The sequence below is a fragment of the Blennius ocellaris genome, assembly GCF_963422515.1.
Source record: "Blennius ocellaris genome assembly, chromosome: 12".
Taxonomy (NCBI): Eukaryota; Metazoa; Chordata; class Actinopteri; order Blenniiformes; family Blenniidae; genus Blennius; species Blennius ocellaris.
The window spans coordinates 4,499,003-4,616,745 of record NC_137661.1 but is presented as its reverse complement, the minus strand read 5'-3'; the positions used below and the strand labels follow the sequence as shown (position 1 = coordinate 4,616,745).

The following is a 117,743-nucleotide window of genomic DNA, read 5'->3' as shown; positions in this document are numbered from 1 at the left end:
CAATACTCCAGAAAAATCAAAGTAGGGACCAAAATATATCACAACAGCAATAATTTTTCCACATGTCTTAGGAACAATTCCAAAATATGTATTGCTTTGCTTGAAACACAAGTAATTGTTAATTGCGTGGTTAAAAGTTATGTTATATTATGATTCATCTTATGATTCCCAGCGTATAAAGGGAAGACTGAAGATGGACCACAATAAAAACTCTCCTGTGAAATCTTTTGGTGTTTATTATATGTATACATATAAACTCTCTCTAATAAACCTTTTACACACAATATAGCATTGAATGCGTCCACCTCGCCACATAACAAGGACAAACTGACCTCAACATGTCATTAAATCTGATATTTATAACGAAACCTGAAACCCTTACATCATTAATTACTCTTAGGCCACGGCGTTGGGAAGCAGTCACTGAACCCCCTATTACTTCATTTGAGAATCATGTGTGTGTTTATGAGTTGGCGGCTACGTCAGTGACATCTTGGATACTGTCAGCAGTAGGCAGGCACATATGTTGAGCATTGTTATTATTCTTGCAAGGCTCTGGTTAGGGAGCGCTAAGCCCAATTTATTTTGCAATAAATGATGTGGAATCAAAACCATAGATAGAAAGCAGCCCATGAGGCCACAGAAACTGATGAATGCTTAATTCATTTTGCTGCGTTCATTGTCCTGAAGGCATTATGTGCCCAACCCCCCCACCCCCCCCATTCACATGGCCTTATTAATGTCGAAAGTTTACGTATGGGATGCCGAAGAGCAGTTGTTGGAGCAGCTGATGAAGTAGCCCGGATGTTTCCTTCACTACAGATGGCCATGTTTTCAGTGTCCGTCACACACACCACAGTGTGGCCAATCACTCTCACACAGTGAGGGGGTTATGTGGGCATACTTGTGTGGGTCTGTGTGTATATTCCAGTTGGTGACTAATGCAGGGGAAATCCAGATGAGTCAAAACTACCAGTGTCCGATGCAGTGTCTGAGAGGTGATAATTTACAGCCTATGTACTAAACTGCCCAGCAACGTGGCATTGTTCATGTCATCTCGATAGGGAGGGCGCTTTTTTAACTGACAACACGTCTATGGACATTCACGACGTCGTAAGTGATGAAGAACGCAAATCCACTATGAGTGAAAAATCAACCAAATTGATTGAAACTTCTTTATTGAATTTACTTCCCAAAGCGTGGCATATTTTTTAGCCTACCACAACCAGTCCTATTCTTCAGAAATATCAGCAAAGACTAACAACTGGGAACTGCCGTGAGCTTTCCCATGTAACCAGTAAAACTTGTATTTCCGTTGATTCACTCCCTCATTATGCGTAGTAATATTCTGACAGTCCCAGACAATTACTGGTCCGTTCCCACGATCTGATTCAACTATTTTTTCATCTGTCCTTTTTGACTGTGACTTTTACACCTGGGATCACGTGTTGTCGCTTTGGGAAAACCAATCTTGCCTGTGGCAACATAAAGACTGAGCGCCAGAGTTGGACAACCTTTCCAGTACAACTACCTTCAGTTGGAACCAAATTTGTCTGTTGGAGCTTTATGAGAAATTAGTTGCTATTGTGAAGCTGGAGTGAAATACAAACTGTCCTCCAGGAGTGTGATTTACTAAAGAGTTGTGGTTATAAACTGGTGCAAGCTTCATGTCACACGTAAACACAAGGACACTAAACTACCAACGGTTAACACTGAGGAATGTATCTGAGAGACGAGCAAAATAACACGTTATCCAATTAAATCACCTTTAAAAAATATGAAATTAAGTGAATTAAAGCAGATATTTGCATTAGAACTTGCAATGTGATCTGAGGCATAAAAACAAAATTGCATTGCGTCTCTATTTCACATAGTTGACAGAATTGACCCAGCCTTTGGCTACCATTATTGTGCTGACAGGTATTCCTCTGCTGGCCCTGTAATAGTTTCAAAGGACATTTTTAACTTTAAAAAAAAAAAAAAAAAAAAATTTAATTAATTAATTAATTAAAACAAAACAAAACATATATATATATATATATATATATATATATATATATATATATATATATATATATATATATATATATAAATTAAAAAAAAATATATATATAAATGTGTGTGTGTGTGTATGGATACACATTATTATTTTCCTTTTTATAATTTTTTCCTTCTGAACGATAAGCTTCAGAATGTCATATGTTGATGATGTATTGAACACTAAGAAAATGATCAGAACTTGTCAACTAAAGTCATTTTGTCTATATAGATGAAATCAGATCAGATCAAAATACTGCATGAGGTGAATGCTTTAATATTATCGTATGTATTGCTTTAAGATCCATAATCCTCTCAAACTTTAAAAACCTCTATATCAAGCAGACTGTTGAAAGAAGTTATTGCTGTTTCTACATAGCTGCAGTTTTGACATATAGTGACATGCAGACTTGTATAATACCACAATGATTTATTCTCTGATGTCAGAAACAAGCTGGTGATACAAGACTCTGTTAAACAGATTTATATGTACAGTTTATAGACGTGAATACCCAGCAGGCCACAGGGGATTGGTGACTAAACAAAAAACATGAAACTTGTGGATTAAAACCTGCTTCAGTTAAGAAGAGCATGACTGGATCACTTCGTTTTTTTTCCCCAGGGGGCCGAATCCCTCCGCCAACTGAGAGCCGAGAACTTTTGGTAAACACAATCAAAGCTTTTCCCCAACCAGTCCCAGATTTGAGGCACAGCCAGCCAGCGAACCACAAACCATAAATCACAGCTAATCCAACACTAAACCTGTCTTTGCTGCCTTTTGATGGAAGTCAGCATCACTCATAGCTCCGTGTTAGCGTAGTGCCACGCTAATAATTTCTCATTTACAATGGAGGAATGAGCAGAAACACTGGCCGCCGCAGTCATTACCACATATGTACATAAATAACCATCAAACTAGATCAATAAATGTGCTTCGGTATTAATTGAGACATTATCACCACTGATTGAAATGTTCTCTGCTGATAAACAAACTGTTTTGCCGTACTAATCGTTTTGTGGCCTATGCTTTATTAAGTGATCATCCCCCCGATTGAGAGCAAGCATGAAGAGAGGGAATCGCCGGCCGTCAGGAGCAGGCGGGAGGGGCTGATGATACTTTTCACTGAAAGAGCAGGTGTTGCTGTGACCTGCTTCAGCACTTCTCTGAGGTAACACAATATACTTTCATATTCTAGCTTTCAGAAATATAGTCCATGATGTAAAAGTTGTGGACTGGTGTTTAGCAACCACACGGCTGGTATCTTGGCAACAGGTTGACAAGTGTGATTGGTCTGCCCCTCAACCTATTAAAAAGCATGTATGTGTAGAACATAATGATGCTTGCACCCGTCCGCATGTAATCTAAGTGAGGGGCTAAAGTGTCCTTTGTCACCGGATACGCTTTAAAAATAAAATGCGCTGTCGATATGCTGGAACGCTTGGATGAAAGTGGATATTTCAGAGACATTTCTTCGAGTCTCTGATAAGTAGATGTATATAGGTCATCTGTGGCATGCTGAGGCCATCAAACAATTACATGTCCAACATGCTGTGCGACGCTTTCATCATGTCAGGAGAAAAATCCCCGCGCACCACAAAACAGGGACATTGAGGATGAATTATCTTCTCTCTCTTTTTTATTAATCTTTTTTTTCTGTGTAGGAATTTTTTTTTACATTCACACAGGCTTTGGTTCATGATCACATTTGAGCTTCTCGGTTGTACTAATTTCACAGATAAATTCCCATCACGAAGGTGAATTAACAAAATGGTGACAATGTCAATTCACTTTTAAAAATTACTCTTGTTCTTGTTTTGCCACCATGAGGTCAGCTCAAGAGAAGTAATCCTCTTTGCTAATTGAGAGGCTTACAGAATTTACACTGTTATGACCACATCTGTAAGCCGATCCGGCAGAGCAGGAGGCCATGGGACTCTGGGTATGTTAGCAGTGTCAGGTAGACCAGGTTCCAACAAGATAACGTCACATCTCAGTTTACATTGGTTGGAAGGCCCATGATTGTACACTTCATGTCATGGCTCGGCCGCGGGAGCCTCTGCAAGATGGACATGGTAAAGCCCCGAGAGTCGGTCCTGTTCTTCTCATCTTACTCTTTCTATAGCCGTAAATGACGTCTCAATCTGCTGCCAGATCATGCTAGTGCTGCAAAAAGCCCTCTGCAAAAAGCAGGTGGTTCACACTGCAACGTGTTCGGGAGACAGATGTTGATCCAGGAGGACGAATCTGCACGTCCCATAAGTTGGTGAGGGTGGTTTGGGCCGCTGACAGAGTCTGTGTCGACCTCCAGCTTCACATCATATCCTGAAAGCAGAGTATGAGTCACTTGGCTGGCTGTCTGAAAGACACCTGGCTCAACCTCGACTTCACACACCTTCACATCTATGTTAACCCTTTATGTCCACAAGCGTTTGCACAGTTCTGGGAAATAAAGACAAAACTGAAAAACAAACCCAGGTATGTGGTGTAGCTCTGGTGATTTTACATGAAGGGTAGAATATGAGAATAATTTTATGTGCATTAAGACAATTTTAGAGAAAGATATATGTCAATATCATGGGGGGGGGGGGGGTTGTCTTTAAACACAGATTATTTCTCCACAGCTCAGTTTACAGTTTAAACACAGACAATACATGGGGAAAAAAAAAAAAAAACAAGTCGGTCACCTCAGTAAACATTGTAGGTGATCAGCATGTTGACATCACCCATGTGGACAAGTTTTGAAGTTTCCACTACTGAGCTGTGGCTCCGTTGGTAGTACAGGACTTCTGTTGATCACAAGGCTATAGATTCATTCTCCTTTCATTTTCATTCAAATCATCCTTGAGCAAACATTGAACTGGAAATTTCTCCCAATAGATGACTGGTGTGTGAATGTGGGATTGTGACCAAACATACAAACATTGCAAAGAGCTTTGTGAATACTGAAACAGTAAGAAGTCACTATGTTAGTGAGGTCTAAAGATTCAGTTTGGGTTTGTGTCTGCCAACACCTCCAGGAGCTAAAAGTTAAAATATATGGACTTATATAGGATACTTTTGTATAAATACTCACACTTCAAAGCCATAAGACTCAACTTGCTGTGCTCCATGTGACTCAGAGAGGGTTTTTTCCCCCCCGTAGTAATCCTCCCTCCTCCCACAATCAAAATACATGCTCAATTATGATTTTCTGAATGTGAAATGGTTTGTAGATGTGAGTCTGTCTTGTGTTGTTATGTTTTTCCCCATGTTGACCCTGTGACACATTAGCAACCTGTCTGACCCTGTGTTACCCACTTCAGCCCTTTGTGATCCTGACTAGTACAAAGCAGGAATGGGGTTTAGATGAATGTAATATAAGCATGAGGATTGCCTTTCAGCAAAATTGTTCATGCAAATATATAGTGTGATTAATATGAATTCCAATCATTTTGACACATGTGAAAGGATCATTTAGTGAGGATGAAGCGTCATAGCTAACATATGACACTGTGTTAATGTATTGATTGGGTTTCTGTGCAGCTGTTGTCACCTTAATAAGTCTTAATAACGTGACACAACATTTAGAAGAACAGATAGATGAAGTGAAGAAAGGTAAGTTTCACAGGATGAGCCACAGAATTAGTATTGTGATCAATTTGAAGAGAACATGCTCCAAACATCTGAACCTAAAATGCCGACACTTTGCTGGTTCCACCATGATAATGCTACAACCCACTGTCTATTGAAAATACGCCTCTTTTGCTTTTCTCCAATTACCAACTCAGTCGCGGCCCCCCCACCTTCCCTGCTCTGTAGGTGTCAGTGTTAACATGCTGCAGAGGAGAACCAGCTCACGTCGCAGATACTTCTTTGCATGCTTAAAGAGGGGGACTTCCAGGAATCCAAGATCCAAGCATAGCTGAGGCTCTGGAGGCGGCATGTCAGTGGGAGCTTCGGAAAGCAACGTGGCCCAGTTTTAATCCGGCATGTACACAGTATCATAACATCTTAATTGCTTCAAATGTGTCATGTTTCATATTTATTTGATTGCCGGGACACATTGTTCAGGAATATTATTGCAAAATGCTGTGATGAAATGGATTCTTTTTAACTTTCTGCTCTTTCACAACATTCAACCTTACTTAGTCATATGACCTGCCAGGTGTCATGCATCTGTGGCTGCACTGAAATATGAATCATTCGTTTGAAATCAAGCAGTTGTACAATGTTGACAGACTCAGGTCATTTCTGGAACATCGGTTTATTAGATTGTGCATGATGGATGAAACTCTTTTTTAAACATTTTTAAATGCTTTATTAACTTGTGTTTCTTTGACAATACAGTGGAGTGAGCATATGAGTGAGAGCAAGAAAGAATAAAAGCATCTACCAGAAATACAAATTTTAACCCAAATCAAACCCTGAATGAGCATAAAACAAATGCTGCACTTATCAGTCATTTTAAGATGCAAAATAAAGCAAAACACACCCAAGAAACAGACCTCCGATAGTTACAGCAACAAACTTTAAAGTTCAACTTGCTGTTGTCCCATCAAATAAACCAAAAAGCGAAAGAGGAAAAACTTAATCTCATTTTGCCAGAGACATGTGAGAAGTGTTGCTATGCCCACACAAACTACACTGTTGTTACCATCTGTGTTTGTGTTTGCTTTGAAACACCAGCAGTCTGTGTTAACCAAGCAGGAAAATAACAGGTCTGAAAAACAAATCTGTTCTTAAGACTCGAACGGGTTGGCTGAGAAGGCTGCGGGACAGGTTTGTTGAGCCTCAGGGCCCCGTGGATCCCGTTCAGCTCCTCCACTCCACCTCCTCCCACCCTCTCTTCAGGCCAGACTTCTTCATTCCACACATGAACTACCTGCAGTGTACTTTCAATCCTGACCCTCAAGAACCCACTGCCACCCCCCCACCCCCCCCAGTCCCCTCTGCCACTCTCACTTAGCAGGAGTTTAAGGAAACCAACCCCTGATGACAAACCTCCCAACACTAATTCTTTGAGCAAACACCTCTTATTGGAAGGTTAAACAAATGTACATTCGGGTGCTCTTTTCTGTTTTTGGTGATGCATGATGGGCTGGGTGTGCAGCTTCCATTATTCCCCTCATTCTTGTATGACTCTGGGGGGGGGGGGGGGGGGGGGGGGGGGGTGGTATTGCAAGGGTGGAAAATGTGATGAATATGTCATCAGTCAGCTTTTCCGTGCAATCTACAGACGCCAGATTGCTTCTTTTCAGCCCCACCCCAGCCCGACATGGCCAAGTGACTATGCACACACACACACGCACGCACGCACGCACACACGCACGCACACACACACACACAGACACACCCTCAGGTGGCCTGTGTTTATACACTGTAAAAACACTAAGCTTAGATCCTCTGGGACGAATAATTACAAGTTGTAAAGCTTTGGGAAGCTTCTTCATGAGAAAGTTGTGTTCTGAAATGCAGGGAAGACAGTTCACCCGAGTTTACACCAGCCCACTTCTCTTTTACTGTAACATGAACTGTAATTTGTTTCAAGTTTTGAAGTCAGTATTACATGATTGATTGCAAACTGAATATCTGCAGGATCTTTGGAGTTTCATCACACTTTCTGATTTTCTGAAAAGTCAAGTTTATCAGCATGAATCCTCAGCTTTTCAAAGGAGTTATTCAGAAGCAGTAGTCCTGTCCTCATACAGAGGACACAGAGGGTTTGAACCCATTGACACCAGCAGCTGAGTTCCACTGTGAATGTACTGCAGCCGTGGCAAACCATGAAGTCGTCATTTAACACTTTCAGACCATCCAAGCTGTGACCTGTACACGAACACATAACCCCGCAACTGGACCCTCAACTTTCCAACCAACACATCTAATTCAGTTTAGATTAGACAGCAATGCCTTCATCCCGACACTGATCACAGTCGTCTCCTCTTCTCACTGTTCACCTCTGACTGCGCCGATCCAACATTGTCATAATGCTCCCAGACGGCGGCGCCATGTTAAAGGTGATCAGCGAGGAAGAGGGGCTTCACAGTGAGGACATTGGGTCAAAGTGTGGAGTGTGTTTCCATCCTGAAGCTCCCCCAAGAGTCTGTTTTCCCTGTATGAGATATCATCCCAGCATGGACTCACCGGCACTGTCTAACCGTCAGGCCCCATTTACATAGCAATGTTTTTAAATGAAAATGGAAAACTTTCACTGTGTTTTGGGTTTCCATTTACACAACAAAGGTGCTTGGAGCCACTGAATTGCAGTTTTTATTGAAGAAAAAAAAAACTGCTCCCAGGGTGGAACACATACAGTAACTCCTGTTCTGGTTTCCCTGCACTGGCGGTCCGTGGACCTTTGAGTTCATTTTAAGATTCTTTTGTTTGTTTTAAAATGTTTGATGGTCTTGCCCAGCCAATTACCTCTTTGATCTGCTTCACCCTGGAACTCCTGCTCGGGTCCTCGGGTCCTCAGGTCAGCTGGTCAGCTCATCCTGGAGGTACCTCCACGTCTAAATGGAAGCTCAGAGGGGACTGAGCATTTTCTGTTCCTGCTACTAAATTATGGAACAAGTGCATCAGACATTACTGTCCATTTTTAAAACTAATCTTAAAACCTATTTTTATTCCCTGATTTTTGACCCAGTAGTATGGAAGCGTATTGCGTTCACATAAAAAAATATAAATTGATTTTTTTTTCTGAATTAATGACATAATCATCTTACAAATATGAGAAGAAATGCATTATTAAAAATGGGCTAATTATTGGATAATAATCTCAGCTATATCAGAGATAACTATCTCATAAATTCACAAAAACAGAACCAATTTTTTTCAGAAAACCATCATCTCATAAATTCAGAAAAATAGCCAAAAAATTGTAATACATTTTTCTTGTAATTATGAGATAATTATATCATTGATTCATTAAAAAAAAAAAGTAAATTTTTTTTGGTGTATAAAATATGCAATGTAGCTTGGGTGTTTGCTCTCATGTTATTCTTATTAATGTTGTTGTTTTTATTGTTGCTTCCTGTTCTCATTTCATGTTATTATGTTTTTGTATATTCAAATATTTTTACAGAATTTTCAGTTTTATGGATTGTGAAGTTCAAGCATCACAAATGCAGCTTCACGTCTGGCTCCCAGGATCCACAAAAAGAAAAAGGAAAAAGAGAAAAAGGATTGTCCAAACAGTGTGCTCTGCTCGCCAGCGGGTTGAAACGTGATCTGGATTCTTGTGGTCCATTGTGTGCTCTCTTGACCCGATGCTGCCAGCTTGGAGACCGAGATTAGAAGCGGCATTTGGTTGTGAGCTGGGTTTGACCAAGTTGCATTTCGGACATCCGCTGTGTCTAGGTTGGGTTTGACCAATGATATGACTTTTCCAACCTGGGGATTGTGGCTCTCTCAGGTTGCTGTCCTCCCCCCTGCTGTTTTATTTTTTCCCCATTGTTCTTGCAGCCTGTTGTCTTGGAAGAGAACATGGATCCGGGCCCAACATCCCCCCTTTGTTCCGAAGAGTAGGATGCTGGTCTCGCAGTCTTTGGAGCAAACCTGGGCCATATAGTCCATATGATCCATGAAGTCCATTTGAACGACCAAATGTCCTGGGAAAACATCATGTCCACAATAGTCCAATAGTTCATACAGTTCATGTGCGAGGCTAATGTCTGGGCAGACAAAGAGACCAGTCTGGGCAGACTTCTAACTTCCTCTCTTACTACCTACAACCAAAATACTCATTTTGTACAGTTCGCCAAACCTGAATGAAAATGAAGTACCAGAGTTGAGAAAAGCACAGGGAAATGGGGACAGGTGGTTAGAAAATAATTAGTAGGCTCCTCCCACAGCTCCCGGAGGATAGGGATTAGCTCGCGACATGTTCATGGACCAGTTTACAAAACCGTAGGTACCAGATGCGGGGAAATGCATCTGATCTGTAAAATATGGACGTGGTTGCACCTGGCGTGTGCAGCGACATCGGCGACGGTTCACCAGTGAGTAAGTGTCCAAGAGCCACCAGCCGTCTGGGGGGGTCTTGGTGCACCTTGTCAGGGTTCGTGGAACTCAATTGCATGGCAGACAAGAAGCTCAGTTCAAAAGTTTTTATTATAAAAACCACAGCAGAAGCGAAGTCAAGCCGTCCAAGGTCAAAGAGGCGATACAGGCGATAGAGGAGGAAATCCAGGAGGCAAAGTCGGGCAGGCCGAAGGTCAAATCCAGTACAGGCGATTGAGGAGGAAATCCAGGAGGCAAAGTCGGTCAGGCAGAAGGTCGAAAAACACAAAGGCAACACGAGGAAAAAATGGCGGGTACGAATGGTGTGAGAACGCAGACGAAGTGGCAACCAGACCAACAAGAGAGGGGAACTAAATACACACACTAATGACAATAACAAACAGCTGTGACCAGGAGGAGGAAGCAGGAGAGCACAGGGGTGGAGCTAAGGGGAACACAGGAGGGGAGAATTGAAAAACTCTCAGGAAGGGAGGGGTGAGTGAGAGCAGGATCATGACAGTATCCCCCCCCCCCCCCCGCCCTAAGGGTCGGCTCCTGACGGCCCAGGCAGGTCTGGGGGGATGTCGAAAAACTCTTGGATGAGGGAGGGGTCATGAATGTTACTTGTCGGGACCCATGAGCACTTCTCTGGCCTATATCCCTCCCAGTCAATCATGAATTGGCGACCCCTCCCCCGACGCTGGACCGCCAGGAGCTTGCGGACAGTATAAACTGTCTCTCAGCTGTCCAGTATCCGGGGGGGTGGAGGGTTTTTTAAAGCGGGGACCAGGGCGCTTTCGGCGGTGGGTTTGATGTGGGAAATATTGAAAGAGGGATGGATCCGGATGTTCCTGGGGAGTTGGAGATGAATGGCCATGGGGTTGATTACCTTGGAAATGGGAAAGGGGCCAATGAATCGTGGGGTTAACTTGCGTGATGGTCCCTGGAGTTGGAGGTTCCTTATGGAAAGCCACATGCACTGCCCTGGCCGGTAGATGGGTGCATGTGAGTGACGTCGGTCAGCGTAGATCTTATGAGACAAGCGCCACTCGGAGAAGACGCTGGCGGGCTTGGATCCAGACCTTGCGGCACCTCCGAACCAGGGCAGCCGCCAAGGGAATATGAACCTCCTTCTCCAGGGCTGGGAAGAGTGGGGGCTGAATACCATAAACAAAATGAAAAGGTGAGAGTCCAGTAGATGCAGAGGGAAGAGAATTGAGCGCATACTCCACCCAGATGATGTTTTTGGATGAGGAGGAGAGTTGTTGGTGGGACAGGAGATGAAGGCCAGTCTCCAGTACCTGGTTGAGATGCTCTGTCTGTCCAATAGACTGAGGGTGGTAGCCAGAGGAGAGACTCGGGGAGGCTCCAATGAGGGCAAAGAACTCCTTACGGTAAACTACAGTTAGGATGGTGGTTTTGCCATTGGATTCAGGAAGTCCAGTGACGCAATCCAAAGCAATGTGGGACCAGGGACGAGAAGGGACAGACAGAGGGAAGAGATATCCTGCAGGGGGTGAAGTACCGGACTTGCAACGGGAGCACTCAGGACAGGCTGCCACATACTCCCTGACGTCTGCTCGTAGTTTGGGCCACCAAAAATGTTGTCGGACCGAGGCCAATGTCCGAATGACCCCCGGGTGGACCACCAAACGAGAAGCATGAGCCCATTGGAGGACCTGGGAACGGAGCTCTTGTGGAACAAACAAGCGGTTATCAGGGATATTATCGGTGACCTGCTGTCCCACGAGAGCGTCTGACTCTCGCTGCTCCACTTCCTAAAGGACAGCCCCGATGATCTTGGCTGAGGGGATGACAGACTCAGGCTGGGCGGCAGACACCCCCTCCTCGTAGATGTGAGAGAGCGCATCAGGTTTCACGTTCTTCTCTCCCAGTCTGAAGGTCAAAGAGAAGTTAAAGCGTGCAAAGAATAAACTCCAGCGGGCTTGCCGTGCATTTAACCTCTTTGCTGTCCTCAGATACTCGAGGTTTTTGTGGTCTGTCCATACAATGAAGGGTTGGGTAGAGCCCTCAAGCCAATGCCACCATTCCTCGAGGGCCAACTTGATGGCCAGCCGCTCCCTGTCTCCCACACAGTAATTCCTCTCGGCATCTGAAAGGTGACGAGAAAAGAACGCACACGGGTGAAAACGCCCATCGGAAACAGACCTCTGGGACAGGACTGCCCCCACGCCCCAATCTGAGGCGTCGACCTCCACCACAAATTGCCTCTCGGGATCCGGTTGAGCGAGAATGGGGGCTGAGCAGAAAGCTGTCCGGAGGTTCTTGAACGTCTTGTCAGCCTCAGGGGTCCATGTGAAAGAACAACCAGTGGAGGTGAGTCTGTGCAATGGGGCAGCAACCATACTGAACTCTTTAACAAACTTCCTGTAAAAATTGGCAAAGCCGGACTTCCGGTTAGCATGTGAGTGAAGAGGACGTGCTGAGTGGGGCTCCCGAGCATTCTTTGATATTTCAGTCATATTAGCACCACAGACTACTCAGAAAACACCCTTGTGCTGGTATAATACGACCCCTGACTGTTTGGTGATTATGGGCCGAACAAAGCAAAAGGAGAAAGGGCAGAATTCACCCGAGAGAGAGGCAACCACGATGTCGGGCTGTCATGGCGGCGATGATACACTACCACCGGACCTGGATAAGCTCCGCGCTGTGCTGTTATCGGACTTGATGTCGACCCTTACTACAACTATGAAAATGGTGGTGTCTGAAGCCCTGGAGCCAATTTCTGCTGCCTTAGAGGACGTTAAGTCGACCACCGACTCGCTCAACCTGAAGATGACCGGCATGGAGACTGCCATTTCAGATCACAGCGACCGGATCGCCGCCCTCGAAGACATATGTGCTCGTTTGCAATCTGAGAATACACAGCTGTTGGCTAAGACCGAGGATTTGGAGTCACGGTCACGTCGCAACAACCTACGCGTGATTGGAATCCCAGAAAAGGCAGGAGGGACAGACCCGGTTAAGTTTATGGCCACCTTCCTTACTGAGGTCCTGGGCGTCGACGTCTTTTCCTCCCCCCCGGTCCTTGACAGAGCGCACCGCATCGGCCCGGTGCGCTCGGCGGAGGATAGAGAGAGTACCAGACCGAGAGTATTCATCGTCCGCTTCCACTACTTCAGCGATAAGGAGCGCGTTCTGAGACGAGAGAGGGATGTACAGCAGCTCAGGTACTGTGGACATAATGTTTACTTTTTCCCCGACATGACCGCCAATATCGCTAAAAAGAGAGCGGCTTTTGCCAACGTGAAGCGCTGCCTCTACGAGAAGCAAGTCAAATTCTCCCTCCTGTTCCCTGCCCGTCTACGTGTGGAGCACCGCGGGGAGAAGAGGTTTTTTGAATGCCCAAAAAAAGCCCAGGAATTTTACGAATCCCACTTCTCTGACGGCTGAGGATTTTCAACTACTGAACTTGTTTCATTCTGTTCTCTTTGCGGTCCGTGTCGCACCTGGATCGGTCCCCCTGGGAACACACATGGACCCTTGACACAGAACTCTCTCATATTGTCAGGTAAAAACAGCCTTTAGCCCATATTGGCCGCTACTATAGTCGCGCGTGTGTGTGTCTCAGTGTGTGAGAGAGAAAAAGAGAGAATATGCTAACTTCAGGCCTTTTTTTTTTTTTTTCCCCTCTCTTTTTCTCTTGTTCATTTTGTGTGGACTATGGCTATTCACCCCTTCCCACTGGCTGGATATACCAGGCTATCAGTGCTTAAATATGTGACTTTTTTCAATTAAGGTGTTCATTTGAGTTTTGTATACACCCATGGTGCTATGTTTGAAAGCTTGGGGTCTCTCTGCATGTAGAGAGGAATACGTTTTGTTTTTGTTTTTCTCTTTTCTCGTTGTTGTGATGCAACGGAAGCTTCAAGCTGTATTAAACTGCCGTCTTCATCGTTTGGGGATGAGGACATTGGGTTTGGGGGGTGGGAGGTGGGGTGGGGTGGGTTATCCTTGGTGTTCTATTTTGTTTACATCTATATGTAATACATGTGTGTTCTTATAATTTCTCTATGCTGGGTCCATTCATATCACTGTATTCTCTTGTAGGACACTGTCTACCAATGTATCTGTCAGGAGTCACACACCTCGCTCCAGCACCGGATCCTCTCTGGCACTCCTGCAGGCAATCAGCTAATTGATTGTCAAGCAGTCTTAAGCCCTGCAGGGAGGAGGGTCCGGTGCCAGAGGATTGCCTAGTCTTCAGACCGTGTGGAGAGTTCCCCCGGGTCTCCTGTTGGCTTGCTGCCGCAGGTGAGTCGGTGTTGTCCTCCCCGGGGAGTGAGTGTCCTCCCCGGGGTGGTTCCCGTTCCTGTTCCGACGCCCGGTTCCGTTCCAAGAAGTTCCCCGTCCGGGTCCCGTCCCGGTTCCGTCCCAAGAAGTTCCCCGTCCGGGTCCCGTCCCGGTTCCGTCCCAAGAAGTTCCCCGTCCGGGTCCCGTCCCGGTTCCAAGAAGTTCCCCGTCCGGGTCCCGTCCCGGTTCCAGGAGGACCCCCAGAGATTCCCCCGGGTCCCGTCCCGGTTCCAAGAGGCCCCCCCAGAGATTCCCCCGGGTCCCGTCCCGGTTCCAAGAGGCCCCCCCAGAGATTCCCCCGGGTCCCGTCCCGGTTCCAAGAGGCCCCCCCAGAGATTCCCCCAGGTCCCGTCCCGGTTCCAAGAGGCCCCCCCAGAGATTCCCCCGGGTCCCGTCCCGGTTCCAGGAGGCCCCCCAGAGATTCCCCCGGGTCCCGTCCCGGTTCCAAGAGGCCCCCCAGAGATTTCCCCGGGTCCCGTCCCGGTTCCAGCTCCCCGTTCCCTCCCTGCACAACTCCGTTCCAGCTCCCCTTTCCCTGTTTTCTCAATAAAACATAGATGTTTGCAAACAACTTTCTGCTTGAGGTCTGCTTTTGGGTTCAGGACACTCCACGCGCCGGCTCCCAGCCGTGACAGTATCCTCATAATGTCTAATAACTTAACAAATCCTATTAGGTTTACTTCATGGAATGTCAAAGGCATGGGACATCCGATTAAAAGATCCAACGTTTTGTCACACCTTAAACATTTCAATACGGACATAGCTTTTATACAAGAGACGCATATGCGCATCAATGACCATCACAGACTGCGCAAATCTTGGGTGAGCCAGGTCTTCCACTCTACCTTTAATTCAAAGGCTAGGGGTGTGGCTATATTGATCTATAAGAGAACGCAATTTACTCCCACTAGTACAATCTCAGACCCAAATGGGAGGTATTTGATTGTAACAGGTACCATACAGCAGAACCCTGTCTTACTGGTTAATGTATATGCTCCTAATTTTGATGATGCCAACTTTGCAAACAATTTACTTAGCAGCCTCCCAGCGCTAAATACACATCGATTAATTTTTGGTGGTGATTTGAACTGCGTTATTAACCCCGTACTAGACTGCTCCAGCCCCAGAATAGCTCATCCCTCTTCCATGTCAAAGGCATTTGCAGATTTTATGCTACAAAATGGATGTGTTGACCCCTGGAGGTTTCGTAATCCACATGCAAAAGAATTTTCCTTTTTTTCGCCAGTACATCGCTCCTACTCTCGAATTGATTATTTTTTTGTAGATGCTAGTCTTCTTCCTAATGTGGTATCTGCTGAATATTTGGCGATAGTTATAAGCGATCACTCTCCTTTGGTTCTTGAAATGTTATTGACATCCCATCCAAGACCCCGTCCTCTGTGGAGACTAGATTCTCTGCTTCTCTCTAACCAGGGCTTTTGCGATTATATTTTCTCCTCTATCGACGACTTTGTTTCTATTAACAAAAATGATTCTACCTCTAACTCTCTATTGTGGGAATCACTAAAGGCATACCTGAGAGGTCAAATTATAGCTTTCTCTGCCAATTTATCTAAACTGTATAAAGCTAATCAGACACGACTCACAGACCTAATCCTCAGCCTAGATCGTCAATATGCCAGTAACCCTAGTCCTGAACTATATAAGGAGCGCATAAGTCTGCAAGCAGAATTCGATTTACTTTCCACGAGGCAGGCTGAGCGCATGCTTTTACAATCACGTAGCAATTACAATGAGCATGGCAATAAGGGTGGTCGTTTGCTCGCCCATCAGCTAAAGCGCCAAGCTGCCTCGCGTGTCATTACTCAAATTAAGGACCCACTTGGGGCTCTTCCGACTGCCCCCTCTGATATCAATGCAACATTCAAAACATTTTATTCTGATCTTTACCAGTCAGACTCCCAAACAAACGACACCATCATGGAACGATTTTTTAAGGGTCTTAATGTACCCACTATTGATCCCACAATTGGACACAACCTAGATTCACCAATACGGCTACAGGAAATAATTGATGCGATAAGTTCAATGCAAAGTAACAAAGCCCCTGGCCCTGATGGCTACCCCACAGAGTTCTTCAAGAAATGTAGTTGCAAACTAGCCCCACTTCTCCTAGATGTATATAGTGAGTCAATCGAACGGGGAAAATTACCACCTACCCTGACCCAGGCGTCAATCTCTCTTTTACTTAAGAAGGATAAGGATCCTACTTGTTGCGGGTCCTACAGGCCTTTATCTCTTCTTAATGTTGATGTTAAGGTTCTAGCGAAGGTGCTTGCAACCCGTCTCGAGGCAGTTTTGCCGGACATCGTTTCGGGGGAGCAGACAGGATTCATTAAAGGGCGTCATTCTTTTTTCAATATACGAACATTAATGAACATAATTTATTCGATCCCAAATTCCAAACATCCTGAAGTCGTAATATCGTTAGATGCCGAAAAGGCCTTTGATCGAGTAGAATGGCTGTATTTATTTACTGTTCTTAGAAAATTTGGTTTTGGTGATCGTTTCAGCTCATGGATCCGTCTCTTATACACTGATCCCCAGGCAAGTGTTTGCACTGGGGATACTAGATCTGATTATTTTCCACTATCACGCGGGACCCGACAGGGCTGCCCATTAAGTCCTTTTGTTTGCGCTAGCGATTGAGCCCCTATCTATAGCCTTGCGCTCTTCCCCCTTACTGGAGGGAATTCATCGCGGGGGTATTGAACATCGTGTGTCATTATATGCAGATGACCTCTTGCACTATGTTTCGAATCCTGCCACAGCTATTCCGTTTGTTATCTCTATTCTTAATGAATTTGGTTCCTTTTCCGGGTATAAACGCAACCTCCAGAAAAGTGAGTGTTTCCCTCTTAACATCCCCCCCTCGAACCTCCAGCAGTTGAACTTGCCATTTAATATAAGCCACTTGGGGTTTAAATATTTAGGGGTCCGTATCACTCCGTCCATCTCGGGACTTTTGGCTGCGAATTTTACTCCCCTACTCAATCAGACTAAATCTGATTTTCAGAGATGGGGTAACCTCCCTCTGACGCTGACAGGCAGAATAAATGCAGTGAAGATGACCATTTTACCCCGATTTCTTTACTTATTACAATCCATTCCGATATTCTTACCGAAATCCTTCTTTCAATCATTGAATAAGCTTATTACATCATTCATTTGGACAGGAAAACACCCCAGAATTAGTAGGAAAACACTAGAAATTAGTAAATTTGGAGGGGGCCTTGCCTTACCAAACTTTATGTTTTACTACTGGTCAGCTAATATTCAAAAACTGCTGTATTGGTTCCATGCAGTTAATACCTCCTGGGGGTCTATTGAGTCAAACTCTTGTTTGTCATCATCTCTTCCTGCGCTGCTGTGTTCTTCTCTTCCAACTGTCCCGTCCAAGCACACCAAAAACCCGATTGTATTGGCTTCCCTAAAGATTTGGTATCAGTTCCGCCGCCATTTTAAATTCTTACCCTCATCTGTACTTTCTCCCATCGTTGGTAACCACCTATTTCCCCCGGCTTTAGACTCGTCATTCTTTCTGTGGAAAGCAAAAGGCATTAATTGTTTCCTGGATTTATATGAAAAAGGAGTTTTTTCCAGCTTTACAGCCCTAACTAAAAAATGTGGCCTGCTGCACTCGCATTTCTTTCGCTACCTACAAGTGAGACACTTTATTCACACTCAGCATCCCCAGTTTCCTTCTCCACCACCCACTTTGCCCTGGGAGGAATTATTGAAATTAAGTCCTAATCACAAAGCTCTTATATCCCGGGTATATAGCGATCTTATGTCGCTCAGTAACAAACCTGTACTCAAAGCTAGGGTTGCATGGGAAAAATAATTAAATGTCGTTTTCACTGATGACTGGTGGGCTAAGGCAACCGATAGAATGAGCTCTACGTCATCTTGTGCTCGCCTAGGGCTCATACAGTTCAAGGTCTTCCATAGGACCCACTTTTCTAAAGCCAAATTGTCAGAAATATACCCGGACGTAAACGATAGGTGCAATCGCTGTGGCTGTGCCCCTGCTGATCACGGTCATATGTTTTTTTTCTGTCCAAAACTGAATCATTTTTGGAGTTTTGTATTCAAAACACTGTCCGATGTCCTGCAGCTCAACCTCCTGCCATGTCATTCGATAGCCATTTTTGGGATCCCCTTGGTGCATTCTGCCTACTCAAGACCGCAAGCAGATGTTATTGCATTCTCATCTCTCTTAGCTCGGAGAAGAATACTTTTTGAATGGAAATCTCCCAAGCCTCCCCTCTCATCTTCTTGGTTGAGGGATGTTATGTTCTTCATCAAACTTGAAAAGATTAAATACACTCTGAGAGGTTCCTTAATCGATTTTGTCACTAGTGTTACCTTTCTGGCTTCCCGCTCCGAACCGTAGTTGGGAGCGCGCCAATATTCCTCGGCTCGTAGTGGTAACCTTCGTCCAGTGGTCTGGGTCAACACGCTGAAGAACCAGTCAGCGAGGCGGTGACTCAATAGACGAACTCAGCTTTTATTCCCGTCTCAACACGGTATAATATTATAAGCAAACTAACAAGTATTGTGTTTCTCTCTCCCGGCACAACCACGCTGCTCTCTGTTTACCTCCTGCAGACCACCCACAACACACCGCGCTCACACGTCACATCACCATAGGCTCTTCCCACCTTGGCCACCAGGGGGGGGGATTGCAACACTACCCCCACTCTGGAGGATGATTAAAACATTGACATTCCTCCAGCATCATGATACAGTACACAAGAAGGATATGCACATCACCCACAGTTTCCAAAGTCTTTGACGGCCTTTAGCGAAAAGTGAAAATAAGGGGGCAGCATCCATAAAACATCAATTTAGGCATATTGCACATTCCTCCCACCAGTACACATAAACACACATCTCAACGTAACACTTACACCATCAAACTATGCAGTCCCGAACAGGTCCATTCTGTTATCACACGAATTAATTCTTTCACCCCCTGCTCTCTAGCATAGTTAGCAGTAACATGTCCGGATGCTATAACAAAACTACAAGGCCATTATCATGAAACTACGCATTCAACCATACAATGCCAAGATACATTAGTAATAATACAACTCTGGAACTCTACTGTTTACAAAAGGCAGGACCTTCTTTTTTTTTTTTTTTTTTTTTTACAATGCTGGAACTCCTTTGGGTTTTACAATGCTGGAACTCTTTTGGGTTTTACAATGCAGGAACTCTTTTGGTTTTCACAATGCAGGAACTCTTTTGGTTTTCACAATGCAGGAACTCTTTCTTTTCTCTCTCTCTTTTTTTTTTCTCTGAGGAGGGCAGCGATCCGCCTACACCCAACCTCAGGCACGTGTACTCAGTGATCAATCCAGTCACCAAACCTGACAGGGGCTCTGCGGACCCTCCGGGGTCGACGCAAAGGAGTGGAGTTCAAAACTGGATGAGCAGCTTGGATTCCTGTCTGGTCCAGTGAAAACTCAGCAGGCTGGCCAGAAAACGGCCCACTACTTGGTGAAGTTGTCGACGATGGTGATGAGGAAAAGAGACCTTGGATGGCTTCCACTGTGGGGTCCTCCGTCTCTGGGGCTGTGTCCCAAATGTCGAGGGAACTGATGTCCATGTCTGAAGAGCCGAGGCCTGGCACCGGGGTTGGGGCCTCTACCGGTGCCTGCATTTCAACCTCCTTAAAGACCCAGCCATTGTCCAACGCTGTCCTGGAGTGATAAGCTTTAAGCTTGTCATGATGAACGACTTTCATCTTCGTTCTCGGACCTCTTTTAATACGGTAAACCAAATCGTCCAGTACACCCACGACGAAGTACGGACCCTCATAGGAAGGCAGGAACTTGCGCACTTTATTTTTCACTCTTTTTGTGCCCTTGACCAGGAACCACACGGCATCCCCAACCTGGTACTGGGCTCTGCAAACATTTTTATCATACTGGCGTTTAGCGCGTTCAATAGATTTTCCAAGCGCCATACGAGCCAACTGATGAGATATTTCCAGTTGTTCCCTAAGCAGCACAACATAAGATGGAGGAGCAGGAGCATTGTCTCCGCCAGGCGGCAACCCGGTAACCAGATCCACCGGCTCTGTGACTTCCCGTCCGAACAGCATCATATTAGGCGTCAGTCCCGTGGAGCTGTGTTTGGTGGCACGGTAAGCCATGAGCGCATATGGAGTCATAATGTCCCAGTCCCAGTGACATCGTTCTGCAGTGGTGGCTATGATTTTCTGTAAGGTGGCGTTGAAGCGTTCCACTTGGCTGTCTGACTGTGGACGAAATGGCGTGGTACGTGTCTTATCGATTCCCAGCAGCTCACACATTCCTTGGAACACAGCTGACTCAAAGTTAGTTCCCTGGTCACTGTGAAGGCACCGTGGCGCCCCGTAACGACACACCCACTCGGCAACAATCTTTTCAGCTACTGTTATTGCTTTTTCATCGGGGACAGGGCAAGCCTCCACCCATTTGCTAAAATAGTCCTGTACCACTATAATATAGCGGTTGCGACGTTCGGTTTCGTTTAACGGTCCCATTAAATCGACTGCGATCCGTTCAAAGGGGGCACCAACTCGCACGGTGCCCATGGCAGCTTGAGGTGTTTTCTTCGGGCGGGCTTTTTCGGCACAGCTGGTGCAAGTACGGCACCACAGCGTTACATCGTCCCTCATGTTGTACCAGTAGTACCTCGCTTTCAGACGTGCAAGGGTTCTTTCTCCTCCAAAGTGGCCACCGACTGGACCATCATGCAGTTGCTCCGTAACTGAAGCACGATACATTTGAGGCAGCAGGATCTGGGGATAGAACACCTTCCCATCTGTGCAATAAAACTTCCTGAGCAAAACTCCATCTCTCAGGTACAACCTCTTCCACTGTGACCAATAGGCTTTTGTGGCAGGGCTGTACGGTGCTACATCAGCCCAGGGTGGCCTGCAACCGCCCTCATCCATCCACTTCTTTACTGGTGCTATATCCTGATCCGCTTCTTGGGCACTGATTAATTGCTCCTGGGTCCAGCCGCCAAACAAGTTAGTTTGGGCCGGTTCACTCACCCTGTAGTTACTTGGACAAGACAGATAATCAGCTTTGTCATTACTACATGTGTCCACTAACCCCACTGGAGAAAACTTAGGCTCAACAATGCTTTCATCGGGCACTACTACCCCCACTAGAGGTTGCCCTACAGGACCTTTTCCAACATCTTCTCCAACCTGATTTCCAGCCATGTTACACTGGATCCCTTTATCCTGAAACTGGTTACTGAGGTTAGGCTCTGGCATTTTGCAGGGGCAGAGCGTTGGACAGGGCCTCCTGGAAAGCGCGTCAGCGTTCTGATGGTGTCCCCCTGGACGATGAATCACTTGAAAATCGTACTCTGCCAGTTTCTCGAGCCAACGAGCGAGCTGGCCCTGGGGCTCCCGCAACCGAGTCAACCAGCGCAGGCTGCTATGGTCAGTCCTTATGACAAATGATCTCCCTAGCAGATACTGTCGGAAGTGAGAAGTGAACTCAACGGCTGCCAGCAATTCTCGTCGGGTGGTGCAGTAGTTTTGCTCCGTGGTTGACATCCTTCTGCTCCCATAAGCCAACACCCTCTCCTCACCTTCCTGTACTTGGGAGAGGACTGCTCCGATACCATAATCACTGGCATCCGTGTCAAGAAGCAACTCACCACTGTCGAGCGGATAACCCAGCACGGGAGCTGACGTCAGCCGATCTTTCAGTTGTTCGAACGCCCGCTGGCATTCATTTGTCCAGTTAAAACGTGCGTACTTCTTGGTGAGTTCGTGCAGTGGCTTAGCAACTGCGGCGAAATCTCTAACAAAACGTCGATAGTACGAAGCCAGGCCGACGAATTGACGTACTTCGGAGACGTTCCGCGGTGTGGGCCACTCTGTCACTTGTTGGATCTTCTGGGGGTCAGTGGCGACGCCTTCGGCGGACACGACATGCCCCAGGTAGGAAACTCGCTCTCGGAACAGGCAACATTTGGAAGGTTTAAGTTTCAAATTGGCCAAGCGTAGCCTGTTAAATACCTGACTGAGCCGCTCCACCGTTTCAGTGCCATCTCGCCCCAGGACAATGATGTCATCAAGGTAGACCAGACAGGTTTCCCACTGTAGCCCAGCCAGGACGCGGTCCATGAGCCTCTGGAATGTGGCTGGCGCATTGCACAGTCCAAAAGGCATCACATTCCATTCGAACAGGCCCTTGCGGGTACAGAAAGCAGCTGCTTTTCGGGCTCTCGGCGTCATCTCCACCTGCCAGTACCCGGATGTTAAGTCCAGCGTGCTGAAATACCTGGCAGCAGACAGTGTATCCAAGGTGTCCTGGATGCGGGGCAGTGGATAAGCATCCTTTATTGTTCTTTCATTTAAGGGCCTGTAGTCGACACATAGCCGTGATGTCTGGTCTTTCTTCCTCACCATAACGATTGGCGCAGCCCAGCTGCTGTTACTGGGTTGGGCCACACCAGCGTCCAGGCTCTGCTGCAGCTGTTGGTCTGCTGCAGCCTGCTTGTCTCTAGCCATCCTGCGTGGTTGTTGTTTCACAGGCGGACCAGGTGTTGTGAGGATGTCGTGCTGCACGAGGCCAGTGCGGCCCAGGTCCGTAGGCCCAGTGGAGAAGACGTCGCCGTATGTACGTAGCAGGCGGGCCAACATTTCGTGGTCATCCTGGTGCAGATTAGCACAGCTCTCGTTATACAGCACCTGCAGATGGTTGGGTACAGAAACAGAAACAGAGTCAATAGGTTCAGGGCCCAATTGGGCCATTGGTGGTTGGGACTCCACTTTTTCCAATACCGTAGCTGGCTGCAGGATCCCTGCGACGGCGCCCCTCTTCAAAGTAACAGGTAAAGTACCAGGGTTAAAGACTCTGATGGGGATGTTTGTGGACCGCTGCGCCTGTACGATGATGTGAGCCACCAGGACATGGTGCCTTTCGATGAAACCTCTGGTCGGTGTCAGCATGAGGTCTCCGTCAGCAGCACGGCGAAGGCGGGCGGTGCCTGGAACTACATATTCACACCCCGACTCCAACACAGTAGTGCGGGCCACTCTAACGATGTGCACCTGAGGCTGACCACTTGGGTTAAACCGAGGTATCTTTTCTACGAGGAGTGTGATTTCATGCCGACCATAGTCCAGATGGGTTTGTCTGCCGTAAGAAAGGATGCCCCAGGATAACCTCTGTGCTTGCTGCTATGTCTGCCATGATGAAGTTCACAGTTGGAGTTCGGCTCCCTACTTGGACTGGTAGATGAACTTCCCCCAGTACCGCCAAACCACCAGGCCCAAGGCCCTGCAGGACCTGTGCAACAGATGGTTCAACCGGGGGTCTGAACTCTGTGGGAATGGCGTTAAAAAGATGGAGGGGTAATACATTCCTTCGAGCACCGGAGTCAAGCAGGGCACACATTTCCTGTCCAAATACTGATATTTTAACATTCATATCATCCTCTTGGTTCACCGTACAGGTGACTACAGTACCCGCATCAGTGGCCGGATGTTTATTTACGGTCCGAGCTTGCTGCCTGGGACGGCGGGGAAAAGGGCAGTTTCTCTGCATATGCCCTAGACCTGAACAGTTGTGGCATTGGATATCTTCCATACGCATTTTTACATTGCCATCTTTCTTCTGGCGCCACGGCTGGTTATATCTTGGCGTCCTCTCTGGCGAGTCGATGGCCCAAACAGCTACCTCCACCGGCTCTCCACAAGATGGTATGCTGCTGTTCTCACGTACTGTGGCAGCCCTAGCCCTCTGATGGGTAAAACCCTGTTGGCGAGGCTGCATAAAATGTGTAACCATCCTAGCGGCCCTCCTGGTGGCCTCATAGCTGTGCGCGATGTCATATGCTTTCGCCAGGGTACGTGGCTGTTGCTCCAGTAGTTTTTGCACCACCTCCGCATCAGCGAGGGCGTTTGTGAAGATTTCAACACTGATGGCATCCTGCTCCAGCTCTGTACGGTCTGCGTAAACAATAGAAACCTTCTCGTAGATATCATCCCTTAAAAGGTGCAGGGCCTCATTCTGCCCCCTTACCCTCTGTCTCAGTTCAAGGCTGATGGCAGCCGCATGCTCAGAGCGCGGCCCATAGGCACTCCCTATTTCAGCCACAATCCTTTGGTAACTCCAACGGTCAGATCTTGGGTTTTTATGGATGATAGCTCCAGCTGCACCAGTCAGGCTGAACCTTAGCTGCACCGCCATTGTTGCCTCTGACCAATAGTTTGCCTTTGCACAGCTTTCAAACCGATGAATAAAGTCCCTCCAGGAGCCAGTCCCATCAAAATGACCGGGCTTTAAAATTGGGATTCTCTCTCTGGAGTCATAATATTCGTCATCACTAGCATCGATTAATTCAACACGTGGAGTTGAGAGGGACGACCGGACACGTGGTGCCGACTTGGGCCTCCTCGCTGCCGACTGGCTGCATTGATAAGGGTCACAACGTGGTGCATAATCATTATCATTATAATTTATCTCTCCACAACATTCCACGGTTGGGGGCATGCAGGGTGTAAACGGTGAGGCCATGAACGAGGGATGTAATGATTGGGACGGGGCAAAAGGGTTCTGGGCTGAACAGCGTGCAGGGGTAGACGTATTAGCAAGCTGGTTAGCGGCATGCAGGGCAAACGGTTGACCATGGCAATTTGGTAGCCCATAAAGTGAAGCTGCGTCTGGACGAGCTGCTGCACTGTTTAAACAGTCACAGATTTGCCGAGGGGAATGCCGCTGCTCACCCTCAGCATTACATCGTGGTTCCACGGGCGTTAGGAATGGGTTAGTAGGCCCTGATGGCGGTGGCGTGGGGGGAAAAACTGGGTCAAACGCCGGCATCCGGCCATGCATTATCGCTACGTCTCCGCCCAGCGTTAGCTCCATGCTAGTGGCGAAAGGGTTAGTGCCGCGGCTATAATGGCCACTCATGCAATTAACTGAGTCCATATTAGTGTCTCTTACTTCCATCAGGAATGGGTTCTTACTCACGTTTGGGGTTTCCATCACAACAGTCTTCTTCATCCGAGTGCTAGCAATAGCGATAGCTCAAACTCTGGCTCCGAGCACCGGCCGCCTGCTAATGGCCATCTGAAGTAACTCTTCCCCGCTTTTATTCTGGCTTAAGTCTTTGTTTAGATCCCAGACGAGCCCCCAGTGTTACCTTTCTGGCTTCCCGCTCCGAACCGTAGTTGGGAGCGCGCCAATATTCCTCGGCTCGTAGTGGTAACCTTCGTCCAGTGGTCCGGGTCAACACGCTGAAGAACCAGTCAGCGAGGCGGCGACTCAATAGACGAACTCGGCTTTTATTCCCGTCTCAACACGGTATAATATTATAAGCAAACTAACAAGTATTGTGTTTCTCTCTCCCGGCACAACCACGCTGCTCTCTGTTTACCTCCTGCAGACCACCCACAACACACCGCGCTCACACGTCACATCACCATAGGCTCTTCCCACCTTGGCCACCAGGGGGGGGGATTGCAACACTAGGTGGAGCCCCTTTGTCTCTCACTTTGATAAGCTAAAGTTACTTCCCGATGCCTAAGTAACAATTCTGTCCATTTGACATCCATGCTTCTCCTTTTAAGATTTGTATGAATGTCTACATGTAATGTATTGGGCCGGCATTCTCTATTCTGAGGTTGAACACTCATGTACTTTTTTTTTTTTTTTTACACTGTTTCTTATTTTTTAAATGTATTTGTCAATTTCATTTGTCCAAGGATGTTGTTTGCGGGGTGGGGAGGGTGGGGTTGTTTATAAATGTTTGTATATGTGTATAATTGAAATTCAATAAAAACCATTTGTGAAAAAAAAAGATATCTGAAGCTGTAGTTGATCCCTAATATCTATAATTTATGTGGACAATGTAAGATTAGGTGGACATTCACATATTGTTAAACAACTTTATAACCCCTTTGTGAGTCTGTTTTGTTCTGATCTGTTTTGTTTTTGTTTCTGTTTCTGTTTTTTGTTGTTGTTGTTGTTTTGTTTGGATTTGTGTATTGTTTTTTCCTAATATGTTTCAAAAATACTTTAAGGAATATTATTTGTTCTTAAGGCACCTTGATATTTAATTGTATGGATGCTAATTAAGCAATATTTGTTTCTGTATTTCTACTGTGATGTTGTAATTTGCCTTGTTAAAGTAAAAAACTCAATAAATATATATATATATAACCCCCCCCCCAAAAAAAAACAAAACAAAAAAAACATCAATAAATAATAAATTAAATACATTTGAAATGATATGGCTGATAGGTGTCATCAGCCACATAAATGCAAATCAAAAAGTTTGAATGTGAATTTAAATGGTCTGTGAACTCATAGTAAGTAAATAACATGGTGGAAATTGTGCTGAAATATTGACTAAAATTACAAAGCACTGGAACAAAACAGACAATGTTTTATTTAATGCCAGTCCAAAGACACTTTGTAAGACAATGTAAAATTCTGTCAAACGACCATATTGTAATGACTGTGTTTAATGTGTTGCTGTTCGTGGGTCTGGGAGGGGGCGGTGTTAGCGGAAACGGAAGGAGAGAGGGTTGTTGCCGGAAGTTTGGGAAAGTTGAGCATGTGTTGTTGGATGAGCGTGTGCTGTTCTCGTTAATAAAGTGCGGGATAAAAGAAAGAAGACTGCGTCTAGTTGCCTGAGCATTACATTGGTGTCAGAAGCTCGAGATCCGCCCACCGCACAAGCCGCTGTTCGGATCGGAGGTTGAAAATGTCCTCCGGCTCAGGTACCCGACGGCAGGTAAAGACGGAACGCGCCGAGTGCGCAATAAACATGCCGGACGATGACATGCCGGCCCCGGAGCGCGTGAAACCCCAGCAGCTTATCGTTGCCCGCTCCGCAGCGCCGCTGTTCTCCGGGAAGGGGAGCTGGGAAGCTTATCGAGCCCAGTTTGAACTGTTAGCAACCGCGGCAGGTTGGTCTGAAAAAATAAAAGCCGTGCAGCTTGCACTTTCACTGACTGAGAAAGCAGCTGACTGCCTCCTGCTCCTGAGCCCGGAGGAGATAGAGGACTACTCCATGCTGGTGGGAGCGCTGCAGAGGCGTTTCGGACTGTTCAATCTAAAAGACTCTCTGCGATGTGAATTTAAGCACCGTGTCAGACGCCAGGGTGAGCACCTGCGATCCCTGGCACACGAGATTGAGAGCCTGGGCAGACGTGCCTACTGTGGAATGCCAAGCACAGTCCTCAATGAACTTGTATGTGACCAATTCATACATGCACTGACACCATGTGCAGCTCGCTCACCCTGCAATGTTGAGCGAGGCACTTGACCTGGCCCTGGAGAGGGAGATAGCCACCTGTGCCTTAACGCCAGCAGCTTCCACTCCTAAAATGGCCGCTGCTGCACGAGAGCTGCCGGAGCAGAGACCAGCGTGGGCAGATGAGTTGGCGCATGCAGTGAAAAACTTGTCAGTAGGACCCCGAGAGAGTGGCACACAGCGCAACCTTCCTGCTGTGTGCTGGGGGTGTGGTCAGCCAGGACACACCCTCCGTCGTTGCCCGGGGGCTAAAGATCAGCAGGGAAACGGGAGGGGGTCCGTGTAACCCGGATCACACGGACCTCATCATCCATTCACCGGGAGCCACATGCTGACGCAGTAGAGGCTGTGGGCTGGACAGAGGCAGGTTACCGCTGCCATGTTCCTGTTGTGGTTGGAGAAGTCTCCTGCCCAGCCCTCGTGGATACGGGATCCACTGCCACCCTGCTGAGGCCCGACGTTGTTCCAGAGGGGACCGTCTTGGAATCGACTTCAGTTAAGCTGCGGACGGTGACTGGCCAGACGGCTGAAATGAAAGGCAGAGGAACGTTTGTCTTCACTGTTGGGAGGGTGGCAGTGACTTTTTCAGCATGGGTAGCTGAAGTGAAAGACCCATGTGTTCTGGGTTTGGACTTTCTCAGAAGCCTGGGGTGCGTACTGGACCTCGGGGTGGGTGTTCTCATCCTGCCTGGTGGGCAAGCCATCCAAATGATCCCGCCCCTTAATCAGGCCCCCCCAGTGATGCCCATTTTATGTGCAGCTACACACCCTGAGTCAGTTGGCACCCAGTCCTGTCCACCTCCGGGCCCCATTCCAGCTGTGCCTCCTCCAGATGTCAAAACCTCTCCCCTGCAGCAGGTGAACATCCCAGCTGAGCAAATGGAGGCTGTCCGCAGCATCTGGCAAAGGAGCTGTGCCGGCCTGGATGGTCAGCAGCAGACAGAACTGTGGGAAGTGCTGTGGGAATTTAAGGACATTTTCGCCCTAAATGAAAATGAGGTTGGACTCACACACCTGGTGGAACACCACATTGACACTGGGGATGCACGGCCCATCAAGGTCCGGCCTCGCCGGTTGCCCTTCGTGCGTCAGGAGGCTGCCGGCAGTGAGGTCCAAGCCATGCTGGAGGCGGGGATAATTGAGCCATCGGACAGCCCTTGGTCATCAGCTGTTGTCATGGTCCCCAAAAAGAAAAGCACTAAGTGGAGGTTTTGTGTGGATTATCGACCCCTCAATAAGGTGACAAAGAAGGACTGTTACCCCCTTCCTCGTGTTGATGAGACCCTTGATTTGGTGTCCGGTTCTTCCTGGTTCTCATCGCTTGACCTGCGCAGTGGGTACTGGCAGGTACCCGTCTCCCAAGAGTCAAGACCAAAGACCGCATTCAGCACCAACAGGGGGCACTGGCAGTTCGAAGTCCTCAGTTTTGGACTGTGTAACGCGCCCGGCACTTTTGAGAGGCTCATGGACAGTGTTCTCACCAAAGTGCCTCGACAGGAGTGTTTGGTGTACCTGGATGATGTCCTCGTTCACGGGAGGTCATTTAGAGCGGCGCTGGACTCTCTGAGACTGGTGCTCGGGAGGATTGCAGCTGCTGGATTAAAGCTGCACCCAGAGAAGTGCCACTTCATGCAGCGTGAGGTGGAGTTTCTGGGACACAAAGTGGACGGAGATGGCATCAGCACTCTGCAGGAGAAGATCCAGGCCATCAGGGACTGGCCAATCCCATACAACCAGAAGCAGCTCAAAAGTTTTCTTGGACTGGCTTCCTACTATCGTAGGTTTGTCAAGGGTTTTTCCTGCATTGGAGCTCCCCTTTTCCGCCTCCTTCAAAACAACCAGCCTTTCACATGGTCAGCAGACTGCCAGGAGGCATTTGCTGCTCTGAAGCAGGCCCTTACCAAGGCTCCCGTCCTCGCCACGCCGGACCCCACCTTGCCATTCATGCTGGATACAGATGCAAGCGACGTTGGAATGGGAGCAGTGCTGGCACAGGTGTGTCCCGACGGGGAGCGGGTAGTGGCTTACTTCAGTCGTGTCTTCAACAAGAGTGAGAGACGCTACTGTGTGACCAGACGCGAGCTACTGGCTGTGGTCCTGGCTGCCCGGCACTTCAAGTACTATCTCTGCGGCGTGCCCTTCACCATCAGGACGGACCACGCTGCCCTTCAGTGGTTGATGTCCTTCAGGGAGCCGGAGGGCCAGGTGGCGAGATGGCTGGAGGAGCTGCAGTCTTTTCACTTCGCTGTGGTGCATCGCCCCGGGGCCCAACACGCCAACGCTGACGCCCTGTCCCGGCGCCCTTGTACACTGACTGGCTGTGGGTACTGCGACCGCAGGGACGCCAGAGAAACGGAGCTCCGGGGAGAAAACCCTGCTCCTGAACAGGCATGCTGCTCTTTGGAGGTTGTGGGGGCTGCAGATTGGTCCTCTCAGCAGGAGGATGACAAGGAGCTGAAACCTGTCCGGCAGTGGGTCCGGAATGGCCAGAGACCACCCTGGGAAGCAGCGATGGGCCTGTCTAGAACCGTGAAGAGCCTGTGGAGTAAGTTCAGCACACTGCGCATGCTGGATGACGTGCTTCAGCGGGCATGGAAGGAACCGGCCACCGGAGAGGAGAGGTGGCAGGTGGTTGTCCCTAAAACCCTCAGAGAGGCAGTACTCCAGGCCTGCCATGGGAACACAGGTTCAGGTCATTTTGGGAACACGAAGACCCTTCGACGGCTGCAGCAGGGGTTTTACTGGGGGCAGCACCGCCGTGATGTGGAGGACTTCTGTCGGCGCTGCGATGAATGCGCAGCCTACAAAGGCCCACAGGACCAGTCACGTGCCCCTCTACAGCAGCAAGCAGTAGGGGAACCCATGGAGAGGGTAGCGGTGGACATTATGGGCCCATTTCCTGTTTCGGACAGAGGAAATAAATATGTGCTGTGTGCAATGGACTATTTTACCAAGTGGCCAGAGGCCTATGCTCTCCCAGATCAGGAAGCTGAAACAGTGGCTGATGCACTGTTGGAAGGCATGTTCAGCCGGTTTGGAACACCCGACATCATCCACAGCGACCAGGGACGGAACTTTGAGTCCAGGGTCTTTGCTGCCCTGTGCGACCGGCTGAATGTTCAAAAAACACGCACAACATCGTTGCACCCACAGAGTGACGGTTTGGTGGAGCGCTTTAATCGCACGATGCAGCAACAGCTAGCTATCCTCACCGCGGCCCACCAGCGTGACTGGGACAGACATATTCCTCTGGTCTTGATGGCCTATCGCTCTGCTGTCCAGAGCTCCACGAACTGTACCCCTGCCATGCTGATGTTGGCGCGGGAGATTCGGACGCCAGCTGAGCTGGCTTTTGGACGACCACCTGACACTGTTGGGGATCCACCAGGACTGGAGTACGCGAGGAAGCTGCAGGACCGCCTGGAGTCAGCTCACACGTTTGCCAGGGACCAGCTGGAGAAAGCTGGTTCGAGGCAAAAGCGGAACTACGACCTGAGGAGCAAAGGCAGAAGCTTCAAGGCCGGTGAACTGGTTTGGGTCTACACACCCAAACGGAAGAAAGGGCGTTGCCCAAAGCTGGACAGTCATTGGGATGGCCCGTGCAGAGTTCTTGAGCGGAAAGTAGCCCTCCATCGAGATAGACTGGCACCCTATAAAGGAGGGGCCCTCCCTTCATTTGAACAAAGTTCTACCCCGCCGCAAAGCCCAGAATACTCAGCAGATGCAGTTCCCTCTGTCTCCCCTCCTGTGACACTCAGTCAGCCTCTGGTGACGGCTGAAAATGAACCGAGGCCAGTTCTTCACAGGCCACAGAGACAGAGGCAGAGGCCCCGTCGGTTTGAGGACTATTTCATGTCCCCTCGAGGGCGAGGGGTTTCATAAAGGGGGGGGCAGTGTAATGACTGTGTTTAATGTGTTACTGTTCGTGGGTCTGGGAGGGGGCGGTGTTAGCGGAAACGGAAGGAGAGAGGGTTGTTGCCGGAAGTTTGGGAAAGTTGAGCATGTGTTGTTGGATGAGCGTGTGCTGTTCTCGTTAATAAAGTGCTGGATAAAAGAAAGAAGACTGCGTATAGTTGCCTGAGCATTACAATATCAAACACATTCACTATCCACACCTAGCAAACTAAACAAAAAAATTAAAAAGGCCTCTGAAAATCTTTGACTTAATAGAGTGTCTTTTGTCTATTTTGATTATTCTGGTGGATGAAGTGTTGGCGTTACCTTCAACTCCCAGTTGGCCTGCTGTGGACATCATGGTTCATACCTGCTCACAGTAAGACATGGAAGCGCCTGGTAAAGGTGAAAAAAGAAAAAAAAGCCAGATTATGACAATATCAAGAGGAGTGAAACAGTTCATACGACACCAGCAACTTACTCACCAGAGAGGTTTTGACCAGCAGAGTTAGAACGATGTTGCTCATTAGTTGTACGACTCAACATATAATGCCAAGCCATGCTACATGCTACATGCTAGATGCTAAAGAGCGTCTGAGCTCATACACCAGTGATGCGCCATGCTGCACATGATTAAAGAATGAGTGATACACTTAGGAACAGTGCCCTGGAGCTTGTGGTGAGACACCATACGTACTGTCTACCTGAGACTGTAAAAATACTTTTCCCATTCATTGTCTATTGGGCTGTTGGAGCAGCGTGGAGCTTAGACATAGAGGTTGAGGAAAGGGGTTTGCAGTGACGTATAACCTTTGCTGATCTTTTGCGTATGGAGTGTGAATTCGGCTTTATGGCATTTAACAAGCACTCATATCGGAAAGTAACTAAATGTTAGCACTTCTACTTGTACTCATCCTTTAAAAAAGTGGTATTGGTACTACCCTACTGCTTGCCAAATCTGAACCCATGAAAATTTTAAGTTTTTATTAGGGATGTCCGATAATATCGGAGGGCCGATATTATCGGCCGATATTGACTTAAAAATTTTATATTTGGAAATATCGGTATCGGATTTTTACAACTGATATTGGAATTTCCGAGTCTGCATGAACGCAGCATGGGACGTTTACGGGCGCGCGCTTGATGACGTTTAACAACAACAAGTACAACACGCTGGACTCGTGGCTAAGAAGGAGAAGCCCGGTGAATGAAATGTCCGTGGAGGACTGGAGGCTCAACCAGGTCCTCTTCCCTGCTGGGCCAGTACCTGACTGCACCCTGCACCAGTGTTGACAGTGAACCAGTGTTCAGCACTGGTACCAGTACCTGACTGAACCCTGCACCAGTGTTGACAGTGAACCAGTGTTCAGCACTGGTACCAGTACCTGACTGCACCCTGATCCAGTGTTGACAGTGAACCACTGTTCAGCACTGGTACCAGTACCTGACTGCACCCTGCACCAGTGTTGACGGTGAACCACTGTTCAGCACTGGTACCAGTACCTGACTGCACCCTGCACCAGTGTTGACGGTGAACCAGTGTTCAGCACTGGTGCCAGTACCTGACTGCACCCTGCACCAGTGTTGACGGTGAACCAGTGTTCAGCACTGGTACCAGTACCTGACTGCACCCTGCACCAGTGGTGACAGTGAACCAGTGTTCAGCACTGGTGCCAGTACCTGACTGCACCCTGCACCAGTGTTGACGGTGAACCAGTGTTCAGCACTGGTACCAGTACCTGACTGCACCCTGCACCAGTGGTGACGGTGAACCAGTGTTCAGCACTGGTACCAGTACCTGACTGCACCCTGCACCAGTGTTGACGGTGAACCAGTGTTCAGCACTGGTACCAGTACCTGACTGCACCCTGCACCAGTGGTGACAGTGAACCAGTGTTCAGCACTGGTGCCAGTACCTGACTGCACCCTGCACCAGTGTTGACGGTGAACCAGTGTTCAGCACTGGTACCAGTACCTGACTGCACCCTGCACCAGTGTTGACGGTGAACCACTGTTCAGCACTGGTGCCAGTACCTGACTGCACCCTGCACCAGTGTTGACGGTGAACCAGTGTTCAGCACTGGTACCAGTACCTGACTGCACCCTGCACCAGTGTTGACGGTGAACCAGTGTTCAGCACTGGTACCAGTACCTGACTGCACCCTGCACCAGTGTTGACGGTGAACCACTGTTCAGCACTGGTACCAGTACCTGACTGCAGCCTGCACCAGTGTTGACGGTGAACCAGTGTTCAGCACTGGTACCAGTACCTGACTGCACCCTGATCCAGTGTTGACAGTGAACCAGTATTCAGCACTGGTGCCAGTACCTGACTGCACCCTGCACCAGTGTTGACAGTGAACCAGTGTTCAGCACTGGTACCAGTACCTGACTGCACCCTGCACCAGTGTTGACAGTGAACCAGTGTTCAGCACTGGTACCAGTACCTGACTGCACCCTGATCCAGTGTTGACAGTGAACCAGTGTTCAGCACTGGTAGCAGTACCTGACTGCACCCTGCACCAGTGTTGACAGTGAACCAGTGTTCAGCACTGGTACCAGTACCTGACTGCACCCTGCACCAGTGTTGACAGTGAACCACTGTTCAGCACTGGTACCAGTACCTGACTGCACCCTGCACCAGTGTTGACGGTGAACCAGTGTTCAGCACTGGTACCAGTACCTGACTGCACCCTGCACCAGTGGTGACAGTGAACCAGTGTTCAGCACTGGTGCCAGTACCTGACTGCACCCTGCACCAGTGTTGACGGTGAACCAGTGTTCAGCACTGGTACCAGTACCTGACTGCACCCTGCACCAGTGGTGACAGTGAACCAGTGTTCAGCACTGGTACCAGTACCTGACTGCACCCTGCACCAGTGTTGACGGTGAACCAGTGTTCAGCACTGGTACCAGTACCTGACTGCACCCTGCACCAGTGGTGACAGTGAACCAGTGTTCAGCACTGGTGCCAGTACCTGACTGCACCCTGCACCAGTGTTGACGGTGAACCAGTGTTCAGCACTGGTACCAGTACCTGACTGCACCCTGCACCAGTGTTGACAGTGAACCAACACTGGTGCAGGGTGCAGGGGGGGGGGGGGTGATGCCACAGTCGAGGCGGCAGTGGCACTTTGTGTGTCACGGCAGACTGATCGCTGCTGGAATGTACATTTTGTCCAAACACTGGCATTCCTGCCATCAGCCCTGTCTGCAGCGCTGCACTGGAACATTTCTACATCCACATTTACTCACATCCCCATCCGGCCTGCTTCTATCGAGCTTCTTACAAACATGCTCACTATTTATTTATTATTTCTTTTAACAATAATTTTTATGATTATTCACTTGCTATTTATTTTTATGACAAAAGTCATTCTTAATAGAGTGATACTGATTTTCACCACAAAGCTTCCCACATGTGTTTTTAATGTATTTTGGCTGCTTTGACCCAAACTGCCCATCATTGTGCAGGTTTGATAACGATTCATCCTATTCAAGCAGCGTAAAAGCATCAATTTTAGCAACTGTAATTGCGTTGATTTGTGGGGAGCAATTACTGGTAAAAGCAGTGCAATTAGAGGAAATGGTGATAATGATGCAATACAGAAGATATTAATGAAAATTGTATATATCAAATTGTATAATGAATACATTTATTTGGGGATTCCTTTATGTTTTTAAAGATGGACTTTCCCAAAACGACATGAGACCATTTTAAATTACAGTATCTTTGAGACCCATGATGCATGAAATTCGTTGTGAGTCACTAAAATATATGTGGGAAAAGGTGAAATTATGTCCAGACGTTTGTCGCACAAGCACACAAAGAGAAACTTCCATATTGTGTGAGATTAACCATCTAATTATTTCTTCCTTTGAGCACCGAACTGAGACGTGACGACTCCGAGGACACAGAGTGCAATTTTAAGTTAAATCTTCTTCATCCCCAAGTTTTTTGTTTTTTTAATCTTTAACTGAAACTTGTAACAAAGTATCAAACTTGTGTTTGATAAGCAAAAAAGGAAATCTTGTTTTGTGAATGATTTAATAGGTTGAATTTTCTTTCTTTTTTTTAAGTGAAGATAAAATGCATGTTTATTTGAATTGAAATGTTTAAAATAAATGTATTTATATCAGGTCTGCTGGCTGCTTGAATGAGAAGCAGTTGGACTTTGTGTCGTTCTCCACTAATGCCCCACTTTTATTTTGGAAAACCACACAATAAAGGGTGGCGGTGTATAGGTGGGAGTCAATGTAACTCTCTACTGACTCTATATCGTGTTCAGAAAGTCTTATTTATTTCTGTTGAACACAACTTCTAAGAACTTTTGTCATCATCCAGTTGTTGAATTGCTGAAATGAACTTGAAGAGAGGTTACCGTCGTAGAAAAAGATCATTTGGAGTTTTTTTCTTATCTAGATTATTGCTGTTTTAATTAGTTTTGTTGCATTGATTTTCCATCTTCATACCACATTTGTATTATTTGTCAGACCACTGCAGTTCTCACCATGAGGAGGCCTCACAGCGCCACCAGCAGGTGGGAATTCCGTGTCTCGGCCGGTCCAATGAGCTGTGAGGGCACGTAGACACACTGGGAGTCAATCACAGCTCCAGCTGTGATTGACTCCTTCAGTAAAACACCGGCTACATCTCATCAGTACGTGCCTGCAGATCTTATAAATCGTGGCCCCGGATGCTCTGGCCATTTGAGCCGTGACAAACGAATTCTGGTTTGCGCCTCCGAAGAGCTCGGTGTTGAGAAAATATTTACTGTGCGTGTAAAATTCGTCCAGGGGGTGGCCGGCTCATTTCTCATGAAGGTTAGCAACGGTGGACATCTGGTGAAACTGTAGCCCACAGCTGTCGCCAGCCTGACATCTCCTTGCTCTCAAATTTATCTCCCGCCACCGGGACATCTGCGTACAACATGCCAGCCATATCAGGGGCATATCTGTGCTCTGCCGGGAGGTGGCTGGGGACGCAGGCTGAAGCAGCCTCCGCCGCTGCAGGGCTGGAGGTGGGTCAGAAATGAAGGGTGAGCCGGGGCACTCATTTAGTGTCAAGCCATCGCATTCTTCCCTCCTGTGCCGGGGGTCAGGCTGAGGGACGGCCAGAGGAGGGCTGTCTTTAGACTGACATCTTAACCTCCCTCATAAACTGCAGCGCTCGCTGGAGAAACAGACCCTTGAGGCGGCGATGGCCACCGGCTCAGACCAGTGTGGTTAACATTCTTAGAGGATAATAACACTATTTTGACATGTGGCTCATGAGAGGTGTGCTTTCTCACTGGAGCAGTTTTGTATTACTGATTTTCTATTTGAGGGCTGAGCGAACAATGTTGGAGCATAAAAAACAGATCTAGATTGTTGTGTTTTGAGGGTCCAGGCCTTCTTGGCTCTTACAGTTAAAATTATTGACATATTTATCATTGTTTTGCTTGTTTCTTATGACAGTCACAAAACCCTGGTCAAAGCCTGGAAATAGAACTGATCACTTTACACAGTGGTTTGATGAGAGACAGCTGCTGGTGCTGCCCCATGAACCCATCATCTACTGATGCTGCAATTTCAGCCAATATATTTCCCGTGACAGTAGTGGATGTTTGTCACAATACATTTTGATTCAACAGAACATGCTCACCTGAAGGAAAAAAACCCAAAGCAGATCATTTTACTGTCTATTCCATATTGTGACAGTGCATTTATTACGGCTTCGACTCACAATCAGACTGGTGATTCAGCAGTTTCAAGATGTTCTGCATCACAATAAAAGAATAAAAGTAATGTTGATGGTAATACTGTTTCTCTATTAACAATAACATTGCTGAATAAAGAGCATTAAAGTCAAATTTCAAATACTTTACACAGATTTAAGTATTTAAATTATATATATATATTTTTTTTCTTTTTTTTTTTCTGAAACAACAAATGTTGCCTTGATGCAATAAAATCTCAAACTCCATCAATCCCAGCCGCCACTGCTGCGTCAGTGTTTAGGGTGGGGTCTGTGTGGCTTCATGTCTACTAATCCACCAATACCTTAATTGCCAGAGGTCAAATTAGGGACAGCGATTTATTGGAGAGATTTTTTCTTAAATATCTTCTTTGCCATATTAGTAATTTAAAGTCAAGAAGTCACAAAGGCTTGATTTTACCCTCTAATGCAGGAGTATCCAACACTTTTTAGTTCAGTGGTGAAATAGTGCCAAAATAATCTTTAATTTTAAACTTTAAACTAGCGTGGTAATAAAAGGGTATTCAGAATGAAAATGTCTGTATTTTTTAGCAAATCTAATTAATCACTGCTGAAAATTACAACAATTTCAACAGTAAGCCAATTTGAACAAAACCTTCTGGCGCGAACATTAAAATGTCCAGAACGCATCTCCTAAAGCTGCTGCTTTATGGCTGTTTTTACAAACTTACCCTGACAGCATGGCTTTGTGTAACGAGGTCATTATCTTTCAGTTCCATATCTCAGCTCGGATTTTAATGTTTGTTTGTTTTTTTTTTTTTTAAGTTTCTTTGAAACTCTTGTCATTGTTTGGTGTTATGGCGGATTTGAGCCTGTTAAGGGGCCGGGTTTGGCCCACAGGCCTTATGTTGAACACCCCTGCTCTAATGTGCCACTTTTATTCTGAGAGGTGGAGTTTTAGTTTGTAGGATCAGCCTCTTGAGTTCAGATGGAATCGCTGCAGTGTTCAAAAATTGTTTTGAAGTGGTAAAATACAGATTTCACCTATAAAGTTTTCTTTAATTTGCCACTCACTCCTTTTATTACTTCAAATAGCAGCTCACTCTACAGTATTTTCACACAAAGTATGTACTTTTCTTAATGGGTGTTTGCTGCCTGAGATCCTTTAGTAATGTCTGGTAATGTTTACTAAAGCCATTTTGCAACCTTAGTGTTGAAGTTTGATTTAAATTATTATTATTATTATCATTACGTGATGGGCAATGCAAGGTTATGAAACTTGCTTAATTTTAAAATACAATTTGGCCGCACAGCAACCTCGCACACCTTTTATGCTCACAACAGGATTTGGCAGAGTTCAAAAGTCTAAAACTGTCCAACACAAACTCACCTGATAGCTCTCCTGCATAGTCCCTGGTGAATATACTGAGGGCCACAGCACAAGGTCACATTTACAAACAACAGTGTCTCTGCTGACGCCGCAATACAGGACTTTTAACATGTCTTAAATAGCTTTGTTTGTTTGACTTGAGAGATATAGTGTTTATGTCCACGGGAAGTTTGTTGATGAAGGCATGCAGAAGCTTCCTCTTGTTGGCTCGCAAAGTTAAAATAATTAACAGTAGGAAATAATATTGTGGTCAACATAAATAAATCAGTGTTTTCCATTGCAGCAGTAAAAAACTTTCATGAGCATCGGATTGCAGACAGTTATTGAGACAATCTCAATCAATTGATCCCTGTCTCCTCACATACATACACAGATGTGTATGTATGTGAGGAGTTTAATACGAATATTTGTGTGTGTGTGTGTGTGCGCGTGTGTGTGTTCGGCAGCCTTTCCAGCAGCTTGTCATCAGAGCTTTAGTGCCCTGCTGCTGGCTGCCTGCTCACCATCTAATGGGGCGGCCGCCCTAAACCCAGGAGCCGGCCGACTGACATGGTCACACAGCTTCTCCTCTCGTACACGGTCAGACGTGCGACAGGCGGCAGGGACTGTGGTCGGCACGGACCCGGTGAGCGGCCCACTCTCTCCAGCTGAGCTGTGTGGCTACCAGTGTGGTGGTTTTGCGTGTACGGACTTGAAGTGGAGCTCACTTGACGCTTTCACTTGACATTTCAAAACATAATCATACAGCCACGCAGCAGGGAGGTTCGTAATGACAAACTAAACTCACTGCATGAATTTCTAAAATCATTAGTCGCTCCGTATGCACATGCTTTATAGAGTCTCATCAGTTTTCAATAGCAAGCTTAGTGTGAACAAGCTTCAGAAGATGCACTCTCTTATTGATTAATACTCTCCACCCAAAGCTGGAGCATTTGTTCACTCCCCTTCAACCTCGATCACATGACAGTTTCCATTCATGCCCCAGCAAATACCAGAATCACAATTCTCTTGAAAGATGACTATGCCATTTCCAGTAAAAGTACATTTAAACATGTTTATTTTCTTTCTTGCACCATTGCAATGTTAGAGATATTATTCTGGAAAGTGCTTTTTTGGGGCAAATTAATAAACTTTATTGTCATGAATATTATTCTATGCTGAACATGTGAGTGGATGTACTCTCTCATTTGAGTGCAGAGAAGCTTTAAAAGCCCTCTTGGTGAAACTTCAGTGTGAGGACACATTCGGTTACTTGATCTGTCTGTTAGCCACGTCTAAACCTGGGATGTGATTGATGACATTTCACAAGAACACAAGTACAAAGACAGAAAAAAAACCTAATGAAGATGCCATTGTCAGATGCCATAGATATGGCATATTAGGACCCCCCCCCCCCCACCTCCTATTGGCTCCACAGGCCGTATCAACAAGCTCTATTAAAGCTGGAGACAACTGGAGGTCAGTGTTTGGTTGGGTCAAGGCATTACAATGACTTGATTTTGGAAAATATACTGATTTCAATTGAAACATGCATGATTTGTATGAGGTACTCTAGAAGTTACACAGCTGACTGGTTCCGATTTGGGAACCAAAACGTTCAATTTCCAGTTGGTTTCATACAATGTTGAAGGTTTGCTCTAATCTGCAGCTCTGAGCTGCCTAACATTGCCTTTCAACACTGTGTCAATTCTGCTTCTATAACCAGATTTCAAAATAAAAATCAACTTTTTTGACTCCATCACCCCGCATTTATAAGACAAATAAAAAGTGACAAATACAAATGACTTCCATTGACAGTATTTTAATGCAGCGATGAAACGCAAGAAAAGGTTCATTAAGCATGAAGACTTGAAACATTTATTCAAGTCTTTATTGATTCAAAACAATCATCAAATGGCAAATCAATGTGCGCAATCAACACACACCTCGATGTTAAACTGCACAAGCTGTTAATTTCCACTCCTTAAGACAAGCCTGCTAATGATCAAAATGAGGGATTAAAATAAATAGAAAATAAATGTAATTCCTCGTAAAAACAAAAAGGATGTGTGTCGGATCTGCAAGTTCCATAAACAACTAGAAAGTGCTTTTCTTCCAGTTGTTCTCACATTCAATATTAAACATTATCAATGGAAAATTTGTTGCTCATGATTTATTTTGAGCATCATGATAAATTACCTTCAAAATGCATCTTAATGATGTCAAAGGATTTATTCAAATCAACATTAAAGGAAAAACTGTTGATATTTAGCTTTAAAGCACTTTTAAAATATGTAAATTTATATAAAAAAAAAGATTTTGTGTTATCACTTGAATATTTGCTGTACGGCACCGTGGGGTCACTTTTAAAATATTGTCATTTCTGCTGTTTACATCAGAGAAAATGAGGAAAGACGTGCATTTGAACTCGTAAAACGAAAACGTCAATGAGGCGATGTAGGTAGGAGAGTTAACGTCCCTCTCTGCTTCTGTTGATCATAACTGGGTGTGTTCGACATTCTGCATGGCTGGGAAGGTTGCTGGATTTGACAGTTCTCCAAGTGTCCCATTGCCCCGAGTTCAGCGAACTCGCTTCAGACACAACAGTGACAGCTGGGAAAGGGGAGAATAAAAACAGCGTCTCCAGCTCCATTACGAGACAGCCATCCAGACCACCACCCAGTGTCTATGTAGATACAGTCCTGCACACACACACACACACACGCTCGGCCTCGCACCTTCGCTCCTTCACACTTACTGTATTCACTGCTGCCAGGGCAGCAGATGGAAAAACCAGAGGTGAGAGGAAAAAGGGGGAAGCGCCATGGAGCAGAATAAATGCTGCTGGACTTGGCCCGTTAGCAACCAGCATTCCTCTGGCAGGTGTAACATGTTTACCAAACAAACAAACGGCGCACATGTCGGAGAAGTGAAAATGGTGACTTGAAGTTGCATGACCCATGAAAAGAAGAGTGCGATCCAAGCTGGCATATTAATGAGGGCTTTGAAGGTATTTCAGAGAAATGCGAGGACTGCATGCCACACCAGGATTGCAAGAGTGTCTCGCAAAATGTGTCTGATGTTACTCGCTCCGAGCATCCAAGGCAGCTCTGGTTGTTAGCCGGGGCCATCCAGGGTCACAGGCGCTGATGGGCGGTTTTTAAACCTCTCACTTTGCCGATCACATTCCACTTCGGGGCAGTGCGACCATCGCGTTGCATCAAAACCAAGCAAAATAACCACTCGGACCTGTCGAACCAGACATGGAGATTTCCACCGAGGCACAGTGGCCTTGACCTACAGCGCGACCACTTACAACCAACTGGACCTGTTTTATTAAGGCGATTCCACTAAATGTTGCTTTCATTCACTTAATCCTGCTTCACAATCTGGAATAAGACCAACAACTCTCCACAGAGCAGGAAACGTCTCGATTATTAGTTTTATTTTAAGCTGAGGACCTGCAGAAACTCAACACACCATCATATCGTATCCAATCCCCTTTCAGATGCACACTTGTGTCATTTCATTAGTTTGATGTTCTGCTGGTGGAAAATAATTGAAGTGAAGCGCAAGCCATATTATCTAGCCCGAGGCGCCAGCTTACCTTTCCAGAAAGGAATGCAATCATTAGCTTTGAAAGTCATTTATCTTGTGGGTTTGTGTGCTCCTCTTCCACAAAGCCACGATGTTCACTCACTTTGCAGCAGTTAAATGAGGCGACACCAAAGGGTCAAAAAGTTGCTGCTTTGGGGTCAATCATTAAATATCACGCGTGGGTACCATCAACAAAATCCACAGCTAACCTTTACTGTCCTGTTGTGAAACCAAATGATGTTTTGAAGCTGTTCAATTTATAAGTGAAAAATAACAAATTGTGCCATTCCCACTTGTGTGTTTGGAGTTTCCATGTTTAAATAGCGACCAAAACACCTGCAGATAAATGACAACATGGTGAAACGATGCTTGTAAAAAAAAAAAACCATCTATATTTTCTTCAGAAAATGTGTCAAATCAGACGACTGAGGTCCAAACATTCCCACTTCAGTTATCTGTACAGGTCACCTGGTCACAGCTCTCTCCTCACTAGGAGGGGTTCTGACTTCTGGCTCGCTGTGGAGTCTGCATGTTGTCCCAGTGCATCCTCCCACAGTCCCAACTCCAAGCTCATTGGATTTATCAGTGGCTCTTTATGTCCCATTTTGCTCATGTTCAGTTATTTTTTATTGATCCTTGAGGGTGAATTATTTCTCTGTATTGAAGCCATCCCATTCAAAGTTCACCCAACACCTTAACTGCTGGCGCTCAGAGCAGAGGGACACTGCAGGGAAGAACCCAGGGTGCGCTGGAGGGTCAAAGGCCATTCTGGGGGACCCTGTCAGCCGGGGGATTTGAACCTGTCACAGGAGCTCCAGGCTCCCTCTTCCCCTTGGTATCGTCCACTTTTCAAGCCTTTCACTTTTGCCAATAGACAAACTATGTGCATGTTTAGCAGAACTATTTAGAAATAACTCATCACATTGTGGGACAGTGATGTTTCTAACTTCTAAATTCCATTGAGACACAATCTTTATGCTATTAATCGTAGAAGTTTGGTAATTCGGTAACACAGAATGTATGACAAATACATAAGTTGTTGTGACTATAAAAAGTGTTTGTTTAGAATTTGACATTTTCTGATAAACTCATTCACACGAGTTCTCAGTTTTGGGCCTTTTTTCATCTTATCTTCTGTATCTTAAAACAAATTCAAACATTTGTGGTCAAATTATGGTTGTAATATTTTTTTTTTTTAATTTTCTGATGGATTTTTGGTGGAGGATCGTTTAAATTGTTCACTCCGTTATCATTTTGAGTCAACTTGTTGACTTTGCTGTCCGATGGTTTTATTATAATTGAATTCATTTCCTTCATTACATTTTGCATCTCTGATTTTTTCCCCTCACTTTGTTTCATCACAATGTTGTTTGTCCGTTATTGTTCTCATTGTGGTTTGTGTTCACCCTGCCATATTTTAGCAGTTTGGATCATTTAAGATTGCTCATGTTCCCCTTTCTTCCTTTGAGGTAGCTTTGTAGTTGTTTCATACCTTTTTGATGTAATTTTTGTTGCTTGGTGGTGAATTTGTGGGTTTTTTTTCCATTTATTGATGCCCATTTTCTATCTTTTTGTTCATTTTTCATCACTTGGTGACAGTTGGACATTTCTTTGATGACATTGGTGTTTCTGTAGTTGTTAGATGTCACCCTGTGGCGACTTTGTTGTTGCTTTGCTCTTTTATCATCTTTTGAGCACAGGATTTCTCTTTGCTGTCCAGGATGCAAACTGCTTGACTCAAATGTTCCTTATGGGGTTTTGTTTTTGTTTTTTTTGGTCACACTTTGGCGTGACTTTAGTTGACTTTTGATACCTTTTGTGATAACTATGAAATGACATGCTTCTTAGTTGGTGTTCTTGTTTGGCTAGATGTTTTTGTTTCAAATGTATTTTTGCTTTTTATGAACTTTGTGTCTTGTTGGTTATTTCCTGTTGTGATCATTTAGCAGGTTTTAGGTTTTTTTTTGCAGTCGTCTCAAGTGCTCCTTGAGCTGTGAGAACACAGTGTTCGTAACATCTTGAGAAAACAAAGCACTCATTCAGTTGTTGCACCTTGAGGGCAGAACATAATGATCTGTAATGCGTAAAATAGAGAAAATCATCTGAGGACAAAGATGGCTCTTGCACAGAAACACACCCACAGTCCCCAACATCTCCGGCGTGTACATCTGCGCAATATTTTTCCTATATTCTGGCATGAAGTACAGGTTGCATCACATTTCCATGTTCCCCCATAAAGCCATGCTCGAAGAATGCTTCTTAAATAAAGATTGAAAAAAGAACAAAAGAAAAAGGAGAGGCCATTTTCAACATGACACAACATGTGAGCTACACTAAATACTATTTTCACAAACATCACATTGGGAAGTCCTTCATTTTTCCAAATAACTTGTGACGTGACTGGCACTTCACCCACAGATAACAAAGTCATGTCAATTAAAATATGTCGTAATTACAGCCTTAAATTGGATCCATGGAAACCAAACAAAATAACTCGCCCGCGCCCAGCGAGCAGATTCCTTGGCTGGCCGAGTGTGTAAACTTGGAAGGGTCTAAGGTGGGAAGCTTTACAAGCGTTGGTTTATCTGGCAGTTAATCCTGTTTTCAGAACGTCTTTTACAACTTAAAGAGCAGAAATATGGATGAGGCGCTTCGCTGCAGGCCAGAGCTGCGCTTGATCCTGGGTAAATGACACGTCCCTCACTCTGGAGAAGAAACATGTTAACCCCTTCAAACCCTGAGGTGATGATACACGATACCGAAGGTGCTGAACTTCGCGATACTTTCCCTCGCAGAATTACAGCTGCGTGTATTCCTGTGACATTCACTACTTAACCTTGTTTCCTGATGAGAATGCCTTAAGTGAGACTAAATAGTGCAGGATTACTTTTGTATTCACTGGTATTTTCCATTGAATGAAAAACAACAAAATGACAGCAATTGAAGTTATCATCGTTACAGTGATTACAAACAGTTTGGGGTAATGTGTAAAACCTGGATAAGAGGAAGACTCCCCTGGAATTCTCTCATAATCATGTTCTCATCAGGCAAATGTATCAAGAAAAAATAAATGAGCCTATATTGGTGGTTGTAACAAATGGAATCAGCAATGTTGACTCATTTTAAATTTGATGGCATCTGCTTGCTGAAAGAAAACTACAATTAGGTTGATTGGCAGCAGGCAACGGTTTACAGGCAACAGTTGGAGCGTTTTTCCAAAAAGTTGCACTTTCAGAGGCGTTTTCAGAAAGTTGAGTTTTCATCGTCTGCCAAGTGACGTTGACTTGGAAACGGACCTCCAGAAGGAAAAGATCGCCGTGTAAACGAGGCCTTAAGAACACTTCCAGAATGATTGAAACAAAAAGCAGAGCTGCATAATGGAAATAAGAACACATGTGAACATATCTCATGGCTTGTTAAAATATAATGAAGCAATGTGGTAATCAATGAACTGAATCTAACTCATGATTTCTTTTTTCAGGACCACAAACAATGTGTTTTGTGAAAAAGCGAGGAGAGGAACCATCCAGCTTGTTAACAGAGGTCAGTTCAAAAGGCTAAACCTCTGATTAACTGGGGTAACATTTGTGCCTCAGTTTACACACGAAAAACGCAGAATTGATGCTGGAAATGGGCACACCAAACAAATAAGTTCCACCTTGGGAGCCGTTATCGCAAAGTGACATTTTCAGTATAAACAGACCCACGTGGAAAGGGGAAAATGGGGTAGATGCCTGACTTCACAGTCTTGCGTGGAGTGACGCACTTTGTTCGCTGAACTCTTGTCATCCTTCCTTTTCAGACGAAGGCTTGCCGTTCTGCAAAAGAAACCCATTTGTTGTCCTTCTTTGTTTTGGTCCGTGAGTAAAAGATACAGACTCTTTTGTTAATCTTGACAGCTAAGCTTTCCCCTCTTTCCCTCTCCAGCCTGGTACAGCCAGCACGTGACAGCGCTGTGTACGTTTGCCTTTTAGCCAATGTCACAATCCCTCCTCCTATCACTCGTGAATTCAGGCAGTTGCCAAATCCACCAAAACTAAAGTGGCAATAAAAGAAGTAGTGGTGTTTGTATGATGAAGCAAAGGCATTGCAATTCAGTATGTTTTATCCTTTTAAAAAGGCAGCGTTTATAGCTCTGTAATAGGGAGACACATGACACCACACAAGGAAGAGCGCACGCAAATCAAGGGGAAATTCCTGCACTGTAAAAATACACTACAAATGATAAAACTAAGCTGACAAATGTTCCTCTATGCTCCAGTGAATCTCTAAGGGGCTGACTGGCACAGGAATGAGCTTTTAACACACACACACACACACACACACACACACACACACACACACACACACACACACACACACACACACACACACACACACACACACACACACACACACACACACACACACACACACACACACACACACACACACACACACGGGGGAGGAAGAAAGGCGTCCCATTGCAAAAGAGTTGAATTACCATATCACTGAGGAGCAAATACAAAGCTCCTTGAGAGCAGCGGGGATCCGTCATCTTGAGAAGAGCAGTGTTGAAATGTGGATATTTCTGAGTGCTCACACACCACACACTGGTATTAGAGCAGAGGGGGGGGGGGGGGGGGGGGGGGGGGGGGGCTATCACACAGTTGTTTAACATCCTGAGAAGCGGAGCGAACAAACATGAACCTGAGTATGGAATACAATTTGGTCAATGTTTGTGGGATTCAAAGTTGCTTCAATTAAACAAGCTGGAATTCAAGACTTAGAACAGAGCAAACAGTAAAGAACAACAGCGCAAACTAGAAGAGTACATGGAAGAGTTCAGAAGCCAAGGTTTCCTCGGGCCATGCTGTATCCCAGCTTGTTTTGGTTTCCAAGGAAGGACATGGCACCCACATAGGCCTCGATAGTGATGGGCTGGTTCAGGACCAGGATGCCGTTGGCTTTCCCGGGGACTGGTCTTAAGGCGTGGCCTTCCTGCGCTGCATCCTTCAGCTGGTCCCGAAAGTTATGGATCTGTGGAGAGGAAGACAGGAGGTTTAGCTTCTTCACAACGCTCCGTGCTGCTCTTCCTGGTCAGGGTGCAGCATGGAACACAGCATGGAACACAATATAGAATAAGTGTTTCAAAGGAAAAACCTTAATTTTTGATAGTGACAGCCTGAGAATTGGTCTGAACAAGATTAAATAAAAATTAGCCAGCCACCCTTTTCACAACTTTTTCTTCCTTCAAAATATGTCTGCCTGTGTACCTGGAGGTAGAGAAACATTTACTGACAACGATCATCCATGACATTGAGAAAACCATTGTGTAGGTCGTCCTTGTTGCTTTCATGGTATCTGGCACACAGTTGTCGGCAGGAGATCCGACAGTCACCTAAAACCGCGGTTCCGCCACTCTGTTTGTTACGGGGCGCTTCCCGAGTGGCCCCACTGACAACAGTTGTGGACGGTAGTGAAAGAACCATAACCAGTAGTGACTTTTTTATCACTCGTGCGTTGAGGTAAAGTAAGCAAGTAAAGTAAGCAAAACTTTATTTATACAGCGCCTTTCACAGACCAAGGTCACAAAGCGCTTCACAGTTTCAGTAAAAACATAAATAGGAATAAAATGCAAATACAGATTTAAAAGGCCAAGACAACACATTGATATACATAACATCCCTAAAAGAACTAAGCGAAAGCCTGAACAAATAAATAGGTCTTAAGTTGACCCTTGAAGGAATCAACAGACTTAAGAGAACGCAGAGAGAGCGGGAGATCGTTCCAAAGCTTGGGAGCAACAGCCTGGAAGGACCTGTCTCCTCTGGTCGTGAACAGAGTACGTGGAACCATCAAGAGGTTCGAATCCACAGACCTCAGAGCCCTGGCTGGGGCGTAAGGCTGGATCAGGTCTCTGATATAAGAAGGAGCCTGACCGCGCAAAGCTCTGAAGGTTAAAACCAGAATTTTGAAATTGGTCCTGTAGGACACCGGCAGCCAATGGAGAGCTTTAAGGACAGGGGTGATGTGCGTCCTCCTGTTTGTGCGGGTCAGGATTCTCGCTGCAGAGTTCTGCACTAACTGCAGGCGAGACAACTCCTTCTCGTTTAGACATGAAAACAAACTGTTACAATAGTCTAAACGCAAAGACACAAAAGCATGAATAATCACCTCCAAATCATTTTGCGAAACCATTTTCCTGACTTTGGAGATTCTCCTCAGCTGGAAAAAGCAGTTCCTAGTCAGCTGTTTACAGTGTTGCACCAGCGACATGTCTTTGTCAAGAAAAACACCAAGGTTCCTTAGGCTAAGTTTAACAGACTGGCCTAAGTCACCTAAGTGCTGGGTTATCCCTGGAATTAAATCGTCAGGGGCTATAACCAATGTTTCTGTTTTATCTGTATTTAGCTGCAAAGAGTTTTCACTCAGCCATTTCTTGATTCCAGCTAAACAATGGACCAAGGAATCAAGCCTGTGGAGCTCAGTTGGCTTAAAAGTGCAGTAGAGCTGGATATCATCGGCAAAGATGTGGTAGGATACATCACAAAAACTCTGGATGATTTTCCCTAACGGTAGCAAATACAACAAAAACAATACAGGACCTAAAACAGAACCTTGAGGGACTCCACATAACACGTCTGCTGATTCAGACCTTATCTGGTTAGCTGTCACACTAAAGCTGCGACCAGAAAGGTAAGAAGTGAACCACTGAAGAACTGACCCTGACAGTCCTACTTCGTCCCTCAGTCTTCTCAGCAGGATCTGGTGGTCGACAGTGTCAAAGGCTGAGGACAGATCCAGGAGAACAAGAACAGTGCACTTTTCGGAGTCAGCGGACATCATGATGTCACTGGACACTTTCAGTAGGGCCGTCTCCGTAGAGTGATGTTTACGAAAGCCAGACTGAAATGTCTCGTGCATGTTGTTTAGATCCAGGAATACTGACAGCTGTTCCGAGACCACCTTCTCAAGGATCTTGGACAAAAAAGGGAGCTTGGAAATAGGCCTGAAATTACTGAGCTCAGTCGGGTTTAAGCCTTCCTTCTTAAGTAGTGGCTCTACTATGGCATGTTTAAAGGCATTAGGAAACACGCCTGAGGAAAGCGAGAGGTTCACCATTTTGGTGACCCAGGGGCCAATTACCTCAAAAACTATACAAAAAAGCCTGGATGGGAGGACGTCAGATGAACAAGAGGATGGTTTCATTTTTGTCACCAACGTCAAAATGTCAGCAAGAGACACAGACTTAAAGGAAGACCACAAGCTAGGGGCCGGCTCAGTGACAGCAAGGGGACCCCTCAAAACGGGAGGGATTTTCTCCTTGATCAACTTAATTTTCTCAGTGAAAAATCTCAAGAAGGAATTACTGTCTGCTTCACAAAATACAGGGGTAATTGGAGCATCCGGACAAACAAGAGAATTTATAGTGTCAAACAACACTTTGGGATTCTTCTTATTTAGTGAAACCAGTTTTCGGATATAGTCCGATCTGGCATTCTCCATCATTTCATTGAGTGAGGCCACAAGATCTTTCAGATGAAGTCTGTGCACCTCAAGGTTTGTCGATTTCCACAGACGCTCAGTCTTTCGACAAAGTCTCTTCAGACCCAAGATGGCCTCATTCGTCCAGGGGCACACTGTCTTCTGTATTGACAGGTTGAATTTAACAGGAGCCACCTGATCTAAAATTTCAATACAGTGAGTATTAAAACAGTGCATGAAATTGTTCACATCGAGGCAGTCCGTGAACACAAGAGGGTCAAACATAGTAGAAAAAGAGTCTGCTGTATTTGGTGAAATAATACGCCTCTGAGACCAAACTTCTGCAGGCTTAGGCTCGGGACTGAAGCTCAGATCAAATAAAACGAGGCAATGATCACTTAAAAGGACATCATTTACAGACAGATTTGAGATGTCTAGGCCAAGTGTAAAAACTAAATCTAAAATGTGTCCTTTTTGATGTGTGGGCTTGGAAACATGCTGCTCAAAATGAAAAGCTTCCGACAGTGATAAAAGTTCCATTGCGGGGCAAGACGAGCTGTCATCAATATGAAGGTTAAAATCTCCAAGAATCAAAACAGATTCCAAATTTATTATGGAGGATAAAAAGTCACTAAAATCCTTTAAAAACACTGCAGCAGGGCCAGGAGGGCGGTAGATCAACACACAGTAAAATGGGTTGGAAGAACCCACCTTGACCATCTGGCACTCAAACGAAGGGAAATCCTGGGTCTGTGACGTTTTGCATGAGGAATTGTCCTTGTAGACAACAGCCAGGCCTCCTCCACGACGAGAGGGGCGGGGCTTCCCCACAGCAGAGCAGCCAGGGGGACAGAGTTCATTTAGATGAATGAACTCATCCTCTTTCTACCATGTCTCCAATAGACACATTACATCCATGTCTTCTCTTATAAAAAGATCGTTCAACGAGAAGGATTTATTTGCAATAGACCGTGCATTCAAAAGGCCGAAGCGCAACGATGATGACGTCACGGAAGCAGTGTCCGCGGAGGGCAGCGTGATTGGACGAAGGGACGTCCAGCGGTCACGTGGGCTCCAGCTGGACCATGCAGGGAAAGCCGGTGTAAACACGGAAGCGCGTGGACGCGATGGGAGCCAGTACTGACCACTGCTCCAGCGCTGAGAAGGCTCCAGGACACCCGCTGCACCCGTCACACAGGAGCGGAATGCGGCGTAAGCACCGCGCCCGTTCTCCGTGGCCGAGGAAGGCAGAGCCACGGCGGGCAGCAGCGCGTCTTCGCCGGACCTGGACTCCGGAACGCGAGACTCTTTTCCTCGATTTCCTGCGGAATTTCCGAGGTGCCCGACAAAGCAGCAGGTACTCAAGTGAGTCGGGGGCGATGGTGAAGGGAGGAGGAAACGCTTGTTCGTACCCGTCCCGTGTACCAAACAGGTCCTCCATAGACTCTTTGATACTGAAGAGAGAGTCCCGATCATAGATCCGCAAGGCAGAGGCACATCCATTAGAAAAGCGGGTTGATATGATCAAATATGTTGTGGAAATGACCATTAAAAATCTGTAGAGCAAGAGGAGAGCTGAGGCACTGCCAGTCACAGGCGCCATCTTGGAAAAGTGAGGTAAGGTACGGTTCCATAGGGAGGAGCTACAATGTCGCCGTCTGCTGATTGGTCAGTGACGATCGTCATTCTGGACAAGCCGCAATATTTAAACATTTCATCAGCCATATACAACCTCCTGTTGTTGTGTACATACGCTGCTTTGTGCACATTCGTTGATGTGTTAACGGGGCTTATTGAAATGTCAGTGCTGCATCTGCCCCCTGGTGTCCTGATGAGGTGCAGCTGCTCCTCTTTATAACAGGGGAGGAAGAGACTCAGCTGGACGCTGCTGCTCAGAGTGAGACAGTTTAAGCTGTGCCACAGAGAACAGAGGCTCACGGCTTTATTCAGACGGCCACAACTTCTGCGTTGGTCCTGCCATTACTGTTGGTGTAATGACGTGGCATACCTGCGTTGTGATAACGTCGCCTACATTTAACTATACTGTCTGTGGTGGGACTGCACAACAGGGTTGGGCCTGGGTGTGCTTTGCCTGACCGTGTCATACTGCGCAGTGGGACTGAGGTTTAACAGAGAGGGTCTCGTTCATATCTAAAATGTTCTACTCTCGCTTGCTGTCCTGCATTTTTTCGGGTCTTTTTCTGGATTTTTGCGATTAGCCTCATTTCAGTGAGAATCTCACTTTGACCCATCAGAGCATGTTTGTGGTCAGTAATAATTGGTAGCCTGAAAAAGCCCTTCTTTCAAAAGGTGGATGAGCCATCTTGCTCAAGCACCACCGAAACTTAACACTCAAACGTCCAATACAGTAAAGTGGAGGTTTCTTGTGCAGGCCATCTCCCACCTCATCTTTAGGGCTGCGGTATGAGCGCCTCTGCTGTAAGTCCGCAGAGTTGTAAGGTGGAGTATCCATGGGACCATGTGCATCACTTGCCCTCTTAATGACTATGTCAACAGTTTACTGCTTTATCGTCCTTGGACCACTATTTATTTTTAAGAGATTAAAAACATCACGACTTCTTCCTTTTTAAACTTCTTTAAATTTGTAATTATTCGTGTTTCTGCCTTGAATACATCAACTGTGAATACGAAATGTTAACCTACTTCTTCATAAATCCAACCTGCTGACAGGTGCTACGATGAGTAGATGATCAATGTGTACAGATTTTAAATATTTAACTGTATGTTTATATTTTTTAACAATTGTTTCATTGTTCAATTTTTGGTAGATTTCTTTTCTATCTTTACAGGCCTCAGATTAATCCACCAATCAATCAATTATTAAACAAACTAATCAATACACCAAATATCAAAGCAACTATTTGATGATTAGGCAGGACAGTTTAAACATATAATTAATCCCTTAAAGATGCATTATCATGATTGTGGATTTTAAATATTCAGATTTATTTTTTGAAACATACATTGAGACGCCTGTCATCTGATCCCATCAGCCTCAGCTGCATTAAGTGAGAAAACCAGGAAAAAAGCTGTCAAGAAGTCAAATATTACCAGCTAAATGTCTTACCAGACAGGAAACCAGGCTACGGCCTGTTAGGCGCTTGGATTCAGCTTAAAGCACCGGAGACTTCTCTCATCTCTCGGCTACAGATTTAGAAGCTACAAGGGCAATGTCTGAAGCACACAACTTAAATATAAGTTCGTGTGATCAAGCATTTTAAAACGTTGAAAGTTGAGGGCGAAGCATGGCAATGTTCAAAGGAAGAGGGTTGCACTTGTTTTCTATTAAGCCATACGGGTGTTTTGGGTTAAATGCCATCTCCCACTCTTTTCACAAGCCAGTTGCACCTGGTTCACTGGTGGTGTGTGAGCGACCTGGAAAGCAGGTTTTTCAACCGGGTAGAATTTGTTGCCATAGAATGAGGAAAAACAACGATGGCGTTGATCATCAGTGCAGAGGAGGCTGAAAATACAACTGTCCTGTTCTGGATATTAACATTGATGAACTCATTCAGATTGACTCACTAATTCCGCTTCTGCTAGTTCCAACAAGTGACAGTGGTTAGCACTCTCTCCTCACTGTGAAAATGTCTCTGTGGCTTGTGTCCGGACTTCTATGTGATGTTTGCATGTTCTCCCCTCTGCAGGGTTTTGCTCCGAATACTCTGGTTTCTTCCAACAGGTAAAAAAAAAAAGCGGACTTTAAATTGTGTGACATTGTCAAACCCACCTTCTCCTACGTCACAGAAGCGTGTGCAACACAACAAACACTCGCAGTGCAAAAACACTGTCTATCTAATTATGTAGCTACATGGAAATTATCAACATAATGCACCATAATATTTTCAGAAAATGCAGAACTACAGACTTTTAGACCAGGTTTCTTATGTCTCAACATCATAGTGACGATGGGCCACTGATGCACAACAAATCTCCTCCATAGCTCAATCTAAAAGCAACATTCACACAAGAGAACAGATTGATGCCAGTACAGTAACCACGGTCTGGGAATGAAACAGACATCACTACTGTGCTTGGTACTCCTTTATACGCAATAGAAAACTGCTCATAAGAGCGAAAAATAACTCTTCTAACTTCTTTTTTTTTAACTTTATGTCCAAAAGTTTGATTAGACAAATGACATTTGTAATTAGGTTACATTTATTTCTACCTCTACATTTAATGAACAGAATAATATTTTACGATTGAAATGAACCTTGGGTTTGTTGAATGAATCAACAAATGGGCTTTTATGTGTTTATATAACAAAGTAATTTGTATTCATACATTTATATTAATGTTGAAAATGACGTGTTGTTGAAACATAACAATAGACAGAACCTTAAGATTATCTTGGGAGTCTTTGCTGACAAATGCATGTTTGCCATTAAGGTGGTACAAAACGCTGTTTGCGTTTTTGTTAAACAGAAAGTACCAGACAACCTGTCCTCCAAATAGTCCAGATCGTCATGGAGTCACTGAAGATACAGAAAAAGCCAAATCTTAATTAAAAGAAAGCCTGATGCAGGTATTTTTTTTGGAGAAACTACCCATTAAGCTCCACTTCACTTTACAGCATACACCTTTCTACAACTGTGTACAGTATTTAGAGGTAGAATCTACTCTGTCAGTGACTGTAATTATATTAAGAAGCCCACAACTGTTGAGCAAACTTGTTGCGAAGGCTTCATCTTCCTCCAGGTTGTGGAGGAGCCACTGCACCGATGACTCGCAGACGCTTGGAGGGATGAGTAATGGAGAAAAATGTGTGGAAGCCGCAACCTCATCACCCAAGCTGTAAAAGCAGCCTGAGAACGTGTTTTATTCCTCGCAGGTACATTTGAAGGGCTCCAGCGATGTAAGAACTGAGACAGATAATAAACAACATATTTTGGAAATTTAAAATCCTTCCAATACTGGCATTTCGAACAGATGTATTTCTTTCTAAAGAAACTGATTTATGCGTCTAATTTATGATAATTATTGGCAACATCTCAAAAGTAAAAAGAAAAACTGAGATCCAAACCAAACTCATCAAATCAGTTGAATTGTTTAGTGTTTTATTCTTAGTGAACCTGTTTCCAGGCCTTTTCATAAAAACCTGTGTCTGTCAACGTCAACTCAGTCACTGACATATGTATAATGTTGCCGTCTTCCATTCAGCGTTACAGCAGAAACGGAGGGGATCAGTTTGATACAACATGAAACAACCTCGTGGGGTGCAACCCAGTCCCGACTTTCCCTCCGCATGCTCGCTCGGTTGCTATAATTGTTCATAAACATGCTGGTTATGTTGAAATTCTTATGGAAGTCTTACAAACACATTTCGAACAGGAAACTCTAATCAGAAATATCTGACGGATTCCGACTGAGCCTAATAAAATCGGCACAGTGTCGTATATATATATTCTTTATATATACATGAATTGATGTACTGGTACCCAGATCACGGATGTGAGAATGTATTTTTTGGTGTTAAACTGAACTTTAATGCAATCCGACGTCATTTCTGTCGGATGACTAATCCAACTAAACGATGACTCCCTTTGCGTGAGTAACAAAAGATTATCATCTCTGTGACTTTTACCAGAATTACACTCAGCCACGTGGATTGAGAGAAATTAGTAGGAAAAACACTCGTTTCTTTGCCCTCAAAGAAAAGATGGTCACTCAGCTGCTGCAGCCTTCAGCAACTCAATGAAACAAGGTTTCTTGAACTGTATGGCACTGCAGTGGATAGCACTCATGGATCACAGTGACTCAATCCACAGTTCGAATCCAGGGTTTCTCTGAGGCTTTAAATGTGTATATGTTTTCCTACCACAGCCATGTGTTTGAAGTTAATCTATGACTTTAAAGTTCTGCCCAGAATAGTCACCTGTTATTAGCTAAATCGGTATACAGTGGCCCCTCACTATAACGCAGTTCAACTTCGCGTCCTCGCTGTTTCGCAGATTTATTTTGTGTTCAATTTTGCATGCTTTTTTTTTTTTTTAAGGCATATGAACGTGCACAGTCTTCTGCATGCTGATTGGCTAATGGAGAACCTGCACATTGTATTCTGTGTCCTGATTGGCTAAGGGACTGTAGACCCTTGTCAATCAATCTCCGTGCCGTGTTTCATGTAAGCGAATGCATTCGACTTGCATATACATATTGCAAATACATCAATGTCTGATCGATAGCACTGTGACTCTGAGGAGTTGTATGTTTGCAAGTTTTGTTCCTGACAAACCCCACAATGTCGACAAAACGTTCTGCACCGACAAAGGCACCTGTGGTCGCAGCCAAAAGGCAGAGGTATGTTTATGTTTTAAAATCTACAAAGGTTTCAACTGTGGGAGTGTTTAAACAAGAGAAAAATGTGAGGAAATGTTCATTCCTGTCTGCAAAAAGTGCATAAAGTGTGTGGTGAGGGGTTTTGCAGCCTTAAAACATATATAATACTTAGTTCTTAAAGGAAGCATTCTTAAAGGAACATGTGATTCTTCAGCTCTTGCCTCCATTAGTCAGTGTTTTTTTCCATGTACAAGATGCTGTGTTACTGTCATGTTCCCGCCCACTATTAATTTAAGTTACAGCACCACCAGATGGCAGGCTGCTTCCTTGCTGCAATGCTTGAGTAAACTGCAGTTTTTAACAAAAGACTAAAGCAGTGCCATTTGCAGAATGTTCACCTAGAAAATGAAAGCAAGGTTACATATAAGCTGTGTGGAAAAAAAAAAATATAAATATGATTTCACATTTCAACTCCATGAATTGTATATTGACCTGCATTGTAAATGAACCTGCTCGGCTAGTTGGAGCTCCCATCCCATCCAGTTTGAGACAACCTCACATCACTACAGCGACACAAAATTTGACTCCACTTCACTAAGCTATCACACTTAGGGCCCATTTTCAATTGAACACTCAAAAACTTTTGTTGCGTTATCCATTTAGATGACAAATGAGAACTACGGGGGGCTAACCCTAACCTCCTTAAAAGGACATGTTAAAAGTCTGTGCCCTAAAGGACTACAGTACCCATAATGCCTGTGTTTACTTGTAGTTCTGATCACTCTGAGTTTCGTTTAGTAGCTTTCACTTTTGACCTGGTCTGGTGACGTGAGAGCAGCCTCCACGGCGCACAGAATGGCCATCCTCTGTCAATCCTGTGCTAATCTCGTGTGTATGAGTGCCGTGTGCATCCTTACGACGTGAGTATAGTTTTTTTCATGAGTGGTGTGGTTCTTTCCGAGCTATTAGCCCAGAGAGAGAAGTTGCTATATTCGTGTTATCCCCATGCTATAGTGTTGCGGTCCGCTTCGGTGCTTCATATGTGCTCCTAAAGTTGCCATCCATGGTATATAGTTAAGCTATGGTCTTTTGAATAATTGTAGGTCTTATATTTAACGTATATTTTGCCCATTCTGGCATTATTTCCACAATTTGGAGAGTTATGGAAGCTGTAAGTTCATTTATAGTGTTAGAGCTCCCACACTCATGTCATCAATCATACACCTGTATGTAACCACACTCTGCCTACATGTTTATTAATATACATTTTATTGTGTTTCCCTTCCAGATAACCACACACATACACCCCAACACATTCACCGATTTCTACGCACCTTTGTTTTATCATCTCCTGTAAGCCATCCCCATCTCCATGTACCTGCCCTCCTCAATAAATCCTCTAAACTACAACACTGGAGCAACCTATTCCTTCTGACCGAGGAAGACTCAGTTGACGAGCAATCCAAAATCAGCATTGGATGCACACGGTCTCTTACAACCCCTGAAAACAAGATTTGTGGAATTTAGGGAGGGGGGGGTCTCTAAAATAAAAGACAAAGAACTGGTGCCAAGTCTGGCCCTGGCTCTGAACTACCCCCTAGTTCTTTCTGATGGAAAAGCCCCTTTGTAGGTAGCCTGGACTATCTCTTTCAAATTCTGCTGGTCATGAGTGTGTGGTGTCATTGATTGTTTTGTTGATGTTAAAGAATTTCAGAGGTTATTGTGTGCATGTTAATGCAGACTTAATTCCTTGCAGCCAGACTGGTATATTTTGGTTTAGACCAGGGGTCGGCAACCTTTAATGCTCAAAGAGCCATTTGGTCCCGTTTTCCACTGAACACAACACCCAGAGAGCCGCACGCATTTTATTTTGAAAGTCCTACCAGCAGCCCATGCCAGGAGGATACTACACACAAAACCTTCTTCACTGCGGGTTGACAACTTACAACTAATGAACTAAGCAACAAAAACACAACACAATCATTAGCAACACTACAAACCTAACATAACCCCAATAATTACATTTAAAACACGAGAAACAGAAACTCCCATAATGCATTGCAGCTATCGGCTCCTTTATTGCTACACATTATTAAAGATAAATGTGGGAGATGTGGATTGTTAGAACCATGAGTGTGATGGTGAGGCTTTAATGTCCTGTAGTTGTTGTGTAATTCACTAGAATGTTCCGTCACTCTCAACAAGTCTGCAATGAACCTCCCGGAAACGTCGGCGCTCCGCAGCGCAGCGCTTTTACTCTGAAAGGTACAGGAAGCTCCCAGCTTCAGATACCAGTTGAGCCGTGGAGCTGTGGCTCCGGCAGTCATGACCTGCAGCCGTGATTCTACGATCTTCATGCCATTATTGTTGCGTAATGACGTTACATCGCTGCGTCGTTCATGACCCGCCTACATTTGACCACTCTTTGTAGCGGGACTGCGCTCTGGGTGGCTTTGCCTCCTTACGTCCCTCCGGGATGAACTGCAGTGGGACAGACGCTCAAGGAGCCGCAGTGGAGGGACCAAAGACTCGGGAGAGAACTCCGGAGCCGCCGGTTGCCGACCCCTGGTTTAGACATAATTAAGTCACTCAGGAGATTTGGGGTTAAATTCCCGGTGGAGTTGCCACTTTATTTATTTTCTTTAAATTGACATTCATATGATGTCACGACACCCATGCAATGCCTGGGAAAGACGTACAAAAAAAGTTCAATCGCGCTTCCCTGAGGACGTCTTCTGGAAGTATAGAGACAATATCTTGTAGATGTCTTGTTCAGTGGAAAGCTGATATGTGCTGACATAAGGCAAGTAGGTGCACAGGCTTCTAATAATGAATGTGTTTTCAGTAAGTCCTTGTCAGCCACGGTATAGTTTGCACACTTGGGATAATGGTGCTGGGAGCCACTTTTTGAGAAAGGCCCACAAGATTTTCACAAATACTCTAACACCATTGTCAAGTAAATGCTGTAACGTGGCCATATTAAATAGTTCTCCTGCACATGCTCAGTAGATGGACAATAAAACAATGTTTCCTTCACAGTGTCATGACTCTCAATCCTTATTCTCCTGAGACGTATACTTTTATTTTGACAGTCTCCATATAAACAATCCAACTTGGTTGTCCACTACAATGTGTGTGTTCTCTTGTTAATGTTTACAGCTTCAATAGACAATCTCATGACCAAGAAAAGACCTATGGCAACATAAAATGTTTGACTCCACGATTTATAATGACGCTACTGCATGGACTTTGCATTTTCAATTGCAACATGGTTTTTACTGGGTAGTTCTGTCTTCTCCAACAATCTTACAACCAGATTAATATGGCTACCTTCACACTGCAGGTTTTGATGCTCAATTCCAATTTTTTGCTTGTATACCATGTTTTGCTGTGATCATTCATGTTGCATGATAAACACGACTTCAATCAGACTGCAGTGTAAACGTGATCAGACCCAACTGTTTCGGGCCCCAGAGTGCAGAAGACGCTGCTGACAGAAGTAACTATGGACGCCACACCGGGCAGCACCAGCGTTACAATATGTGACTCACTGTTTCCAGCCCAAACAAAGTAAAACCCACACGCCTCAATAACAACCAGCCCAAATCTCAGCCATTGTAGTAATCATGTTAAAACGGTGAAACTATTATATGAGTAATAATTAGGGATGTCCGATAATATCGGAGGGCCGATATTATCGGCCGATATTGACTTAAAAATGTAATATTTGGAAATATCGGTATCGGATTTTTACAACCGATATTGGAATTTCCGAGTCTCCTTGAACGCAGCATGGGACGTTTACGGGCGCGCGCTTGATGACATTTAACAACAACAAATACAACACGCTGGACTCGTGGCTAAGAAGGAGAAGCCCGGTGAATGAAATGTCCGTGGAGGACTGGAGGCTCAACCAGGCCCTCTTCCCTGCTGGGCCAGTACCTGACTGCACCCTGCACCAGTGTTGACAGTGAACCAGTGTTCAGCACTGGTACCAGTACCTGACTGCACCCTGCACCAGTGTTGACAGTGAACCAGTGTTCAGCACTGGTACCAGTACCTGACTGCACCCTGCACCAGTGTTGACAGTGAACCAGTGTTCAGCACTGGTACCAGTACCTGACTGCACCCTGCACCAGTGTTGACAGTGAACCAGTGTTCAGCACTGGTACCAGTACCTGACTGCACCCTGCACCAGTGTTGACAGTGAACCACTGTTCAGCACTGGTACCAGTACCTGACTGCACCCTGCACCAGTGTTGACAGTGAACCAGTGTTCAGCACTGGTACCAGTACCTGACTGCACCCTGCACCAGTGTTGACAGTGAACCAGTGTTCAGCACTGGTACCAGTACCTGACTGCACCCTGCACCAGTGTTGACAGTGAACCACTGCTCAGCACTGGTACCAGTACCTGACTGCACCCTGCACCAGTGTTGACAGTGAACCACTGCTCAGCACTGGTACCAGTACCTGACTGCACCCTGCACCAGTGTTGACAGTGAACCACTGCTCAGCACTGGTACCAGTACCTGACTGCACCCTGCACCAGTGTTGACAGTGAACCAGTGTTCAGCACTGGTACCAGTACCTGACTGCACCCTGCACCAGTGTTGACAGTGAACCAGTGTTCAGCACTGGTACCAGTACCTGACTGCACCCTGCACCAGTGTTGACAGTGAACCAGTGTTCAGCACTGGTACCAGTACCTGACTGCACCCTGCACCAGTGTTGACAGTGAACCAGTGTTCAGCACTGGTACCAGTACCTGACTGCACCCTGCACCAGTGTTGACAGTGAACCACTGTTCAGCACTGGTACCAGTACCTGACTGCACCAGTGTTGACAGTGAACCAGTGTTCAGCACTGGTACCAGTACCTGACTGCACCCTGCACCAGTGTTGACAGTGAACCACTGTTCAGCACTGGTACCAGTACCTGACTGCACCAGTGTTGACAGTGAACCAGTGTTCAGCACTGGTGCCCACATCATTGATGAGAAGAGAAATCTCATACATTGCTGAGATGCTGAGATGCTTGTATTCACACAGAACAATCTCCCTCTTACACATGAGGACATGGGAAAAGAAATAGAGCAGTTATATGGACGAGTCAACTTCAGTCTTTGTTTTTGTTGCACTTTAAAGGAGGGCTGTTTTAATTTTGTGAGCATTTCTGTGCCTTTCTTGTTTATATTTACACTATTTTGTTACTCTTAAAAGAGATTGAGCCCAGTTTGAGTCTATTATTTGACAGTTATTCATTCATTGACTGTTTACAACTAATGGACTGAAGATATGCCTCTTCCTTTTTTTTATATTGTCTGTGGTGTTGTTGAGTTTGTTGTTGAGGTTTCTCTCTAACACTAAATAAATATGGCACTTTTTTCCATAATTTAAGTTGTTGTTCTCTTATTTTTCTCAGTGTGTACATTTGGAAAGCCATGTTTGATTCACATATGCATCCAGTGGGGCATCACAATAAAATTAGGCATAATGTGTTAATTCCACAGTAGGAGTTATTTTATGTTGTTGTTACCTAACAGTTTTGATGTAAAAAGCCAGCATATATCGGTATCGGTGATATCGGTATCGGTGATATCGGTATCGGTGATATCGGTATTGGAAATTAAGAGTTGGACAATATCGGAATATCGGATATCGGTAGAAAAGCCAATATCGAGCATCCCTAGTAATAATGAACACGAAATAAATAAAGTTAAAGGTAAGAAACTTTGGCTGCCAAATTGGGGGATACCACCAAATCTGGCAACGGTGATCAGCGTTTTCCCTGCAGCGTGAACCTAAGAGACTAAATGATTGTGTAGAGGTAAAAAACAACAACAACAACAGTGTGACATTTGATCATGCAAAACATCTTAGACAATAATAGTACAAAAGATGTTTGCAGAAAAATATATGTTTGGATAAGACAATAATGACACATGATACTGGAGACATGATAAAGGGAGACAGACCATTATCTGTCCCCTTCATAATAGTGTAATAAAACATATATACTGATTGCATTTGGAAGGAGGTATCAGACAACGTGATGAAAATAATAGTGGCTTACGTCACAGAGGGCAGTAAGGGTGTCTGTGACATTCCTTACGGGGTGGTGGGTGAAGGTGATGAAGGGGAAGTCCGTGGCGAAGGGGTTCCACCTGGATGTGAAGGAGGGCTCTCTCAGCCGGTCCCAGAAGACACGCACCCCCTCCCCTTCTCTCCTGGAAACACAAAACACACATGATCAACCAACTTCTAGTGATAGTGTCGGCAACTTCCTTTTCCACCAAAAAATTGATGGTTTAAACATTTTTTTTAGGCTTTCTTCTGCCTCATGAGTTCAGGTATTTCCTCTGAGATTAATAATATCTGAGCTGCTACAGTTCTAGTACATTGACATATTGTGTAGGAAAGTCATGCTAATGATGTTAGGCAGATATTTCCAACAGCTGCAGCAGAAGTCTGTAATTAAACGGTAATTACCACCTTACTGTCGCACGCCTCCGCCATCTGTTTAAGAAACATGGTAAACAAATGAGCGGACCAGTGTTTGCTCCAAACAGTGAAGCCAAAAATGTGAAGACGCAGGTTTGAGTCCTTCAGAATGACATAATTACGTTTGAAGCACAACAAAACACAACAATGAGAGCTTCATTGTCCAGATAGAACAACAACACAAAAGTTACGTTGCTATCAGAGAGAGCTGACATGAACGACATGAAGGACTCAAATATGGAGGGCAGGATGCTCAGGAGTGGCATGACTGATGCAAGAATGTTTTGGCGCAAAACATTCTCGCATCAGTTGTCAAGATGCAATCGTCTCACTTTTACCTAGATGCAAATGTTTGACACATCTGAAAACTTTGGATTAGTCCTAAATATCCGGAATCAGAAGATAGGGACTGACAGGAGTTGACCCTAACCAAAATCAAACCAGTTCTTTACAAAGTCACACTGAACCTTTGCTTAAAAATAAGGATTTTCCTGTGATATTCATTTGTATAAACATCTGTGTGAAATCAGAGTAACTTTACCTTCTGGCCATCCTTGTGTCTATGGCCCAGTATACACGACGGCGTTTTAAAGGGAACATTCGAAACTTTCACTGTTTTTTTGGGCGCAATGTTCTTTTTTTTAAGACAAACATCTTGAATGAATTACTGACATAAAATCACCACCAGAATATATTCTAATCAGTTTTATTTGTAATACTTTTCCAGCCAAAAGTTTGAACCGCTTTTTGTAAAAGTTACCTGCACACAAATATTGTCTACCATCTGGTGTGAAAATCACAAAGTGAACCACAAAGGTGTCTAAACGGGGACAAGCAGACTGGCTGTCCCCTTGAGAACAGCGTTAGAATATGTGAAGAAATGCTCTAATCTGTCTTGGGGCAAATACTGAATGTGAAGACAATCGTGTGGTTACCAGGATTAGAGGTAATCTACAGTGTGTTCATCGTATTCTCTTTCTTCTTCTGTCTCTCTTTTTTTAGTTGATTTAAAGTAAATACTGAAGGATTTAATAAAAAAAAGCCTTGGGGTCACATCTTTTTTCAGTCTAATGAAACCTCAGAAGACAGAGCAAACAGACCAACTAAACACTCTCAGATCCCACCTTTGAAACAACGTTGGAGCTGATCCTGGTTCTGTGGAGACCTTTACAGTTCTGTTTACCAGTCTTTGGCTCTCGAACCTCAAAGACTGGAATATGTCTGGGGATTGCAGATCTTCGCTCATGCTGCAGAGGAACAGGGTCACACAAGGTTCAATCGCAATTCGTCTGCTTCTTCACTACTTTCACACTGAAAGAAATTCAGTCACCCGTTTGCAGAACTGTTTTCCAATCATTGTTTTGATGAGAAAAATAAAATAAGAAAACCACATGGCACCGTAACAGCGAACTGCCAGCCTTCCTGGTGAAGAGCGCAATCTTTTATTCCTCCAAAGTGGAGTTCAAAGGTGCCCAACTTTAGTGATCAGGACCGCAAAATTATTCAAAATCTGACTAAACCTTCAGATTCAGCAGCTTCATGTAAACTGGTCTGATGTTAAGTTATCTTTTCATCACCTTTGGCTTTCTGTTAAACAGCATTTATTCATTATTCAGCAATTGTTTAAAAAAAAAAAACATTCTTGATTTTGTTTTACTCCCCCGTAAATAAGTTCTCTATGTTTGTTTTTGTTCTGAGTTTGTGAAAAATTGCATTCTTTTGTATTTTACAACCGTATCAGACTTCTCTCGGCTGATTCTTTGTCTGTTTTGTTCTCTATGACCAAAAATATTCGTCAAGGAACCTATTTCACAGAATAAAACCTAAATATAACTGACACTTCAGTCAACCAATTAAAATGGGACGGAAATGATCTGGATGCTAGATACCATCAGAGCTGCTCTTGTTGTGGGACAAGTTGGGAAGAAATCCAGTCAGAGCGACTCTTCTTGAAGGGTTGATCTATGTGAAAGCAGCCTTTTTTTCTATTTTGTAAGAGACGTTCTAAATTTTACAATTTGCAGGATGTTTCCACAGCAGTGAGTGATATACATTATATTTAGTTGTGTTTAGTTGCAGTGCTATTTACACAGCCTTGATTGATGGCAGTTGACTTTTAGCTTAAGTTCATGTTTATCATTAATGCAAATTTTGAAGAATTGACACAAAAGATTCTTGTACATCACAATCAGAAAAACACATTATCTACCATTCACACGTGACTAAAACATATGCTGGACAAACATTCTACAACAGCGCTGTGTGCTTTACTGAACGCAACTAAATGCATGTTAGAATTAGGACTGGACAATATATCACTAATTCACCATTATTGCAATATCAACATGTAACAATGTGCATATTGCAAATGACTAATTCAACTGCTATAAATTTTTGTGTGCATGCACGGTGCAATCATGGTCGGAAAAATCAAAATCGCAGTATTGACACCCGTCATTGACACTTTAAACCAGGGGTGTATAATTCTGGTCCTGTGTGTTTTAGATCTCTCCCAGCTGCAATGGAGGGCTCTTCATTGGGATTCATGTTTAAAGCTTGATGACAGTGCAATAAGATTCAGGTGTGCAGAAGCAGGTCGCCATTGAATTCATCCAGTATGCTGAAGTTAATGTTGCATCTGAACCTTGGTTCAAAACCATAAAAAATATATATTTTTTAATCTAATATTTAATCTTGTGCCCATTTGTAGAAATTCAGTAACCATAGACATATATAATAAAATATACAATTTAACAGATATACTGAACACAGAAGAAATAACTGTCTATATGTGACAAATAAAGGAATAAATTTTTTCTGGCTCTTTACTTGAAGAAATCCAATTTGGCAGACATTATGAAAAGATATTGCCTCTGGCCTACGACTTGGGAAACAACTACAATTTTCTTTTAACAAATGAGTCAGTGAACTGCTAAAATAACAAAAGAGATTAGCACAAATAAATGTGGATTGTTTGAACCTGCTGTTGCCTTTTTGTCAACAAGTACAAAAATATTGTGACATACAGTAGACAGCTGGAGAATCCATTAATGCTCAAACACACTAATGAATACCAGTAATTTAGAACTTTCATAGCTTTCAAAGACGCACGCAGCTGAGCTGTAGTTAACCTCCGGCACATTTTAAACCCCAACAATGAAGGATGTCATAACAATAATCCCGCACATGAGAACTTGCTGCTTGTATCGTATGGATATATAAAGTCTTTAGTTTATTTCGTGGTCAACGTGCACAAACACGCTTAACAGATTTCAAGAGAGAACTTGTACAATTTTCAAATAAAAAAAAAAGTACAACTAGTGCCCTCTAAAGCACACCTCCCTCTGGCAGTTGAACAGTTTGTTGTTCTGTCAGCAGCTGCAGGAGTAAGTGTTCAAAATGTCATCATGCACTGGTTTATTATCTCAAGTGGAGAAAACCTGCTGGTTTGCAGCAAACAAACAAAAGATTCATGAGAAAATTTGTAAATCTGGATGCAGCCAATTTCCAAAACAGCGTTCTGATTTCCTTAATGACTTGTCACGATGATGTGCTGATTTCGCTGCGCACCTTGTGCAACAACAGGACACGATTCTGTACAACCAGAATCAAACACCTCAGGCTAAACACTGGCAGTGTAGCTGTTAGGTATGTTAAGGTCTCGGGGAGGAGCAGCAGCAGCATAATGCAATCATCCAGCCTTGTTTACACAAGTACCTCCCAGATGACAATGCTGTGGAGCCTAATGTGCGTCCTCCAGAGCGAGCGTGCACAAAGAATTGAAGTGGGAGGAATGACAGACTCATGTTAATAAAGAAAAAAAAAGACTGGGTACAAAAGCAAAGCCGAGGCTTGAAAGGCTGATTACATTTCAGGAGATGTGGGAGAGGATGGTGCAGTTAGGTTTGTGCACAGTGCCCTTTGTAGGAGTGTGCAGCCATTGCCCGAGTATCAATTGGGATATATAAAGAAAAAAAGCTTTGACGAATTCCACACGTAAGCCATCGCCAAGAGAGGGACCAGCCCAAACAGGCAGATCAGGGCTGGGCTTTCCAGCCAGAGGCCTTGGAAGTCTTCGCTGTGTTGACGAGGAAGAGCTGGGTTTTGGATTTTCACTGTGCTTCTCTTCCACACAGCCACCGACAGACACCATCCAGGCCTGCATCAGGATGTGGACCAGAGGAAAACGTTCAGAAACAGACCCTCCACCCTTATATTGACCTCCTCACTGGGGATCCATCTAATCTGCAGTGCTGATCTGAAACGCACACACGCATACGAGTGTTCCACTATATTTGCAGCTTAGGGGCAAAGTGACGACAAAAATTCCTCCCGAGGCTTTCAGGCACTTTGGACTCATAAGTCAACACGCAAGATAAATATCGCTCTGGTTGTCATGGCAGGTGTCCCACATTGTCTCACACTGCACAAACAAATCTGCAGTGATTGCTCAATAGAGCCTGCAGATTTGTCAACCATCCATACATGTATCCATCCAGCAAGGTCGGAGTCAACGTGTGAAAAGGCAAAAAAAAAAAAAAGATAAATAAAGAGGAAGAAAAAGGTGGAATGGTGACAAGACAAACAAAAGCAAAACATAAGAAATTTAGCTCCCCACAAGTGTCCTCCATTATTCATGATGGAGCTGCTTATGCAACCTCTGAAGCCTAAAAACACACAGCCATGTTACTGTTGGTGCCATGATGCAAAAACCTACGAGCTCATAGCTGCAGGCTGTTGGCAAAGATATTTCCACCTTGGAAAAAAAACCCCCAAAAAACAGGAAGAGTCCACAGGCTGAAAGCTGCTCCCAAGGTGTATGAATTTACAGCAGCATGGCCCCCAAACAGCATGAATCCACTGTTGTTTATTAATTCATACTGCAGACCACGGAGGAAGCCAGCGTGCAGACTTTGCTCAAGATCTGTGCGCTTTGTTTCTGAGCTTGTTGGTGCTTTTCATCCTGCATGGATTTGGAGTTCAAACGAGGCTCATGCTACAGGTAGCGCTACAACGCCATGCAACAACATCTCAACACTTATTTCAAAAGCACCATTGTGATTTGCTGTATTTGGAAAAAAAATGAAATCAAGCCTTAAAATATTTCTGTTTTAGAAAGTATGCAGTGCACAACTTGCTCATGTAGCTAATATGTTGAGTTGCAAAGGCTTGTCCAACACAATGGCAGACCCTGATGTTTTCCCAACTGGGGAGATTTTTGGATTTATTGAGATTGTGTACAGATGGAAAATATGACAACTTGTTGGAAGTGAAGCCAGAAAAAGTCCTGAAAATGTGTAATTCTCACCTCCCACATTAGGAAAAACTTTGACGATATACTGTGACCCAGTCGTCTGTCCAGCACTCCCTCAATAGCTTACATTTGTTTTGTTTTGTTTTGTAACTTCTGAATATTGCATTTGTGTTTTGAAGGCCAACTCATTTATGTCTATTTGGGTAGTGTAAGCACGGTGACCCAACAAGCCGAAGCATTGACTTTAATTTTTTTTTTTTTTTAAGTTGTTTTGTAAACTCCAGTCAGACTGGATTGATTCAACAGCACAAAGTTTGGTCGGTATCCTGTTGCTAACAATCAGGCCACAACCAACTCAAACCATTGGCAGAGACGAGAGGAAGAAATTCTCGCAAAAAATGAATGGAAAAGCCCAAAATAAATGTGGGATTATTGCGTGTAAATACAGGGAGAGTCAGCACTTCTGCTGGTGAAAAGTCTCCATCTCTTATATGACCTACAGATAAAAGAAAAAAGAATGTGCATTAATTCTTCGATTAAAAAATACATTATGTCCAAGTAATTCCGAGACATTTTAGGCCCTGTTTACACAACAACGGTCATGAGTCTATCCGCAAAACATTCTTCACTTGTGGGGGTTCCATTTACAAGGCACCAGTGTGCGGATGCACTGTATTTGAAAAGTTTTTAATCCAGCTCCCACGGTGGAAAGTTTCTTTCACAGACGCTCATCCCCTCCCTCCGCCTTCCATCCCTTGTAAACAAACATGGCGACCCGCAGTGGTATGACTCGCGGTCAGTATTCCAGTTTTATCATCATAATCAGTAGTCGGCCCCATCCCTAGTTACAACTACTAATAAAAAGCTTCTTCACTAAAATCAGATCAAACGCAACAAAGGTTTCAATCTATATATCAATTAAAAACAAAACAGCAGTGAATGTATGTACATTGCATACAGAAGGACAACAAAACATTAAATAATTGATTGCAGTAAATTCAAATGAATTAAATTCAAAAAAGCAATGCTAAAAAAAGTTGCTAAGACATTATTCATAGTTGAACAGAAACGCTTAAAGATACAATTTCTACTGTTTCTACTGAGATATAAAATATATGTACGCTGTTGGCCTATCGTGACTGCCACACTTTTGGCCGGATGTATTTTGGATGATTAGTAATATCTGACACACCGTTACTAAAGAATCCTGTCAAACATATTTCTTAAACAGAGATATGGATCTTTACTCACCTGAATTTTAACTTTTGACCTCACATTTTTACACGCAGTAGTCTATTAGTATGTTTTCATGTTCTATAATCACTGTATGAAAGATTCAGACTTGTGGACGGACACGCACGCACGCACGCACGCACGCACGCACGCACGCACACACACACACACACACACACACACACGTGGACCAATCAAATGTACTGAGTTGAGTCAGCAGGACAGTCATAAAGATATATTGGTAGCTTGTCTTGTGAAAGACGAACAATGCTCCAGCCGTGTCACGATGATTATGTTTTGTATTTTTCCTCTCTTTTATTGTGTTAAATGGATAAAACCCTTCAAACAAAAACTAAATTGTCTGAACAGTAATAAAGAACAGACATGATTTAAAGACACCAGTTCGAAGAGCAAGAATCAAGAAATCAGTACTTCATTCTAATCTGCATTCTATCGTTTGCCTCTGGTAATCTGGCCTTTCTCATTTTAGCTATTTGTTAGCGATATCTTGTTTTGTCTCATAAAGAACGTGTAATTCACGGTCTGTGTTCAGGGATGACCTGTGTGAGCACTTTTGGAACCTTGGTACCACTGTTGGTGTCCTCCAGTTAAAAAAAAAATCCCCCTTTAAGAGGCGCTGAATGACTGAATCACAAACTCCTGGATAATCATGCAAATGTTGTACTTTGACTTTGTCTCTTCTTGCAAGAATGATGACAAAAAATTGTCTTAAACTTTTTCAAATTGCTCTCAGTAGGATTCCTGTGTATTTTGTCTCCCTCAGGTTTTGTTTTACTGGGAAATTAGCCTGACATTATCATACATGTACTGTTAACTGTGTGGAATCAGTTTTATACGTTTGAAATCTTTGGATGTGACGTGTGTTTCTGTGTCAGGTCTGTAAAAAGATCTCGTTCTCACTGGGCTCTCCTTTCCTGGTGGAGGTTAAATGAAAAATGAAATTAATCAAACAATGCGATAGAGTGGTGTTGGGGGAATAGTAGGATGTAAGGTTTTTTATCCCCCGCCGTGGCTGATAGGCCCCGAAGGGGGATCTTGAAACAGTCTCCGTACGTACGTCCGTCCGTTCGAACGTTTCTACCTATATCTCGGCAACCCCTGGGCCCACAGTGACCAAACTTCACATGTGGATACATCTCAGAGGGGGAAGGGATACTATGGTGACCTTGACCTAATTAGCATATTAAGTAGGTCACAGGGTCACGAAGTGCTTAAAAACACAAATTTGGGCTCTGGAGGCCTAGGTTTTTGAGCTCGGGCTCTGAAATTTTATACACACATGATACACACTCCAGGGATAACCTCCAGTACACCAAGTGACCTGACCTTGACCTTAAAGATTGGTAGGGTCTGAAGTTTGCTCGTCATGGTTGCACAATACATGTATTTTCATATAAACATTTCTCAGCAGTTCCTGGGCCCACAGTCACCAAACTTCACACATGGACACTCCACCTGGGGAGAAGGGGCACCATGGTGACCATGACCTAATTTGCATATCAGGTCACAGGGTCACTAAGTGCATAAAAACACCTTTTGGGCTCTGGAGACGTATTTTGCCATAGCTTATGAAGAAGACCTTTCAGATTCTACATAATTATCTACTAGGACCCATGGAACACCCTCTAGTGTACCAAGTGTGCTGCCTTAGAGCTGCTTTGTGAGAAAATATAAAGCCCGCCGGCGGGGGATTAGCCCAGCAACGGCCTTCTTGTTCTTGTATTCATGCAGAAAGCTAACAAGGAGCATGTTTTTGGCCCCTGCTGCCCAGAAACTCGGGCTTAAGTCCGAGGTGAGGCTATCAGTGAGGAGACTGCATGTTCTTCCTCTCACACTCAGTGTGAAGGATTTTCTGTCTCACTGTTTGTGCTGTGATGAACTGGTGACCTGTCTAGGATCTAGCCCCCCTTCACTCCTTGTCAGGAGGAGTTGGCCCCAGACCCCCACTGCCTCATAAAGCAGGACAGAAGATTGTCAGTCCTTAAACCATTTTGCTCAAATTTACACCAGCTTTTCTTATGATCATGTCATATCATGTCTAACTTGATTTACACAACAGACAGTTTTACAAACAGCAGTTTTCCTTCTCTATTACTCATTTTACTGCGAACCAAAGTCTGAATGACTCGGACTCTCAATAAGACACTTCCCATCAGCTTTGCAGCCCAACTGCAACAACTGGTTTCCACTAAAGCAGACGTCTGCAACCTGTGGCTCCGGGGCCACATGTGGCTCTATAGCTATAGTGGCTCCCTGATTCTATCACAAAATTATTCTTAAATAAATATTTTATGTTGTTTTTGCTTTATATATGCAAACAAAGTCTTTTTCCTAATGATTTTTAGCTCCTGCCTACAAAAAAGGCTTAAAAAAGGCCAAATTAAAATGGGGGTAAATGGCAATAACCTGAGAAAATGGTGAAAAATGCTGCAAAAAATGCAGAAAAAACACAGGGGAAATGAGGGGAAAAACACAGAACTACTATACAAGTCTTAAAAACATTGCTGAAAAAGAAGGTCGAAAACTCAAAATTAGGTTCAAAAACTGCAGATAATGTAATGACATGTTTGCTGCCTTAAATTCTCATAAATGCAACATAAGATAGTTTAAGTTCACATCTCATAACTTTAGAAGCCGTGGCTCATTTCAAAGGTTAAATGTGTTTTGTGGCTCCAGCGGAATTCAATTTCATGAAAAGTGAACAAAAAATGGCTCTTTGGGTCAGAAAGGTTTTCAGACCACTGCACAACACCCTCATCTGATGAGCACTGGCACAGCACATTATGCTGATGATCTCTTAAGTAGCTGCTTTGCACTGACTGCCCTCTGCTGTTTGAACATGTGTGCTACTTTGGTCTCTACAGGTGTGGCTGTGCAAACTGAAGTGCGACATGGAGGTGATTCAAACTATAAGAACCACTCAAAAGGCACTCCTAATAACTCTGTAAACGCATAATTCATCAGCTCACTTGAGTCAGCGTCACAAATGATCAAGTGAGGAATTATTTGGCTTGATGAAGCTGATTACAGCTGATTACTGATTACAAAATCATGTTTTTTGTTCTGTGTCATTTTGTTTTTGATTTTGTCATCAATGTTGTTGTTGTTTTGCTTTTTGTTTTGTTGTTTTGTTTTTTTAGCCTACCTGCTAATTTATACTCTTGCTAGAAAATGATGTTACTATCTATATAGTACTGCTCAGGCTGGTTTAATCTCATGACATTTGGAAAATATTTGGATCAGTGTGGTTACTGTATTAAAAATAAATAAATAAATAAATAAATAAATAAATAAATAAATAAATATATATATATATATATATATATGTAGCACTAACAAGGGTATTGTATGTATCTCCCCACCAAGTCTATCTCTCTGTCTTCCCTCTCCTCTCCTCTCCTCTCCTCTCCTCTCCTCTCCTCTCCTCTCCTCTCCTCTCCTCTCCTCTCCTCTCCTCTCCTCTCCTCTCCTCTCCTCTACTCTATCCTTTCACCCCAACCAGTCCGCAGAATGCCGCCACCTCTGACTCTGGTTTCTACAAAGTTTCTCCCTGTTGGGGGAGTTTTTCCTTTTCACAGTCGCAAACAAACCTGCTTGCTCATGTAGATATGTTGAGCTTTTCTATTTTCTATGTAAAAGCACATAGGAATGACTGTACTGTATTTAAAAATGTTTTTTAAATAAAAAAAAATGAAGCCATCACCACCTTTGAAGCTTGTTTTAGAAAGAAAACAAAATCCCACAACTGATCAGACGAGCAACAGAATAGAGCAGGACTGGGATTATTTCCAACTTTCATATATATATATATATATATTTCTTTCTTACAACAGTTACTGAAGCAAAGTCTTCTGGGACTTGTTTAAACTTCCACACCCAACTCTTTCAGACGAGAAGAGGAAAAAGAAAGAAAATAGATGATGTGCTGGGTAATTAGATTGTCTAGACAGTTTGGAAAGAAGGCACTTAAAACACATCTTTCTCCACAGATGCTGAATATATATTGAGCGTCTTTTTCACCTGGAGAGTGAGCGATGGAAACAGCATCAGAACTAAAAATACTGACACTCCCTACATAGTTTCTACTGGCATCAGCTAGGGTTTGTGGAAGCTCGCGGGGTGTGGCAGGAACCAGCGCCAAGTGAAGCTCTGTTCACAGAGGGCGTGTGAGGCTTCTTGTTCTGAGGGGGAACACTTGAGGTCAGACAGAAAAAGTGCCATCACTTTAATTCTATTTCTTCTGCGTGATAAACCTTTAATATCCTACACAGCTAGACAACATAGAAGAAGACAACATTGCCCACCCCCCTCCAAAAAAAAACTGTTGGCTTGTGATGTCTTCTCAAAGATTGAAGGCTTTGAACAACTGAATGTATAAAAAGTCTGAAAAGGTGTTGATTTTCAGAGGATTTTAGGAGAATTTCCAGCAGCAACAGTTGCAGCATTCAAAGCCTCAGTGGCCGTGACGACATCAAACACAGGAAAATGTGGTGAAGCAGCTCCTGGACTGGACCTCCTTTACAGAGGGCACACACTGATATCAAGTGGTAAGATAACAACTGAGAAAACAAAGCAGGCAGGTGGTATTTTACGTGCATTCAAGTGCAGTTAACACAAGTATGATATTCTTTTATGTATGTAAACATTAAAAACATTTGCATTTTGAAGAAAAAGGCTTTAAATGCAGCTTGAGGAGAGGCATCAGCACTACAATGGGAGGCGGAGGATGACGTCTCCCAGTAATTAGTCATATTATCTCATTGTAGTGAAGGGGGAAGTGTAGCTGCAATGAAGACACATTTTAAAACGACCAGTTTAACTAGATTTAGCATCCTAATTGCTATTTTTCATTTCTTTTTACATGACAGTCTTCATGCTTCCAACGTCTTTTAATCTCAAACGATATGTCACATGAAGCAAGGCCACCAATGATCAAAAGTCCACAAATCCATAACACAGATGCCAGCCTGCAGTACCTTACACAATAGCCTGATCTATAAGTGCAGCACAAATAACTATCAGCAGAAGCACAGTGATAGACAGATCAACACAATGTGAAAGAATAGATGGAGGAAGAATGGATCTTTTAGCCCCGATCGCCCTTCATAACAAAGAGAAATCTATACTTGTGTTTGAAGCTTTTACACACATCTTCCACTCATCAGAATCAACAAAACTCAAACAACTTTATCCAGAGGGGTTTTCCACTGGTTGAATAAATCTCTGTGAGAATGTAAACTCTTTGTTCAATAAATTGTATTACTCAAAAAGCAAAGTGTCCATTGATTTAATTTGCAGCATCCTCTTAAAATATGAGGCTTCTATTAGCCAGGACTGTTGCCCGATAGTAAGAGCGATCGGATTTGTATTAAATGGGACCTTTCTGTGTCAACTTTGCATGTTCTTCCTGGTGCGCCAGCATCTATCCACGTTTGTTAGTAAAGAGCTGTGAGGGAAAAGTGAAAAAGCTGTGAATGTGCACATGGAAACTGCTAGAAATGGTTAAAACAATAAAAAAAATATGAACTATTAAAAACGTCCTTTGGTTGTAAATTATAATGTAGGTTTCACTGAGATTTTCTTTCTGGTTTATATCAAAGTGTTTTGTTCAACTTAAGAACCTTGTGCAGGATTCAGTCAAAATTCTCTCTCTCTCCTCTCTCTCTCTCTTCCTCTCTCTCTCCATCTCTCTCTCTCTCTCTCTCTCTCTCTCTCTCTCTCTCTCTCTCTCCTCTCCTCTCTCTCTCTCTCTCTCTCTCTCTCTCTCTCTCTCTCTCTCTCTCTCTCTCTCTCTCTCTCTCTCTCTCTCTCTCTCTCTCTCTCTCTCTCTCTCTCTCTCTCTCTCTCTCTCTCTCTCTCTCTCTCTCCAAAATTTCAAGTTTGCCTTCATATACATTCATTCAGACAGTACTGAAGTCAAAGTGACTCTCAATATGGTACAGACAACAACAGACGTGACATGACAGTAAAACTCTACGCACTCAAAATGAACAAAACATCGTCACTTTGACTTTGTGAAAGCTTAGATGAGAGGTTAGATGTGAGGCTCATGTGGAGGCTTCAACGCTGTTTGTACATTTCCAAGTAACTGCATTCACAAAAACAGACACAATTGCTTGGTCAAATCTGAATCTGACGATCACCTAAAACTATGTATTCCGGTTGTCCTTGAATCACTGTAAACTTTTTACTTCCTTCCCTTATAAATTCTCAGGAGTGTTTTCCAAGTTGCCTTCAGGTCAATCTGACAAATTATAAGCCACAGAAAGGTTCACACAGACAATGCAGATGTAATGCAGCATTTTGCCGCCGGCTGTTGCTGGAATAACCACAGCATTACTCGGTTGTCTGCATCTGGGCTCCCTTTTGACACCAGAACTCCCCGTGCTAGTTTACGAAATGAGAAAACCTCCTACAAGACATTTGTACACGTTGTCCTGATGAGAAAACCTACACAGTGGTTGACTGTGTTTCAAATGCAAAGCCACAATGATTGTATATTCAGCTCTGAAACGTTGCGCTGTCTGCTGCTCCTAAACTGCGCACTTTATCCGATTCTGTCTAGGAAAACTGATTTATGAGGATTTAATCTGCACAGCTTCGTGCTGTCGTGAAAAGATAAATGTATAATACAATAAAGCTACAATGAACCCGTTTTGAAGAAACAAAGTCATGAACTGACTGTCAAACCACGCCCTGGTAGTTTCTAACTTATGTCACTAAAAGCAGGAACATGCTGGCTCACAGCGATGCTTTAGAAATTAATCCTTGCATTTGTCACTTTCAGCCTGGAATACTGCAGTTCTCCATCATCAGGTTGGCATACTTCAGTTTCTAAAAGTAAAATGGAAGCAGAGTTTTCTTTGACCAGGTTCCTGTTTTGTAGAAGCAAACTCACAAGTTGAACATTGGGAGGTTTATATGCTCATGTGGGATAAATGGGTGTTTTGGGTTTTTCTCTCTGTATATCTTGGATGTGAAATTGCCATCGACTTGCTTGGTACGGGACAAAGAAAACTGGAATTAATTAAAAAATGTTGACAAAGACTAAAACCATATTGGCAGCATCTTACTGCACAAGATTACAAAGTGGTTTTTTCTGCATAACCAAATATGGCAGTGTGTTGACAGTAACACTTTATCTGTTATTCTTTTCATGTAGTCTGGTACATTTATCAATATGAGAATCATTCAGCCAATTAGTGTCTTATTTCCGTTCAAGAGAAAACCCTCCCATCCAGCTGTATTGTTGTTGCAGTCACAGCTAAATGCAGAAACTTGTTTCTTAACACCTTGAAAAAACAAAAATCAACCCAGCAGCAGTCATTTTGACATTTCCATTTAACTTCTTTTTTTTTTTTTTTTTAATGAGTGACCACCTTTTCTCTTCAAGCCTTGACCCTCATATTTGATAAACATGCATCCGAAGAAAACAGAGACATTAATGAAGCTTATGAATGATAATTGAGCCAGAAGGGATGGCACGATGACATCTGAATATACTTAAGGGAACAACATTTAACACTTTAGCCTAAAACATTAAAAAAATAAGCCAAAAGTGTCAAGAAAAAGAAAAGAGAAAGCGTCTTAAAAAAAGTCATTGGTGACGTACAACAGAACACTGCAGTGATTCACACTCCAGCATCTTCGAAGAGAAAAAGCAGTCTTTTCAGGGAAGTTGGAAAGAAGTACTTCAACTGTGAAAACGTTGCAGGATGGAGAGAACAGAGACTCTGAAGCGCTCTGTCTGCAGCACAGCTGCAATCTTACATGTCGTACCTTTTAGAAATCTAAACCACACTTCACAAAGTTCACAGCAATACTTTAGAACTTACACAGTACATAATCCAAAGTCCACCAGATAGTTGAAACAAATTTTGATTTTTTTTTTTTTTTAAATGATCATTTACTGGCAACCGATCTGATGTTTTTTTCCATTCACATTAAGAGTTAGCGCACATAAGCACACTGCTAATTATGAAAGACGAAACCGACCAAACTGTGTAGAAAGTGACAGTTTCAGCAAGCAGGAGGAACGAGCATCAACTTTATTGTAGATGCAGAACGACCTCAACGCAAAAAAAAAAAAAAAAAAGGAGCCACCCCCTGAGGGAGAAGGGAAAGGAAGAAGGGGAAGAGAGCGGGTCGAGTTAAAGATAAAGATAGACAGAGGAAATGTTTGAGGGTCTAGTCCTTCCTACTTGAAAACATCTCTTTACTGTTGGACTCCCGCGTGGCTTTCACAAGCGTTTTATGTATAATTTAGCGTAATGTGCGGAGATAAAACCTCCAATAAAGGCCGCGCTCTCTAAGCTCTTCACAGCACATTACGTTTTATTCATCAAATTAGTTTTAGTTGGTTTGGTATCCCCTGAGCCGTCTTTAAAAGGTTTAGATGAAAGGACTACATTAATTTTGCCACTAATCAGTTCAGTGACAGCTCCAAGTGACAGCTCTGCACTCCTTACCCCTGAAAACCTCTCGTCCCTGCAGCGCGCCAGCTTCAGCTCTCCTGTCCTGGTTTGCTCCCTGTGCCATTGCCTACATTTATCACAACATCTTCATGTTTCTGTGCATTTGACACCGTGTCACATAACACTCAATTAAAATGAGTAAACGAGCCAATGTCGTTCAAAAAAACGTGACCCCGCCACCTTTGAAGCAGAGAAGCAATGGTAAACCGGGAATTCTCGAAGCTTTTGTGCAAGTCAATTAGCACACAGTGCAGATAATCAGAGCTATTATTTAGAATTCTCCTCCAACATTTGTCTAATTTTTAAGGCTTCCAAGTCCTATCAAGAGATATTTCAAAGCACATCAGTGAAGAGTGTGTCCTCTGTATCGGTGGTTTTCAAAGTGTGGGTCACTTCTCCAAGAGGGGCTGGAGACTTTTTGTGGGGGTCGCAGCAACGCACAGAAAAAAATCAGAAATTTAGCAAGTAATCTGGTAAGCTCACGTCTGAATAATATCCATTGGGGTTTTTTTTTTTTTTTTTATGCAAGAGAGGAGACGGAGTGTGAAACAAACGGCAGGCCTGTGATGATGAAACCCCACAACAATAAAGAGTGAACTCATCGCTGTTAAACTCAGTATCACTGTTGGGGTAATACTATCCAACACCGTATCTCGGAAACAGCATGAGGACGGAGGGACATTGAGGATTTTTGGTACAAAGATTCATTCGCAACACTTTGAAAGCATCGTATGACTTCCCACCCCACTTCAAGCCTGAGGTAACCTGTGATGGACTTACCCGAGCAGGGATGGCGTGGGGAAACTGAAGGCACCGTGACAGATTCGGTCCACATAGTTCAGCTGGATCCTCTGGATCTGGTCGCACCGGAGCACGATGAAGTCGTACTTGAAGATGAGGAGGGAGTTGTCAGTGATCATCACGAGGCGCTCCTTCTCATTGTTCCAGTGATCCACCCTGAAGGAGGCAGAGAACCAGGCCGTGCTTTGTTCCAGGCAATGTCAGCATTTATGTCACATTTTCACATCAACTGGAGAAAAAACTGGATGTTCTCACTGCACAAGGCAGACTATCTGTCGTACATCAAATTCTGCATGTTGGTTTTCTTTTAACAATTTAATTGAGTTGAGTCCTCTTCATTTAAACCAATCTTAAGACCAACTTTAATTCCCTGGCTTTTAACCATGTTTGAGACCCTGCACCGGCTTTTATTGTTGCCAATTTCATTATTTGTTTCACTGTATTTTACCGCTTTATTACTTATTCTGTTGTTGGAATATTCCTATTCTATTATGTGAAGTTAATAAGAGCACTGTCTATTCTGTATTGCACACTGGCGTTACCATATTTAGATTACTGTGTGGAAGCATGGGGCAATACCTATAAAACCACTTCACATTCACTAAGCACGATACAAAAAAACAAAAAGTCATTCATATAGTAGATAATGTAGGATATCATGAACACACCAATATACGGTTTTTAAAATGACATACCTTAAAGTTTGGGGATCTGGTAGAATTTAAGATGGCACAAATAATATATCTTTGAAAAATATAGAAATGAAGGAGAATGTATATTGCGCTGTTAATGGCACTTGCCTTTTTGCTCTCTTTTGTGTGTTCTTTGATTTATTCCGTTTTCACAAATGGCTCGATTGGAGTATTACTTTTTTGCCATTTTTTGTGGAGTCATTTTATTGTATTTTGGATTTGTCAATGGTGTAGAATGGCGGCAGGACTTAACAAGCCTAGGCTTCTTCCTATCCCTTTTTGAAAGAGTCAAATGTGCTCTATATTGAATATGAAATTGGCTTTTTGTTTATTTTTTTTCATGGTTTCATCTCATTTTAATTGTTCCTTTGTTTGAAATAAATAAATCAAATCAAGCACTTTAGTAAGTTATTACTCTGAAATACTTGTTACTTTATAATAATTTTAAAGGATATATTGTTATTTGTGTCAAAGTGACCACCTTTTATTTCTATTTGTAGTCCTTGTTTATTTATTTGTTTTGACCAAAACACCACACAACTCACAAAAATACAAACAATGTAATTATATCTGCATTTTTTTCTATCTTTGTGTGAAGGTGGCCAGGTTATGACATGGAAACCCCCAAAGACAATATAGAAGTTGATCAAATGATTCCAGGGATTCCCAGCATTGAATTTGCATGCTCTCCCAGTTTGTGCCAGATTTGGTCTAAAATACACATGGGTGTAATTATTGTAATTTTACATGTCATGCATTAGCGCTGCACAATTGTGACCAACCCCGGCTAATGCAACCCGAACATGATCGCAGCAGGTTGAACATTGATAATACACAGTAAAGACACCGAGAACTACACAAACTACAAACACATGTAGTGCCTGTGTGTTCGTGCCAACACGGCTTCGTACAACAACTGAGCCAAGTGCAGAAACAACGATCCACAATTGTGCCACAACACAAATACAAAGCTATCTAACAATCGGGCCAGATCAGTGTGCATTAAATCGATAAACTTCCAGCTATTGGATATTAAATAAAAAGTGGACAAACATCCCCTGTGTGATCAGACCATGTGCAGGAAGTACTGTCGGAAAATCAAAACAGCGATTGAACAAAAAGAACCATTGTGCAAGTGCCAGGAAAAAGCTCTTTTACGTTGGTACAAGTTAGGTTTAGTTGAAGGCTCTGCGCACACAGACAAAGAGCTGGCACCTTCTAAATATCCTGTTCAGACTGGAGGAGTTAAAACAGGAGCAATAGTAGGGCTGCTGGGGGCATGTTTTTATGGGGTCTATTTGTTGTTGTCATACGACCTCCAGACTTTGTAGCTACTTCAAGTCTTTAAATCAAACAATTGTTGGATGCATAATGCTCTCCGGACATCTTAATTTCCCACAAGCAGAAAAAGTTTTACATGAAACACTTCAGATAAGTTTTATTTCGGGGACCTGGACCTTTGATTTTTCACACTGGGTATTTCAGGCGGCTGTTGGACGTCCACAGGAGGTGATTCAGTGTTTAAATACACAAACATGCACACAAAAATAGACATGCTCAATTATGTACTGTGAAAGTTTCACAAATTAGATCATACAACATGCATGCAAACATTTCTAAAGTTCTGAATTTTTAGCAAGGAAAAGTCAAATTAGCTCAAACAACCTTTATGTTAACTGGAAAATGTTGTTTAATTCAGGCCCATGCAATATGTCCAGACATTTTTGGCGCGCGCGCACACACACACACACACACACACACACACACACACACACACACACACACACACACACACACACACACACACACACACACACACACACACACACACACACACACACACACACACACACACACACACACACACACACACACACACACACACACACACACGGCTAATTCATGGTGGCGTGGATTCTCTCGGAGTGGTTCTCTTTCTTCCAGCCCGCTGCGCCGGCTGCACGTGGCTGACTCCAAGTGAAGCCCTCCTGATTGCTGCTGGCAGCTGGAGGCCTCAAAAGACAGTTCAGTGAGCAGCCGGGGCATCATGGCAGAGGTGTGGGTGAAGAGCTTTGACTGTGTTAATGAAATGACTTAACCTCGACTGGGCACGGGCAGCGGGCGCCCTACAGAGGTGTTTCAGAGATCCATGATCAGCCCGTGGGCGGGATGACAAGTGAAGGGAAATAACGCTAACATAATACACACTGTTTGATCAGGCCCTCATAAATACACTTGGTACTTCATGCCGTCTATGTGGTATAAAGTCACAGCGTCTGATTGGTTTAGCTTGAATTCCAGGAAAAGGAAAAAACCAACTACTTTGGTAAAGAAGACAAAAAAAGGCAAGTTGTTGGAGAAGGCTTCGCCAACAAGTTAGTCACTTCGTCAACAAGTAAGTTTCATGACATTGGGGCTCAGGGCCACTGAAAATGCAGCTTTTTTTGAAATCTTTGAGGACTGTCATCTCTGTGGAAATGGACAAAAATGCAACGTTGTGAAAAAGCTCCAGCTCAATCTCAGTGTAGACTGCAGAAACTACTATGCATGAGCACCACGGTCATCCTCAACAGTTGTTCTGCACATGGGCGAGTAGATGGACAATAACAACAATGGCAGCTTTCAGAGTGTCCGTGACTCACAGTCCAGTCTCCCGGGACTTACAAAAACAAACAACGGCACCCACTTGTGGCCCTTTGTGAAAACCACAGCGTTTTCAGTGCTCACTGCCGTTTACATGTAAACAGGCATTTTCAAAACACTTTTCTGAAACGAAAATGCAAAACTTGTGTTTTCACTTGAAACGTAGAAATACACGATGGCCTGAGATTTAGGAACAAATTCACAGAAAGTTTGTTTATTACCATAATTAGCTACCATTTCAGTAAAGAAAACATAGATACTATTGTCTGTAATTCCTTAAATATTCTGGAAAGACAAAACAAAAGATGCAGCCCTGCACCAATAAACAACAAGTATTGTAATACCAGAAGGGCTGCAACTAACAATTATTTTAATAATCACTCAATTAATGAATCTGTTAAAAAAAATTATTTCAAATTGTAGAACCAGTTGATATTGAACGAATCAAACACCAAATATGTTCTGGTTATTTAACAGCAAATAATTGAACTAATACAAAGACATACACAATATATCTTATATACGCATGTATATAAGATGTATGAAAGATAATTTGTAAATAAGATTTAATGCACTTCAGGGACCACATACAGTCCAGTTTCATCCTGAGTGACCAGAGTGGTAAAATAATGCTATAATAACCTTTAAATGTACACTTCACGGTTTTTCCTTGTTGTGTCACAGTGTATGGAATGAAACTGTCTATATTTTTACAAGATCAAACTCAGGGAAAGGAGCTTCACAGAGCAGCACTGCACTGCAGGAGGCAGTGATCATTCACATCTCAAAACGAATCTCCTCACACTACAACGTCTGAATATTCCAATAATCAGTATTTGGCCATTTTAGTGTCACTCAGCTTGAAATGTTCCAGGAAAACCTGTCTGTTGTCCTCGTCAGGCATGTTGTCACTCATTAAGGTGTGTTAACAGTGTGATACGTGTTGGTGCACAGTGACGTGTCCAGTACAGGGTGTCGTTCTTACCGCTCCGCTGCTCACAGGTTCTATTGTACCGCCTCCACATCGCTGTTCGCTTTTCTTTTTTTTCTTTTTTTTAACTTTATTTCAGTCCGCCAGCATTGACAAAGGTGAAGTATACGGCTCCACAACATGGCGAGTGACGCATAAATTGCGCGACACAACGAATCATTCATAAAATTCACTGCCAACACTTTTAATAATGGAATTTAATTGATTTTATCGATTCGTTGTTGCAGCCCTGAATACCATTCCATAGAAGTTATCTTTAGTCTTACTAAAACTTGTGGCAACCTTCAGCAGAGGCAGATTAGAGGAATTTCTCATGCTTTTCTGACATTAGTCACCGGCCTCCCTCTGGGATATTCAGCTGCCGAATTACCATATAATGCATCCTTTCTTTTGCACGAAGGTCCTACAGCAGCCACTGTAGCAGCGATAACAGTGAGGGGGGAATGTAGGACAGGCTTTAACGTGTGTTGGACAGGGCTGCATAAATTGGGATGCATTATTCATTCACACATGGCCAGCCTTTAAAATCTTTCCTGAAAGCTTGTGCAGGAGTGATACAAGCTGACATCTGCAAGTGCACTTGTAAATGTCCTGCACTCACTTTGCTCTCAGTTAGATCACTACATCTGTCTGAACTGAACCAGCACTCGAGGACTTCTGGCTTTTATGGACACACAAATATTGGTGCGCAATACTAAATAGGGCACAATGTGGTTATAACAGATGTAGAATTCGGGACGTGTATATCAACATATGTTGATTTATAAAAAAAATATACACTCTCCCTAAGGAGAGCAGGTGAATTAAATCAGGACATATGTTAATGATGGATTATGAATGAGGAACAAGTGAGACTATAAACTTGATGTCTATTTTACTCAGATCATTGCTCCTAAGTGAAAACATAACTGCTATGAACAATCACAAATGTGTATGCGACGATGAATATCATAAGCATGTGTATTTTTTTTGCATTTAAAAAGTACACTGAATATATTATGACAGTCACATTTTAGTATTTCGTCACATTTGATTAATGGTCGGGTGATGGTTTATTAATTCAATAAAGCAGTACTTTGTACTGGCCCAGAAGGTTTCTATATTTATATTGTAGTTTTGAACCATTTCTGTGTTGCGACTTTGGCTTTTAAAATTTTTTCTGAATTTTTTTCTGCATTTGTTTTACGGCTCTGCTGTATTTAGATTCCTCTGTTGACTTTATTTACGTTGCTACATTTGCATTTGTGTTGCTACTTTACCATTCCTGTTGCAGCTTTTGTTTTTCTGTGGTGACGTTTGCATTTGTGTCGAGCTTTTTGATTTGCATTGTGACTTTATTATTCAAGTTGCAACTTCTGCATTTGTGTTTGTTCAACATTTGTTTTGCAACTTTTGTATTTGTGTGCTAGTTTTATACTTGTGTTGCTGCTTTTGCAATTCGTGCTTTGACTTTTGTATTTGTGTTGCAACTTGCCTTTGTTTTTTACATTTTGTGCTCATCTTGCAGCTTTGCTATATTTGCATTATTGATACAACTTTTGAAGCCATGTTTCAAATTTGCTTCAGCATTCACATTGCAGCCTTAATATTAGATTTGCATGTGTGAAATGTGTATATTTAATAATAATAATGCATTGGTTTTATATAGCACTTTTCTAGACAAAGACACTTTACATTGCATTATTCATTTATTCTATACTGGATGGTGGTAAGCTACGTCTGTATCCACAGCTGCCCTGTGGCTACCTGTGCGTTTTCCATTAATGTTGTGACTTTGCATTGAATTAATCCATTTGAATCACAGTATAACTTTGACAGTGACGCATATATAAATAAAAGCATAGTTGGTATGATAGCTGCCTGCTGCCTTCATGTTGTTACATGATGTTGCTTTGCTGCAGCTGATTTACAAACTACATTTAGAAATCACTTTATTGATTAAAGTCAACACCAATTCTCGTCAGCAACAACTGAATTTGAGATAATTCCAAGGACAAAATGAAGATTAAGCTACAAGTTTTGCAAGTTTTGACTCTAAGACTCTAAAAAGTTGAGATGAGTCTTGCAACTCAGTTTTGGCCATGTTCAGGTTGGATGACATATTTTCTGAGAGCTCTCAGCTGTTGGCATAATCCTGTCCAACCAGCAGCAAACAGTCCTGCCCAACTGCCTTCACGTTTTTCCACAACTTACTCGGCAAATTTGATCTTTTATAGTTTCTTTTGAACATTCAAACCCCAAACGGGATTTTAAATGGGGGATTACATTATGTAAAATTAAAGTAACCAAACAATCAACAGTTATATTAACATATTTCACCAGGTGTAGAGAGGCGACTTGAGAAACTGGTCTGTTTCTATCAAAACAGAAGCAAGTAACAGATGAAAACATCCTCACTATTAACAGATTCATTACATGAAGCTGTAAACCAGGACAAGAAGCTATCATCGTAACGCTATTAACACCACAGCGGCATGCCTCTTACAAGAAACTACATCCAGTTTTTATGAGCATGCAAAAGAGACTAAAGCGATTACCTTCTACTGGAGTAAAGACATTGGTTTCCAGTCAGTTGTACAACCGGAATTAATGGTAATGTAAAATATGGCTTTATGATTATTTCACAATGAGTGACATCAACATTTTAACTAACAATCCTTAACCAGCTGAGGAGTTGCTTCATGCTCCCCAGCAGAAGATGAAATGTGCAACCACCGTCAGACCTTAATTGATGTGCAAATCGGTTGCATTTCCTCTGCAGCTCAGTAAACTTGCACTCTATCGACCTGTTAAACTTAGTCCATGATACACTGAAAAATAAATACATAAAACGAACATTGACTGACCTAGGTTAACCGAGGTCAGTTAATGTTCATGTTTTACATTTTTTGATCCAATTGCTTTTGTTTTTCTTCTTTTCAATAAATTGTGTTTCAAAGCATGTTACATTCATGCTCTACATGTCAACATGTCAGATGAAGTCCTACTGCACTGGACGCCCACCTAACAGGTAAACGTGAGTGTCTAGGTCACAAAGGATTTGCAAATATACCAAAAACAAGACAAGGCATTACACCTGGTGTAAATTTGGCAGAAAGAGTAAGAAAATATATTTCTACCACAAAGATCTTAGCATAATTTATTCAAGTGCGTTAATTGCAACACTAAAGCTTACGTTCAGTCCGACAGATGAACTGATGTTAGAATTTTTACATATTTTTCAAATTTTAGAACAACCACTAAATCAAAAACAAAAGTGAGATATGAACATCAATCCAATCATCTTCTATATTGTTTTTTTTTTATCCAACTTGTAGAGTAAAGTATTTACATCAAACAGACAAAGCTTTAAGTCTTCAGCTGAGGTTCAAAAAGTCTGTTTCGGAATCTCAAACATCAACAAAATGCACACACTTTTAGGTCTTTGCAGCCCCCCCCCCCCCCCCCCACCTGTCAGTGTTTCAGTGATAGTTTAAGTGAAAAACAATTTTCAAACACCACATAACCAACATTTGAATCAAGATATTAATAAAATTAAGTAATAATTAGCTGACGCATGACACACAAACCAGACCATAGTTCATTTGAACTATTATGATCAATGTGTGTTAACTAATATTCGTTATAGCGACATAGTTCTAGTTAGGGTGAAGTGTTGTCAATAAGGTTTTCACATGCAGCATATTGCTGCACATGAACGCAATGGAACAGAACACAGTGTCATGAACTCACTCTGCCATGAGCCAAATGCTGCGAACGCTGCCATCTACCTCGTCATTCACCAGAGCCCGAACGTCTTTGATGGCCTGATTCAGAGTGCCAGGCTGAGGAGACAGAAATGCACGAGTGTCACTTTCTAATTTTCCATTGAGACAATCACAACGTAACCATGGAAAGCTGAAGGGGTAAACTTTGAGAGCGATGAGCAGCTGGGACTGGTAAAATGTCAACGCTGTCTGTGATTCAAACAGAATCAAAACAAAAACATGAAGAAATCTAAAAATGGAAATGTGAAAATGACTGAAATAAAGTAAAGCATGTAGAAATCTGAGATACTCAGGAAATACAAACCACAAAGTAAAGGTTCAATGTGTAATAGCCAGTAGTGTGCAGTCAGGGGCAGCGGAAATTTTTTTTTTTTTTTTATATTAAAAAGTGATTATGAAATCTGTGTCTGGAATCAATTACTGGCTTTAGTAACTTTATCCAGAAGACGACTGGTTCTATTTTGTGGAGATAAAATCTCCTATGTCCTCTAAACGCATCACAGCTCCTTTCATCTGCCAGGGCTAGCAGAGGAAACCATTGCTAACCTCTGATGGAAGCTGGACTCTGCTATTGGGTTAAAATGTTGAGTAACAGTATCATCAGCCAATCAGATTTTGATGTGTTATTGACAGACCGCCTTAGGACCATCTAGAAACCAGTTTCTAGCACTGATCTTGGTGTCGTCATTGAAATGAGCTTGACTGATTGGCCCATGGGCAGATGGTGATGACTCACTGCTATTATCTGCTAATCTGGAGTAATGGCGGCTAATTTAACAGCAAGATCGGATGATATGATGGCCGACCTGCTTCGGGGCCTTTTTCAAGGCGCCTGTTTGCAGAAGAAATGGAAATTATGAATCGAGGAAGACCGACACCAGAAATGGACGAGCTAACTGAAACCAACAAAGGCTTTGTGCAGCATTTTACAGCAGGATGGATTTAATCTACAAGTGATGGGTGAGTGCTAGTTTTATTTTTTACTTTCTCTGGATTAGATTGGCGCTGCTGTTGGCATTTAGTGCTGTTTTGTGATTGTAAAGTGGTGTTTCCCATACAATTGTGTACACAGACAGTGTTGTATTTTGTTACTGCTGGCTCTGACTTAAACCCCACTGCACACAAACAAGATCATAGTTGTTTTGCTGTGTTATTCTATCCTTGCACATTATAATTTTTTATTTTAATGCCAAGTTGAGGCAATTAAAAAGATTAGAAGGTCACACCAAGGACTTCTGGCAGTATTTATTAACAACTGAGACTGGTTCTGCGCTGCAATGGCAACATGGGATGTATGACTCTTTCCCTTTGTGATCCAATATTCAAAGTCTAATCCTCAGACTTCAGCAGATATAGTTCATATATTTAATATCAACTAAACCATTTAATAAGAATAACTTACTTAGAGTTCAAATGCTCTAAAGTGAGACTTCAGATGAGTCTGAAGGATTCCAGAGACCAGACCATTGAATGCTGGGCCTCCGATGTCAGCCGGACAGAAATGGACACAATTAGATGTGGTGCATCATGCTATATCAGCCCTGAGGTTCAACGACATTGTGGGGCATGTCCACCTGGAAATAGGAGGCTTTGGCCTTACAGCGAGTAAACTTGCTTGGTGTAATGCCTCGAGGTCAGAGAGGAAAAAATCATGGTTGAGAAGGTGCGCAATCAGGAGGAGGTTGAAAGAAGTGCAAGGGTGGTCTACCTTGCCGAGCAGGGACAATGGATGAGGTGTAAAAGGCCTGGAGAGGAGAAAGATCAGGTGGAGGGGGCTCTGGGAAATGGAGGCATGCATCATCAGCTTCATCATCAGAGCCGCCTATGATGTGACTTCACTGAAGACTGTCTACGTTTTAAAGGTCAACTCCCATGGGAGAATTCAGCTGAAGAGGCCTATGAGTGCAAGAAATTCACAACACAGACCTGGCAGCAGACGCTAAACAATAAGGATGGAACGCAAAAGTCTATGATGTTGAAGTGAGATGCAGAGGTTTTGTGGCTTCCTCTGCCATTAGACTGATGAAAGGATCCATGGTCAGGCTCTGCGACAGTCAATTAAATCAGCCTCTGAAATGGCTTAAAGAAGTAGCCGGTGGATATGGAGCAAGTGGAAGGACCCTCGCTGGGCTCAGAGACCATCATGACATGCTCAGGAACTCCCCTTCCCGTTCCCCCACTTGAGAAGCCAGGTCAAGGTATGGGGTCAGCTTAAGGCACGACTCAGGTAAGAGGACGCCCTCTGCCATGCAGTCCAATGAGTTGCGCCAAGGAATCTCCCAGGAAATTCTCATGATTTGGCATGAGAGTCAGCTCAGGCTTGGTCACACTGAATGGCCATCTTTGATGAGGGTGTCTCGCGTTAAAACAGTCGAAACATCCCCTGATCCAAAGGTACATTACTGATGTGTCCCACAATTCACAACCTTCCCATATCTGAGTCGCCGCTCCCACGCCACTCTCAAATGGTAAACCTCATGTGACAACCATCTTTTGGCCCACAGTACAATTTAACATCACGTCCCCCGCTTAATGATTCCATTCACATTTGAAGAGGTTCATTGTGTACCTAAAACATGGTCTAACAACTCCAACATATCCACTTGCTTAAGGACATATTTTGTCTCTTGACTCTTAGTGCTATTTACAATGATGTAAACTTTGCATTACATAAATAAATTCTACACTTGTATGTTGTTTCATTCATCCTTTTTATCAACTCTTTTGAGATTCTGGTATAGGGCTTCGACAGGTTTCTACAAGTTAAATGTGGATCATTACCGTCATGTATTGATTATCAAAGATGTTTGGTGATGTAACATATCTAGCTAAATAAACACTTTGCTATTCTGTATATTATGTGTTTCCCAAGTTAATAATATTCAGATTGCTGATTGGTAATGTCTAGTCCTGATCCTTTTTTTTTAATAAAGTGTAATATTGCTCAGCAATCAGCCTCCTCACTGAATGTAGACTAAATACTCTCTGGGTACTGCATTCAAACATGTTGTAAATCAATCTTTAGGATCAACTGGTCTATTTTATGATACGGTAAGATGAAAACACTGAGCATTTTCACACACAGAGACTCAATTCCACCTTTTTGACTGGGATTATAAACTCTGATGAACTTACTGATGAGATGCTGATAATAGTTGTTGCTGTAACTCACTTTCTTTTCCACAGAGAATCTTTTCTTTAGATAATTGTGTATTTTTTTTCTTAATTCCCACTTTGTTGATCATCGTAAAGCCATAAATTATATGGCTTTATGATCATCATAAAGCCATATAATTTATTCAGAAATTCTTAACATAGATAAATGAAGATACAGGAATATAGACCATCTTGCAGAAAAAAAGTAATATGCTTTAATACCATACAGTTACAACATTGACAATACCTCTGAAGAGTACTTTTCTTACCAATAATTTACATTAACAACACAATCATTTACCAGTTGTTTTTGGTAAGTGGCTTATTCTATAGATATTTCTGATTGATCATGTAAAACTAAACTTGTCAGTGAGGACTAGTTTAATCAATCACAGCTAAAGTCACAGAGGGGGACATTAAATCAGCCTGCTTGAAAATTCCTGCCAGAAAATGTATACCAAAAACAAATAGTAGGTGATTGTTATTGATAAAAAATAATAGGTGAGATAAGTACTTTTCAGAGGCATGTTATTGTTTACCTGTATAGTATTCAAGTAGATTTCCTTTTTCTGCAAGATGGTCTACAGTCCTGTATCTTCATTTGTGTTGAGAATTTCAGAATAAAAACTGTGATGTTAAGATTATCATTAGCGCAATGAACAATAAGTTGAGAAACGCGTACTATACCAATTAGAAAAAAGTGTTTATTTAGCTAGAAGTCACGTGTTACATTACTAACAGACTTAATCAGACTTAAAACCAGTTTCTTCCCAAGAGCTGTTGTTGCCCTGAACGCCTCAAACACCAACAAACCCTGAACTGCTGCTTTTATCCCCTCTTTGCTGTAAATACCCCCTGAGGACAGTACAGTTTTTTATTAGTTGTTATATCTGCACTATTCTATTTATTTTTGCAGTTTTTGCAGTCATTGTTGTTTTCACGCCAATACACTAATTATCGTGCACTTTTCCATTGTTTGCACCGTTTCCTATGAGAAATGCTTTTTTTTTTTTTTTTTTTTTATTTCGTTGTGCTTCAGAGGACAATGACAATAAAGGAATTTTGATTTTGTACAGTAATGTTACTTTCTTTAGAGCTTGGACATTTCCCAGACACCTTTAAACACAATATAGTGGAAAAAATAACGGCAGCAAAACTGTAGACCAACAATATCAAATTTAATACCTTTTTAAGACATTTATAGGGTATTAAATGCAGATTTGTAAACTCAAAACTTTTAAGACCCAGTGGGAACCTTGTATATGGAACCCCAGGTGAACTGACTCTGCAAGTATCCAGCTGCATTTTAATCTTGTTTTTAGTGTGCTCACGACAAAACGGACTAATGTTCTTGACATCACTCCAGGGTTGTGTTGGCTATTTGGTTTGGGTCACTGCTCTGCCAACGTTGCACCACCACCACCACAGTCACATGCCTTTATAGTCTGGACATTGTTTGCTGACCAGTGCAGCTACAGAGCTGCAGGTAGGTTATTCATAGAACTCCATAAGCTTTATCTAAGAGAGAAATTACTTCAATTTCTTCTTGGTTGTTTGCTCAGTTTGGCCATGAGGAGGCAAAGCTGATCAGGTTGTACAATTGCATCAATATGAGGTATGCGTCTTTTCATGAGGTGCACCAACTGAAGCGGATGCCCAATAGCAAGTAAGTGCAGTTATATTGCATTTTCCGCAGTAGTTACCACAGTTACTATATATTGTAGCACACCAAGTACAACAGTAATATCTGCTGTAACAGTGAGCAAAACAATAATATGTTATGTCAATATCTATTTATACTATGTCAAAATTGTATCCTGCGATTGTGGTAACGGTTAAAACACAATGTGGTATACCATGATATGTACTAGTGGTGCTCCGATCGATCGGCCGAAAATATGTGATCGGCATTTGCCGATTAATGCCTTTCATTGCAGATCACAAAAAACCCGCCCCCTTTCCTTCAGACTGCGCAGGCAGGCGGCTGCAAACATCAACAACAAACACGTCCACCGTGCGGAACTTTAAGACGGCGGCAGACGGCAATTAACGCAACTCACGCTTGGTAACACTTGTCCTCATGAGTGTGACAGTCAGAAGGCTCAGCAAATAACCAGGAAAATAATTGAATTCATGGGACTAGATGACCAGCCTCTCAGTGGTGGAAGACATCGTGTTCTGCCGGCTCGCTCTCACGTGGAGCCCCGCGACATGCTACCAAGACGTAAACATTACACTGACGTAGCCCTGCCAGAGCTCCACACAGTGTACTGATGTAGCCCTACCAGAGCTCCACACTGTGCTGTCACCCCCAACATCTCCTTTGAGAAGGTCTCTCATCCTCTGTAAGTTTCACCAGTGATATGTGGAGCAATGCCGAGTTTAACAGCTCATTGGATTGATGCAGATTTAGACATTTCTTTGGTAAATTAGAAGAAAGTAATTAAGTTGTTTTTTTCTTTGACATTATTTGATTTACTCTCCACCAGGCCCTCGAAGGTTCATGGGAGTTCGCCCAACCAGTCGACATGTGTTTTGTGGAATTGGAGAAGGCGTTCGAACGCGTCCCTCGGGACTTCCTGTGGGGGGTGCTCCGGGAGTATGGAGTCCGGGGCCCATACGTCTGCACGCCCAGAGCAGAGTTTGGTTCGCATTGCCACCAGTAAGTCGGACCTGTTCCCAGTGCACGTTGGCCTCCAGCAGGGTAGTCCTTTGTCAACGGTTCTGTTCATGGACAGAATCTCTTGGCATAGCCAAGAGCCGGAGGGGGTCCAGTTTGGGGATCACAGGATCTCGTCTCTGCTTTTTGCAGATGATGTGGTTCTGTTGGCTTCATTGAACCTGCTCCTTCAGCATGTACTGGCTCGGTTTGCAGCCGAGTGTGAAGCAACTGGGATGAGGATCAGCACCGCTAAATCCGAGGCCATGGTTCTCGACCGGAAAAAGGTGGCTTGCCCCCTTTAGGTAGGTGGAGTGCCCTTGTCCCAAGTGGAAGAGTTCAAGCATCTCGGGGTCTTGTTCACAAGTGGGGGGAAGATGAAGCGCGAGATCGACAGGCATATTGGTGCAGCATCTGCAGTTATGTGGACGTTGTATCGGTCCGTCACAGTGAAGAAGGAGCTGAGCCAAAAGGTGAAGCTCTCGATTTACCAGTCGATCTTCGTTCCTACCCTCACCTATAGTCATGAGCTATGGGTCATGACCGAAAGAACGAGATCCCGGGTACAAGTGGCTGAAATGAGCTTCCTCCGTAGGGTGTGCGCTCCCTTAGAGATAGGGTGAGGAGCTCAGCCACCAGGGAGGAGCTCGGAGTAGAGCCACTGCTCCTCCACATCGAGAGGAGCCAGCTGAGGTGGCTTGGGCATCTGTTTTGGATGGACGCCTCCCCAGGGAGGGGTTCCGGGAATGTCCTTCTGGTAGGAATCTCCAGGGCAGACCTCGGACACGCTGAAGGGACTATGCTGGCCTGGGAACGCCTTGGGGTTCCACCGGAAGAGCTGGAGGAAGTGTCTGGGGCGAGGGAAGCCTGGGCATCCCTGCTTAGACTGCTGCCTCTGCTACTTGGCCCCGGATAAGTGGCAGATAATGGATGGATGAGTGGATTATTTGATTTAGGCAGTGTTGAGATATATTGCTTTTATTTATGAGATTTATTTCACTATTTAGCCTGTTGAGAGCTTTAATATTTTCAATCTGTTAAAGATTGCCTTACTGATAGCAGGTAATCGTAAGTGTTTTTCACTTGTTCTTTACAAGGTTTTTGTATTTTTTCTCTTGAAAAAGTAAAACCATCCTTTTGTCCAAATTAAGATGAATGGCACTCATCATAACTAAATTGAAAAATTCGTTATTGGTGATCGGCAGCAGAAAACCTGATGGGGGCATCCCTAGTATGTACCATAATTCAATTGTATACCCAAAAGCATGGTAAATGTTTGTAAAGCTTTGTCACCTGGTGTAAGCAGAACCATCTGCAGCTCAATGTGACAAAGACCCAGGTACTGGTGGTGGACCTAAGTGGTGTTGTGTGTTGTTCCAACAAGCCAATCGAAAATCAAACCCTATATAGTGTTTAGCCAATCCCAATCAAGGTTTGACCCTCCCAGATTTTTGGCCAGCTCTGCTCTCGCACATGGCAGAGGAAGTACTTCCTCCTCTTCCCAAAATTTGCATGTGTGGGCGGATCCAGTCCAGCTCACACAGACATAGCAGATTCTGAATGCAGGACATATGAGCCCATATTCAAATCTATGGAAATCAAGGAGAGGCTGGATTTAGGGAATTTTATTTAAAATGGTTTTGGACCAACAAGGCCGATATTCAATATTACTTATTTAACTTTATTCTGCGTGTGATATTTTAACTTTTTATTATGTCATTCTGCGTGGAACAATATAAAAAGAATACCCCTCTGGGATAGATAAAATTGTTTTTATTCTATTCTATTCTTGGGTAAACACTTAAAACAGTGAACATAGTCCAGTTCTTACCCGCAACACAAAGAATTTCCTCGTTCTAAAGTGTCCCACGTTCACCTCCACGGGGACCTCCAGGCTCAGGCAGCGGGCCGCTCCGCCCTCCGACGGCCGCTCCTCCGCGTCCTCTGGACGGCTTGCAGCTGGTTGAGGGTCCGGGGGCTCCGGCGGTTCTCCGGTGGAGGAGCTCTCCTGTTGCTGCTTCACTTCACGGGGCGCCGCTTTTTCCTCCGCGTCTGCCATCATGCGGTTTCACAAGTCCTCTGGAGGAGAACACGACATTTAGAAAGAGGAGAGTAACGAAGCTTCTTCACTCAGCAACAGGTGAGTAAATCCCTGCTCACCCACCTCTTCTGCGCCCCGCACGGACCGAGATTCCTCTCAGAGAACACGGGGGATTTTTCTTTACCACTCTTTATCGAGGCTGCCGCAAAAATACACGAAGAGGGAGCAACGACAGGTGCACTTCCTTGTTCCGTGTGCGGGATTTGTTCGGGAGGGCGGAGGCTGGCGCGTGTCGGAGCATCCAGTCTGACATCACGTCCACATCTGCAGGACACCTGTAATCTGCCTTCATCCCAGTTACACCTGTAGAAAATCTGTCTCCCTCTGAGAGTTACACCTGGGGAAAAACTGGTTCCATCCTAGAGTTACACCTGTAGAAAATCTGTCTCCATCTGAGAGTTACACCTGGGGAAAAACTGGTTCCATCCTAGAGTTACACCTGTAGAAACCCCGTGTCCATCTTGGAGTTACATCTGTAGAAAACCTGCTTCCATCCAGGACCAACCAAGGCCAATTTGTACATCATCCACATGCTTTTGCACGGTTTCGACTAATAGTTTAGTCCTTTGATTTTTTTTTTTTTTTCCGGACCTCTCTTAATAAAGCTTGCAGATACGATTTACCTTTGATGTAATAATGACCAATAAAGTACACATTTACTAATGGTATAACAGGATGTTGGAGCAATTATCCCAATAACAATGTAATAGGTTATTTACATGGTGGAGTAGGATATATATATATATTAAAGCGTAATAAGTGGTGCTCATATCAGAAAAAAAAACATAAATAACATTGTGTTTCTTGGAAATAAAAGCTTTTTTTGCAAAAATAATTTGTGGATGGCAAAGTTGCCATATTCATTCATTAAGGAAACATACTCAACACCATCTCTCAATGCTTTATTATTTTATTACAATATTGGATAGTTGTTACATTTGCTTTAGTTTTTGCACTAAAAACTGGCAACAATATTACATAACTGTCGCTTTTTACATTATTGGACATTATTATATTATTGGATGCTACAATGTCAGGAGACAAATAGCAGCGTTATTGGAACTACATGGCTGATAGTCAGGATTGTGAGAAAAGGCAGATACTTGCCAAATGAACTATATTGGGACTGTAAACTCAGTAAGCATGATATGACATCTATTTTGGACATGAAGCAAGGGTGACAACATTTTAATTTCTCCAAAACAGAGAAAAATATTGTCTTTTTTCTTTTTTAATCATATTATTAAAGGTGTACAGGAGGATTTTCCCGAATTTTAGGAAAGAACCGCCCTCTCCACCTTTTGCAAAAATGCACATGCGCAACGCTCTCCCTGCTCCCGAGACGGAACGCCTACTAAAACGTGTGCGAGAGACGTGCACGAGCCCAGTTCCCCTCGTGCACGCTCTGTTTACAAGTCGGCGTCGCTCATATCACTCACACAAGCTCACTTTACAAGAAGATTTGGACTTTTTCCACTATGTCAGACTCGCCACCGGTAAGTGAAAGTCTGCGGTAAAGAATAGGAAATGTTAGCAGACCTGTGGTCACCGTAATAACTACTGACGATGCAAATTACAAAACAAACTAATCAACTCTGGAAAGTTACAATATAGACGTAGATCACTTTTACTGGAAGTGATTTGAAATGGATTTCTCCAAATAGAAGCCAAACTTTACCTGTCCAGTAGAAACTTAGCGACTGAAGCATCAGTGGGAAGCCCAACCTGGGCTTTCTGCGCCATCGTGTGAAACAATCTCCCAAAAACACTCCGGTCTTGTTTCTCTCTTCCGAAGCCTTTCTCTTCTTCTCATACACTTCGAAGACACTTTTTCTCTTGCGACCCTCTGCCATTTTCAAAGTACCCGGTGAGAACTGCGAGCTAGCTGAAGGCGTAGCTCACCATAGACACCTGAACGTGCGCATGCGCAGAAAGTGAAAACTAATAGATCCACGCTACCCGGGGACGAGCACGTACGACGGCCTTACGCAATATATCACCAGAATGATTGACAATTGGGAGGACCAATAGTCTTGACGATCCACCCGGAAAAAGAACATCCTCCTGTACACCTTTAAGTGATAGTTTGAATAATCGGTGGGGGCAGATTAGAAACAACAAAAGTGATAGTTTTAAAGAAATTGAACAGTCAATGTTGTTGTTTGTCCTGTTGTTATATCAAACTGGTGTTGTGTACAGTGGAACAGTAGTTAACTGTCATTCTGCCCCTTGCAGTGGTCACAGAAACACCCCAATCTGTAAAGTGGGACATCAGAGTGTATCCAGGTTGGGTCTTCATTTATCGTGTAGTTTTGTAGTTTATCCTACATTTGTCTTTCCATTGACGAGAACAAATGTGAAATTAGTGAGACTGGAATATGTTGAATCCATTATTGTTATAGAAGAATCAACTCTTTGCTAGTTGCAGTTAAACTAACTCTGTTATGCAGTAATGTTTTATATTCCATGGTGCAGTGGTCACCTCAGCAGTTATACCTGAGTTTGATTAGAGAGAGTTTAACTAAAGTCTTACTTTTGGGAGCTTATCCTCACCAAGGAATGCCAATGCCAAAACAAAAATGATGTAGCGGTACTTCTTTGTTGAATTTGAACTCAGTTTGTTATGGCAACATCTACAGTATATGTGAGGGAAAAGTATTTCTGTCTTTCCTTGTGTGTCAATAAAAGAACCCCCCACCCGTATTCACTTTGATGTATTATCAAAGATTCTGAATGGACAATATCTGTCAGTGGTTGAATCCGATTAAATCCCTCAAAACTGGAGCGTTTCATTTAAAGTACATAACGTCAGAGGAATGCAGCGTGCCAAGGACAGGTCCAACTGGAGAAACCGCTAATGTTCTGGTTGCCTTTCACCTCAGAGTTTCCTGTCAACTGCTGGGCACGCATAAAAAGCTTCACAAAACCTTCTTTTGTATGAATCAGTTTGGGGTCATTTAATTAAACTTATCTTTAAAGGGGGGGAAAAAGCACACAAAAAAAAACCAAACAAACAAACATAAGTCCCTTGTGAATAATAGGTTTTTACTATTGTTGGCTGTTACTGGCATGACAATAAGTTGTAGAACAGGTTCACAAAAATCCTTTACCTTTTGACTGTTTGGACGAAGTTATGGAAAAGCTGTCATCATGTAAAAAAAAACAAAAAACAAAACAGCACTCAAAAAAACAAACCAAAAAAAAAGATCCAGCTAAAGTGATTGTTTACCATACATAAATGTCCCTTGACCTGTGACAAAACATGAAGAACCTGCACTATTGCTACTGTAGGCCCAGCAGAAGAAAGATATCTACATTTAGAAAAAGTTGTGGTAGATCAACGGATTATTCACACAATTTGTGACCATTTATACTGTAAGGCAATCAGTCGTTCTCAAAATGTGGGAGGATGAGCCCCACTGCAACTAGTGATTTATGATTGAATACCACACATCCTAATATTTCTCACATTTATAATATAGTATAATGGACAAAGCTTTTTGAGCTTAATCTGCAATAAAAACAAAAAAATACATAACCTTTCTGTTATTAGCTCCATGCTGTTCATTTTAAATTTAGTTGCTCTTCATGTACAGACTGCAACTTTTGTAACTCGATTGATTTGCACACAAGCCTATTTTACTTAAATTCAATCATAAAATATTCAATATAATGACATAAATCATAGATTTACACCTACTTTATTTCATGATGAATTCTTTTCAGAAACGTGGGAATCAGTCTGTTTGCTGGCTTTCATTTGCAGTGTCCAAACATTTAACAGTGATGGAAGAATTGATTATTTAAAATTAACTGAGGGCCAACAACCTCTGAATATATATATAAAAAAAAACCTTAACTTCAGCTTTGAATTGTCTGTATTAACATGGTGCAATCTACAACTAAATGTAAGATCTGCTATTCTATTCTATTCTATTTTAGAATAGAATAGAATAGATGATTTTCTTGAAAAATTTAATCTTCTGAGTGACCTTCAGTATGACTTTTGACCAAACAGATCCACCCTGATGGCAGCCATGGCTCTTGCTGAGGATATTGCAACAGCAATTGACAATAGAGAATATACGGTGAGTGTCTTCATTGACTTAAGCAAGGCTTTTGACTAGGGATGCTCGATATAGGCTTTTCTACCGATATCCGATGTTCCGATATTGTCCAACTCTTTATTTCCGATACCGATATCACCGATACCGATATCACCGATACCGATATATGCTGGCTTTTTACATCAAAACTGTTAGGTAACAACAACATAAAATATCTCCTACTGTGGAATTAACACATTATGCCTAATTTTATTGTGATGCCCCACTGGATGCATATGTGAATCAAACATGGCTTTCCAAATGTACACACTGAGAAAAATAAGAGAACAACAACTTAAATTATGGAAAAAAGTGCCATATTTATTTAGTGTTAGAGAGAAACCTCAACAACAAACTCAACAACACCACAGACAATATAAAAAAAAGGAAGAGGCATATCTTCAGTCCATTAGTTGTAAACAGTCAATGAATGAATAACTGGACATAACTTGTCAAATAATAGACTCAAACTGGGCTCAATCTCTTTTAAGAGTAACAAAATAGTGCAAATATAAACAAGAAAGGCACAGAAATGCTCATAAAATTAAAACAGCCCTCCTTTAAAGTGCAACAAAAACAAAGACTGAAGTTGACTCGTCCATATAACTGGTCTATTTCTTTTCCCATGTCCTCATGTGTAAGAGGGAGATTGTTCTGTATGAATACAAGCATCTCAGCATCTCAGCAATGTCTGTGATTTCTCTTCTCATCAGTGATGTGGGCAACAGTGCTGAACACTGGTTCACTGTCAACACTGGTGCAGGGTGCAGTCAGGTACTGGTACCAGTGCTGAACAGTGGTTCACTGTCAACACTGGTGCAGGGTGCAGTCAGGTACTGGTACCAGTGCTGAACACTGGTTCACTGTCAACACTGGATCAGGGTGCAGTCAGGTACTGGTACCAGTGCTGAACAGTGGTTCACTGTCAACACTGGTGCAGGGTGCAGTCAGGTACTGGTACCAGTGCTGAACAGTGGTTCACTGTCAACACTGGTGCAGGGTGCAGTCAGGTACTGGTACCAGTGCTGAACACTGGTTCACTGTCAACACTGGTGCAGGGTGCAGTCAGGTACTGGTACCAGTGCTGAACACTGGTTCACTGTCAACACTGGTGCAGGGTGCAGTCAGGTACTGGTACCAGTGCTGAACAGTGGTTCACTGTCAACACTGGTGCAGGGTGCAGTCAGGTACTGGTACCAGTGCTGAACAGTGGTTCACTGTCAACACTGGTGCAGGGTTCAGTCAGGTACTGGTACCAGTGCTGAACACTGGTTCACTGTCAACACTGGTGCAGGGTGCAGTCAGGTACTGGTACCAGTGCTGAACACTGGTTCAATGTCAACACTGGTGCAGGGTGCAGTCAGGTACTGGTACCAGTGCTGAACACTGGTTCACCGTCAACACTGGTGCAGGGTGCAGTCAGGTACTGGTACCAGTGCTGAACAGTGGTTCACTGTCAACACTGGTGCAGGGTGCAGTCAGGTACTGGTACCAGTGCTGAACACTGGTTCACCGTCAACACTGGTGCAGGGTGCAGTCAGGTACTGGTACCAGTGCTGAACAGTGGTTCACTGTCAACACTGGTGCAGGGTGCAGTCAGGTACTGGCCCAGCAGGGAAGAGGGCCTGGTTGAGCCTCCAGTCCTCCACGGACATTTCATTCACCGGGCTTCTCCTTCTTAGCCATGAGTCCAGCGTGTTGTATTTGTTGTTGTTAAACGTCATCAAGCGCGCGCCCGTAAACGTCCCATGCTGCGTTCAAGCAGACTCGGAAATTCCAATATCGGTTGTAAAAATCCGATACCGATATTTCCAAATATTACATTTTTAAGTCAATATCGTCCGAGCATCAATATCGAGCATCCCTAATGTTGAGCTTGCCTTTTTTACATCAGTAGTATAATGATGAGGTTCATTGTAAACTCTTGTTTGCTCACTGGTCCAGACTAATCAAAACCAAACTGATTTTCAAAGGATGAAACCTTAAAAGTTGTGCTATTGCTGGCGAGTTGACTGTGACCCAAATTAACCATGAAGATCTCCACAGCCTTTTGTAGCTCAATATTTAGACTGCTTATAAAAGATTTAGCTTGCTTTGAAATTTCTCTCTCAAGCATATGTTCCTGTCTTGACATTTTCCTAAAATACCAGTGAATGGCATTCATGATTTAGCCGGACAATAACACAATCAAGCAATTGTGGGATGAACCAGAGAACCTTATTCACTGAAAGTGAATAAGACTTCTTCCTCCCACAAATCCTTGAATAGCATCGTCATTTAAGCATCAGTCTACGTGCGCACTAACGTTTTCTGACATAGCATACTGTTAAGGCCACTCTTTCCCAATCACATCTCCGTCAGGGAGCTTTTCCAGCATCTTGTCAAGAGTTTAAAACCAACCCGGTCGTAATCTGCAGCAGTCAAAGAAATGGAGACAGATGTCTAAAGGCGTCCTTTCTGCACGGTTGCTTAGCTACTCCCACGGCATGCAGGCTGAGATTACCACGCTCTTTAGTGTTGTATGAATGGCCAGTAGCTTTCAGTCCACATCTCATTTGTGGTTTTTTTGGTGTGCAGTCAAGTAATTACTTTGAATCAATCCGGAGCTCCTTGGCGTCAGTGATGGGTTAATCGAGAATTTGTCTTAAAATTCTGCCAGGATAAGAGCACTGGTGTAAGAATCCCTTCAAAATCCCCATTAAATCTTTAAATCTCATTGTTGTTCTTCCCGTATTCTGATTCTGCGATAAGTGAATAATTGAATGACAGACCTGGTGGTAGTTTCAAGGAGATGCATCGTGGGATTTCTGCTCCAACATGCTTTATGTCAAGCAAATGAACTTGGAAACCCTTTGCCCCATGACGCATCATATTATTTGGAGGAGCGAGAATAAGACTAATCCATATTGTTGTATCTAGGCCAAGTAATCAACACTGCATATCTGCAAATGTTGGCTGTTGCCAAGCTGAAGGCATTTCAGCTGGCACCCATCATCATCTCCTTAAGTTTCTGATTCAACACTCTTATGCAGCTTGTTTTGAGCCTCTCCAAAGACATACATGTTTATCAGTGCTGGAATTGACCATGAATTAATAATGGGTTAAATAATACATGTCATATTTCCGGTGGATGTTTTTAAAATGAAACAGGCTACATGTAGTGCATAATGAAGACACGGTGAGTACTGCGGCACATTTTCCTTTGTAGCTAAGTGCAGTTAATGTTCACCTGTAAGTTAATATTATGCTGTATATTCTGAGGTCGGTCTCAAACAGTCTTGTGTGGTATTGTGCGATGCAAAAGAAAATGTGCTGTGCATTCAACGTACGAAACATTGGTGCATCAGAAGAGCAAACCATGGCGCAAAACCCACAACACAAATGTATGAGCTGCAAAATGAATACAAAAGCCAACGATGTTCATGCAATAACCACAACACAAATACAAAAGTCATATTTGTGTTTTGGTTCCTGCAATGCAGTAACCTGCAAAAGTCCACACTAAACCATAACATAAAGCAGAGATGTCCCACATGCGACCTGTGGGAACTAACCAGATGACTAAAACCAGCATTTAAAGTGTAGAAATTACAATAAAGACATCAATGGTCATTTTTGAATAACAACACTTTAAATTCAATGGTGCATTGCCCCAAGACAGTGGTCAGTGCTATCGCCTCACAGAGAAGGTGTGAGTTCAAGTACTGCCCAGGGCCTTCCTGTGTGGAGATTCCATGTTCTCTCTGTGTGCGCGACTCTCCTCCAGGTACTCTGGGTTTCTCCCACAGTCCAAAGACATGCATGTCAGGTTAGTTGGTGACCCTGAACAGGATAAGTAGTACAGAACATGGATGGATGGACCTGAGTTTTAATCAGTTATAAGTGCACCAACAGCTCGTTCTGCTATACAAATTGTGATTAACTGTTGTGATCCTTAAAGAAGAGTGCAGCCAGATAGAAACTTCTTTCGTCAAAGATTTCTTAAAAAGAGCAGTTAATGTGAATCTATAATATCCCAAAATGTACTTGAACAAAGTGAAAAATAAGGAGTTGTCAGTATTTTCGGCTTATTATCTTTCTCTTGTTCATGTAAGACCTGCTACAAGCTATACATCCTCATTTACTCCCAACTAGTCACTAGTCTATCAGAGAAAAACAACAACAAGCACACTCATGTTCATCTCTACAGAACATTTAGAGCCAGAGAACATGGAAACTTCACTGATAAAGGTTTGGTTAACGAATATCTTCATCATCAGTGATGTTTATATTAGCTTAAGTCATACATTTGCCCTTTATTTGAGGATGCTCCTGTATAAGGTCATTTTAAGCCTGAAAAAGATGTGTACAACAGTGCTTTAAGTGGAAAAGAACAAGTGCTGGTACTCCCCTTGGTTCGGTCAGTTTCTCATACTAATATGGGACAAAAACATAATATTCAGTGGCATGTACAGACTTTTTATACGGCAGGTGGTCAGTGTAAAATAAAGCCCCCAAAAAATAAGAGGGAGAAAGAGAGAGAAGACAGAATGTTACTACACACCATCCTGAATAAGTTTATATTGTGCTTTTATTGTCCCTGTGGGGATTTTTATTTAATCAGCCTGTACAGCATTACATGTATGTACATACATGTGTCCACGTTGTAAACAGGGCATGAATTTCACTGTGCGATTGCGGGTTTTTTTCTTACGTTTTGTTACGTGTTGCACCTAAACGTCATCCATGTATTGTTGGCATGAACAGTGGCGTTTCTAGATGTAAATACTTGGTGGGGCAAGATTTTATTTCAGGTTTAGTGACAGCACTGAATTCCAAAGTAAAGGGGGTGCACCACCTTTTAGCCACAACATTATAACAACCATATAAGCACTTATGCAGTAACAATATTGAGCCTTGGAGATAGCTGATCAAAATACAAATAAAAAAATCAATTGAAAAAAAAAAAGGCTTTGAGAAGATTCAAACCAGGTCATGCAGTTTCAAAGGTAAAGGTTCTACCACTAGACTACCACCAGGAAAAGTGCTGACTAGTGCAAATCTTACAAGATCTTCATCATTGCTTCAGTCAATTCAACCTTCAGTTAAAAAACATACTCTCAAATAAAATAAGTTTGAAACTCGTACCTGTAAATAATCAACCTAATTAATATTGATTCTAAACTGTTTGTTAGCTTTAGCTGCTAACAAGCTGGTGTTTGTGACGATTCGCTCCGGTTCTGTGAAGCAGTGTCTAAATCAGCGCCAGCCAATCAGCTCTGAGCTTCTAATGACGTTGATAGTGAGGCTTCGGGCTTCAAGCCCCGCGAGGCATCAAAATCACGTGATCTGAATGAATGGAGCCACAGCCTGAGCATGAACACTTACACTTTACTGCACGCAATACACACTGCATGGTGAGAGAGGGGATCGCGGGAGCTAGCCCCACTCATTCAACCATCGGTGTGGATCAGGAGGAAACAAAGCCTGAAGCAGCAAGAGGACACTAATAACCAGGAAGTACACCCCTCACACTAATTATTTACTATCTAAGAGTAAGTTTTATTCACGGACAAGAAACTATCATAGATAATCTTAAAGAATTAACAGGATAGTTTAAGTCCCGGCATGCTGGAAGGTAAAAATTACCGTCGCGTACCAACCCCCACTTAACGCACTGGTGTACAAGCCAGTTCCTTTATAATATTAGCTCCTGAAAAGGATGTTGCCATCGTACATTCCTGGAAACTTGGATATTTCAAGATACAAGTAATTCCTATATAGTGATTGATAGTGCACATCATCCTTATCTGGGAAAAAGTCACTTACATTGTGTGAAGAGAAGCTAGTTTTATTTTGAACACCAAGTGAAACAATGTCAACACTGAACTGAAGTTCTCCCTCAGCACAATGGAGCATTTGAGCTACTTTCAGGTAGTTGTTTTGATTTCCGTCTGAGGTGTCTCTGTAAGTCCAGGATTTCTTTTTTTTTGTGATTGTTGAGGCCAAAATCCCTGATTTCATGTGGGCTTTTCCAGGAAGTTCAGATAAAAATTGCTGCTTTTATGTTTGAAATTAAATTCAAATCAACTTTATTTATATAGCACCAAACACAACAGTCATTTCAAGGCAATTTTACACAGAAAACCCAACAATTCCATATCAGAAACATGAGCAACTGTAAAAAGGAAAAACTCCTCTTTAATGGGAAGAAACCTGCAGAACAATGCTCAGAGGAGACGGAATTGAGTGAAAGTTTTGATGAATAGTCTTGTTTTGTAAAATGAGTAATTAACAGTCTGAATTAATGAAATACTTTGACTAAAGAACAAAAACACATATGTAATTAAATAGGGTTCATTCTGCATTGCTCAACATAGAATAAATACAAAGTTCAACAGGACACGATAGAAATTAAATAAGGAATTTTAAATAATACGCACAAGACTTAATGTGACAAATATAAGCACACATGATAAAATCGTGGGGATCTGTTGAATTTGTGTTGTGTGATAGTTATGATCGCAACATCGCAAAATGCTGGAGGGTGTACGTAACATCCAGCAAAAGCTTAAAGCATACAGTGCGCCACTTTTAACAGTCTGAAAGATCAAAGTTACAGTTTAGCATCAAAGAGCAGACAATCTTAGCAGCAAGCTGATGTATGAAAAAATACAAAATCATTTATTTTTGGAGAGACAGAGACCCAGATAAAACAAAAATATCTACAGTGACTGTTGGACTGCAAAGCAATGACTGAAAATCAATACCAGTGTTTGTTTGCAATGTGTCCACCATACTGCAGTTCTGAGGGTTTTTGTTGGCCAGCTGTAAGTTTTTGATTTATTACAAAAACCAAGTAATTCAAAATTACCTCAAAGAACTTTACAGATTTATTCTCAGCCACACAATCACATTATGACAAGTCCAGTGAGAGAAACTTAAGGAATCAGTGTATTTTCTTTTCCGAGGGACACTTAAAATTAAACTCTGCACAGATAGATAGATGCCAGGTCTGCCACTGAAGATGCACTACAGAATGAAATTTCGATGCAGGGTCAGTGATGATCAGGGAATTAAAAAGTCCCTGAGATAAAATCAGGTGCAGTATGGTCATTGCCAACATTTGGGCTTTCTTGGCAAGTCTGATTGGCGGCAACAAGACCCCACTGATCTTAGTGGCTCTCAGCACCTTCTTCAATGCTTTTCGGTCAGAGGCACTGATGTTCTCTGTAGAAGGTGGTGAAGGCTGATGTGGTCAGCTCTCTTTAGTCTCCGCAGGAAGATCAGGTGCTGAAGAGCCTTCTTGATGATGGAGGTGTGGAGAGACCAGGTGAGGTTGTTCCCCACATGCACCCCCAGGAGTTTGGTGTGCTGCACCATTTCTACTGCAGTGTCCATGATGTAAGCCGGGCTGTGCTCTGGCCGTTTCTTCCGGAAGTCAATTTCCAGTTCTTTGTTACGGCTGAGTGTAATGTCTTGCCTTATGAAAACTTACTCCAGTAACGTTTGGTGTGTTAAGAGACGAATGTGAATGACATTGACCTGCACAAGTAATCGTATCATACCGTGTTAATGACTGGTGTCAAGCCAGCCCTCACTTCGGAAAAAGACGTCAAGCCAGCCCCCAGTCTGTTTACCGGTGCGCCTATACACTGCGCATTACCATAAAAGCATACTCAGATTTCAAAATAAAAGAGATGTTTCAATGAACAAGATCTCACCTTCATTCAGATAATTAATAACAATGTCACTCAAGTATCAGCCCAATCTTATGTGGCGTTTAAAAATAAGAGCTCTTTGAAATACCACATCTGTTATGGCTTGGAGCCGGTGTGTGGAGTTCTGAAACCCAGAAGCAGACTAGGAGGCAGAGCAGGTGCAATTAGCAATGATTTATTGAGATTTCAAGACCTGGGAGATGAGGAACAGAGACTCCGGGATGCAGAGTGCGCAGGCGAGAGGAGCGCAGCAGGGAGGAGGGATGGCCGATGACGCTCAAAACGAGAAGCGCATTCACGAAGCAGGTGACTCGGAAGAGAGACACAATCTTCTGGCACCAGAGCTGCCTCACGGCAGGGCTTAAGTGGTGGGAGCAATCAATTAGCAAATTACCTACAGGAGTGTCAATACTGAAGTGAGGTGTGGATCCTCACAGGTTTTTTTTTTTCCAACATTCAGGATCAGATTGTTCCCGTCACATCATTCCACAAAGGCCTTCACTTCCTCTCTGTTTTCCTCCTCGTCCCCTCAGATGATACCCACCAACAGTGATGCCGGGAACGTGTTATTTAGTAACACATTAAGGCCAATTCATACTCCATAAAAACAAGAAGAAAGTTCTGCACACCAGGGTTCTGCCAAACAAAATGACACCATTTCATTCGGCGAGCTCCTTCTGGCTGAAGAAATTCAGTTCGGCTGTTTCAACTGTCCTGGCTGAACTGTGTAGGTGCCGAAACTTTGGCACTGCTGGGTGCTGCGCATGCATGTTCCAGCATGACTATGAGTCATATTTTAATCATATTTAGCTTGTAATATTGCTACTGCATGGGTCACGCATACCAGAGTGCAGGCTTACGTGATGCACCTGAACGCATCACTTAAAGTGGTCAACTCCTGCAGTTAAAACCGCACCAACATCGCCGCTCAGACAAAAACTCTCTTTTTTTACTGAAACAGTTCAGCAAAATGTATTTCTGAAAGCACAGGCGGCGAGAAATAAGCTGTGCAGTTGGAAAGTTAAAATGTCACTTCACAGACATGTGTGGCTTCTGTGAAGGGGCGTGGCCTGCTGTGAGGGGGCATGGCCTTTGGAAAAAAAAACTTTTTTTCAGCAGCTGGCTGACGTCACTGCCGAATTTTCTTCTTGTTCTTACGGCTTCAAAAAGGGAGTATGCAGGAGCCTTTACTCTCATATGACCACTTTTTTCAGTAACTAGTAATCTAATGCTGTGGAGGCGGAGAAAGAGGAGACGGACGCAGGAGTCTAGTCGCTTTTCTTTTATTTCCTCAAACCGTCTGACAGTTCACCTGTTAAAATAACCAACCCCCGGTGTCACCGCACTTCCCCTTATAACCCCTCCCACTATCAACACCAAACCACGTGACTGACACACCCACTCCATTCTGCTTGGGAGAACCTCCCCCTCAGGTGCACACCACAATGCGTTACTATTTCTAAACCCGTAATCAGATCAAAGTTGCTTCTCCAAGTCACTGTGCGTTACTATTGCAGTCAACTATCAATAGGGTTGGGGCGTAATGGGCTACTTGTGGAAGATGGGCTACACGGCATTACATAATCAGGATATACATTTTTTTTTAACTGTAATCCATTACAGTACATTAAAAAATGTGTAATCTCATTACAGGTATATTTGATAAAAACTGGGATTACCGAGCGGGATTACAATAGAAAATCAGATGTAATAAATTGGAAATGCAGAGATGCTCGAGACGATTTCAGGTAGGCTGCAACAACGAACCCACCCCTGAAAAGACACGTTTCCATGGCTTCTGCAGCCAGCTGCTCCCGTCACTATGTTTTAAAGTCGGAGAAGTCTCTTAAAGGCCTAGTGAAATGAAAACCCGATCTCCAAAACACATTTTTATGCTAGCTGGCCCAAGGGTAAAATTTTAAGACACGCAATCTGCAAGAAAATAGGCAATAAACAGAACCAGTTTCGCTGCTCGGTGAACTTCTGACCAGTCTGGAAGTAGCAGACGATATGTGCGTGACATCACAAGTTGGAGACACGCTGTGCCCAAGTTGTGTTTACATTATGGTGGATCGGAGTTTTGACGACGAAGAGAGGGCTGAATTGCACAATATTTCATCATCATCGGGCATTTCAAATCCAGTTGTTGGTGACCCCGTTTTGAACATGTTTGAGGAAGCAGAAGACTGTGATGTCGATTCGTCCGCGTCTCCTGAGCCTCAGCAGCCGGCAGTTTTCACCGTGGCTTTGAGGCGTCCTGACTTTTGGCAGAATGACCTGGCTTCACCGAGGATGAGACCAGGTATTACTTGATCGTCGCAGCCTTATACCAGCAGTCCACTCGTTGGGCCATGCAGCTGTTGCGCGCTCCCCCGCGTCTTGGGAAGTGCGCCACTCGTAAGCAGCTCCTGCTCCAGAGGTACAGCCTGTCTGCTGCTGAGAGGGTGGACAGACTCCTCTCCCTGCCTGGTTTGGAAGACGGCTCGGCTGTGGACCTGATGGACAATATGCTGTCGCTGCTGGGCTCGGACAAGGATGGATTCCTTTTCCCTCACGGTTTCCTGCACCAGCTCTCGCCGCCCGTGCTCGCAGCCTTGGCTAGCTCCCGGTGTTTAGTCGAAGGGGACTCCCGCGTTTTGGATGTGTTGTGCTGTTCTGTTTTCGGTTTTTGGCGGTTGCGAAATAAAAGTTTACCTTCAGCTCCAGCGTGTCCTTTATCCTGCCACATTGGATATTTTTTCCCCTCCTCCTTTTCTCCTCTCTCTGGTATTAGAGACTATTACTGTAAAATGTGTTCTACAGTATTATGACATGCTCTCCCTGTCATATTGCCTACAGAATTGAGACTCGACCCAATAGTGGAGGCAGAGGCAAACTCCTCACTGAGGAACCGGAATGGGCTGTGGTCAACATGGTCCGGGCCGGAAATGACATGAGGCTGAGAGAAATCAGACAGGACATCCTGGACGATGAAGATCTCTACAGGAATGTGGAAGTCATAAGTTTGCAGACATTTGCAGGTGTTCTGAAAAGGCACCAGGTGTCCCTCAAACCGTTGTACCAGGTGCCTTTCGAAAAAAAATGCAGACAGAGTGAAGCATGAGGATTGAGTATCTTCAGGTATGTTCAGTTTCATGATGCTTGTTTGTGAAAAATTCCCCATCATTGTACTGCAATCAATACTGTACATCATAGTACTATAATCAATACTGTACAGTAATCCTCTTCCCAACAAGTCTTCTTGTACATAGAGGGTGATGGCCCTGGATGCAGATGAAAATGATCACAAATTTGTGTTTGTGGATGCAGCAGGCTTCAACCTGGCCAAGACAAGGAGGAGAGGGCGAAAATAACACTAATTGGCCAGCGGGCCACCGTACAAACACCTGGACGGGGGGGGGGGCAACATAAGTATGTGTGCGGCGACATCAGAAGATGGTGTGGTAGGGCGTAAAACTCTGATTGCCACTTACAATGCAGAGCTCCTTGCATTTCTTGACGAGTTACAGTAACTCTAGTCTGCAGTGCTGTTGGTGTAATTTATGTCATTGTGTGGGACAATGTCAGGTTCCACCATGCTCATCTGGTGCAGACATGGTTTCAGGCCCATCCACAGTTCCTCACTGTGTACTTGCCCCCATACTCTCCTTTCCTTACTGTAACCCCATTGAGGAACTTTTCTCCACATGGAGGTAGAAAGTATAGCCCCGTTTCCACCGCACAAAAGTGCGGGGACGGAACGGAGCGGTACAGAGCGGTGCGCCAAAGCGAAGCCGGAGCTTGGCTCCGTTACCCGTTTCCACTGCAGAGAGGAGCTTAAAAAGTGGGCGGGGCTTAAGAGCTCCGCAGATATGTGACGTTACAACAGACAAGAAAAGTCGTCAGACCAAGATCTTATGAATCCTCTGTTGTTGTTTACATCCTCCACTTTGCACTTGTTGTTTAGTTAACTGTTATTTTTTGCAGGGTGTGTAGTAAATCACTGACCAATCAGCAGACAGCTCCTCAAACTCAGACCCATTCCATGGTCCTCGGTACCCCAACGGAAGGGTAGCGGAAAAGCGGCCGCGTTTGGAGAGGTTTGGAGCGGTTGTGTCCGCATTTCTGCGGAGGACACACGAACCGGAATGGTTTAAACCGGTCTAGCCCGGCACTTTTTGTGCGGTGGAAACGGGGCTTATATGATCGGCATCCGCATCAACAAGCGACCCTTCTTCAGGGCATGGAAAATGCCTGTGATGACATAACAGCAGCCCAGTGTCAGGCCTGGATTCACCAGGCACGTAGGTTCTTTTCAAGATGTTTGGCAAATGAAAAGATCTTTGTGGATGTGGATGAGAACCTGTAGCCCAATCCACAAGACAGGGTTGATGGGGATGACGAGTGATTGTTCCTTTGTTTAGCTTTCTTTTTGTCTTACTGTACAGTATCCAGGTGTGGAACACATCAGTTTGTTTTGCAGGACTTTTTGTTGCTTTCATTCAACTTGTGTTGTCATTGAGTTTGTATTCATCAATACATTTCAGCTTTGTTCAATGATTCCACTGTGTCTGTGGTATTCTCTCTACTAATCATTTTACAATTAAATTAGATATAGCACAGGATGAAACATGTATCACATATTTTGTACTACAATATTTAATAGTTGTACAAACGACTAAACAGGGAAACTGTGTATGTTGTGTGTGTGTGATTTAAAGAAATGTCTCTATGGTATTTCATGATAAATTAGTTGTTTGAACCAATTATTGTGTGAGTGCAAGCTTTCTTTAAAGATATGAATAAACAATGCAATGTTTTGAACATTGGACAGTCTGTGATACAAGTGCTGACTGTTTTGAGTTTTGTATCTAGAGTTGTGAAAAATGACATCAAGGTTCTGAAACTAGTCTCAAAGTGATTGACAAAAACTGTAAAAGGTCCAGTATCCAGTTTTGCAGGGGAGTGCTCAGTCCCAGTGGGTCAAGCTTACTGACCAGATGCTAACTGATGATAGAATCAAAAGCTGAGCTGAAGTCAACAAGCAGTATCCGGACCAGAGCAGACCAGTTCTCCAGATGTTCCAGGTCAGGTGAAGTGAAGTGGATATGGCTTCCTCAGTGTGGAGTGGTTAGCACGGTAAGCAAACTGGAGTGCGTCGGGTGAGGGGGGTAGGACTGAAGGGCGGTGAGTCTTCAGCATTTTGAAGCATTTCCTGATTATGGGTGTTAATGCTACAGGCCGATAGTCATTCAGGGGGGTCACTGAAGGGTTTTTTGGCACTGGGATGATTACTGAGGTTTTGTAACATGATGGCACAGAAGCTTGATGCAGGTAGATGTTGAACACATCAGTGAGGATATCTGCCAGTCGTTCTGCACATTCCTTCAGTGCACAGTCTGGCATGTGGTCTGGGCTTGCATCTTTCCTGGGATTGATTCTCCTCAGACTCCAGAGCAGAGCACCTGCTCTTCAAGCTGAGTCACAGCATCTTCCACTGGTGGTAAAACTAAATGCTCACTTCCCTTTTCTCTCATTCAAACATTGTGATTTGGAGATGCCCAACAGCCACTAGTGGTGTTTACCCCTCCAGATGTCTTTGCACTACTGCAGAGGAACATGTTTTATTCATTCACAATTTTGCTACTTTGAAAGTTGTTCATTCAACTTTATGAGGAAGTTACATAAAGATAATAAATGTTTGTGTTACCAGAGTGTAGTAAACTTAAGCTAATAGCATAAGTGTTCGCATGATACCCACAAATTCTTAGCAGAAGATTATAAGCACCTCGTGAGATTAATCTTCCAAACTTTCTTCATTATTTCATTATCACAACTTCTCCAGTGTTTTTAAGATTTTCTTCTGACTTGATTGAATTTCTCGCTTCTTTAACTATATGTCAATATTTATCCATCCGTTCTTCCGTCTCTGCCAGAGTAAATCCAAGCTCACGCAGCTCATGTCACAGACACATGAGCCTGAAAAACACACACACACACACACACACACACAGGCCCAGCCTGGACCTCAACCCTTGTCATCATGAGAAGCACTAACCGTCACTCCACTGTAGGTCGGATATTGTCTGGCTCAAAATCCAACAATACAATGAACATTGTCCCATAATTTTTCTTTGTCTACGTTTGCCACATTTATACCTACAATCCAAGTAAAATCCTTTATGTGAACCGTGTTGTTGTGAAATTTGAAGATGCACATATAGAACAGAAGTACTGAACCACACTTAAAATGTAGATTTAGTTGCTGCTGGGTAGGTTTTGATTACTGTGTACCTGGCTGTCGTCATGACAGTTTTTCTTGGCACAGAAACTGTGCCATCCCAAAAAGATCCTCTACCTTTGCACAAACAGCCTTTTTATTTAAAGCTATCCCATTCTGGAATCAGCTTCCAGACAGTCCGAAGTTGTCTGGAGATTGGAACAAATTTTATCAAATCTTGAAAAAACACATTATGGAAAACCAGCTATGTCAACATTAGTCCATTTAATTTTTCCATTCCGTTGTTTATATAATGTAATTCACATAAAAGGCTTAGTATTCTGTATGAATTTTAGGAAGCCAGGTGATGAATTTAAATAGTTATTGCTAATGTTAATAATTGTATGTAGATTGTATGTAATGTGTATTTGCAACAGATGGAAACTAGCGTAGGGATTTCTTACCTCATAAGGAACCATTTATGTTGTGGTTGGCTATCGATAATGATTAATAATTATCAAAGATAGTTATTAATAATGTTATTGAAATTGAATCTGATCTGTATCACATACCTCGGAGCTCCACCTGTCTTAACAGGAAATGATAGTCAATTCAGTTATATCAGTCTCATAAGATATACTAAACAGTTAATCAGGAATTTGAATTAATAGTTAAATTAATTACAATTACCAGAATTAACAGTCAAGGTTGAAGGATTTTGGAGCTCTTGACACAGAAGAGGTCGACATTTCATTAATCTTTGTGCACATTAATAAAACAGCATGTATGATTACAAAATTATATTTATTTACAATGAAAACAAATAAACACAGATTCTAACTACCTATATACAGCTGGGTGTGTGTAGGTGTAGGTGTGTGTGTGTGTGGAGAGAGAAAGAGAGAGAGGTGGAGGGAGTGTGTGTGAGACGTGTGATGGAACTACAAAACAAGATGGCGGATCACAAGAAACTACATTCAAATGGAGGTTATCAGAGAGCAGGAGGTCTGTCCTGGGTCTCCACCATGTGTTGGACAACAATGGAACATTCTGTGTGTCTCTGCTAAAGGACCATTTCTAGAATGAGTTTATGTGAATGCGATTTGTCTTGTAAAACGTCAGGAGTCGTCAGATGGTGTTCAGTTACGGTGTGAAGTTGTCTTTGATGTGATATGTGTAGGATTGTGAGTTAACAAGTTAGTAAAGCAAAGATTAGCATGCAGACCCTGTGTCTGTGGCAGAGCTAACGTTGGTTTACAGATTGATAACTGCTCCTAATATCATTATCTATAGAACTCAATCACTGTAACAGAATCAACACATCTTCATGAAAGTTAAGCAGTTCTATGCATATCATCAGGTTTAACTGATCTCAATTAATGCCCAGTTGTTGTTCCCACTTCCTGGAAGGAGTTCGGTTGTTGTCCTGCTGGAGGGAAGCTGGTGTCTTCTCCTGTAGTTAGCACCTCCTGCTATCTGTGGTTTGCTGGTTCTGCAGGCCGAGGAGAAGATGGAGTTGATGTTTCAGGAGCTGTCCTTCTTTGCAGCTCCTGGTTGTCCCTTTTGTCCAGACTGAGGAGCTGGTCCTGGTTGAGGAAAACACAAAGAAGTTCTGTGAGGCGTTGTTTCCCTGGTCATGTCCTGGAGAAACTGGTTGGTTTTCCTTGGTTGATGGGAGATCAGACTCTGGGCGCTGGTCTCCGGGTCCTGGGAAGGTCTGACCCTCGTGGTGGGTCAGCAGAGGAGTTGAGGAGTGAAGGCCCTGGTTGCAGGCCTCTGGTGTTAGCCGTATGCTAACACTGGGTGAGTTGCCTCCAGCAACCCACCTACTCGGAGTCTTCGCTGCAAGAGAGCCTGAGAGACTGGCCCTGTAGCCTTTTGTTGCAAAGGTGTGGATTCGAAGGTGTCGAATCCTGAGAGACTCAACCAATCAGTGACTGGCTGAATGCCTGGGGGAAGTGTCTTGTGAGCAGAAAGTGGGGGGAGGAAGGTTCTGCAGAAGGTCCCCCCCCCCCACTGGGTGTGAAAGACAATCACATTCCTGGGTCAGAATTTATATGTCATGACTGTGTATCATGACATATGAAAATTGTCCTTCCTTAGAAATGAACAAACTTTCTGTGGTCCTGTGAGATCCCAACACTAGCAACAACTAAATCTGGTACAAAGCATATTTTCTTTAAGATAAATGTATTTTGTACATGGTCCCTGACAAATAAACACAATTAAACTGAACTTTCTGGATGTTACCAGCCATGGCAACAACAAAAAACAATCTCTTCTGCAATAACCCTGAAACCACATATTTAATGTATATTACCTCCAGATAAATGCTGACAAAACAGAAACTCTGATTATTGCCCCCGATAAAAAAGATTCCCCTAAACATAAACCACCTTGGTGCCCTGGGCTCCACTGTTAAAACCAGTCTCAGGAACCTCAGGGTTAGGTTTGATCAGGACATGCCTTTAGAGGACCACTCCCATTAACTGAGCAAAAACTGCTTTTACCACCTGAGAAACATCTCCAAAGTAGGAGGATGCTGTCAAAACCAGATCTTGAAATGATAATCCATGCTTTCATTTCGTCTCGCCTTGATTACTGCAATTCCACTTTCACTTGCTTCGCTGAGACCGTCCTCGGTAGACTTCAGGACGTACAAAACTCAGCTGCAAGACTTTTTACAGGTTCACCCAAAACAGCCCACATCACCCCCATTTTTTTACTCAAATATTCATTGTTTCCCAGTCAAATTTTGAATTGACTTTAACATTTTATTTCTTACGTTCTGGGCATTGCATGGTCAGGCCTCACAGTACATTGCGGACATGCTGTGTCCCTACACCTCAGGGTGCGCCCTCCGATCCTCAGGACAGAGGCTCCTGAAAGTCCCAAAGACCTGCTTTAAAACCGGGGGGACCGGTCCTTTCAGGCTGTAGCCCCCAGACTGTGGAACGACTTGCCCTTGTCCCTCTGCACACTCTATTCCGCAAGTCCTTTTAAAATGCACTCCACGACATTTTTATTTAAAAAAGCTTTAGCTAAATACTTCTCTCACTTTTACAGTATTTTATCAAATGTGTTTGTTCTATTGTATTGCACCCATTTTATGCACAGCACTTTGTGATTTTTGTCTCTGAAAAGCACTTTAAACATAAACTTTACTTACTTATTATACATAAATGTTGACAAAACAAAATGAATGAATTGACCAATTTCTTTGTGTTGTCCACTTCTGAGAACCACCATGACCTTTGGGCCACAGACTCCTCATTGACATGACATCGGTTGACTTCACAGCTTAAGTAAATACACACAAACATGTCCAGGGGCATCGGGCCTTCATCTTCAATGTTCTTGATGGATGGAAGTAATTCAATTATGTCCCTGCACGTTTGTGTTTGTTTATCCATATTGCAGCGAAGCCTGATTTAACTCTCCTGGGATATCACACGGGATCAGCAGATGTTGTATAGACCTCTGTGACTTTGTACGATCTGCAGTCATGATCCGTGTTTGTGTGTGAGCGTATTTGCATGTGTGTCTGTCTGTCTGTGTGTGTGGTGGCTTGCTGAAGAGTGTAACGGCACTGGCAGCACCCCCCCCCCCCCCCCCCCCCCCCCCCCCGCTTAGCCAGTGACTAATGCTCAGACCAGAGAGAGGGGGTTGGACCGTGTGGGTTCATTACCTCAGCTGAAGCCTGATGAGCTGGAAATCTCCTAACCTTCAATGTTTTAACCCCCCGAAAGCTCCGTTGAGGACGCTCACTTCACCCTGCATGAAAATTGGCCAGGGCTGATGCAAAACGCTTTCTTTCGTTTCTCATCATTGATGAAACGATGACCAAAAAAAAAAAAGAGCCAAAATTAAATGAGTCTCGTTGTCAGCAGACCGAGATGGATTTCATAATTTGAATGTTACACAAACCAGCATCAGGCAGATAATACAGTGAGACCTTGAAGGGAAACGTTTCCTTATTTTATACTAAATACATTTTGGATCACTCAGAGCCATTTTTAAAGTTCTTATCCAAAGTTAACTTCTGCACTTCAATTGAACTCCGCTTGACTCTGTCAGACAGTCAAGTGCACGCGAGGACTGCTGTATGTTGTCTGGAGTTGATGATGATGTGGCGTGGGAGAGCTGCACATACTGACCGCAAGCTGACCAGAGTGTTTACCGCCGAGGGGCTTCACTTCCAGATGACTGCGGACAACTGTTTCACTTGACCTTGGCCGGCGAGACCAGCAGGCCATGGCTCGACCCATCAGGTACGGTTCACAGGGGCGACTCAGGTCAACGACGGAGAGTCTCGAGATAGTCTAATTGGAGCCTGGTGAGTTTGAAAGTGATATTACATTTGTAAATCAGCATGACAGGTGCCTGTCATTTCTCAAAGATAAAAGGTTCAAGGTTCTCGACCCTTTCCGTCCAGATCTAAGACAAAGTTTGTCATGGTTCAAAGGCTCGCGGTAAGGTTAAAAGACGGCATGTAAAAGTATGGCTGTGAGAAGCCCGGGGTGCATCTGTTTAGTTTTTAAAAACAGAAACTATTAAAACAAGGCTGTATTTTACAGATTGTGGCTGTGAGAAATGCCAGTGTCTCTATCATAGCTTGTAGCAACCCAACAAACTTCATAAAGTCCACTATGATAAAGCACAGAAACAGCCAACACACACTGCAAGGCAAAGAGTCGGGTCTGGAGCAACACACAGGCCTGAAACATGTGGAAACTGTCTTTCTGGTCAATTCAAGTTCAGAAATATGCTGTCCTTGATAAGCTATGTATTCTTACGTCTATAAATCTTATTGTATATATCTTTTATTTAATCAGTAGTGGTGAAAGAAAATTTCACCTTTGACTTAAAAGCTTCTGGTGCTTTTCTAAAACTGATGTGCAGACAAGGTCGCAATTCATGTCCAATTTCTGAATGAACAGAATAACAACAAAAAAAACAACTTTGTCTTTTTGTATTATAACACAAGTGTTACAATAATACCAACTTTCTTCTCTGACATCAGGCGAGGAACCCAAAAATGAACTGTAAGTCTGTTTCCTGATTTGTTTCTTTCCGACAATCTGAAACTAAAGAGTTTTATTTTGCTGACACTTTGGATCTACAGTTTTTAATCCTCCTGTTATGTTACGGGTCAAATTGACCGGTTTTAAAGTTTGAAGATCAAGGAAAAATAGTTCAAAGTATTTTTTTGGTATAAAACTTCTTCTGCTTGCTTTAATTAGTGTAACATAGTCAACATATACAATGAAAATGGTTGCAACCACCACATGTTTATATCACATAGATACTGTTCGGATCAATTTGATCCAGCAGTCAAACTGGAGGTAAAAAGGTGTCACAAATGACATATTTCAACACACATACACACACACACACACACACACACACACACACACACACACACACACACACACACACACACACACACACACACACACACACACACACACACAC

General features: G+C 43.4%; 1 protein-coding gene across 1 annotated transcript; it reads right to left on the bottom strand.

Moving 5' to 3' along the window:
• Positions 1-46,839: 46,839 nt before the first annotated feature.
• On the bottom strand, positions 46,840-94,448 carry tprg1 (tumor protein p63 regulated 1). The gene is made up of 6 exons (XM_080506630.1): positions 94,327-94,448; positions 93,994-94,241; positions 86,313-86,404; positions 78,234-78,410; positions 62,044-62,197; positions 46,840-47,220 (listed from the first exon to the last, which is right to left on the bottom strand). The coding sequence occupies exons 2-6, from the start codon at positions 94,222-94,224 to the stop codon at positions 47,026-47,028; spliced, it is 849 nt and encodes a 282-aa protein (XP_080362756.1). The 5' UTR covers positions 94,225-94,241; positions 94,327-94,448; the 3' UTR covers positions 46,840-47,025.
• Positions 94,449-117,743: the final 23,295 nt, after the last annotated feature.

Excerpts from the sequence above, each read along its gene's own strand:
- tprg1 (XM_080506630.1), bottom strand. The coding sequence starts at position 94,224 with ATGATGGCAGACGCGGAGGAAAAAGCGGCGCCCCGTGAAGTGAAGCAG. Across the intron at positions 62,198-78,233 it reads CCCACGCCATCCCTGCTCGG|GAGAGAAGGGGAGGGGGTGC; the intron begins GTAAGTCCATCA and ends TTGTGTTTCCAG. Across the intron at positions 47,221-62,043 it reads CCCTTACTGCCCTCTGTGAC|ATCCATAACTTTCGGGACCA; the intron begins GTAAGCCACTAT and ends TCCTCTCCACAG.